This window comes from Pogona vitticeps, chromosome 3 (assembly GCF_051106095.1).
Source record: "Pogona vitticeps strain Pit_001003342236 chromosome 3, PviZW2.1, whole genome shotgun sequence".
NCBI classification, from domain to species: Eukaryota; Metazoa; Chordata; class Lepidosauria; order Squamata; family Agamidae; genus Pogona; species Pogona vitticeps.
The window spans coordinates 83,528,860-83,673,038 of NC_135785.1; the positions used below are offsets into that span (position 1 = coordinate 83,528,860).

The following is a 144,179-nucleotide window of genomic DNA, read 5'->3' on the forward strand; positions in this document are numbered from 1 at the left end:
AGCTGCCTCAATAAAATGTTTGTATTTACGATGACATGGACTGTATCGTCTGTGTTGTAATAGAGCTGACACAACAATATTACGCAAAGCTTACTTTCTTGAACTAAAATTCTCTGAATGCCACAGCCAAGGTGGTTGAGTGTTCTTGTAGCTGCAGGGAGAAAAGAAAGAGTAATGTTTTCCATATCTTGGGACCAGACTATCCTTTTCAGGCATGAACATCCAGTACTTGAGGCAGCATAGAAAAGCCCTCTTATTTTGTTTCAAGTTACATTTTGTGTTATGAGTTGTGCAATACTTAATTTGTATGCTGTACTGGGTCCATGGCTATAGAAATACTGTACATTTGACTTGGATCAACACAGAGGTTCCTTCTGCTAGTGACGGTACGTTTCTCCACAGCTAGTAAATCCTGCCCCACTCAGGAGGAACATGCACATCTAATCGAAAAGGGTCTCCTTTCCTACATGAATGGAAGGATTTCAGCCATACTTTTCCAATTGATATCCCAGCATATTCTAGCTTTTATTGACTTGCCATCACTCTAACAATGTGTATCAATGTTGCACATTCAGTTTTTTTTTTCTACAAGAAAAACGACTTGTGTGGCATATGCTGAACACTTTATTTTGATCAGGAAAGATTAGAGAGCATTTCAGATTATTGTGCTAGGAAATATCAATAGCAGTGCTATGTTTTGAATTGCAGGAGCTTATCATGAGAATATTAGGAGTAAACTACATGGAGGGTCAGTAAGTTCAGGAAGGAATACATATAGAGCTTTAAGAGAAACAAACAGACAAAAAAAGGCCAGATAAAATGCAACCTGTAGCATTTATTTACCAATACCAAAATCCCTGCAAAGAAGTATCAACAGCAATAATAAATCAGGAACACCACCAAAGGAAAGAAGTACCTAGCCATTTTCTGATTACTTTCTTCGATTTCTGACTTCCTATATGCTATTCTGTCACAAAGCACTGTTGTCACTTCATTAATCAGAGCAAGGAGGGTCCATCAGTCATCCTACTGCTCCCATATACTGCCCGGAAAGTTGTTGTTTATATTGGTCAGTCTAAATGCAACGGTATACAGTGGTGCCTCGCAAGGACAAAAATGCCTCGCAGGACAAAAAACTCACAAAACAAATGGTTTCGGCAATGGGGGGGGTGTTTGATGACTCGCAAGACAAATGTTCCTATAGTCGTGCTTCGCAAGGCAAATATTTTCCGTTTTTTGTTCCTGCCTCATGTTTGCTGATTTTTAAATGTTTTCCTATGATGTTTAAAAAGTAAAAGTTTTTTGATTGAACATTTTTAAGTCATCCACACAATATGTATGGCTTTAAAGAGCACTTAATAAACCCTTTGTAAACCAAATCTGACTTTGTTCTGGCTTTTTTTGCCCATAGGAACACATTAATTAGATTTCAATGCATTCCTATGGGAAAATGCGTTTTGCAAGGTGAATGTTTTGCAAGACAACATTAACCGCGGAACGAATTAAATTCGTCTTGCAAGGCACCACTGTAAATAACACCACTAACTGTTGCTACTTAAGGAGTCACTACTTGTATTCCATGTTGAGCGGCAAGTCATATGATTGGTTTAAGAACATGGTTGGTTGAGGAATACAAACAGTAACTCCTTAACAAGCAGCAATACACTGCAGTTATTTACAGCATTGCAATTATGCTGCCATATGTAAGCAACAGGATTCTGGTCTGACTACTCTTGCATGGCAGTTGGTGGATGTGTAGGTTTCGGAATTGTGGTCCTGCATTTCTCCTCTGTTACTTTATTGATAACTAGACTAACCATATATTGCACCTCTAGTGCAGAAATTCATTGGTAAATCTAATAGTTAGAAATAACAGAAGTTATAACAGAAATTAATATTTCATTCAGTGGAGCATCTAGTGTAGTGTAGTGGATACACTTGTAGATTAGGACTCAGGAGACTTGGGTTCAGTTTCCCAGCCCTGCTATGAAAACTTACTGGATGGTGGACCTGGTAAAAACCACTCCTTAAATTCCTCATTTACTTGGAAAACCCCATTAGAGTTGCTATAAGTCAGTTCTGACTTGACAGCCCATAACAACAAATACATACAATGAGTCTGGCTGAGTCTAACAACTGGCTTTTGCCTTTAATAATTTAAGAAATTTTAATACAGGAGACAAAGATGAAAGGTATAGTAGCAAGTATAGTAACAGCCTCCAGAGTGAGAGGGAAGATATAAGATTTGGGTCCATAGCTGCCACCTCATTATCTGTGCAAATACACAATTCTTTGTTGCGTATTACAGTACCTATATTAATGGTATGTTGTTGTTGCTGACAGCTCTTCGTGCCATTGCTAAAGCTCCCCCTCTTGGATTGTAAATTGTAAAGTGGGTTGCAAAATGTGCTGTTGTGCCCATATACATCCTGTTTATGATGATATCTATTCACTTCCCTTAATAAGATGCGTGGCAAATGAATCATTTAAATCATCCCACTGCACCATGAAGCAGGCTTTGCAATATGGCTCACTGCTTCTCAATCTGGGTTTGAGAACATTGAGCCAAATGGTAGCTTTTATTGATGGTGGAAGCTGCCGCATCCAGAGGGAAAGGCATCCGCTCCCAGTAATGAGCCTATATTTGGAGCAAACAATATGTTACTTGCTATAAAGCAAATCTATCATAAACGGAAGTTATTTTAAAACTGCAGAAAAATGACCCCATGGATAATTTTAAAAGCATAGCAATTCCTTGAGACTCCAAGGAAGGCAGAGCCTTGAGACCTGCCAGCCCTGGTTATGCTATGCACATTATATTGAAAAGGACACAGTTGTCACTATGAGCAGACCTGTGGCCTTCCAGTGTAATTGAAACCATAGGTTTTTTTTTGGGGGGGGGGGATATAACATTTCATGTTCTTCTACTTATATATACCACTGCAACACAATGCATAATGCTCACATGGCAGTGCTGCCTACTGGGAATAGATGTTAACATGAATTGTTGTGATATATGGCATTATGATTTTTCTTGGCAATGGGAGAAATAATCAAAACTTTAAAAAATTAGTCTGTTGGTCTACTTCTTTCAGCATCTCCAAGGCAGTGTGGCCGACCAGGAAGTTCTAAGAGTGGCAATTCAAAAAAGTATTTTTTCTTAGTACTAAAAATAATAAAGTTAAGTTGCAAGCACTTTGTTGCAGATGTTCTATATTTGAAATCGTTTCATGCTGCAATTCATAATGCATTTTTCACATGTTACTGAAATATCCTTGTAAAAACAGGTATTTCTTACTTTAGGATGGTAGAAAATAACACATTCCCTCTGCTTTCACAATGTGCATTTCAGAAATACACATCTAGGCAAAGGTCTTGCTTGAATTGCCTCTTCTACTAACACATGATTATCTCCAGAAATATCTCTGCTGAACATGGAATCTAATTACAGTTTTTTGGTTGTTTTTACTCCAAAGATATATAATTAAATGTTAAATCTACGTGTGAGATGGCATGTGCAAGAAATCCATTTAAGTCAAAACTCTAATTCAGCTTGAGTTGGGAAATTTATTCAGATGTAACTTCGTTATAAAGCCTACCTTTATCTTCAAAACCTTAAGAACTTGTCTTTATGAGATGGGAGGCCAACAATTTGCGAGAATGACATTTGCCCAGGCTGTGACTACATGATAAAATACTGTGGGAATTGCTGCAGTTATAATTTGAATCGATTCAATTTTTTTTCTGATTGCAAAATCCAAAGGCCAGTTTGAATCACTCTGGCCCTTTTAGCTCTCAATATTTTTCCCCCTCTGCCATTCGGAGCTTCTACTTTCTTCAGTTCAGAACAATTTGGAAAAACTTTTCCCCATGTGATCTGTTCATTTGTTATTGTAAAGATGGGGGGGGGAGGGGTGTTTGCAATGTTCTGTTGATGCCTCATTAATTGGGTCATGATGTTCAGGATCACAGGAACACCTTTTCCTGTGTTCTTTCCTGCTGCTTGTCCTAAAAAATTAATTTTTTTTAATTAATTAATGTAGGAGATTAGTGCTAGATCACCTTATCACCTTATCACTAGTATTAATACACTCTGGGTAAAGAATTGTTTTTTAAAAAAACTACAAACAAAATAGAAACAACCTAGACTAAGTAAAAGACATTCCTGTGATATGTGGTATTTTTGTACATGTTTAAAAAATTGGAATGCTGCCACCTTTCCCGGAACATTGTATAACTGTTTCAAAATCAAATGGTTTGACAGTGAACTATAAAAGGATTGGCAGAGGTGGGACCAGAGGCAGGAAGGAAAGAAGAGGGGGCTGTAGGCTGAAATGAGAATCACATTGCATCAAGTATGAACACTGAATTTCCAAATCAATCTCCAGTCCCTGTGTGATCACTGATTGCAAATTCAGCCAAGTTGCAAATCAAATCGCACTGTATTGCTAGTGTAGTTGTGGCCTCAGTCAAATAAGAATTATAGGAATTCTACTTGTTGCTTTTATTATAGCCTCTTCCTTATTTTTCACCCAGAGTACAACTAATCTGCCAAACAGAAAAAAATAATGCTGGCTATAAAAAGTAGCTGGAAAGAAAGAAAAGGAAGGAAGGAAGGAAGGAAGGAAGGAAGGAAGGAAGGAAGGAAGGAAGGAAGGAAGGAAGAGAAAATGCCATTGATTTAGTCTTTGTCAGTGTTGCTAAGTCTCAGAGTGCTGTCTGAAGCCTTGAAGAATTCCTATGCCTTCCCAGTTCTCCAGCAGGGAGACAAATCTCCAGGCTAGCCATGCTAGACTATGAAAAAGCTTGATTTTTGATGTGTGATATAACTTGAAAGCCTAAGCACACATTTTCACCCATTTGCAGCTGATGCTAGGGCTCCAGCAATGAGTAGGAGGGAACTGGAGAAAGAGATGGTGCATACCCATCTTGCCAACAAATTTTTGTGGTTTAACCACAAAACTCCCTTTCTTCCTTTTAACACAACTGCAGTTACTCCAAGAATATGTTGCTGGCCAAAGTGTGGTCAGAAGCTATACAAGAACCAAAAGTTGGGGAGAATGACAACTAAAAAGAAATTGAAAGCTTTGTCTTGCTTCTCCTCCACAAGCAGGTGAAAAAGAAGCTTCCCATTTCTCAAGATCATTCAAGATTTATTTTATTTGCTGTTGCCTCTGGAGCCTTTTTGTCTGTTTTTCGTGTGTGTGTTTAGTCGTTTAGTCGTGTCCGACTCTTCGTGACCCCATGGACCAGAGCACGCCAGGCCCTCCTGTCTTCTACTGCCTCCCGGAGTTGAGTCAGGTTCATGTTGGTTGCTTCACAGACATTGTCCAGCCATCTCATCCTCGGTCGTCCCCTTCTCCTCTTGCCATCACACTTTCCCAACATCAGGGTCTTTTCCAGGGAGTCTTTTCTTCTCATTAGATGGCCAAAGTACTGGAGCCTCAGCTTCAGGATCTGTCCCTCCAGTGAGCACTCAGGGTTGATTTCCTTTAGAACTGATAGGTTTGTTCTCCTTGCAGTCCAGGGGATTCTCAAGAGCCTCCTCCAGCACCACAATTCAAAGGCATCAATTCTTCGGCGGTCTGCTTTCTTTATGGTCCAGCTCTCACTTCCATACATCACGACAGGAAAAACCATAGCTTTGACTATTCGGACTTTTGTTGGCAAGGTGATGTCTCTGGTTTTCAAGATGCTGTCAAGATTTGTCATCGCTCTCCTCCCAAGAAGAAGGCGTCTTTTAATTTCAGGGCTGCTGTCTCCATCTGCAGTGATCATGGAGCCCAGGAAGATAAAATTTGACACTGCCTCCATATCTTCCCCTTCTATTTCCCAGGAGGTGATGGGACCAGTGGCCATGATCTTAGTTTTTTTGATGTTGAGTTTCAGACCGTTTTTTGCACTCTCCTCTTTCACTCTCATTACAAGGTTCTTTAATTCCTCCTCACTTTCTGCCATCAGAGTGGTATCATCTGCATATCGGAGGTTGTTGATATTTCTTCCGGCAATCTTAATTCCGGCTTCGGTTTCTTCCAGTCCAGCCTTCCGCATGATGTATTCTGCATATAAGTTAAATAAGCTGGGGGACAATATACAGCCTTGCCGTACTCCTTTCCCAATTTTGAACCACTCAGTTGTTCCATGACCAGTTCTAACTGTTGCTTCCTGTCCCACATATAGGTTTCTCAGGAGATGGATAAGGTGGTCAGGCACTCCCATTTCTTTAAGAACTTGCCATAGTTTGCTGTGGTCCACACAGTCAAAGGCTTTCGCATAGTCAATGAAGCAGAAGTAGATATTTTTCTGGAACTCTCTGGCTTTCTCCATAATCCAGCGCAAGTTAGCAATTTGGTCTCGAGTTCCTCTGCCTCTTCGGAATCCAGCTTGTACTTCTGGGAGTTCTCGGTCCACATACTGCTGAAGCCTACCTTGCAGGATTTTGAGCATAACCTTGCTAGCGTGTGAAATGAGTGCAATTGTACGGTAGTTGGAGCATTCTTTGGCACTGCCTTTCTTTGGGATTGGGATGTAGACTGATCTTTTCCAATCCTCTGGCCACTGTTGAGTTTTCCAAACTTGCTGGCATATTGAATGTAGCACCTTAACAGCATCATCTTTCAAGATTTTAAATAGTTCAACTGGAATGCCATCACCTCCACTGGCCTTGTTGTTAGCCAGGCTTTCTAAGGCCCACTTGACTTCGCTCTCCAGGATGTCTGGCTCAAGGTCAGCAACTACATTGTCTGGGTTGTCCGGGATATCCAAATCTTTCTGATATAATTCCTCTGTGTATTCTTGCCACCTCTTCTTGACGTCTTCTGCTTCTGTTAGGTCCCTCCCATTTTTGTCTTTTATCATGTTCATCTTTGCGCAAAATGTTCCTCTAATATGTCCAATTTTCCTGAACAGATCTCTGGTCTTTCCTTTTCTGTTATCTTCCTCTATTTCTTTGCATTGTTCATTTAAGAAGGCCCTCTTGTCTCTCCTTGCTATTCTTTGGAAGTCTGCATTCAAGTTTCTGTAACTTTCCCTATCTCCCTTGCATTTTGCTTCCCTTCTCCTCTCTGCTATTTCTAAGGCCTCGTTGGACAGCCACTTTGCTTTCTTGCATTTCCTTTTCTTTGGGATGGTTTTCGTTGCTGCCTCCTGGACAATGTTACGAGTCTCTATCCAAAGTTCTTCAGGCACTCTGTCCACCAAATCTAGTTCCTTAAATCTGTTCTTTACTTCCACTGTGTATTCATAAGGGATTTGGTTTAGATTATACCTGAGTGGCCCAGTGGTTTTTCCTAATCTCTTCAGTCTAAGCTTGAATTTTGCTATGAGAAGCTGATGATCAGAACCGCAGTCAGCTCCAGGTCTTGTTTTTGCTGACTGTATAGAGCTTCTCCATCTTTGGCTGCAGAGAATATAATCAATCTGATTTCGATATTGCCCATCTGGTGATTTCCATGTATAGAGTCGCCTCTTGTGTTGTTGGAAAAGAGTGTTTGTGATGACCAGCTTATTCTCTTGACAAAACTCTATTAGCCTTTGTCCTGCTTCGTTCTGAACTCCAAGGCCAAACTTCCCTGTTGTTCCTTTTATCTCTTGGCTCCCTACTTTAGCATTCCAGTCCCCTAGAATGAGAAGAACATCTTTCTTTGGTGTCAGTTCTAGAAGGTGTTGTAAATCTTCATAGAATTGTTCAATTTCAGTCTCCTCAGCAACGCTGGTTGGTGCATAAACTTGGATTATTGTGATGTTGAATGGTCTGCCTTGGATTCGTATTGACATCATTCTATCATTTTTGAGATTGTATCCCATTACAGCTTTTCCCACTCTTTTGTTGACTATGAGGGCTACTCCATTCCTTCTACGGGATTCTTGTCCACAATAGTAGATATGATAATCATCTGAGCTGAATTCGCCCATTCCTGTCCATTTTAGTTCACTGATACCCAGCATGTCGATGTTTATTCTTGCCATCTCCTGTTTGACCACCTCCAGCTTCCCAGTGTTCAGAGATCTTACATTCCAGGTTCCTATGCAGTATTTTTCTTTGCAGCATTGGATTTTCCTTTCACTTCCAGGCACGTCCACAGCTGAGCGTCCTTTCGGCTTTGGCCCAACCACTTCATTAGCTCTGGAGCTACTTGTACTTGTCCTCCGCTCTTCCTCAGTAGCATGTTGGACGCCTTCCGACCTGAGGGGCCCATCTTCCAGCGTCATATCTTTTAGCCTTTTGTTTCTGATCATGGGGCGTTCTTGGCAAAGATACTGGAGTGGCTTGCCATTTCCTACTCCAGGTGGATTGCGTTTAGTCGGAACTCTCCACTATGTCCTGTCTGTCTTGGGTGTCCCTGCACGGCATAGCCCATAGTTTCTCTGAGTTACTCAAGCTCCTTCGCCACGACAAGGCAGCAATCCATGAAGAAGGTCTGTTTTTCAGTTGGGTGTATATCCTGGTGCTCTGTCACTAGATGAGTGGGATAAAAATGCAATCAATCAATCAATCAATCAATCAACCAACCAACCAACCAACCAACCAACCAACCAACCAACCAACCAACCAACCAACCAACCAACCAACCAACCAACCAACCAACCAACCAACCAACCAACCAACCAACCAACCAACCAACCAACCAATCAATCAATCAATCAATCAATCAATTCAGCAGCCTAGGCAAACCAAAGAGAGGAGGAAACAGGAGGGGTATTTTGTTATCATTTCCTTTCCCTTTGAAGGCTGGCTTTAAAGAGAAGCACAACAAAACAAACAAAAAAATTCCACCTCCTGTGCCCTCCTCTATGCTTTGCCAAAGCTGCTTAACGATCTTGAGAAATAGGAAGCTTCCTTTCCCTTCCCCTCTGCAGGTGGGATCTTGATAATGTGAAATAGGATCCCTGAGATGGGGTGTGGTTGATCCTTGCCTATGGATGCAAGTATTGCCCCAATGACATACTGCACCTCAAAGCAGCCCTGTTTAGCAAGATCTAGACTGGGTTCCCAGTATGGTGTAGTAGATCAAGTGATGGACTAGGACTCTGAAGAACAGAGTTTGAATCCCCCACTCAAGCATGGAAACTCACTGGGGGAATGGAACTGGTAAAACCACTCTTTAAAAATCTCACTTATTCTGAGAGCCCTATAAGTTGCTATAAGCTGGTTCTGACTTAATGGCACAGAACACACAGAGACCAATTCAGGCCAGGATAATTTGGCTGTTTAGTTGCCCCCTCAGTTTCCCTTACATGTAACAGAGTGCAGATAGAGTTTCCCTACCGATAACACATCCCCTCCTTTCTCCTCCATTCCTTACCCTTCTTCCTCCACCTCTCCCTCTCCCTCCCTCTTTGTTCTCCACCCTTGTCTGTTTCCTTCCTTTAATGTTGCCTGATTTGGTAGTGGGAGTCTCCGCTTTATGAAGAAGAGGGCATCAGTTTTTTTCCTAACATGGAGAAACGTCTGCAGAGTTTGAAGGAGAGCTTACAGCCACAGCTCTTTTTATTTTTGGTAAAACGGCACATTGCGTTTGTAAATGATAGAAAAGAATCTGAAATGGAACGTAGGGGATGGATTGATCTGCAATCCAAGGAACATCACGTCATTGTACTCAACTTATCCACATCAGTGGTCAACTGACCGCCCCCCCTTAAGCAGGAACAAGTGAAACGTGTGGATAGGCTCGACTGTGACACAGAAACAATTACAGATTTCCAGCCAGGATGTAATTGCAGTAAAAGCAGAACTTTTAAAGGAACAAGCCAAGACGGGTAGCCAATATGCAGCTACAAGAGCTGCTTTTGTTTCTTCAGTTACTAGGGAACAGTCAGTCAGATGCAAATTGACCTCTCAAGAGAAAACCTATAAAAAAACCTTGGCAAAGTATTAAAGCTAAACACAACACATGCTTCATATCTGGTGAGGGTTCACACCGGAAGAGGGATTGCTTAAACGCACAGGCCAATAAAAATCCAAGCAGTACACCTATACACTAGTTTACCTACAGAAATTGTACAAAAGGAACTGAACAGACCTCTAGTGTCTGTTTGGGCTCATCTGAACACATGCCAGGAAAGAAATACCTTTTATACATCTCTAGAACAAAACAGAAGCAAGTATGTTCTACTTACTGATGCCAGAGAAAGTGGAACGTGCTGGCAAAAGGATTTTGATCTGTGAACTCTCAAAAGATACCATGCCTAATGATGGGTTGTTGTCTGTACAAGAAATGACGAAGAGGCTTGTGTTAGTATGTTTAACTATAGACAGAGGATGCTGAGTTGAGTCTGAAGGAGGTCAAGGTGTGGCAGACACACAGAAATACTGTATTGCCTGCAAAAGTAAGGGTGTGTATGCGCTGCAGAAACAGCCAGTGGAGTAAATTAATTTTACAGCATAGAAGATCTGGCCACAAAGTGATTTCGGCAATAAAAGACCTTCAGAAGGGAGTTATCCAATGTCAGAAAAGTTATGCCGTGCAAAGCAGGTGACCACTGTGCATGCTACATTAACGCCAAGAGCATTAGACCCATGTTTCCGAAAGAAGAGAGAACATAAGACAAGATGCCATTTAGAGTTGATACACAGTGACGTTGTAAAAGAGAAACATCAAACAATCAACAAATGTTAAGGGTCTGTTGCATCCGCAATTAACACATTCCAAAGAATGATATAAGGACTTTGATATACAGACATCTCTTGGACAACACAGCAATAGCTCTTTGAACAAGGAATAGTGCATCAAACCTTATAACACAATGGAATGGTGCTGCATAAAGGAAGAATTATGTACTCATATAAACAGTAAGATATATGCTGGAAGATGCACAGCTGCCTGCAAGATATTGAGAAGGAGTGGCATTTACAGCCACCTATCTTCAAAATAGAAAGAGAAGGGGGCAACAGAAATGGTTGGACAGTGTCAGTGAAGCTACCAACATGAATTTGGCCCAACTCTGGGAGGCAGTGGAAGACAGGAGGGCCTGGCGTGCTCTGGTCCATGGGGTCACGAAGAGTCGGACACGACTTAACAACTAAACAACAATCTTCAAAACTGTCTACAACTTAAAGTAACAGACATCAGATGAACTGTGGCACACTCAGTGTGGCTCACATGAGGATATTTTGCTGAAAAGTGTACAGCCTTTATCTGAGGACATAAGATGTCCAAACTAGATAACACAACTGAAGAAAGAATACTAGGAGGATACTCTACAAAGACGTGGAGAAGCAGTGTTGGAGATTACTGTGTGCAACTAAGCTTTTACTGTCTTTGTATGGAGATGACCTCCTTAGGTTTCCTAGATGGTGTTTTACCTGCTGTGCTGACCTTCCTTGAACCTTGATGGATATTCTCAGGTTATTGAGGTCCCTTTTCTTCTCACATCCCCTTCTTAAGCCTTTCTAAGAAGATATTTTCCCTTTTTTCCCTCTCAAGAGGTAAGGGGGCAGGCCATAGGACCCTGCACCTTCACTTTAGTTCACCAAAGCTAGGAGTCTTATCTTTCCTATCACACTGAATTTCTCTAGCCTTTTTATTTTCCTAGAATAAGAAGTGTGAGTATGATTTCTTTACAAAACAAGAAGTGTGTGTTTCCACCAGCCATTTGCCAAGGGCAAATTAACTTAGGATACAATCAGATGGTGAGAAAGGATAATCTCTGTTGGTCCTGGAAATAATTGCTTTCCTGGGAGTGATCTCCTTTATTGTGAGATTCCATTATTGTGGCAATGGGGGAATCATTTTAACCCAATCATTTAAAAACAAAAAAAGCCCTGCCAGTGGACAAAAAAAGGTATAGCTGGGGCATGGATCAGGGTGGGATTTGTTCAATATCTCTTGTGCGTTGTACATTCACCATGAAGTAGCTTGCACCTGGCCATGCCACAGCAATCCAAAATGCACATTGCTTCCCTGTCTGATCACACCCATAGCTCCTTGCTTCCGCTGGTTGCGCCACTGACAAGGTTTGCTTTCTTGGCAGCCTGACTGCATGAGCCATGGACATAATACCTGGCTCAGGTTTTGAATGACTGGCCTTAACTTCATGTTTTATGCCATCCTTATCTGACAAGGAGTCTTGCATGTAATTTTTTAGTGACCGAATAACAGTATTCCCTAACCTTAAACTCTGCTCCTATGAGTGGATCGCATGCCCAGTTTCTGTACTAGGTATTGGAAACAATACGAAAGGCTGCCTGGTAGAAATTCTGCTGCCACGAGAAGAGGCTTTTCCATGAGAATGAGCCTCGGTGAAGACTTGGTCTTCTCCAGCCCATTAGGTATGATTATCCACTTGGCTGCAATGTATTTCTTAAAATATTCTCATGTGACCCCCCCCCCACAAGGTATGGTCTCCTGTTTTTTGATGTTAAGACTGAGATTTCATTTCACATTTTTCTCCTCCAGCCCTACAAAAGCATTGTGTGCTTTTGAAATGGGGAGAGACTGCAAAGGGGAAGAGACCGTGAGGGGAGGTGTTTGTCACTTCTGGCTCATGTGGAATGTAAACTCCATTTTGTTTTGTTGACATCTGGCTTCATGAGCTGTTGGCAGTGCACAATGTCTAAATTTTATATTTGCTTTTATAAGGAAGAGAACTGAAACTTCGCTTCTGTGAAGGAATCATGCAACCACTTTTGTCATTATAGTAGGTAAGACACTTACACATGTAAAAAAGAAATGTACTGTAGTGCTTTTCTCGAGCATTCAATAATAAAGAAGGGTACAACCCAGCAGCTAAAAAAAAACTTTTCCAGTCATTACTTAAAAGCGACCGTCAAACAGATGGGAACTACAAGCAAAATGTTCATCTAATCCCAATAGCAATTTCTAATTTTGCTGTTGTAGGTTAGCGAAAAGGGCTGAGAAAGAGCTTTTGATATATCTAGAGTTTTCATCAGAAACCGACTGCAAGGAGAGAAAACCATTCAGTGTGTCTCTCCCTTGGCGGTCCCTGCCTGAATCCCCCACACTGGAAGTCTGTTGGAGGCTTCAATACTTGGAAGCAAGATTTAACCTCTGAAAAGTTTTTGTTATTCTTTATAGCCCAGTCATTTCTGCTAAGCCCCTTCCTTTGCCTCACTCTTATCTCTGGTGCTCTCTGGAATTATTTACTTTGGCAGGGTCTCCTCACGGCATGAAACTAGTTCACTGGGCATGGATATTTTTTCAAAAAAGAAATGTCATGAACAGAGAGGCCTTCAGCTCTTACGCTTTGCCATTTTCTGTGAGCTACTACAAATAATATTTTGGGGACAGAGAACAGGAAAACACAAGCAGTCCTAAGTTGCCAAATACCTTCTGCATTTAGCTCTGAGACATATACTTAAGCATGCCCACATCATAAAATAAAAATAAGAAACAGCCCCTGTTCTTCTTATCATTTTACAAGCTCCATGTGCAAAAATAAGTCAGGTTCATACTGAGGGCAGCATTCTAAGGTTGCAAAGTTGGCAGGCTGCTAGTGAAGGGACACAGGACTTATCTCCTTCCACAATAAGAAGAGAATATTTAGAGTGAAGATAAATTTTGAGTCCAGGGATATATAAAGTTTATTACAGTACTTATTTTCAGATCAAGTAGTTCTAAAAGTTTTTATTTTCTCCCCTTTCATTGGAAATGGGTAGGAATGCAAATTAAGACTTCTAGTGTATAAATGTTACTTTTTTTGTGCTACTACTTGTAGGATCATCCCCACAGTCAGTATGGCAGCACAGGCTTCTGGGAATTGAAGCCCCCCCCCCGAAATAATTTCCAAACTCTATCTTGAGGTCATAATTTCTTGATTGGCTTTGGCAACTTGGCAAATGACTGACCTGGCCAAGGCTAGTACATATTTACGGCCTAGTAGGATTCTTATTCTGAGCAAACAACTCATTTTCCTCAGCATCTGCTTTGGAAGGCAATTCATTCAACCAATTCATGGTGGAAAAAGAGCAGCCGTATATTTTTGGCAATGAATTATTTGCTCATAAGGGGGTAAGCAATCCATTGCCTCCCACAAGTTGTGGATAACAACTGCAACTCACATGGTCCCTAGCCATTGGTACTGCTGACTAGGGTTGACAGGAAGTGTTGTTTAAAAAAATAAACAAACGAGTCTGCAGGGCTGTGGGTTGCCAACTCCATCTGTCCCATGGGCCCTGCCTCTTCCAGACACCAGCTTTTAAATAAGGAAAAGCATTATTATGTAATACTTACAGGAAGACAACAGAGCACTTTTAAAGGGATTAGGCACTGCAGGTCTCTTGCCTGAGGGGTAAATGGGAGCCTGGAGACAGCCTGCAGAAGAAGCAGGTGGCTGAAAACCATAGTGTCTGGTGGTGTAAATGGGGCATGCATGTCACCATGAAATTTAGGAAACGCCTGACATATGCTAGAGTTTGTTAGCAAACAGAAACAGAGGAAAAGGGAGAGTGAGATATGGTTGAGGGGTGAGAGAGACACTCTTTAGAGCAGTGGTTCTGAAACTTGACTCCCCAGATGTTCTTGGACTACAATTCCCAGAAATCAGGGCCAGCACACCTAGTAGTGAAGACTTCTGGGAGTTTTAGTTCAAGAACATTTGGGGACTCAAGATTCGGAACCACTGCTCTAGAGCAAAACAGTAAGTATAATGGGTTAATATTTTGGTTAAGCAAGTGAAGATGCAACTGCACTGCAATTTACCCCACAATGTGTTGGCAGGCACTGTTAAATGTGATGTATTTCCCACTGACTACACAATGCAGCCATGGGACATGGTGACGCTGTGGATTAAATCACAGAAGCCTCTGTGCTGCAAGGTCAAAGACCAGCAGTTGTAAGATTAAATCCACGCGATGGAGTGAGCTCCCGTCGCTTGTCCGAGCTCCTGTCAACCTAGCAGTTCGAAAGCATGTAAAAATGCAAGTAGATAAATAGGTACCACTATGGTGGGAAGGTAACAGTGTTCCGTGTCTAATTGTGCTGGCCAAGTGACCATGGAAATTGTCTACAGACAAACGCTGGCTCTACAATTTGGAGACGGGGATGAGCACTAGAGTCAGACATGACTGGACTAAATGTCAACGGGAACCTTTACCTTTACCTTTACATGATGTATAGCTAACTGTAAATAAGCCAATATTTTTTCATGGACATTTGCTGCTTTTTCTTGAGCTAGCAGGGGCTAGTGAGTTTTGTGGGGTTTTTTTTGGTAGTGATTCCACTTGCATCACTTTTTGTGTCCCAGAGTGCATCTTACTGTCACTGAAAAGAAGGACAGCTGTCTCTAACCCAGAGCTTGAAAATAATCACTTTTTGGACTACCACTAGCCGAGCTGGTTAAGGGGTATCTGGCTGCAGTCCGAGAAAATTATGTTTCCAACCTGTGCCATTATGCCATGAATAAAGGGATATCTTTGTAAGAAGAGTGCAAAAAACTTTTTCCAAACTGTTTCTTGAGGCATGGGAGGAAATAATTAAACCTTATTTAGAAGGAAGCAATTATAGACATTAAGAGATTAAGATAAGTCTCAGCATCACTTTCCCCCAGGAGCTAGACCTGGTCTGCATTTGCCAAAAACACCTGCCTAGCTTTCCAAACTAACATATTGTCATGTTTGAGGATTATTTTGTAAAATTAAGATGATTCCCCACCATCTCCCAGCAATATCCAGTTTCCAAGCGTTTGATGATAATCTTTATGGGGCCCTCATAACAGGTAAGGGAACCTGATTGTAAGTGGCTGAAGTTTGTGGTTTTTTAAACTAAATTTATATATACAGTATATATCCCTGTAGCTCCTCTGATGGGCCATTTCTTTTTCCCTGTTGGGTTTAACATTATATCTGGGAGTCTCCTCTGTTTTCTGAGAAATTCACAAAATAGAATATGTTATGTATGCTGTCAAGTCACTTCCAACTTACAACAACCATAATGCAGTTTTCTATATGTATCTGTGAGATATTTAAGGAGTGGTTTTACTATTGCCACACACACCCGCCTCATCCCTATGACTTTCCATGGCTGAGGCAGAATGTGAAGCCAGGTGTTTTGAGTCTTAATCTGACTCTCTATCCACTATGCCAGAGTGGCTGTCACAATTAGAAACATGTTTGTTGCATGCCTGCATATAGAAGTCAGTTTTTTTCCAGTTCTCATCATAGGATTTCCATTTAAAAAATAATTCACAAGTTTTTTTTAGTCACACAAACGGGTCCTTGAAATGGGGGGGAATGGCCTTAGAAATCTATACCACAGGGGTCTTTTGATTGAGGCAGGAGGAGCCATGAAAATTTGGGGGTGAGGTGGCCTGTCCTGGTCTACCAGCCACTCTCATAACATGATATGCACGACCTATTTTTCCCCCTCTATTATGATGTAGAGAAACACATCATGAGGATATTACATTTCTGTTGATATGCACTTTTAGGGGAGAACATAATGCTACAGAGTTAAGGTATCACCACCGAAGAATCATTATGACTAAGACAGAAATAATGACTTAATGGTTCAAACCCTAGAGTTAAGTCACAACTAAAATAGGCTCATTGAATCAATGGAACTTATGGAGGAGTTGACTCACCAAATCCCCACTGATTCAATGGGCCTACTGTAGTTGTGACATACTACTGGATTTCAGCCAATGTGTCAATGCCAGTTTTGTACTTCACCCAAATTCCCTTCATACAGAGAAAGTCATTGCTTGTGTAGCACAACAACAATATTTTGAAGTTCAGAGCTGCATAGTGGAAAATGGTAAGGAGCAAGTCTGCGTTTCAACAGCACATATTTTGAGTTCATTGTCCGACTGGGACATCAGCCAATATACATGGAAATCTGCACGTGAGCAACATCACCCAAGAGGCCCAGCCGGGAAACAAATAATTACTGTATTTTGCAGCATGTAGATCATTACATTTCTTGGAACCATTGGCTTCTGCACACAGAAGTAGAAAATAGAATGCTGTCATGAAAAGAACCATTACTAGTATTCTTGCCTTGGCTAATTATGTGTGAAGTATTTGTTATAAGAGCATGACTAGCATTCTGCTGAATTTTAAGGCAGCCAGATTCTGACTCCTGTGGCAGATAAATAATGCTTTGTTCTTTTTTGTAGTTTGGGCCAAAGAGCTACCAAAATCACTCTATCTATCTTCTGTTTGCCATTTATCAATTATGGGTTGGGCCTAGAATCTGTTTTCTCTTCCACTTGCACAAAGTGCTTCTATTGGTATCTCTCTTCACCACCTGCAACAATTTGTTTGTGTGTGGTTTTTTTTTTTTTTTAAGAGGTTTTGGCTGGGAGGGACCTTTCTGGACTGGAGTGGGTATCAGTCAACTTATTAACAGCCAGTTGTTCCCTCTCTAGCTCAGAATCTTTTTCTTGCCTTTTTTTAGTCAGGGTTCTATCAGTGTTAGCAACAGAGCCCATCAAGTGAACAGTTAGAGTTAAGTGTTGTCAGTGATGTAACCAGTCAGCCGGTCATTAAGCTAGTTAACCAGGTAAGCTCAGTGGTGTAACAAGTTAACATTTTTTACACAATGCAATATCTTTTTTCTTACTATGAAGAACTGTAAGTAAACAGAAACATTTTATTCTTTCTCATTACCAGAGTTTCTGAGTGAAGGACTGAAACAGTAGTTGCCAGTTGAGGTAAACTAACACATAAAGGGGTGGCCTACTGAGGGAAACTTGAGGACAATCTCTTCTGTAGGTTCCTGATATGGGCACGACTCGCTTTGTGTTGTGTCATCACAAATCGTCGGCAGCACTGCAAAAATCATTTGAGTGAGCAGCTGCTGGAGGAGGCGGAGAAGGAAAGTCTATGCTCCTGCAGCATGTGTGGTACCATGCCAACCATTTGCGACAATGTGGAATGAAGTAAGTCATACCTATCTCTATTCCTGACTGAACCATTTTATCTGCTGCATAATTTTTTATGGTTTCCAGGAATCTCTCTTCTCCACCACAGTTTACTCCGTTCAGTAGGTGCCTCCCTCACATTGCAATAAGTCACTTTTTCCTGTAACAAAAGCACAGTAGAGTTACATTTTTCACACTTGGTGAAAAACAGCCCTGGCAATTGCTTTGTGCTTGGGTAAAAAATGGTTAACTGGTGAAAAAAAGGAGTCAGCTTCTGGGATTTTCGCCTGCATGGTGTCACTTTATGAATGGTAGTGAGTACAAATAAACTGTCTTGACTGTTGCCATTGGTGTTGTCAACATTCAGGCCGCCCTTTGCTATGTAAAGCTTGGCATCTTTTTTTTCCTGTTGGCAATGCAGGCACAATGTTGTGCAGCAATATCAGGGCATTTCCTGGCTTTTTGAATCATGGGTATAGAAACACAACATCCCACATTTATCAACCAGAGGTTTTTATCATTATTTTTTGAAGAATTGAATTGTTTAAAAATAACACACACACACACACACACACACACACACACACACACACACACACACACACACACACACACACACACACACACACACACACACACACACACACACACACACACACGAGTAGCAAGAATGAACTGAAAATGTTCATTCTTTGGTTTATCAGCGCTGACCAAGGCAAAAACCTGAAAATAATATTCTCAGTTAACCTGGGTTTATACATCATAAAGTCCCTTAAAGGTCAGTTAAAATTTAACATCTTGCCTTTACTACAAGATTATAATCTTGGAGGCAATGCCCAGAGTAAAGAAGGAGTTATCTGTACAGCAAGTCTGATTTGAGAGTGATTAGTAGGTAACCTTTGAAAAAATGCCAATATAAATTCTCTTGCTAGATAAATGCTTGTTTAGATCATGATGAAATATTTTTGGGCCCATTTCACAGTGGTCTTGCTCAATATCCACAGGGGGAAAAAAAACAAAAAACGGGAACAACAAATTGAACCAAAATAGCCTCAAGTTAATATGTTTAGCCTGAGTAAAAAAGAAGGTCCCCAAGAGCTAAATATTAAATAAGCCGTTGCAGAACTTGGACTCCCCTGCTTGCTATTCATTCCTGAGAATGTCACAATCAGCACAGCCATGGCCATGTTGCCAGATGGATTCTGGGAACGTTCGTTCCAAAAAAAAAAAAAAAAAAAAAAAAAAAAAATCCCTCCAAGCTCTGTGATTGTGTCATATCTCTTGTGTTTATTGTGTGAAGCTATCCCAAAATGGAACTGCAGCAGTTTCCTTATCCTCACATACAGTATTTGATCGATGCATGAGGAGAGAACAGAGCTGCACCAATTAGTCCTTATCACACACCAGTTATCAATTCATCCTTTTTTTCTGAGGGTCTGTATGCACCCCATCACTCTTTACCAGCGAATGCCTTCAAATGTCATGTGAATATGTCAAAAAATTGCCTTTTAAAATTACCTGCCCTATTTGTGGAGTGAGAAATTGGTAGATCAAGTTCAGCAATTTTTTTCAGAGGGTATCATCCTATCCTATCCTAATACAGTACTTACAATCCAACAAAATTGAAGCATAGTTCCAGAGCACACACAGAGTACAAACTATCAAGATAGCAAATGAGTTTAACTTTCTCCTCAGAGAAACTAAGCCAAGCTCACAAAATCCTCCATGCCATTTTATACCCATCATCCACCTTTGCAGACTTTTCAAGGTTATTCCACCAATCAGATTCTCAGTTACCCTGAAGCTTCCAGAAGGGAGTAACTTTTCTCAAAGTAACTTTGCTCTTTTCTCCCTCCATGCTGTTATGTTGAAAACAATGGTACCAGGAGAAAAGTATTTTATAACGTTGGATGCATTCTTTCCCACACAGATAACACCCAGCTGAAAATCCTCTCCGAATTAACGGACAGTCTTCCTTCCTTCCCTTCCCTGCCACTTTTCTCAGGCACAAGCTAGCAGGCCTAGATTTTGCAGGGCAACTGAAACTTATAAAACCCTCTTTTTCCAATTTCTTGACATAACTCACTTGCTCAGACTCATGGAAATAATACCTAGGCTATCGATGTATAAACACATGGTATCAGTTGAGCCCTCCTTCCATGCACACTATGTATATAAACCTTAACCCCAAATATTTGGCTCCATGTGTGTGTGGAAGTGGATTGTAATCTGAAATACATCTATTTGAAATACTTTTGTGTTTTTTTTGTTTATTTTTTGTTCCTCATGCTAAGTAACTGTGGTTCTGTCAAAATACAACATGAGGTTTAGATTCAAATTACAGAGTTTCACAACATGCTCCCCCTCCCCAACATCTTTCTCTCTCTTTTTTTCTTTTCTTTTTGTTAGCATTTCCAGTCCGAGCATTCTTTTTTTCGGAAGCATGGGTAGAGACAGACTGCCCGACTCTTTCCCTTTTGGTTTCCTCCTGCCCCAGGCCCAAGCTGCCTCTGCCTCTGTGGGGAGGTGGACAGCAGACTTTCCCATTTGAGTTAAATTTCTAAGATGAAAAACACTCTGACAAGAAAGAGTGGGCAGTCTATCCTTCTTCTTCTCCTCAGACCCCCAACTTCATTAACCTTATAATCTTAGAACTGTGGAGCTGCTTTAGGTTCTAAAGCATGCCAAGGAATGAATGGTATGACTCCATAATGTGAGAGATTTGAGCTTACCAGTAATCGTTACAAGCATTTAATAAATTGAGCCCTATGTATAGATAGATACAGGAAAGTCAGTTGTTACAGTCTCTACTGTTTTACCTGCACAGACGATACAGTATGATTGTCTCGGTCTCAACTCGTATCTGTGTGGAAAAGTACCCAATCTCTGTGCCCTATCACTCAGATACCTCACATATTGCATCTTGAATGATCTGGAATAAAAATGCTAATGCTGTATAATAAATAATATCAAAGATACAAAAATGGATTGCCTATTGCCCGGGGACAGCCCTACTTTGAGTCAGAGTGAGGCAATGGTCTTCGGCGGCAGATTTTGGGTATCGTAAAAGATGTTTGGTATCTTATGCTAGGGATTCAGTTTCTTTTTAATTATCTTTCTTTTCAAGAAGTGCAGCCATTATAGTGGTCAGACCCAACCCGCAGATGTGGTGGTGGTGGTGGTAGACAGTGACGTGTTGGAAGGCTCAGCGACGTGTGCCACGCCTGGTCTGCCCTGCGTCCTCTGCAGCAGCCTGCCGCTCTAGGAAGAGTGGAGAATGGCGCACTATCACCATAGGGTGGAATCGCCAGTCTGAGTGGGTTTTGCTTATGAGATTTGGAAGGGGGAGGATCATCTATTTTGCCTCAGGCAGCAATCTGTCTTAGGCCAGCCCTGGTAAAGGCCAAGAAGCTGCTAGGACAGACAAAATACAACTGTTTTGCTGGGAGAGCAAAGTGTTTTGATTCTTGGCCACACGAATGTGCCAGAATGATGTACTTAGATTATGTTGTGTGTCTGTCTGTGCCTGTGTCTATGGCTGTGCTTCTGTGTGTCTAAGTATCCCAGAGCCAGTATGGTGTCATGGTGGTTACATTGTTGGACTAGGACCTGGGTGATATGAGTTCAAATCCTCACTTCTCATTAAAAAATCATTTCTCAACCTGACCTACTCACATGGTTGTTGTGAGGATGAAGAAAGCAGGAGAGCAGAGAATGCCGCCTTCAGCTCATAGGAGGGAAGGTAAGATATAAATGGAATTAGAATGTAAATGTTTCACATAAAGTCAGTTTGCGGAAGTAAATGGCACACTAATCATTTGGAACATTCTTTCATAATAATGGAGCCAGAAACAGTAAATATATATTTTGGGGACCTGCTTTATAACTCCTGAGCAGAAAAGGAAAGAGTGAAGTTTACCATTGCACTTTTTGTTTGGCATTGCTTACAGAATGTTATTTAAATGCCAAAATGACATCCTTCCAGCTCATTCCTGTCAAACTGCTAACAAAACCATGACAACCTTCCCCACGATTTGTTATATAAATTGGAGGCAATATCTTCCTCCCCTCAATTCCCCCCCCCCACATTTCCATAAGGAGTCTGATAACAACTCTCTTTCTATGTATTTCTCCTCTTCTGGCTTTTGGACCATTTTACTCGATCCGGAATAAAAACTGGTACTAAAATGGATGATTGCAAGCAATGCATCTTTCCTGCAGAATTAGCAAAAGGCTGGCACAAGCGTTGGGCATATGGAATTAACACGACCAGGTATAAAGGGACATCAGAGTCATATCTCTTTAATATGTGTGGGCATCAGCGGGCAGCATATTGCTGATGAAACCTGCCTCTCCCAGAATTCCCTCTTCCATGCCACACTCACAAGTGGGACCCCCTCCCCCTGCCTTCTTTTGCTAACTCTACCTGGAGGCCCAAGGCCTGAAAGTATGTTTTACCTTAGCCAAAAGAAAACCAGCTTTCAGTGTTTCTTTGTAACAAAGTCCAAGGTGCATCTTATCAGTTTGAAATACCTTTAGGCCAATTTAGCTGGACAGGGGACAGACTGGATTTGTCTTCAGTGTGGAAGGGATTGTCACTCTCGAATTGGCCTCCTCAGCCACACTAGACGCTGTTCCAAGTCCTCCATACAGAGCACGTTACCATAGTCTTTCGAGACTGAAGGATGCCTAACTAACTAACCTTTAGGCCAGCAGGAATCATCCATTGAAAAGGGTAACCTCTGAGCGTTCCTGTTATTTTTGTGTGTGTGTGTGTGTGTGTGTGTGTGTGTGTGTGTGTGTGTGTGTGTGTGTGTGTGTGTGTGTGTGTGTGTGTGTGTGTGTGTGTTTGTAGACACATGTGAAATGGAGTATGAAAACAATAGGTTGTGTTCTGTAGACACAAGAGGCATTTAAAGTTCCTTTATTCAGGAAGGTAAAATGTTCCATTGACTAGATATATTTATTGTAAATTCTTCATTTGTAAATTCTAATTCTGAGGTACCTGATAACAGGTGACGATTCAGGGGTGAGCAATAGCCCTTTCTCTGCCCTGTCCCCTGGAAATGTTATTGGGGGGAGGGATTATGTTGGCTGCAAGTTGGGTGTGTCCGTGTTCTGGGATCCATAGTACAAAGCGGTAACCTTTCTAAACTCGGGGGCTGCAGTTTGGAGCTCTCAGACTTTCTAATTGTCAGGGAGACCATCTGCCAACCCATCAGGTTTCCCTGAGTTTATGTGCAATCCTTATGATAGCTATGGAAGAAATGGATTTTCCCAGGAACAGTATATTGTCGTAAGCTAACCTTTTTGTGATACAAGGTATTTCAGAGTGATTTGGTCTTGGATGATTAATAACCACTTGCTAAAGAGAACTGCTGAGGGATGTGGTGGCGCTGCGGGCTAAACCGCAGAAGCCTGTGCTGCAGGGTCAGAAGACCAGCAGTCGTAAGATCGAATCCACGCGACGGAGTGAGCGCCCATCGTTTGTCCCAGCTCCTGCCAACCTAGTGGTTCGAAAGCATGCAAATGCAAGTAGATCAATAGGGACCACCTCGGTGGGAAGGTAACAGCATTCCGTGTCTAAGTCACACTGGCCATGTGACCACGGAAGATTATCTTCGGACAAAACGCTGGCTCTATGGCTTGGAAATGGGGATGAGCACCGCCCCCTAGAGTCGAACACGACTGGACAAAAATTGTCAAGGGGAACCTTTACCTTTAAAGAGAACTGCTGGGTAAACATTAAAGAAGCTTCTCAGGCATATGAGCTGACACTGTGTGAGGTCCTGTGTGAAATTACCATTTTCATTCCAGTTCAGGCTAACTGCGGAAAAAGCCACACCTTGACTGGGCTGAAATGGCCCTAGATGTGGAAGTTCTGCTGCTTAAATCCCTCTTAGGAATGCCCTGTGTCAAATGTAGAGGCACAATCCTGAGCATAGTCCACCTTGTTTCCTGAAGAAAGGTTTTACCAACAGGGGGGAATATAGTTAAGACAAAACCTGGATTTCCGTGAACTAAAGGCCTGCTGTTACGTACAAGTGCTGAAGCTGCCTTTTTCCGAATAAAACTACCCCATAAAGCCAAAGTGAACATCAAAATAACATAACACTGAGTTGAGAGCAAGCGAGAAACAGGGGACCTTCCAAATAACTGTTATTGCCACCCATGTATATACTACTGCCTTTTTCAAAGGAAAGAAGTGGGACAGTAGGCATTTATTTTTCCTTGAAGCAACTTTTTTTTGAAGCATAATGCATAACTGTTTAAACTCCAAGCCACAACCCTAGAATTATCTTAATTAGCTTTTGCTCATCATTATTTTGTTACCAAGCCTGTGCACATGTAAAATAATACCTCTGCTCCCAAGCAAAAAGATAATGTTGCTTCAAAAAGAAAAAGAAAAGATCAAATCAAATTGTTTTTACATTGGCCCTAAAGTAGCTGCCGATTTCATCCCGAGACAAGTCAGCACAGAGAAGTTTGATTATGGGAGCTTAAGAAGTCAGGCCTTTGATTCATAACAGAGCAGAGATGGGAAGTTCTGGCCCACTAGTGCTCCCCATTCAGCCTATGTTTGTGTTCTTGCTGTTGATCAGTGCTTCCTAATCAGCTGAGCAGGGGTGGGAAGATCACTGGTATGGGAATTCTAAAAATCCTCTCTGCTCCTTCTTCTCCGCTGATTTGGAAACAAGATAGATTAGGGGAATGAGTGGCTAAGATGAAGCTGCTCCAGCAGTTCTTGAAGGATCTTCTCTGTGTGCTGAGAAATGGTAGCCCACACTGAAGGGGATTAGGAGAAGGTAAAATACTGTTCCCCCCTCCAAAAGGTGGGTTTTCCGAAGCTGCTGTGTTTACACAATCAATATGCAAATAAGATCCTGTTGTTTCTTTCCAGGGACTGACACTGAACAAAAGCAAGCTTATTTGCAACTTGTGAAGCCGCAAAAGAATGTTAAAAGTTAACCACAGGTCCTTCACTGTTGATGTCAGCTCTGCTTCTAACTGTGAAGCTGTCATATTGTGCATTTTGGCCCTCAGCGCCCCAAGAGGAGATTTCATGAGCTGAGAGTATTACACCCACTTTTGCTTCTGTCACCACACTATGGGTTTTCATTTCTTACCACACTGCCGTACTACACGACCTTATTCCACTTATTTGCTTTCTGTGTTGCGCACAAGGTGAAGACTTTTTCTTGGGAACTCTGGAATTGTAACTCTGGTCCCCAGGGTCTCTGCCATCCAAGAAAAGTGACACCTTTTAAATTTGGCTTTTAAATTTATGGTTATTATAACTTAACGTTTATCACAAGTTTTTAGTGTGGCTTTTAATGTTTTGCTATTTGTGTATTTGATTTCTTTCATTTGGACTTGTCGGCACACCCCCTTTGTTGATTTTAGAAAGCTGTATATCTCTCTCTACATTTCTTTTCCCGAAATACATTAATAACATCTATTTCTATGCCAAGGTAAGAATTGCTGATTGCTGTATTTGATAAATGGTTTCTTTTCGACTCACATTTCACATGTTCAAAGCGCTTTATTTCCCTTGAGGATATATTCTGGGGGCTCCCATAACGACTTTTTAACTTTTTTACCAAGGCTGTTGAATTATCCTGACATTCCAGCTCTTCCCTCCAAGGCCAGAGGGGCTATTCTCATTTTACCACCAGAGTATCATGGCGTACATACAGCGTATATATTGATTCTGAATGGCACACAATCTTTCAGAGAAATCCAATCCCTTAGGGTTCTCCCAGGTTACTCCCAATTATCTTTATTTTAAAAACCTTCACCTGGGAGGGGGGGGGAACCTACTACCAATTATCTTTTTTTTAAAAAAAACTCCACTTACCACCAAGGGGGCTCTAATTATGTTCCTGGCAACCTTCAAACCTCTTGTTCTTGCTGCTCTTCTCAGAGCAAAATGGGCCTTTTAGTCAAGGTTCCTGGGGCAGGATGGAGGGTAGCAAAATGCAGAACATGGCAACAGCACCAGCCTGCTCTTAAAAGAGAGAGAGAGAAGCATCAGGCTTGGGAGAATCCCATCTTTTGCAGAAGTATAACAGATCTTAAGGGGAAAATATCTCAAAGGGCAAGAGCCCAGAAACAGCCTAATGAGGACTGACTCTGCTCAGAGGGCTTGGAATGCTAGCTAACTTGAGGGACAGTGGATGGGAATGGAGTGGAAAAGGAGAATGGCTGGGCAGTGAAACCGTGAACACACTGCAGGATTCTACACTGTAAGCAATGTTCCATCATGATTCCATGGTCCCCTTTCTATTGGCAATTTAATTCTGCATCTGTTTTCTGAAAGGAAGATCCCACAAAGCACTGGTCAGTGAACCACGTTCAAATAGTGTCTGCTGGAGTCGCTCCTGCTTTCTCCACTTGTTGCTGGGCTGTGGAACAGGCATGAACAACAGCACCTACATCTTACATGCAACAGCGTCGTTGGCTACCCAGAGCAACCACTTCCACAAAGCATGACACCACTGCCATGTACGGAGCAGGTTTGTGCCAGTGCGCACAATACAGGTTACAGCACAACAGAATGCAAAATCATTCCCCACCTTACTACCCAGTTCTTCAGGTACGGTCACTCAAAACATGGGGTATTTAGGAAATATGAACAGTATACATCGGATGGTTAAGGGGAGCCTCTTATAACTAGGTGTGAAAACAGTCCCATAGAAGTTAAACAGGTGTTTGGAATGCAGGATGAAGTGGAAAAATGAAATAAAATAAAATAAAAATCGTGTGGTTTTCTACCCTCCCAGTGCGAGGGACTTCTGGGTACCACTTAAAAGAAGAACATAGAGCAGTTGCCTTATGATAACCAAGACAATGAATTCCAGAGGATCTGTGGGAGGTTTGTACTGTGTGAAGTACATGCATACATGATTATATATATATTTTTTTAAAAGATCAGCTTTAAAGCAATTTGCAATTTTAATGCAATGGAATCAGGGGGCTGATTATATAGACACACACACACGTCTCATGGGAGGCTCCGACAGTGATTCTAAAACTTTTCCATTACATTGATTTCATCTTGCAGCAGTGTGTTAGACTCAAACCAGTATGTACTAATATAGAAATTTAAAAGCTGAGTTTCCCCAAATTTCATTCAGTTTCCCTCCAAAAGGTCCTCCAAATCTGGCCCTTACAACCATTGCCATTTGTGAGACTGGTCTAGCTGTTTGCACTGGTCCATACTGTATGTCCAACTGAAAGAGTGGCCAGGTTATAACAGTTTTCTCCCTCTTGAACAATCAGGTTGTTGCATAATAGGATATAGTTTCCTCTCCTCTAATCCAATCATTTGTCTCAGTGTAAGTACCTAGAATATCTTAACAACGTTGGCCTTACAATTTGGCCAGAGGTGGAGAAAGTGTGCCTCTCCAGATTTTGTTGGACTGCAACACATCCCATCAGCTCTAGCCATACGTAAACAATGCTGAGGATTGTTTATCAGTCCAATCACCTATGGAGGGCAACAGATTTCCTGCTCCTGCCTTAAGCCAAATAAAGTCTTCACCAAATGGAGCAGATTTTAAATATCATGAAAAAAGAGAAAATTATTGACAATCAATTCTGTGTTATTGACTGAATTTCTATTGGAATAACTGCCTACGGAAGGGTTAAGATGTCACCATCAGGGTAAAATTTCAGTAATTAAAAACTTTCTACTTCTGTCCTGTGGCTTTTCTGACTCATGTGTAATACCTTTCATTGTATAGAAGCTGTAGGAGCCACAGAGCAGAAGAAGGAAGTCTTTAATTACAGCAAGTCACTGGTGCTAAATGACATGGAGGCTATTTTAGATAACTAAAAGCTTCCTCCTTCTGACTTGTAATTCTTGTGGTTTCCACATGATGAAAAGGATTACATAGGAGTTTGAACAGCCGCAAGACAGAAGGAAGAAGTTTTTAATTACCAAAAATCACCCCTGTTGGTGATTTTATCATCCTTCTCCAGAGATAAGTTACAGAACAGAGCTTGAATCATTCTATTTTTATTACCAGGGCCATGGGAAGAGACACTTATTGGTCTTGGTATACATTACAGCTTTATTGGGAAGTACCCCACTTGCTCCTCCACCTCATGCAAAAAAAATGCTTTAGGATGGCACCGAATCGTAAAGATTAACACACTGGCTATGACATAAGATTTGGCATAGGTCCTGATACACCAGAGCCCAGTTCAACAGAAGTAGGCAGTGGTCTCTGAAAACATATATCACAATCAATTGTTTGTCCCACAAGTGTCACAGGACTCTTCTGCTGCTTTTGCTCCTGCATACTAACCCAGCTACTTCTCTGAAAACTGGCAAAATGGGGCAGTCAAGGAAGAGGAACTCACCTACTCAAGAAGTCACTGTTATTTAAAATAATTTATGATATGCATTTTGTGGCATTAGGTAAAGGTAAAGGTTCCCCTTAACATTTAGTCCAGTCGTGTCCGACTCTAGGGGGCTGTGCTCATCCTCATTTCCAGGTCGTAGAGCCAGTGTTTGTCTGTAGACAGTTTCCGTGGTCATGTGGTCAGCGTGACTAGACAGAATGCTGAATGCTGTTACCTTCCCACCGAGGTGGTACCTATTTATCTACTCACATTTTTACATGCTTTTGAACTGCTAGGTTGGCAGGAGCTGGGACAAGTGATGGGAGCTCACTACATCGCGTGGATTCGATCTTACGACTGCTGGTCTTCCAACCTTGCAGCACAGAGGCTTCTGCAGTTTAATTCGCAGCATCCCCGCGTTCCTCTTTGTGGCATTACATTCCTTCAAATATATATCAGATCAACGTGGCAAGATTAGTGAACTGCAAATTGCTCCCAGCAACAGTATTCTCCCAGTGCCTTAAACCCTTAAATTGAATTTGAGTTGAGAATCTGATCTAAAACCTAATTTCTTTTTATATTCAGTTTCATGCTGGCAGTAGAATAAAGATGCTTTGTAATGAGAAAGGAGCCATTTGGCAGCAAGAGAAAGAAGTGAAGGTTGGGATATTATTGCTGTAGTTACTTCCAACTTTTTGCATTAGTCTGGAAATTACTTGGGTTAATAAGATTTCTCTGTCACCCTTCAGCAGAGCTACCAGTACAGTTTATGAGAAACAGTACTTAATAAACCAGAACCCACCATTTCTAGGTCTAAACGTTGAGAGAGCCTCTCTAAGACCCGTATAGACCTGGCAACCGAAAGGCAAGTCACGGCTACTGGTGGTGCACAAAGAGAGGGCACACAGGGTTGAAACTCTAGGATTGTTCTGCTCCCTGTGGGGTGGCTGTACATCTTTTATTTCTGAGGTCTCTATTTGAAAGACTGTCCAGTCCATGCCTGGTTGAGGCAAAGATCTGTGAGGAGGGAGATCAGACACCTTCAGTTTACCCTTCCAGACTTAGCATGCACCTGAGCAGCAGACTTAGCATGCACACAAATCACCCGGTCACTTTCTTCTCTGTTTGGGTGAGAGATATGTCCTGCCATTCTGTTTAAATTACCATCACTGTTTCTAATTTTGCAACTATACATGTAAATTGGCATATGTAATATTAGGCAAATCAGTGTCTCCTTGCCCTCTCCTTTAAGAATGTGTGAGTGGTCACCTGACAAGGCTTTCGTGTCCCTACCGAGCTTATCTAAAGTCCACCGTGCTATATTCCACACCACCATGTACCGCTGCTCTTTGGGACTGTGTACCCAGAGGTACACACATGTAATCAGCAGAACTGCCTACATATTTGGCATCTCCTTGGAATGAAGCTTTAGGAAATGCCATGATGATCATCTATACTTCCAAACTTGCCACTGCATCTCTGACCAGAGATGATCATATTCTACTCACCAACTTCTGATCAGCTGTATCTGAACAACAGTCTCTAGGCCCAATGTATTTAGCTTAGGAAATTTGAATGTGGAGATTTCATCATTGTTAGTTTATATTTTAAAAGAGTTGGTGCAAAGTCGACAGTACATAACAAGTGCATTTTGACCCTTCTACAATAAGAAAACATTACTGAGTTTTAGGTTTTCTTAATGTTTACATCATGCGAAAGGCTGGCCTGGATGAATCCCAAGCCGGAATTAAGATTGCTGGAAGAAATATCAACAACCTCAGATATGCAGAGGCAGTGACAGATTTTACTTTCTTGGGCTCCATGATCACTGCAGATGGTGACAGCAACCCCGAAATTAAAAGACACCTGCTTCTTGGGAGGAAAGCGATGACAAACCTCGACAGCATCTTAAAAAGCAGAGACATCACCTTACCAACAAAGGTCTGCATAGTCAAAGCTATGGTTTTTCCCGTAGCGATGTATGGAAGTGAGAGCTGGACCATAAAGAAGGCTGACCGCCAAAGAATTGATGCTTTTGAATTGTGGTGCTGGAGGAGACTCTTGAGCGTTCCCTGGACTGCAAGCAGATCAAACCTATCTGTTTTGAAGGAAATCAACCCTGAGTGCTCACTGGAAGGACAGATCCTGAAGCTGAGGCTCCAATACTTTGGCCATCTCATGAGAAGAGAAGATGACGACAGAGGACGAGATGGTTGGACAGTTTTGTTGAAGCTACCATCATGACTTTGACCAAACTCTGGGAGGCAGTGGAAAACAGGAGGGCCTGACGTGCTCTGGTCCATGGGGTCACGAAGAGTCAGACACGACTTGTCAACTAAACAACAACAACAACAATGTTTAGTTTCTGAAACTTAAGAGGAATTTCCAGATTTGGAATGAATCTCTAGTCCTGGTAACTGCTGGAAGTAAAAAGACATTGATGTCAGCGGTGCTGGATGGAAAAGTTAACTTTGAGCTTTAAGTAATGAAATTTTAAAAATCCATAAATCCCATTTTTACTGACTCTCACTGTCCTTCATAGCTGTCCAACAAGTGGGAAGGGCAAATATTAATAGAACTATTTATCCAGAACCAGCCAGCCAGTCAGCAATTGAGTCTTGGTTCAGTTCGTGGGACAGGACAGAATAATAATTCATAAGCACAGATCAAAAAGGCTCCTTAGGGAAATGATATTACTCAGCATTTGGCAGTCTCACGAATTTTTCATTTTTGAAAAATTGATGGGCACTTATTGTACAATTACTGTAGAGATCTGGGTGGGCTGATGGGCATAAACCTACAGACATTTCAGAATCGTGTAAAGAGTCACTAATAGCTTGGAAGAATGTCAAGATATGAGGTTCCGAGAATATTCATATATAGCTAGATGGCTTTGGTATGGGTCAAACTGACCCAGGCTGCAGCGTGACACTGACACTGGAGAGAATGAAATTCCATCAGCTGCAAGATCATAATTGCAAAACAGAGAAGATTAAGCAAATGGAATCGCTAGGAGAGAAGAGAGTAACCTGACATGTTTTCTCCATGGGTTGTAGGGACTTATCGTCCACATTTGGAGTTTTTTTTTTTCTGACTAGAATAATTTTTATTAAAAAAACAAACAGCAACTGCAGAGTTTTAAAAAATGTGAGCAAGTTTATTTGTGATTCTGGTATGTAATTAGGCACAGCCAGCAATTTCTATCTATCTATCCACCCTTTTTTTTTTCTTTTCCTAAACATGCTGTCAAGTTGTTTCTGACCTCTGGTGACTCCTTCTAGTGTTTTTCAGGTTCAGAGTATTCAGAAATTGTTTATCGTTCCCTTCTTCTGAGGTGTGCCCTGGGACTCTGCAGCTTGCCCAGAGCTACGAAGGCTGGTTCTTCTCCTGGAAGTCAAGGGAATCAAACTACTGACTTCTGGCTCCAGAGCCAGGTATCCTACTCACTGAGTTACCAGGACAAATTAGGAAGTGGAAAAATCATTAAAAAGAATGACACGATCTACTGAAATCTGTTAGCAAATAAAAGATAAGTAGAATTTCCTTGTATTAAATTGTAAGCAGTGTAAAGATATCTGTACTGAAATTCATACAAGAACAAATCTTGCCGTTGTTAATGTAAATCACCTAATCATCACCCCTTCATTCAATTTGCACATTACAGTAGTTTCCCCTCGTCCTACTCTTCTTTAGACATACCTTTCCTATCAATTGCCTCCACTCTAAGGACAGCTTTAAGTAACTGAATTTGGAACTGGTATAAAACCACTCCTTGACTATCTCACATACCTTGGAAGCACTATTAGGATTGCTATAAGTTGGTCCGACTTGTTGGCATGGAACATATACACACGAAGAATGCATGGGTGGTATGCTATTGAGATTAGCTTAGACCGTATTCTATTTCAGATATTTTAAAGATGCCTCACAATCGTCCAGATGCACCAAGGCCATGTACCATGGGTGTGATTGACAAAGCAAGCCCTTCAAAAATCAAATGCACAGTACAAACTGTAGATCAAAATCCTGAAATAGGTTGAAGGCAATTGGAGAAACAGAGCAGAGACTGGCCTATATATGTAAATGGTCATCGCCACTCCGAGAGGAAAACTGCCAGGGTCTGATGTGGCTATACAGTATACTCTAGTCAATTATTAAAACAATTCATGAATTTAATATGAAACTGGGAGCAGCTTTTCCAAGCCCCTCCCCCCCCATGCCAGGGAACAGGGATTTCCAAGAAGTAGCTGTGTTCGTCTGTCTCAGCCATTTGGCAAAATTAAAGAGGGAAAAGCAAGCAAGCAGACAAAACATGGTGGCACTTTTAAAGACTAACAAGTTGATTTCAATGTGAGCTGTCATGGATCAAAATCCCAAGAGGGACTGGATTTTGGTGCACAAAAGATCACACTGAAACAATCTCTTAATATTTAAAGTGCTACAATATTTCATTTTTTTCTAGGATTGGAACAAGGGTGAAGAGACAAGGCCTTTGCCCCAGGCCACGTAGTTTAACAAGTGCACCCCTTTCCCCTACAGCTGGCCTGGTGATATAATCTATTGAAGAATACAACATGGTAGACTGGATCTCCAGGTCAGATTTTTCAGCAGACACAGAAGACATAATCTGCAGATCAGGCCTCCCTGAGACAGCCAGCGGCTTGCTAGACCAGGCCTGTGACACAGTGTGTGACTACACAATGAGGGAAGTGCAAATGAACTTGCATTCTCTTGCACCTGAGGGATTTGGTTCTCTTCAATCCAAGTGGCCACACAGGTCAAGGCTGCTGAAGGCTGCAAGAACTAGGTCTCATGCCAAGCTATTCACTGAAAATGTGGCTTCTGAGGAGGGATTTAAATAAAGAGGAATCCATAAGGGTTGAAATTTTGCTTTGGGAGACCAAATTTCAAAACAAGGAAGTCGCACCCTGTGAGCTTTTGATAATAAGTAGATATCTCCTGGATCCCACAGAAATTGGTACTGATGAATAAACTTGCTTAAAACTGAAAATTTAAAAACTTCTTAAGTTCTCTTTAAAACTATACATGGTAGAATTTCCAAGAAAAGCGAAGAAACAATGGAACCCACACAGGGGGATTCCGAGGAGGATTTGGAAGAAAGGGAGAATTTTGAACATTTTCCCCCGGCAGATACTGTACTGTGATAGGAACATGGGTATATATGCTTACTTTATTGGTATGAAAAAAAACATTGGCATTGACTAAAAAGACAAATTGGTGGAGTTGTTGGTATATGTCAGTCTCAGTTCCAGGGATATAATTGGGAACTTGTACAGGCAACAGAAAGCTGTAGTAAGACTTGAAAAGCTTATGACAGAGAACATAGAGGTACAAAGAGGATTGCCAGGATTTATGTTCTCAACTGCTTTTCAATTTATACTCCAAGAACATCTTTATAGAACCTGTTGATTCAGATGCATTGTTATGAAAAGGTGATAAACTACATATAACACAAAGGCAATACAGTATTACTAGCTCATTCTGTAGATCAGGGAGATAGTATTGCTGGGTTTGCAAGGTCAACGCCTGGGGAGTAGCAAAAACTACAGCATAATCCACCACCTCCTCAGGTTTCTCTGTTTGCTTTGAGTTTTCCTGTCATCCTTACAGTAGCTGGGAGAGAAATGGATTTCCCCAGGAACAGTATATTATTGCAAACCATCTCTATCGTAATGCAAAATATTTGAGGACTGTTTGTTCTTATATGGGCAATTAAGAGCCAATAGCTTTATGAAAGGGCTGCTCCTGATGTGTTGATATAGAGGTGTCATGATGAGCACCCGCATTTCCAAATTCAGGCAGTGAGTAGAGGAGTGACAAAAGAATTATTGGAATGTTGCTGAGAAGCCCAGGGCTCAGTTGCATGCTTTTGAAAATCACTTAGAAGCTCATGGAGATACTGGCAGAACCTTAGGGGGGGATGAACTAGAATTTAAGCCCAGTCGGTCGTTCTGTGCATTGTCTCCAGAACTTGTACAATGGATCCAACTTCAGCAAAAGATTGAGAGGAGACCAGAAATAGAACTGGAATTGCAGGAATTCCTAACTCAGGCAGTGGAGAAAAGAAAGTCCAAATATGATTCAATGGTCTCAGAACACCAAGCTGTGAAACGGCTGTAAGATAGTCCTTACACAATAATTGGTCACAAAGGAGTGATTGGAAAAGTGTTTTTGTATTTGTTTTTAACTTTTCCAAAGGCCTGGTGTAGTCAGAGAATGCATAAATATTGTTTCTTTTCCTGCAGCTGTTTATCAGCCACACTATTTTATAGGCACTAAATCCTTTCGTCCCCACCCTGCTCTTGCTTTACAATACCCAGGGTAACTCAGTTCAGAGTAACTTAGGCTGCAGTGGCGGTGAACTTCTGTATTTAATTCACATGACATACTAGAGTACTTCCTTAGATTTAGCAGGCCTTCAAATGACTCCCATTTTTCAAAGGCATGGCACAAGCAAACGTAAGAATTATTATCAAATATTACAGGAACAACGTTCTCTGAAAGATGGATGATCTGAGCCAAAACTGCTCATTTATGTTTCCAGAATGTATTTGAAGGATACTGAAAATCTGACACCTGTTCTAGCCTAAAAGTGTTGCAATACATTGCATAGTAACCAGATTAAGTGTTGCTGATGCAGCAGATGTGAAAGAATTGCTTTTGTCCACATGAAGTCAACTAACTTGGCTGCTTGCTGACTCATTGTTTGCTTGCTGAATAAGGCTTCTTCCAATCCCAGTTGGTACAGTCCCAGACTTTACTACTGATATAAACACTGGCTAGTATGAATTATACAACAATTCCTGTTGTTGTTTGATTTATAGTAATAAAATACTGAAATTCAAATATAAGCTCTGGCATCATACACTTTAACCATGTTATCTCATTTTATTCTGTTGCTTTTGTCCCATTGTAGTTTCCTTTCCTGACTCTACAATACAGCATCTCAATACAACAAGGTGTGGATCAGTCTTTGCCCATTTGTGGATCTCCTTTTTCTAGTTTGGAAGTTTGTTTTCTATTATCTAAACTGACACGCCCATTTTCTGTCACCAGGTATAGAGTTTTTAGCTTGCCACTCTTGCTAGGAGAGTAAATAAGCAGTATCAAAATCAGCATATTTTGGTGTTAAGGCACTGAAAGATAGCCGTAACTCTCAAGAAGAAATATTATATGAAAACAGTCCCAGAGATTGGGACTTCATTGGTCTACTAAGGTGCCCAGGAGTGAATAATCCTTCAAAAGTGATTTGTGGCTTGTGAGCTAATTCCTTTCAAATAACTTCCCCTTACATGATAAAGTAACTGTGCATCTAAAATTCTGTTTTTGGAGGAGAATACTATCACTCTGTCCAGAATCTGTTACTTGTATACACTGGAGATAAGCCAAACAGTGCCAATTTTGATGGCAAATAGCCACTACTTACACAATTGGTGCTTGTATTCCTTGTCATACTATGTGACAGGCATTTGATATGCTTCCATGAATTACTCTTTATAGAGAGCTGCAATCCAAAAGGAAAAAAAATGGACAGCCACCCTCACTCATCAAGCGTTGTCTGGTGTCAGCCTTTCTTGAAAGAGAGGAGTACTGATGAATGACATCCTGCAGCATCCTTTTTTCAAACATTCATCTGACTACCACCAAGAAATTAATAACTTGAAGGTGGCACATGTGGCTTACCTGCGTTTGCCTCTAGAAGGTGGTAATCAGAGGACTACAGAGTTCCAAGTTCTATCTAGTTAACATGGACAGTTGCTCTGTCTATGGCTATGAGTAGATGGACACTTGTCTTGCTGTTGGTACTACAGTTCTTTATGTTAATTTTGATGTTTTCCCTCTTTGATTACATGGCATAAACCTAATTGTGAGTAGACCAGTCTTTTTTCCCCATGGTTATCCAGTACATTTTGGTTGGCTAGGATACTTTTTTTGGTAGTGTTTCTTTCCTACTCTGGCCATGCTGCACTGGCTGCCCATCCGTTTCCGCATTGACTTCAAAATGTTAATGCTCACATATAAGGCCCTAAACAGTTTAGGACCTCGATACTTGGCGGAACGCCTGCTCCCACCCAGGTCTACCCGGATCACCCACGCGAGTCAGGAGGTGAGGCTGAGGAGCCTGACGCTGAGAGAGGCCCGGAAGGAGAAGACACGAAACCGGGCCTTCTCGGTGGTGGCTCCTCGCCTCTGGAATAACCTTCCTCCGGCAATCCGTGCGGCCCCTACGCTGGGCATTTTTAAGAGCCAACTAAAAACATGGTTGTAGGTTCAGGCCTTCCCTCCTGTCAATACTTAATTTTTTTCCCTTTCATTTATTATTTGTTTTATTACTGCATGTGTCATAGTCTGTCTGTAAAATCTCTATGGTTTATTGTATATATTTTTTATTGGAAGCCGCTCAGAGTGGTCGACCAGACCAGATGAGCGGGATATAATAAATAAATAAATAAATAAATAAATAAATAAATAAATAAATAAATAAATAAATAAATAAATAAATAAATAAATAAATAAATAAATTTCCTCTTGCATTTTTTTGGTCTTGCTTTCTAGCTTGTATGACTGCCTATTATTGGTCATTTCGGTTAGTCAGGGAGTGGTCCTCATCTCGTTGAGGATGATGTCTTCAATGAGGCAGGCAGTGATGCTTCAGAATTTCTACCTTCAGAATTATAAGTTTACGGTTAACACCTCTTTCAAAAAAAGTGATGCAGCAGAATGGCTGTACCCTGTTAATTCAGAGCAGAGGACACCACTTGGGGCTTACCTTACTTTGCTGAGCAGCACTGGGGAGGAGGGTTCAGCTGTTTTCACCAACAGAATTTGAGGAGTACCTTTCCAGCCCGCTTTGCTTTTATCATTCTTCCGAAGTTTCTCTGGTTGCTGTCAATACACAACCAATGTTTCCTTCATGGCAGCCCTTTTTCAAAATGTGAGGGACAGCTGCCTGAAGCTTGGAGACATGAGGTGTGTGTTGGAGACAGAAATGGGAGGAGTGAGGTTAGGGGGTGTCCCACTCTTTGGTGTGCCTTCTGCCTTGTTAGTACCTCTAATGCATTTTATTGCCCCTGAGTATTTGACCTAGCATCTGAGGCTGAGAGCTGCTTTCTTGTCACTCTGGTGTTTCTTTTGGAACAACCCTTAAGTTACAGTATGTTTATTGCTGGTGTATGTGCATGCACATATTGCATTTCTAAAATCCTACTTGGCTGAAACACGTAAACATACATCTACAGTATACAGTATGTTGCAGAGTTTTGAATTTCTAGTAAAATTCTTGTTTTGCTACACAGAAGGTTAAAGCACAGAGATCCACAGAGGGGAATAACTGCAAGTTCCCCAGAGTCCAGTCCTTTCACATTAACTGGCACTTACAAGTCGGTCTCAAAAACTCAGTTTGAGGCATTTTATAAGAGAAAGAATAAAAATATTCCTTTACTTACAGTTATTTGAAATTTCAGGATTGTGTATACTGCTTTCTTTACTACATTTGTGCTATAATGTAACCAACCAAACAGATTAACAGCAACAAACAACTGCCACCAACCCACTATAGAGAGGGATGGAACACTTAGCAGAGAGGCAGGGTTCTTTGAATTCAAAGCTTAGAAGGAACTGTTGGTTAGTGCTGGACAGATATAGAATCAACCCAGCCCAAAAAAGTCTCTCTCAGTCACTCAAACTACAGACAGCATGCCAGGTTGTAAATAAAACTCCAACAGTATGCAGGTATATCTGAGGAAGCTGAAAATATCGGGTGGTAGCTGCAACAATCAATTCAGGTGCAGGCCACTTTTTAAACTGAAGAAACAAAGAGGGTTCCTGGGGGTAGAGGGTGTAGTTTGTTGGAAGTGACTGGGTGCAACTTAGCTTACACTCCATAAGATGCATGTGAAAAAGTAGAAATTATGTCTTCAGGTTTCCTGGACTGTCCTTTACTTGCTCTGACCTGCACTGACCTTCCTTCAAATTTAGGTTGTTATTAGAAATGAGCACAAATTAAGATGGCCTGCTCTAATGAAATTAATCAGCAGCACCACAGGCACTGCACATTCCCTCTCCCTGCCCCTTGCCTGGCTGCCCACTCACAAGTCTCTGAGCACCAGGTCCCCCTTCTCTGGCAGCTGTCCAGTCCAGGAAAGAGTTCCGGCTTTCCTCCCCGCATCCTCCAGCAGCCACCCACTCAGATGAGGAGGCTGGATAGAGATTCTGCCTGTGCAGCAGATGAATGGGCGGCTGGCAGAGGAGGTGGGAAGGGGAAGCCTGAGCTTCTTCCTGGACTGGACAATTGCCAGAGAAGGAGGACCCTGACTGTGCACAGAGGCTTGTGAGTGGGGCACTTAATTAGCTGGGGAGGGAATGCACAACAGCTGTGGTACCACACCAATGAATTTTGTTGGAGCAAGCTGACTTAATTCATGCCCATTATCTAGTTGCTATGCTTAGGTTGCTGAAATCACTCCCCCCCCCACATTTCTCTCTTGTCCCTCTAAGGAGGAGACATTTTGCCTTTGTTCTCTAGAGATGAAAGGGGAAGAATCCATAGCTCCTGACATCTCCAACTTAGTTAGCTAGATCTAGAACTTCATAAAGAAAGCAGACCGCCGAAGAATTGATGCCTTTGAACTGTGGTGCTGGAGGAGGCTCTTGAGAGTCCCCTGGACTGCAAGTAAAAGAAACCTATCCATTCTAAAGGAAATCAACCCTGAGTGCTCACTGGAAGGACAGATCCTGAAGCTGAGGCTCCAGTACTTTGGCCATCTCATGAGAAGAGAAGACTCCTTGGAAAAGACCTTGATGTTAGGAAAGTGTGACGGCAAGAGGAGAAGGGGACGAGAGAGGATGAGATGGCTGGACAGTGTCTTCAAAGCAACCAACATGAAATTGACACAACTCCGGGAGGCAGTGGAAGATAGGAGGGCCTGGCGTGCTCTGGTCCATGGGGTCACGAAGAGTCGGACACGACTAAACGACTAGACGAAGACGACGAGAACTTATATCAGCTTTCATATCCCAAGCCTATTTCTTGAAGAGCTACAAGTTTTCTTGTTTTCTTAGAAAGAAATGTGGACACAATTCCCTTATAAAGGGGTAAGTGTGGTCAGGTAATCATTCCAACTCTCAAATGTGGGAAACTTCTGCCTAAAGGTTGTAGCTTGCATTCTGTTCCAGTGACATGCACACACTCCTGGCAGGAGCAGCAGCTGCCAGTGGGTGGGGTAACTCCTCATTCTGCCCTTTCGCTTAGAGTAGAGCATTAGATCAAAGAGTTTCCTCAGCCAATCCTGGTTACGATTAGGTAACGAGTATCCTATCTGAATTCTCACAACCTACTGTGTAAGCATGCTAAGTTAATAAAAAGTGTGCTCAGGGTGTTTCCTTGAGGCTCCGCTGGTTTGGACATCTTGTCGACTCCTTGGTACCTTCTCTACGGCTAATTGCTTTTCTTTGTTCTGTGATCACCCACATCTGGCGCCCAAACAGGGACCATTAAACAGAGACCATTAAACAAAGACATCAAACAGGGACCTGACAGGGACCTTTGAAAGGGACATCAACATCACCTGGGGCAAAACAACTCACCTCGCCTGGCATGTGGATCTCGGTGAGTATTTAGTTTTAAACACAATGGGAAACTCCCTTTCACCGCTTCAGAAACAACATAAATGAGACTTGATTTACTTGCTTCATAGAGAGGGTCACCATATCTGATGCAGTAGAGGATTTACTGAGGGAAATAAGTACTTTTTGTTCATGGTACCCATAAGAGGGAAGCTTTCAGTTTGGGATAAAATTGGAAATAAACTGCAGAAAGACTCTATGGCTCCAGTTAAAGTCCTCCACACATGGCATCTTTGCCGGGATATGATTTCAAAGATAGCGAACCCTTTGTTAGCTCAGTCTTTAGCTAATTTTCCAACAGCCCCTCAGATTTTGCCACCATCTAGGCCACCTGATCTCCATGAAAATAGGAACAATCTCCCTTCCTATGCAGCTCCTGCTGCTTTTCCGACAGCCCCTTCCTCCCTTTCTCCTTCCCTTTCTCCTTCGCCTCTCCTCCTTGCTCAGCAGTGCAGCAAATGTTATCTGATGTTATGGTCAAGGAAACACTACTGATTGATTGATTGATTGATTGATTGATTGATTGATTGATTGCATTTATATGCCGCCCATCTAGACATAGTCTACTCTGGGCGGCTCACAACATATACGATAAAAACAATTTAAAATTCAATGTAAAATATAAATCGTAGGTTTACAATTTTAACAATTAATTTAAAGTAAGCAGTTCCAAGATGGCATGAATCAAAAGAAAAGAAATAAGAGTCACTTAATTGACTGAAGGGAAGGCCTGTTTGAATAGCCAGGTTTTCAACTGGCTTTTGAAAATGCCCAGCGAGGGTGCCAGCCGAGGATCTTGCTGCCGCCCTCCCCCTTATGTCTGTTTGTCCTGTGTTTCATAACAACCAGGGACATCGGGTTCATGAAAGCCTTCCTCTTGCCATGTTTAAAGAGTTGGAAAAAAGTGTAGCTGAAAACAATTTCCATAGTAGTTTCACTCTCGGGTTGGTTGATGGCTTATGAGAAAATGGAAATCTCATTCCAGCTGATTGGAAAATCTTGGTTAAAGCTATGCTCTCTCCTGGGCAATTTCTACTTTTTTTGGCAGGAATGGAAAGATGCTGCTGCCATTGTGGCCATGGATAATTTACAAAACAATATTGCTGTGTCTGCAGATATGCTAACTGGAGAAGGACTTTTTCTCACCATCGCACAGCACATTACCATCCCTAGCAGGGGACTGGCACAAGTGGCTGACATTGTTAGGGAAGCCTGGATAAAAATCCCAGACAAAGGTACCCCTTTTAGGGTCTTTTGCCAATTTGCGTCAGGGTCCTACAGAGGACTATATGTCTTTCATTAACAAATTGCAAGGAGTGATTGAATGGCAGGTGGAAAATGTTGAGGCTGCTAATATTTTAATGAAACAGCTGGTGTTTGAAAATGCTAACATGGATTGTAAAAAAGCCCTTCAGGCTATTTACATTAAGCTAGAGACTGACATTACTGCCATGCTAAAATTATATCAAAACATTGGCACAGAAATGCACAAAACACAGCTTCTTGCCACAGCCATGGCTACCTCCCTGAATCCCACTTGAAATTGCAAATGTTTTTTCTGTGGCAAGGAAGGGCACTTCAGTCGAGAATGTAGATCAACCTCCCCAAAATAATAAACATCCTTCTAAAAATGCCCACAGTGTTAAAAAGGTTATCACTGGGCCAATCAATGCTGGCCTGTTCCAACCCTGGGAAACTCCAGGTCGGGTGATCCTCAAGCCTCGGGTCAAGTGAGGGGAACTCAGTGAATACTACCCCAGTTCAAGAAATTCAACATGCTGTTAAAAGTGCCGGTCATGATTTAATCACAGCTGAAGAGGTCGACTATCAATTCCCTCTTGCTGTCTACAAAGTCAAAACAGCATATCATGGACCAATACCCAAAGACACTGTAGGTCTCATTCTCCCCCACACTAGCATCTCTGCATGGGGTTTATTTGTTGTACCAGGCATCACTGGTGGGGATTTTGAAGGACCTCTAATTATTTGAACCTGGTCTAATATACTGCAGGTCCTTTCTGCTGATGAATCTATTGCTCAATTGTTGTTGCTTCCATTAACACAGATGGGTCCTTCTACCAACCTTCCTAGTGGAGGTTTTGGTTCAACTACCAACTGTTGCAAGCTACATCTTCTCCATTCTTACCAGAACGAAAAACTCCATCTCAATTTACATTAGCGCAGAACCAACAGTTCCTCGGGCACTTAAATTGGGCTCATCCATTTTTGTGCCTTCCTACTCATGAATTGAAACCTTTGTTTAGTGCACTCCGGGGACATCAGTCTCCTGCTGACTCCATGCCCATCACCAAGGCCATACATCAAATTAATTCAGCCTTGCGACGTACCATGGTTGACCGCATTCTTTTTTTCAGTCACTTGAAGCTGGTTATCTTGAACACTCCCCAACTGCCTACTGGGTTGTTGTGTAGCCCGAAATCTGACAAGGCCATTGCTGTAACAGAATGGCTTTATTTCTCTAACACTCACGCCCAAAATGTTTACTGTACTCTCAATGTGATTACAGACCTTGTAATCAAAGGACGCCATCGGGCCAAACAACTCACAGGATGGGATATTCTGGTTGTTGATTACCTATTTCCAAAGCTGACCATGATCATTTAATATCTATGTCACTAACATGTCAAATTGCTTTTTCAGATTACTTTGGTGATATACGTTTTAATCCTCCTAAAGACCCTCACTTAACATTAATTCAGCAAGTACCTTTTCGCTTTTCCTCTCTTTTCTCTGCTACTCCTCTCCCTGATGCTCTGTTTTTACCGATGGTGCACCTACCAGAGGTGTGGTTACCTTTCAGAAACCTCCCGGAACCTGGAAAACGCTTTTTACTTCTATTCAAATCTCTAGTCAGCGTGCAGAGCTGGCATCTGTCGTCCTTACCTTTCAACTGTTTCAAGATCAAGCTTTAAATCTCATTGTGGACACTCAATATGTATTTAACTTTCTTACTCATCTGTCACATGCCTATCTTTCTCCTGTTCTTGACTTTTCCTTACTTTCCGTTTCTGATTTTAAAAAACTTCCTTGCTGCCAGATCACAACACTTTTTTGCAGCTCACATCTGAGATCATACTGGATTGCAAGATGCTATCTTGGAGGGAAATCATCGTGCACATTCTGCTCTTTGTTCCTTGTGTCCCCTTTTCCAGTCCTATTGACAGCCATTCCTTTTTCACCAGAGTGCTAAATAACTCCATAAGCAATTTTCTATTCCACTTTCTCAAGCTCGAGACATCATCTCTTCCTGCTCCTCCTGTTCCATGTCTCCTATTTCCTTTCCTTTTGATGCTGTTAACCCACGAGGAACAGATGCCAATCAGCTTTGGCAAATGGATGTCACTCATGTTCCTACCCTTGCTCCTCTTTCTTATATTCATCTAACTATTGATACTTACTCAGGATACATCTGGGCTATCCCTCTTCATGGTGAGACCTCTCGCCATGTCATACAGCATTATTTACATACATTTGCAGTTATGGGCCGGCCTCCTGCCTTAAAAACAGACAATGGCCCTCCCTATACCTCTTACACCTTTACCTCTTTTTTTAATGAATGGGATTTTCGATTTTCCCATGGTATTCCTTATAACTGCACAGGACAGGCCATTGTAGAAAGAGCACATCACTCTTTTAAATTTCTCCTTGCAAAACAAACAAAAAACAGAGGGATCAAGCCCCAAGATGTTCCAGATGTAGTATCAATAGCATTGTTCACATTAAATCATTTAATTGTACAGTGGTGCCTCACATTATGACGTTAATTTGTTCCAGCGAAATCGCTGTACATCGAAAACGTTGTAATGCAAAAAGAAAAAACCTATTGAAATGCATTAAAACCCGTTTAATGCATTCCAAAGGGCTGTAAACTCACCGTCCAGCGAAGATCCTGGACGGCCATTTTCACTGCCTGTTCAGCGAGGAATCCATCCCAGAAAACAGCGGGGGCCATTTTGTTTACCCGGCAGCCATTTTGAAATCGCCAATCAGCTGTTGGAAAATCGTCATTTTGCGAAGAATTGGTTCCCGAAGCAGGGAACCGATCATCGCAAAGCGAAATTCCCCCACAGGAAACATAGTTTTGCGATCGCAAAAGCGATCACAAAAAGTTCATTGTAATGCGGTTTCATCGTTAAACAGGGCAATCGTAAGGTGAGGCACCACTGTATCTGCAGGTCAGCACATGTTGTTGCCAGGAGACAAACACTTTCACAAAGAAATCCCATGGAATGGCCACTGGTGACTTGTAAGCAACCTCCTGACCCTCAGTGGGAGGGTCCATCCCCTCTACTAACATGGAATCATGGCTGTGCTGCTGTGCTTACTCCCACAGGTCCTTTGTGGAGTGAGGCTCAGTGTGTGAGGCCATATCGTGGGAAGAATGAGTTGGCATCGTAACCTGCAGGACCCCACTCCAGAATTCAATCCAGAGATGGCTCTGAAGTTTAACCAGATGACTGCGCGCCACCAGAGGCGCCTGGCCTGACCTGAAGGCACACAGCCCAAAGTTACTTGGGGGATGATAAAGACACTGAGTGTTGATGCAAAAAGAACTGTAAATTAGCAGCCATTATCTCGCAGCTGAATGCTAACTCAGTGACGCTGTTGTGTTGAGTTCTCATTCTTGGAATTATGCTCTTCGTACTCCTTATAATTTGCTGTAGTTTTATTCAACGTATACCAACCTTCTTTTCCATAATAACTACCTGTTTCAAAGGGCATTGCCTTGAGGTTCTGCTAGCTTGGACATCTGCTTGTCGACTCCTGGGTACTTTCTTTAAGGCTAATTGCTTTCCTTTGTTCTGTGATCACCCACACTCAAAGGGCTGCATTCATAAGTTAATGTTGCTGCAGTACCACTGTATGTGTAGAACAGGGATAATGGTAGAAGATAGTGTGAGAAGCTGTAGTGTATCCAGAAAGGCATCTCTACTACAGTAGTGAGATACACATTTTCTGGCAGACATGCTCACCTGGCACATTCACCCCAAACTCAACCACTAATGCTGCTAATTCAGGTGTTTGCTCAGGAATGACTACCCCAGACATTTCCTAAAGGATTTGGGGTAGCTTCTTTAACTGAGACACCCCACCAGTACTACTTTGTTCCAGTTGGTGCTTATATTTTGATTTGCTATTGAGTTCCACTCAGTAAAACTCTAGCTTCGTCTTCTGCATAACTTGAAGACCTGTGAGTGCTATGCTCTGTATTAGTTGATTACTGAATTACGCAATATTGAAATTATACTTAAATAATGAGGAGAGATTTATTTGGGAACAAACCAAAGGAGTTTATTAAGAATGGACAGGTAAATGGGAACAGAAAATAGTAATTTTACTAGGTATTCAAATTGAGGGAAAAAAGATAGTATTTTTAAACTTCATCTATACATTCATTATATTCACACACAATTCCTCCCAGCCCACTCTCCTACATCCAAACTTAAGACTTGCTGTACGGAGATTCTACATAGCTGACTCCTTATCCTTGCTTGCTGTAAAACTGACTAATTCCCACTCCAGATAATATGTCTGCACAGTTCATACACACCAACCATCAGCATTGAGTCCTGCACCAAATGTTCCATCACCTATCCATCAACCACTCTAGCACTAGCCTGTGTTCATACCAATTGTACATCCACAACTACATACCACAAAAACCTATTATTATTACTTTCAAATATATATACATACAGCTTGGCAGAATGGGTAGAATCGCCATACATACTGGGGGGAAGAAATGTATCTGATTTGTGTTGGAGTTTTTGCAACCTTTCATGCTGCCTTTAGAAAGTTTGGCTGGGAGAGATCTTTCTGGTCTGGGGTGACTGATGATCTATCCAGCACTGACCAATCATTCCTTCCTTGCCTCTGAATTCAAAGAGAGCCCTGCCTCTCTACTCAGTAGGTCTTTCCCTCTCTCGAGTCTGTTGAAAGCAGTCATGCTACTGAAAGCAGTCATGCTCATTAGTTTGTTGTTTGATCTATTCACAACTGTAAGTAAAGAAAATGATTTTGCTCTTTATACTAATAATGTCTCAGAATGAGTTATTGAGACTGTAAGTGCCAGTTAATGAGAAAAAGGGTTGCCTATTCTAGAGAACCTGAAGCTATTTTGTTATGTGAATCCCTGTACTTCTGCTGTGCAGCTAGAGGAATTTAATCAGAAATTCAAAACTCTGTAACAATTTGACCTTCTGCTGTCTGGACACTTCCAAAGCTCATGTTGGAGATAATTAAACATTTCCTGCAAGAACAACAGTGATTTCAGCTGATACAATAACCTAGAGTGTGATATAGAAAACTTTACATCAGCCTGGGGCAACCTCACGTTAAGTCACATTTAAAGAAATTTGGGAGACAGTTGTTACCACATCTGGTAGCAAAGAGATAAATAAAAGCTGAAACATTTGATACAGTTTGAATATAGTCAATTTGTGTAGAAAAACTCAGTGAATTTATTGTAAACCTTATGAAAAAGACTTACAGTATTAAGATTCTAATTAAAAGATGCATAATTTAAAACTATCAAAATTAAACCTCTCATTATGCAGAGAGTTGGCTTGTTGCCCATCAAATAAACAGTTCCCACTGTATTATTGAACAATAAAGTTCTTTTAAATTACAGTTACAAAAGTACAATACCGTGTTTACCCGAAAATAAGACAGGGTCTTACAATAATTTTTGCTCCAAAAACACATTAGGACTTATTTTCAGGGGATGTTTTATTTTACAGTCATGTCATCTTTTGGTTGCTGCATAATGGTGGAGGGTGGGGTTTCACTTAACTAGGGCTTATTTTTGGGGTAGGGTTTATATTATGAGCATCGTAAAAAACTATACTAGGGCTTATTTTCAGGTTAGGTCTTATTTTCAGGGAAACAGGGTAATAACAGCCAAACAGTCTAGTTTACTTCTAGTTTGATATTATAAACATGCAAACAGTTAAATACTCAAAAGTTGGTCCATGAATTCAAATACGTTTCAAAATAGCAGCTTTTACATTCCTATACAATCAGATCTGTTCATCTGTAAAAGCTAAATATATAACATCTGAAACCCTATACTTTGTAAAAATAAATCTTCAGCTGTAAATTGAACTATCAAAATCATATAGGCCCACAGGCAGTTATTTACAGGCTTATAAATGAACAATTAATTTTTGCGGATGACAAGAGAAAAACTACTTAATCTACTTTAAAATTGGTATCTGCTTCAACTTGAAAACACAGCCACATGCCTCAGGGCAGAGTGTTGCCATAGCACACACTCACTGAAATATTTCACTGGTCTTGACTAATTAAGAAATATATTATTTAGACATTGTACTTCCCAGTAGAATATACATGAGCAAAATCAATTATCATCAATAGTAGAGTACTTAGTATCTCTTGCCTAAAGTCTGGGATACCTGAGGAGACACAGGTTGGTTCTGAACAGTCTCTCCTTGCAAGAAGATTGAGACAGTTTGCTTCAGTTTACAGATTCAAACCTGATAACCCTGGAAGCTTTTCATTATGAATATTGTACAAAACTTCTGTAAGAAAGAGTAAGTATATTTCTATATACAGAAAAAAATCAATGCACTTTTTCTTTTTTTAAAAAAGATCAAGTCCATACAGTTCTAGGCAATACTGTCATAGTATTAACAGACAAAAAAATGAAAAGCTTTAAAGGCACGATCAGAAAAAAAGCAAGTGCTACATTTGCTACACATCGCTAATCCATTTATTCCAAACCAAAACCTTCTGCATTTGAAATTCCAATGGTCAACTTCTCCTTTAGCTCCTTTTTGGTCTTGTAAGGAGGCAGGCAGAGCTGATTGAAGCAAGTGTGAGCAATTGGTAACCTAAACATTTTGTAAAAGAATGAACAGTTTTTAAAATAAGAAATTATTTTATTTAACTAAATGACACCATTGTTGCAATCCAGTGTTCCATGGGTGCAAACAAATACAGTACCATATTTTTCCGTGTATAAAATGACATTTTTTTCTAAAATAATTAGAGGAAAAATTGAGGGTTGCTTTGTACATGGAGGGCAGCAGCAGGTGGCGGAGACCGAGACAAAGAATCAGCCGGGCTTGGCTGCCTCTCACTGCTGCCCATTGACTGCTGCGGCCGCTGCCCAATTGTCCCCTCCAGGGATCATCTCCTTGTGATCGGGCGGTGGCGGCAGTATTTAATGGGCAGCAGCAAGAGGCAGCCTCGGTCTCCGCCTCCTGCTGCTGCCGCCTCCACCACTGATTGCAGGCTCAGTTATCGTGCAGCCCTTTGATCCCTGCTTTTCCCTTAGCAAAAGGAAGGAAAAAGCAGGGGTCAAAGGGAGTTACTAAACCCCAGGTTTAGGAAATTTTCTAATTTGGGGTTAGACAAGGGGGGGGTCATCTTATACATTGGGTCGTCTTATAAACGGAAGAATATGGTATGTGTCAGGAATAAAATGCATCCAATTCATTTCAAAAAAAATATGTATTTATGCATTCTCAATTATCATCTTCGAACTGCAGAGCTGGAAGGGACGTTATACATCATCAAGTCCAGCCCCGTCAAGGAGACACAGTAGGGTGTCAAACTCCTAATCTCTGGCTCAGCAGCCAGATACCTAAAACATTGAGCCATCCAGGAGTTCAATTGTATGTGTTCATTGCAATGAAGAGAATGCTGGCTATTATTGAGAGATTTCTTACTGCTAAAAAATACCTCCCCTCAGCATAACTCAGAAGGGCTGCCAAAGAGAGTGGGCAGCCCTAGCAGCTCACATTTGCTGTCAACTGTCAGTGCTGCTAAGTCTGGAAAGGAGGGCAGAAATATGGACTTTGATTCAGCAAGTGAAGACATTTCAGTCAGTCTCTCCAGGCCATGACGAGTTCTTGACTAAGCTGATCTATACCACTGTGGCCTGGTCAATTTAAGGCGGAGTGGCTGATTCCCAGGAAACGACAGGTTACCTACCTGTAACTGTAGTTGTTCGAGTGGACCTCTGTGATTCACGCTATGGGTAATCCGCGCATGCGCAGAGCCTCGTCAGAATATTCCAGAGCTTCTGGTGTAGCAAAAAGATACATTAGAACAGATTCCTCCCCCCTGGTATATGTACCTTGGCGCCAAGGCTCTCCCACCAGTTAGGTCAACTGCCGCATAAATAAAAAAGGCATGACAGTGGGGAGGCTGGGTTGGGACATTTGAATCACAGAGGTCCACTCAAAGAACTACAATTACAGGTAGGTAACGTCATTCTTCTTCATGGCCTCTGTGAATTGCACTATGGGTGACTAACAAGCTACCTTACCTGGAGGAGGGTGTCATACCAAGGTAGATGATAAAACAGCACGTCGAAAAGCAGCGTCAGACTTCTGCCAAATATCGAATCTGTAATGATTGATAAATGTGGATGGCTGTGACCACGTGGCAAAGGCGCAGATGTCCAGTAGGGGGACGCCCCGAGGAAATGCTGTAGATGTCGCTAATGCCCTGGTAGAATGAGGGCGGATACTCTGTGGCGCTGGAACTCAAGCGATAAGCAAGCTGGATGGTAGACACAACCCACTTAGATATTCTCTACGAGGTGACTTGAAGACCCTTGATAAATGTCAGACGACAGCTGGTGGAGAACTGGGAACCATGGCTGTTGCAGCCACCACGGAGCTATCAGGATAGCATTGGGCCTGTCCTCCTGAAGCCGGATTACAACTTTTTGGAGGAGTGGGAACAGTGGAAACAGGTAAATGAGTGACTTGGGCCAACGGCTGATGAATTCTTCGCAGGAATTCTTGCCTGCTCCTGTGCAGGAGCAGTAACACTTGTATTTCCAGTTTACCCAGGAGGCAAAGAGGTTGATGGTGGGTGTGCCACATCATTTGGAGAGAGAGAGAAAAACAGATTTATCTAGCTCCCATTTGTGGGTTTGAGATTTTTTGCGATTGAGCAAATCTGCCAAATTGTTGTCTTGACCAGGTATATGTCTTGCCGTGAGACAAATGTGATGAGAGAGGTACCATTCCCACAGGTCAACAGTGACGTATTTTTTAAAAAAACTTTGAGGCGTGCCCCCTTGTTTCAGAATATAATACATTGTGGTGGTGTTGTGTGTAGCTATTTGAACCATTTTGCCCATGAGATGGTTTTTGAAAACTTTGCAGGCTTTTATTACTGCTAAGAGTTCTAGCTCGTTGATATGGAGCAGCTTCTCTCTTTGTGACCACGGGGCATGGATTTGCAGGGATCTGCAACAGGCACCCCAGCTGGTAAGGCTGGCATCTGTAGTAACTTGGATTTGTGGGTGAGGTTGTTGAAAGGGCTGTCCCATTATCAGGTTCTGAGCGGAGTGCCACCATGCAAGCTGGGAGGCGAGTTCTGGAGTGACTCGCAGCAACATATGGGGTGAGTCTGTCAACAGGTTGAACAAGACTAGGAACCATGTCTGGAGTGATCTCATTTTGAGGCGGACACGCTGAACCACAGCAGTCATGGACGTCATAGTGCCTAAAACATGTTGGAGTGTTAATGCAGATACGAGTGTGTGAGGAGTGAAGGCATGTAGTAAGGAGATTAGATTGAGGCATTTGTCTGTTGGAAGAAATGCCTGAGCATGTCTGGAGTCTATAATTGCTCCTATATAATGAATCAGCCTTGTGGGCTTTAACTTGGATTTTTGCAAATTTAGTGCAAGGCCAAGATCCCGGAGAAGAGACAAAGTGAAGTGAATGTCTTGTTGTGCTTTGTGATGGGAGCGTGCTATGACCAGCCAGTCATCGATGTACGGGAAGATGTGAATTTTTTGAAGTCTGAGGTATTGTGCCACAGGGGCCATGCATTTGGTGAATACTCAGGAAGCTGTTGTAAGTCCGAATAGAGGTCTTTTGAATTGGTAGGCCTGAGTTCCGAGTTGGAAGTGTAAGTAGGGCCTGTGGGAAGGATGAATTGAGACAAGAAATTAGGTGTCTCTTAGGTCTGACTGTGAACCAGTATTTCTGTAGAGTAAGGGGAGGACGGACTCAAGGGTAACCACGTGAAAATTGGTGGTAGTGATGTATTGATTTAGTTCCCTGAGGTTGAGGATGGGGCAAAGGCTTCCATCTTTTTTGGGGACAGTGAAATAGCGAGAGAGAAAAAACCCTATGACTGTGTGTTGTAGTGCTACTGGTTCTATGGCATCTTTGAGTAGTAATGACTGTATTTCTTCTTGTGGAGTTTGCAACGGAGGTGTGACAGTGTGTGACGGTGGAGGAAGCGGGTGGAATTCGATGCAGTACCCGTTCCTTATGATGGGGAGCATCCAGGCATCTGTAGTGATGTCTTTCCACACAGGTAAGTGCTTCAAAAGGGCAGGAGGAGAGGTGAGAGGTGGTATTGGGATCTTGGCCGGTTGGATGTGAAACATGATGCTTAGGCTTAAGGTCATTGCGCCTAGTTGTGGTTTGTTGGTGAGGTTTGGCTCGATAAGGTTGTTGTTTATAGTAAGGCACATAAGATGTTTGTCTTTGAGGCTCTTGTTGAAATTTTTGAGGGCGGTGCTATTGACTGAACTGAGGGCATTGTTGGTATGTTGGGTAGACTCCCGAACGCCTGGCAGCTATCCTATTTTTCTGAACATTCTCAAGAATGTCATCAGTCTCGGCATTGAAGAGACCAAGTCCATCGAATGGGAGGCCTTCAATGCGTGTACGCACATCCTCAGCTAGACCCATGGTTCCAAGCCAAGAAAAACATCAAAGCACTACAGAGGTAACTATTGGTTTAGATGCGGCATCAACTGTGTGCGTAACAGACAGCATCTGTTGTTTCACCACTGAAAGACCCTCTTGGTGAAAAATTTGTGCTAAGACCCTTTTATCTTCAGAGAGAGCATCAATTAAGATAGACATATTGTCCAGAGAAAACATTGGTAGGCGCCCATAGCCTGATAGTTGGCAACTCTCACGGTGAAGGAGGCAGAAGAATATAGCCATCTGCCCATGGGGTCAATGTGCCTGCTGTCTTTAATAGTTGGTATTAGTATTTGTCGGTGTTGAGAGCTAGATTGTGAAGCTTCGAAGAATATGGAATTGGGAGCTGGTTGTTTCTGTAAAAAGACTACACCTGGGTCATGTATTTGATAAAGGTTGTCTATGCGTTTTGACACCGAATGAGATGCTGGTTCAGTAGTGGGTCTATGGCAGGGGTCTCAAACATGCGGCCTGCCGGATGATAGTTTGTGGTCCCCACCTTGCCTGCCCCCCCGAAGTGCCCATGCGTCCTCTGCTGTCAAGAGTCAAAAAAAGCCTCACCTTGCTCGCTGGTTCTCTCCCAAGACAGCGCCTCTTGCACCCTCCATCCGGAATTGCAGCCTGCCACCCGGCAGACAAGCCGGCTGGCTGGCAGGCAGCAGTTCCAGATGGAGGGTGCAAGAGGCGCTGTCTTAAGGGAGAGCTGGCCAGCGAGATGCGCTGCTGGAACTTTTCCCTGAGCATCTGCCATGCAATGCCTGAGAGCGAAGCTCGCTCCCGGCCCGTCCTCAAAGAGCACCTCCAAGTCGCTGCCAACCGCCGCTGCCACCGCCTCTTCCAGGGAAGCGGCTCTCTGGCTCTCTCTGTCTCCACCCCCAGCACCAGCCTGGCCAGTGGCCGCCTCAGTGCCCCGCGGTGCTTCCTCCTCTTCTTCATCCTGCTTCAGCTGCCTCGGCTCTGGAGGCTGCCTGGGCTCGCCTTGCAAAGTTTGCTCCCCTGTTGTGGTGGGGGTAGTTGCCGCTGCTGAGTGGGGGGGGCCTTCAGAGGAAGGTTGCTGGACCTCTGTGTGTGTGCGTGTGCACGCGCATGCACCTTTGGGAGCCCCATTCTGTTTAATTTTGCAGGTACCGATGGGGGCTTTTCTCCTTTGGCAAGGTGATTCTGTGAGGCTTTTAAAAAAAAATATGTTGTGCCCTCCCCCCTGGCTAGGCGGTCGCTGGCGCTCCCTCCTTTCTCCGCTTCTTCATGGTGCTGCTGCTGCTGGTAGTGAAGAAGGAGCCGGAGGGGGTCGTGGCCGGTGATGAGGGCTTGTGCGCCCCTCCCCCTCCTCCTCCTTGGAGCTCCATTCGGGCTAAGGAAACTCCTGGGCTGCTTCCTCCGGCTCTTTCTCCACTTGGCAGAAAATCTTATGCAGCCCAGCCTCACCCAGACTCTGCCTCCAGCGGCCCCCCAGGTAAACAGAATTTGAGACCCCTGGTCTATGGATTTGTAGGTTGAGGGATTGGCCCATATGAATCATTAGTTGAGTATAGGTTTGAAAATCCTCTGCTGGTGACGGAGGGTCTGTGTTTCCAGGTCAGAATCCGGTGATGTTAAAAGTACTGCTGGTGTCGTAACTTGCCCATGGTGCAAACGTGCCCAGAGCCAAGGAGTATTGATCAATTTGCTTGGGTCTCTTAGGTGTCGGCAGATAAGAGGTGCCAGGTAGTCCTGGGCGATCATGGTAATAAGATTGCTTCAACACAGAAGGCTCCCTAGCAGAGACAACCTGCAGGGGCAGCGACGCCGGACCAGGAAGAGCGACTGGCCAATAGTGTTTAGTGGGCTTCTCCAGTGAACACCAATCGGGGCAAACGGCATCCCAATGATGGTATTGAGCGTGATCTCTTTTCGCGTGAGAAGGCAAGCGAAGGCTCATATAGGCTTGGTGCCTTTGTTGATGTGCTGGAGGCTGAGATGGTAGGCCTATTGGGGCAGAGTAAGGCAGAGTTTCATGGCGTTTCAGCGCCATGGATGTCTGGCATAGCAATTTGTGAAGACTCACTCAGGGAACCCAAGGATTGTTGAGGGCTATCAGGAGAAGCCGTGAATCGATCAACATGCTGTTCCCGTTTGGGAGACTGCGATGATGAGGTTGATGAGGTGGAAGCGCCTCCCCATCTGAAAGAGAAATGACGCAAATGAGGTCCCTGGACTCCGGTGGTTGTGTAGTCAGATAAACGGTTTTGGAAGGCTTTATTTCAAAGACTTAGCCTTCTTCGGAGGTGACAGTTCCGGTGCCGAGCAAGCATCTATGGACAGTTTTCTCTTAGAGACTGTTTTTGATGTTGAGGGTTTCGACATCGAATGTTTGGCCTTGTGTACTCGCGTGACTGTCAATGTCTAGGGCAGAGTAGGTTCTCGATGACTGGAATGAGATGGAGTAGCTGACGGGCACTGTTTTGTCACTTCAGAAACAGCTTTATCCATGGCTTTAGAGACTGCTTGCAGAGCTGAAGCTTGAGTCTAGAGAGGTGACTGCGGAGAACTCCGCATTTAAAGTTTTTGCAGTGAGGGCACGAGGAAGTTTGATGTGCCTCACTGAGGTAAAAAACGCATTAAGTGTGGCCATGAGAGAGCGCAATCTTTTTTTCTTTTTAGCAGCTACGCAGGTTTTAAACAGGCCTGAAAAACCCATGAACCGAGAATCGGTTTTGAAAAGAAAACAATGGAGAAGATGGGGGGAGACACTTTGGCCCTAAGGCCGGAGCGTATCTTGTTTTGTAAATAATAAGGATAATAATAACAAATAAAGTTCAATAACTTTACTTTCTTTCGTTTTCAGATTTCTCACAGAAGCAACGATCGAGGCTCTCAACGTGGCGATTGAAAGAAACTGAAGGGAGAGCCTTGGTGCCAAAGTACATATACCGGGGGGAGGAGTCTATTCTAATGTATTTTTTGCTACCGCAGAAGCTCTAGAACAGGGGTCAGGGAACTTTTTTACCTTCCCTCCCCCCCAAAAAAAAATTATATACACTGACATTACCCCCTTGATTTGAAAGGAAGGAAATCATACATTATTTGAATTCAAAATATTTTTGAATCTACACAGGCTGTGTACTGAACTAGCAGGATATATAATCAATATCAATGGCTGCCAGGCTATGTACCAAACTAGCAGGATGCACCAAATTTAATAAAGATGTGCACTACTTTTGCTGGAACACATTGCACTACAGCCATTGGGTAGTATAGGGAGTAGTAAGGTGTCAAACGTGCCCAGCAAGTTGCATTAAATTTTTGCTAGCTCGCAGAGGATTTAATCATCATAAATGGCTGCCAGAGTGGTGCTAACAATGACATGCTTGCTAGAAACAGTCAATGCGGGGTGGTGGTGGTTCCTACCACTTTAATCATTCTGTGTGTGGTGTGCAAAAATGAACAAACCAGGCTAAAGGTCATGTAACCCAGTGGTCCCCAACCTTGGGCCTCCAGATGTTCTTGGACTACAACTCCCAGAAGCCTTCACCACCATCTCTGCTGGCCAGGATTTCTGGGAGTTGAAGTCCAAGAACATCTGGAGGCCCAAGGTTGAGGACCACTGATGTAACCCACCCTGATGCCACAGCTCAATATCAAAGGACCAGTGCGCTATTTTTTAAATCATCATCAATGGAAAACTCAGCAGTGGCCAGAGGATTGGAAAAGATCAGTCTACATCCCAATCCCAAAGAAGGGAAGTGCCAAAGAATGCTCCAACTACCATACAATTGCACTAATTTCACATGCTAGCAAGGTTATGCTCAAAATCCTACAAGGTAGGCTTCAGCAATATGTGGACCGAGAACTCCCAGAAGTACAAGCTGGATTTCAAAGGGGCAGAGGAACTAGAGACCAAATTACTAAAATGTGCTGGATTATGGAGAAAGCCAGAGAGTTCCAGAAAAACATCTGCTTCACTGACTGCGCAAATGACTTTGACCGTGTGGACCACAGCAAACTATGGCAAGTTCTTAAAGAAATGGGAGTGCCTGACCACCTTATCTATCTCCTGAGAAATCTATATGTGGGACAGGAAGCAACAGTTAGAACTGGATATGGAGCAACTGATTTGTTCAAAATTGGGAAAGGAGGACGACAGTGTTGTATATTGTCTCCCTGCTTATTTAACATATATGCAGAATACATCATGCGAAAATCTCCCTGCTTATTTAACTTATATGCAGAATACATCATGCAAAAGGCCGGACTGGATGAATCCCAAAACGGAATTAAGATTACCGGGAGAAATATCAACAACCTCAGATATGCAGACGATACCACTTTTATGGCAGAAAGTGGGGAGGAATTAAAGAACTTCCTAATGAGGGTGAAAGAGGAGAGTGCAAAAAATGGTCTGAAGCTCAACATCAGAAAAACTAATGGCCACTGGTCCCATCACCTCCTGGTAAACAAAAGGGGAAGACATGGAGGCAGTGACAGATGTTACTTTCTTGGGCTCCATGATCACTGCAGACGGTGACAGCAGCCACGAAATTAAAAGACACCTGCTTCTTGGGAGAAAAGTGATGACAAACCTATTATGACTTGTCAGAAAGATAAGTAAAGTTAATTAAGTGTGGACTGTCACTACAAGCTAAAATAACCAAACAAAGGGTACTGTATTACAGTGGCATCATAAGAAGACAAGCTCACTGGAAAGGGCAGCAATGCAAGAAAAAGTGTAATGCAGTTGGAAAAGAGGAAGACTGCACATGAGATGGATTGACTCAATAAACCCATAGTCTTTTGTTTGGTGCTGCAGTCAAAGTATGACCAGGAGCGGAAAGACTGGGATTCAGATTTTGGGAATAAATTATGATACTCTTGTCTGCTTTGGGGATGAGAAATAGAGAAACGTGATTGCTACACACTTCAGACTTCTGCTGTCCTCAGCAGAAACTGCAGAGCTAAATGCAGTGGAGATTAAATTTTAAAAGGTTCCTTTTTTCATGGTTTTATGAGAGTCAAGTCTCTCACACACACACACACTCATGCACACAAACCCTTCTTCCCTCAATTTTCAACAATTAGTTGCTTCAGTTCAGTATGTCCATTTCCTCTCATTACATTTAAACAAGCTTGGTGAAGCCACCCTTTCCCCCCTTTAATTCAAGCCTTCCGTCCTGTTTGCCTGTTCCTTTTTTCATAGTTTTGAGTCAGTCTCTCTCTCTCTCTCTCGTACACACAAACACCGATCCTCCCTCCGTCCATTTTCTACATACATTTAAACAAGCTGCTCTGGAATATTCTGATGAGGCTCAGCGCATGCGCGGATTACCCATAGTGTCAATCACCGAAGCCACAAAGAACCACTGCTTTCTTCTGTGAGAATAAAGTTGTCCTCAGTACCCTATCATCGTGGAAGATGACCGTCATCCAAACAACACTCCTTTCTTACACAAAACCTGTCTTATATTAGGAAGTAAATGCACCCCCTTCATTGTAAGATAGTGAATTCCGTAAAGATTAATTCAGAGAAAAGTAATTTAAAGTAATCTGTATTCCATTAGGAAAAGGGGTGCAAAATGTGCAAAATCACTTAACATTGCCCCAGATTCATGGGATTTTAAACAAAGGACAGGAATGTCACATTTCAGCTAATCCACAGTTAACTTTTTACATAAGGAAGTTTTAAAACAGGGTGTGAAGCAGCAGTTGGCCTGCGGGTTGGCCAGCACTGAGAACCTTTCCACTGCTACTAACAGTGTTGGGTTCTGGGCAACCTCACCTATTTGCCATGCAGGAAATAAGCTGGATCTGCCCCTTGGCAAAAACAACATTGCCAGCCGGCCAATGTCAAGGTGGCCAGGAAGCCTTTCTGGCACTGGTCAGGCAGCAACACTGTTCTTGGCTGAGGGGGCAGCTCCAGAGGTTCCATTTTTGCCAGAAGTTGAGTCCCGTTCTCAGTGCTGTCAGTAGCTGGGAAGCCTTTCAGCACTGACTGGCTGGTGATTGAAGCCCTGTTTGCAGTTTAAAAATAGCACCAATTGGCTCTTTTTAAAATGTCACCCGGGCTTGCATCTTGTGCAGTGATCAAAGTTACTGCGAATTCCCTTAGAATCTTCTCATATTTGTAGTTGCAGCCCAAGCTGTACTTCTGATTTTCTTTTCCCCAACCACACATATTTTTGCAATAGGAGGGTAAAAGTGGGGCAGTTTCCATTATGAAAATTTCATTTTTCTGGATCTCCCACCAATCATTGCTTTCCATAGCTAGTATAAAACCACTGATGCCTAACAACATGAAAGTATATTAATTCACTGCTTTAGAAGGGTTCTTACCTATCTCACTGCACAAATAACCACTGTTCTGTATAAAATATGATCTCTTTGTTCCACAAATTTTGATATTCCTTATTTTGAGGATAATTGCTTTTTTTACCATCATTTGGAGGATTTGTTTTTTTTGTTTTAGAGTTCCAAATAGAAGAAATATATCTAAGATTCACAATAAGTATTGAGGAACAGTGACATATTGGCCTAAATACAATAGCAAGTTTTAATTAGAGTAGACCTGTTGCAAAATTCCAGAATAACAAGTCAATACTTATGTAAATTCCATTATTCAAAGGGTTTACTCTACAGTGGGGTCTCGACTTACGAACGACCCGACTTGTGAACAATTCGAGTTACGAACCTGCCCTATAGGGAAAGTAAGGACTCGACATGCGAACTTCCCTCGAGTTATGAACAGGGAAAAAAGTCCCCCCTCCCTCCCCTTAGAGGCTTCTGGAGGGGGGAAAAGGGTCAGAAACTTAAAAATAAATACTGTACTGTTAAATAAAGTCACTTACCAGGCCTTGGTAGCCCCCAAACCACAGGAAAAAGAGCAGGAAAGAGCTAAAAGCTGACACCCAGAAAGAGCCTGGCAGCCATTTTGTGGTTTTCCGCCCTCCTCTCCCCGCCTAACAGCTGATCGGCTGGCTCTGAGCAGGCTTCTGGAGGCTTGCTCAGCACCTAAAAAGCCTGCCTGAGTGCCTTTGTGCTGAAAAAATCAGCACAACATGCTTTAAAACATTATTTAAAATTGGCTTCGTTTAAAAAAAAAAAGAGTTCTAAAGTGCTGCCTTTAGTGTTCCCTGCCTTCCCTGAACCTAAGGGGAAAAAAGAAAGAAAATATCCCCCTCTAGTGGCAGAAGGCAGAATAGCAGCTTCCCATTAGTTTCTATGGACAGAAAAGAGCAGATACGGATTAAATGGTTTTCAATGCATTCCTATGGGAAATGCAGATTCGACTTAAGAACTTTTCGACTTGAGAACCACCTTCCAATACGGATTAAGTTCTTAAGTCGAGACCCCACTGTACCTGGATTTTGGCCAGTACCACAGAATAGTAAGCTTTCAGCACTGTAGAGCTGAAAGGTTCCCCAAAGATCATCCAATCCCTCTGTGAAGCAATCTCATACATTTTGAAGACAGAATAATATGAATGGAAAGGAAAGTAAGTTACCAGTTTGTGGATGCTTCACTCTTCGAAATCTTGAAATTCAAGTCAGCCATTCCCCCTACAGGTACTCTGTCACTTCCTGTAGCAAAATGCAAGAGCTTCTTTTGAAGTTCAAGAGGAAACTCAAGTACTACTTCCCAGAAATACCTATAGTATACATAAACCCAATGTTAGTTCCCACATATAGTCAGTACTTGCTGTATTTATGTATAAGTATGCAGTAAGGATTGAAGGAAAAAAGAATAGGTTTACCGGATAGTAAGATCATTTTTTTGGTAGCCGTCGTACTGTGTGTGCTTCTGGAGAGCATGCATGTCCAGTTCAGGACTTCCACAAACTAGAATTTCAACCTCTTCAGGACGAAGCAGCTGTCAGATGATTTAATTTGAAAACTAGATCACATTAACTAGTCAATCAGGAAGCATTGTCTTTATATTTCAATTTACAGTGGTGCCTCGCACGAGTACCTCACACAACGATAAATTCACACAACGATGGCTTTTTCTGAAAAATTTGCCGCCTCACACAATGATGTTTCCTATGGGGAATTTTCGCACAACGATTTGGGGACCATGCTTCACAGAACGATTGCATTTTGGGTCCCCTGTTTCACTTAACAATGTTTTCAAAAAAGAGCGGGAAAGGTGGCTGTTTGGCAATGCTAATTTGTTCTTCTAACTGCCTGTACCCAGGATGCATTGCGCCTGTGCAGGGAAGGGATAAAAAACCTTCCTCATGCATCCTGGGTTTACTTTCCCACATGCAGTTCAAAGGTTGGCTTTGCCTCTTTGCTCTGTCTTGTGGGTGCTTTCTGTGCTGGAGAACTTTCAAAGGTAAGCTTGCATTTCTTCTCCTGGGTGGGTGGTGGGTTTTACAGTGTAGCTGTACTGTACTGTATTGCAAAACTCTGATGATTTTTGCAAGGGGGAATTTGGGTCTGTCTGGCTTTGGTTATGGGTTTTTTTTTTCACTGGGGAAATTGCAGGGGTTTTTTTGGCTGGGGGTTTCTGTGGATTTGTGTGGGATTTGAATGCCCAAGTTCAAACCTGATTTTAATTTTTTTTCCTGCATGCTGCTTCTTGGTTGGGGGGGTTTTTATGCTTTGTGTGTGTGGAATTCTGCAAGGAAATGATTGCTGTTCTCTTGTGGGCATGCCTGCCTCTGGGATTTGGATGCCCAAGTTCAAACCTGATTTTAATTTTTTTTCCCTGCATGCTGCTTCTTGGTTGGGGGGGGGGGTTATGCTTTGTGTGTGTGGAATTCTGCAAGGAATTGGTTGCTGTTCTCTTGTGGCCATGCCTGCCTCTGGGATTTGGATGCCCAAGTTCGAATCTGATTTTAAAAATTTTTTAACTGCTGCCATGCTGCTTCTTGGTTGGGGGGGGTCTATGCATCTCAATGGGACAGACAAAAATTTACCAAAAATTAATGAAGACTCAGAAACTGTTTTAAATGCTTGGACTCGTTAGTGCAGCTTGTGAAACCTTTGCAAACTTAACCTGGCTTTGTTCTGAGTCTTCGTTAATTTTTGGTGAATTTTTTTCTCCCCCATTGAGATGCCTTGAAGCCTACTCAATGCATTTGAATGGTGGATACATTGTTTCACACAACGATGTTTCCTATGGAGATTTTCGCTTAAGGACGGCAATCCGTTCCAATTGGAACGGATTGTCCGGTTTTCAATGCATCTCTATGGGAAATGGTGTTTCACAGAACGATGTTTTCACAGAACTTTTTTTTTTTTGAACCAATTAACATCGTTGTGCGAGGCACCACTGTAGTTCCTCTTAAATACAAATCCATTCTGTGAATCATCCTGTATTGATATATAATACCATTAAGGTGCTAAGAAAAAGAAATCACATTGTTCCTGGCCTGCACAAAGCATGTTAAAAAGAGCATGTGCATCAAAAGTTTACTACTTTCTTGTGCTTTTTAAATAGGAACTAAGAGCTGAAATTTAGCTAGGACTTCCTACCTCTGAACCATGTTCAATTTGCTGCACATCAGTGTCTACAGAGTATTTTTTAGAAGTGCCACTGTTGTTGTTATGCACTATTGAATTGCTTCTGATTTACAGTGAAAGTACAATTTATCAATCTCCAGAAGGTTGTACTGCTAACATCCCTGCTCAAATCTCACAAACCTAAAGTCCTTCCTTTACTGAGACAATCCATCTCATCTTCAGCCTTACTCTTTTTCTGATACCTTCAGCTTTTCCCAGCAGTATTGTCTTTTCCTGTGAGAACTGTTTTCTCATGATATGGATAAAATACAATAGCCTCAGTTTAGTCATTTTTTTTAATTCTAGAGAGAATTCAGGCTTGATTTTATCTAACATCTACTTATCTTTCTGTCAGTCCATGGCATCCATAAAGATCTACTCCAATTCTATACTCTGAATGAGTTGATTTTCTATCAGGTTTCCTTAGTGCCCAGTTTCACATCTGTACATAGTATCTACACATATTATAGTATAGATGATCTTGGCCTTTTTCTGCAGTGACGCATCCTTAAAGCTGAGGATCTTTTCTAGTCCTTTCTGCATATCTTACATTATTGTTGTTTCCTCCATGAATTATCATTCCTTATTCCCCTTGAATATACTGCAGCTTTCTAGATAAAGAAATAAATTACACCCTTGTCTGACACTTCTGCCAACTGGAATTCTTTCAGTTTCTTTACAGCCTGTCCTGACATCAGCTTCTTGTCCACAGTACAGGTTGCACATCAGGATAATCAAGTACTGAGACATCAACTTCTTTGAAAATGATCCATAACTTCCCATGATCCACAGAGTCAAAAGCTTTATTGTAGTCTGTAAAGCACAGACTAGTCTTTTTCTGAAATTTTTGGTATGCTCCAGTGCTCTTTGCAATGTGATCTCTGGTGCCTCTTCCTTTCTGGATTCCAGTATGAACATCAAACATTTCTCGCTCCATCTATGGCAAAAGTCTTTGTTGCAACACTTTGATCATCACTTTGCTCACGTGAGAAATTAATGCAACAGTTCTATAGCTATTGTACTCTTTCATTGTATCCTCCCTCGGGGACTGGAAGATTTCCAGTCTGCAGGCCATTGTGTTCTCGATATTTGTTGCCATATTCTGCTTACGATTTTGATAGATTCCGCCTCTACAGCTTGAAACATTTCCATCGGTATTCTACCCACTTTGGGTGATTTCTTTCAGCAGCTTTTACTTCACCTTCTAGAACATTAGGTTATTTATTACAAGATTCTTTTTCAAAGGAATCTGTTATCTTTGTATGTCTTCTGCACAGTTCTTCAATATATTGTTTCCATCTTCACTTTATTTTATCCTGATTAGATAATATGCTTCTCCTTAGTGTAAATGCTACTACACATCTGTTAAAACAAAATGTATTGTATGAAAGCCACACTGCTGTTTCCCTTGAGAGTCACTCTCCCCACTGCAGCTCTGTTCCCCCTTGAACACATCCACAACTGGTTCTGAAGATATGGCAAACCTTTTGGAGCCAGTTTTTCAGGTAGAGCAGAAGCGCGGAGAGGAATATATATGCAGCAACCATCAGTGGAATATTGGATTTAGTCCATTATTCTTGGGACTGCCAGATCCACGTCTAAACATGGTGTCAATATTTTTAAAGCTCAGAGGATCCCAGAGAAGATGTAGCTGCTACACTTTCCACCTATTCCTCATGTGGTTCTTTTACTCCATCTTCTTTCTAAGCACTAAGATTGCAATGTAGTTTTGAGCTGTGGAGGAAAAGTCTACTGTAATGGAGAAACAACAAACTTAGCAGTCAAATCTCTTAAGTGCTTATACAGACTTCCGTGTACCGCAACTATTGATCACACATTCATATAATTATTTGTACCTTTTGTAGGCAAAAGGTTATTCTAAGATATTTAAGATATTCACTACGTTATCACACACATGCATAGGTACAATCTTTAATACATAAAATGATTTATTAAACTTTCCTTCAGAGACTTTTATTCTTACCATCAATGCATAAGATGCACAGACACTGTGAAATCCATAATAAAATGCTGCAAATTGTTTGTAGATTGATTTGTTGAGAAGGAAATCTACATAAAGCTGCACATACTCTGAAAAAAATAATAGTTCTGATTTCATAATTGCTATTTATTGCACCATATCTTAGTTAGCTAAATAAGAATATTTAGAGCTACTACATTATTACCAAGTGCAGTCTTATAAACGAGTTCAAAAATAAGAATCTCATTTTAAAGCATACCTCAGTACTTATCAACTGAATGTGGACATAAATTACCTTTTCTATTCTGATTGGTAACTGAAATTTTATCACCACCGGACTTTAGGCTGTACGTTTTTATGACTCCAAATTCCTCTTGAAAAACCTGACAAAAAAGACAACATTAATGTTTTCCAGCAACCTGTATGTCTGATTAGGATTGGAGAAAAATGTGGTTTATTACTTTGCCACAATGTTAATTGGCCATCATTGCACCAGTCAGTATTACTCAGCCTACCTGGTCTCAAAGATTCCTGTGGGGATGCAATGAAGGTTTATTTTACATCATTTTGAGCTTCTTGAGAAGAGATTATATATAAATGTAATGTGAACAAATACTCATAAATGCTGTTCTAACAAAACATCCTTTTGTCAGAATATCTGATCATTAATAATATCATATTCAGACTAGTTCTAGCAAAAGCTAGATATTCTTCACATGTAAACAAAATATGAGGATGTCTTAATGCTGAAGGTATGGCAAAACCTCTGCAGCCTTAAGCCAAAGCTAGACCTAGACCTGGTGAATAAAACTACCCTGTCTTTAAAAGGATTTGCTGAAATCCTATTGTTGTTTGTTTAAGGTTTCTGTAACTTGCTGCAACTAACTTTACCTAATCAATGAGGTGGTAGAGTGCATTTAACTGGAGCAACTGGGCTTACAACAAGGCACATGATTGACCCATGCCACAAAATCTCATCAATTAGCTGCAATTAGCTTCAGCAGACTATGCAAAACTTAATAAACACTAGTAAGATTCTGGCCATTGTTTATTAACTAACCTTAGCTTAAACCATGGTCTATATAAATTATGGCTACCAAACTTGTGAGATCTCATATTTGGTTGTCCTTTTCAAAACAGACCTCTCTGCCAAGCAGTGCTAGAGCAGTACTTTGCTCTGCTTTCAACCTTTTTCAGTGCTAATAAGCTATCATCAGTTAATGATCTAAGTATACTCTTTTGCCCATTGCACATCTGTCTTGCTGTCTGAGATGTAAAACATAACTATGCTCAGATAGTGATGTTTTATATCCCTTTTCAACCTTACGTACAGATGTACATAATCTTGGTGGTGAGCTGCGGAAATTATGTCGCAATTTTTATTTAGATGTGGCATCTTATTTTGCAGAACATCCACTGGAGAAACTGGGCTATGCTGTTTACAGAGAAAATTGTGGATGCACTGCACTTACTGGCACTAACCCTAAGGCAAACATTTAATGTTTTAAAATTGATTTCCAGGATGTAATTCAGGAATACACAATTAACTGAATAAACGTGTATATACTCAATATTGTATTAATCTGAATTACCAGTGAATCTGGAGGCATGCATTTCCCCACCTTTCCACAATGAAGGTGAGTAGAAAATGGGTTCACAGTAGCAGAAGAAAAATCATGGCAGGTTCTGTTATCGTTCAATCTGTATGCACTGAATATGTTTGGAGTAGGTTTTACTAGGCTCGTGGGGATTACTGGGATCAAATAACTTTCCCAACCTTTGTATTATGTGGTCTATCTAAGTGAAGATAACAAGAGAAAATCATATAGCTATCAATAGATAGCAGGATGCCAATCATGACACTTCGTCTTTTACTGGAGACATTGCTGCCTTCTTTGTCTGGAGAGACTTTATGCATTTATTGAAAAATCTCATTTACCTTCAAGTTCTCTGATGTCAATTCTAGTTCTATTCCAACTTGAAGACTGCTCTTGAACTTGACAAACACTACACAATGCAGCTGACAGTACAATGAGCGGGCCATGTTCTCTGGCATTGTGCCAGCTGTTCCGACTTTGTTATTGAGAAGGATAAATGCTGCATCTTTGTCCACAACTTGCTCTTTTAAAACCTTTGCTCTTGGTCACGTTTTCAGGTATACGCTCTTTAAATCATTAAAAACAAAATCAACATAACACTTCTATTCCTGTTTTATACACTCTGATGGCAACAAAACTATTTTATACACACTGACTGCTAAATAGATCAGTGGTTTAGGTCTCTGGCTGTGGAGCCAGAGGTTGGGAGTTCAGTTCCCCACTGTGTCTCCCTGACAGGGGCTGGACTCGATGATAAATTAAACCAGTGGTTCTTAACCTTGGTTACTCAGGCGTTTTTGAACTGCAACTCCCAGAAACCCCAGCCAGCACAGCTGGTGGTGAAGGCTTCTGGGAGTTGCAGTCCAAAAACACCTGAGTAAACCAAGGTTAAGAACCACTGAATTAAACTACTCCCTCAGGTCATGGTTATAACCAGCAATGAACCCATATCTCAACTAGCTAGCTAGTAAGTAGCCAGTGACCAGAATTTTATTGCAATCATATAACGTAAACTGGAAACTGTGCATAACTGATATATGCATTCATTCTGTTTGTTGCATTGTTGGGCAAACTCAGGTCAAGTACTCAGTTGTGCACTTTGTTGTGCATGTTGGTGCATGGCTGTACCCCTGGGCACACGACAGAAACCCAGAACATTGTGAAAACTGCTTTCACAATGATTTTCCTTACACATGCTATATTTTGCAATAGAATTTTGACCAATGAATACTAGATAAACTAAACATTCTAAGAGTTTTTGTGATATTTTTATATCCAAGTTTTATTTTATTTACAGTTCTTAATTTTCAGAATAATTTCTCTTAAACTACTGTAAATGCATTCTAATTTTGCTCTTTTGAGGAACAGGACATGGAAAGTTGTTCTAAACTAGTTTGTTCTGTTTTACAGTAATTTTGTACACCTATTATACCTGGAAGGTTGAGTAAAAGTCTTCTTCAACATTCCCTTCATAGGACAGAAGTTCACTTAGTCCATGCGCCAGTTCCTAGAAGAAGAATTTGCAACATTTATAGCACAAAGAGTCACTTTCCATTTATATCGCTCTCAAAGAAAAATGGGCAAGAGATCAGTGGAGAAGGTGTGAGCATTCCATGTTACAGATATTAAACCATACCCATACTGCATCAGATCAGATGTGTACATGTGTACTAATTGTTGCTTCCCCTTTTGAAACACATGCTAAAAGCATCTCAACCTTTTCTACTAGCTGTATTGATGTATTTTAAAAAGGAAAAGCAACAGTTTGCATTTACAATAGATGATTTATGTGTGTATTCTGCACTAGTGTTTCTCCATTGCAATACAAAATATAACATAAAAGCTGCCCTATGATTATTTCCACCTATTTTCTGTGTTTCATTTGGGCCAAAAGAAGGTATCACTTTGCAAAATGATCAGCAGCTGAGCTCAACTGATTCAAAAATTAAAATAAAACATGTATATTTTTAAAAATTACCAGTGTTGCGACAACCGGTATTTTGTCAGTTTTCTTGTTGGAACTTTCATCCAAGTATAGAGTTTACTTTACTTTCATGACAGCAATGAAAAAGGAACTAAAGATGTCTTGACTCCTAGCTAACTGTTTATATGCTGCTTTAGATCTATCTTACATGAAAAATAAGAAGCCTATATGTATATCACTTTTTGGTAATACTGGCAAAGTATTTATCCTCACAGATGTTCATCTTTTCACTATGAATGTAAATAGGAAGTTAAAATGTGTGTATTCAGGGATGGAATCCAATTCTGGAAAAGTGCAAAAGAAAAAGCTACCAATTCCAGCTAAATCTTATTACACGGTACAGTACATGCAAATTCCAGTAACATATTAATGTCCTTTTTGAGCTCTGCAGTGGGAGAGCCATTTGTGGAATTCTGAGTGGACAAATTACAGATGGGGAAAGTCTAAGCACTAAATCAACCACTTGAATACAGTGGTGCCTCGCTTAACGATTGCCCTCCGCTTCACAACGTCATTTTTGCAATTGCAAAACAATGGTCTAAATAGGGTTTCTTCGCTTTGCGATGATCGGTTCCCTGCTTCGGGAATTGATTCTTCACAAAATGATGTTTTTTTTACCGCTTATCGGTGGTTTCAAAATGGCCACTGGGTAATTAAAATGGCTCCCCGCTGTGTTTAGGGACGGATTCCTCGCTATATAGGCACCGAAAATGGCCACTGTATGGAGGATCTTCGCTGGACGGTGAGTTTTTAGCCCATTGGAATGCATTGATCAGTTTTCAATGTGTTTCAATGGACTTTTTATTTTTGCTCTACGATGTTTTCGCTTAACAGCAATTTTCCTGGAACGGATTATCGCTGTTAAGCGAGGCACCACTGTATTCAAAACCACCTGTAGCTGCGTTTTTGTAGGCAATGCCATTGTGATTCTAATACACGTTTGTATGTAATATATAGTAGCTGTTAGTTTCTGCTAATGTCTTACTAGATTATGCTGCTAATGCCAGGATTCGGGAACTACACATAACTCATCTCAAATCCTAAATATTTATAAATAGTTAAATGTTAGTCTTTGGCTGAAATCTTGTTTTATAACATAGCTGTGTAAAGCTGATGATGCCATCAGAGATGGTGATTTTTCTGTAAATAAAAAATTTCTGATTCCTCCTGAAGTTCTCATGGTTTCTCTTTCAAAATGGGGATCCATTGGGGTCTCAGGGATCGGAGAAGTCTTTAATTTTTGGAAATGGCAGCTGCTGGTAAAATCATCCCATGAGAAATTAAAGACTCCCTCCCCCACATGGTTTCCAGTGGCTTCCACCACAACAATAGGGATCCCATACGAGCCTTTGGAATTTCAGGGGGAATCAAACTTATGTGCCATAACTTATGGCAACAGATTTCAACCCTTGTGTCACTGCCTTGGTGCTCTAGTGTTTCGGTGTGCCCAGGACTGAAGTGAGACTATGTTCATACTGCAGGTATCCTGCTGTGATTTTCTGGTAGTATGATCTGCAATTTGAAGGACATAATGAACATGTTCTGGAGAGGCAGAAAAATGTGTTGACATATAGTGGGCATATAGTAGACATTATCTAAAGGGGTGGGGTAAAAATCTAATAAATAAATAAATAAATAAATAAATTATAATATAATATAATATAATATAATATAATATAATATAATATAATATAATATAATATAATATAATATAATATAATATAATATAAATCTGGTAGTATGGATGATGAACATCTCAGGGCCAGCAGAGCACTCTCAAACAGATGAGCAGATGAGACAAAGACACTGCAATAGTTTTGAACATGTATATCGTATCTCTGTGAAGATGTACAAATTCCCCCTTCCAATGTTGCACAGCAAATAAAATGCATCTTTTTAGGGCCCTACTGTAACATCTTCATCAGCCTTTTATGTGGGACGCTATTAAATGATGTCATGTACTTATGAAAAAGTTATCATAAATCAAACTTCATACACAGGACTAGCTACAATACTTGTCAAAAGAGACAAGTATTCATAATTCAACTGCAGATTGTTAAATATCGAGCAATCATTAAGTACACGTAGGTGTAAATTAAACATACATGACAATTGTAGAGAAGTTAAAGTGGATTATTAAACTGAAATAACTGTCTAAGTGAATAGCACCCTAAAATGTCCTTAACTCACTTGCAATTATAAATTCAGAAGTTTTAGGATTAATGTTGTTATTTAATTGTTAATTTGTGTCTGACTCTTTGTGACCCCATGGACCAGAGCACGCCAGGCCCTCCTGTCTTCCACTGCCTCCCCGAGTTTGGTCAAAATTAAGATTAATACTTATCTCTTTTTTTCAGTGGCTCCTTTTTTCACTTGCTCACTATAGCTTCATGCTTGTGGTGATGCAAGGGTTTAACAATGTACTGTACCACAAATGGAAGCTATCATTTGGCCCAAAGCTGCAAATCACGGTTAGCATTAGATGGCTTCTTTGGTTCATAATAAGCACAAAGCTAACAAAAATGATCGAGTATTGAATTTTACCATTAAAGTATGAAATTTACTTCTATCTGATCATTGTGCAACTATGCCTGTATAAAGCTGATTTGTCATCAGTAAGGGCAATATTTTTGTAATTACTGTACTCAGTTTCTATTTCTGTCCCAAGGCTCCCTTTCATCATTGGAATGTTGTGGAACAGGAGAAGGAAACCTTTACTGAGAATCACAATTGCTGGTAGCAACAATTTCCAGTAATTAAAGACTTTCTCTTTCTATCCTGCAGCTCCCACAGCTTTCCCACAATGACTTGTATTACATGGCAGCCATGGGATCCGGAGCACAGAAGAAGAAATATATATATTTTTGGGGGAGGAGGAATCTCTGCTGATTACATCATCAGCCTTACATTGGCCCATATTATAAAACATATGTTGGTTTTCCACTGACAAATAGAAAGTTACAATGCTTACAGAATACAAATTGCATATATCTGAAAATGCTGGAGATTATAAAAATGTGATTGAAGACAAAGCTGTAAGAAATTTTTAAAACTAGCAAGAGAAGAATTAGTTCTTGAAAGTGTTTTTTATTTTGTTTTTAAAAAGATAATGATTTATACCTACCGGCATAACCTGACGTAGATCATCAATATTTACACTGCAAATTCCTACAGGTGCACTCTGGTCACATGGTACAATAGGAGGACTAAGCAGCTTTTTGTAGCAGCACAGTGGAAATCGAATGTCCAGTGTGATACTGTTATAGACAGCAAGTCCCATAAGCTAAGGGCTGGATGTTAAGTTTAAAATCATAGTACAGTATTATAACAGAGTAATATACTACAGTTTTAATAACCCAGGAACATAAAAGTTTAAAGATGACTTCCAAATAATATTAAACAATATCTAACAGTTACAAACTACTGAAATTTATGTTTAAAATATTGATGAATAAATACTTATTTTGCACTCTCCAGTACAGTGTTTTATGGTGTATAAGCAGCAGAAGCTGGCTGGATAGTTCAGTCAGTTAGATAGCTAGCCATGGAGTCAGAATTTGGGAGTCTGATGCCCCACTGTGCCTCCAGGGAGAAGAGCCAGCCTGTGTGGCCTTGGGCAAGTTGCACAGTCCCAGGAAGCCCCCAGAAGAATGGAATGGCAAAACACTTTTGAGTACCGTTTACCCTGAAAACGCCATATGATGATTAAGCCATAAAAAGCATTTCTATGAGCAAAAGATTTCTCTACCATTTAGAATTTTATATGAAAACATCCAAAACATAGACACAAACATAAACACATATGCATTAAAAAGCTTCATTGAATAGCCAGAGGCGATTCAGGATGACCAGAGATATACTGTATATGAGTGTTTACAAGTACAGTATCTGTTGTTCCTTGTACTATGGGCTAGAGGAGGCCGACTGAATCAATGGAAATTACAGATATCGATCAGTTCAATGCCTCTACTCTAGTTGGAACTAACAACTGGCTTTAGCCTGAAATATCAACAAGGCCCAGAAAGGTAACCTTTTCATGGGCATCTTAGGATTTTACCTTAAAGGACAATCAGAAAGTGACACAAGCTGCCTTATGCTCCAAATTAATCTCTATGTAATGACTGTACCACATTTATATTTAATTGTGAAAAACATTTTCATATTTAAGAGTATAATGCAAAGAAATGGCTTCCATTTTAAAAACAGATTAGTAATTATGTACCATCAGGAGGCAAGCAGGGAACCAAACTTCCAACCTCTGGCTCTATATGTATGTCTATCTCACTATCTCACTGAGTTTATTTTTCCAGCAGTTTTTAATGCCATGAAGTTAAATGCAACCTATACCCTGTAAAAAAAAACACGATGGGCACACTCCTAAAAAAAAAAAAAAAAAAAAATCAATGGCTGTCACAATTAGAGTAGGCCCACTGAATCAACGGGGATTTGGTGAGTCGGTTCCATTGATTCAATAAGCCTGCTCTAGCTGTGACTAGTGTTTTCTGGACCAGCCATCAAATGTCAGACCTATGGGTTATATAAAAGTAACATCCTTTAGAAGGTTAAATGCTTCTTGAAGTGTCTGCATTACAATTCAGGCAGGCCAACATAGTTTACAGCACCTAAAATGACATGTGTGTCCTTGCACTTGGGATGACATGCTTCCTTCATATGTATGAGAAATTGTTCATGAAGGGTAAAAGGATTTAAACAGTGGGTGCCCTCCACTACAGTCTTCACATTACAACCCAGTCACAGATACTTGAGTCAAAGATACTGAGAATGGCTCAAATCCTTTTGTCTAGTTACACTGGTGTAATCCAAACATTAACTTCTGGAGACTGCCCCAAGTTAAAAATCACCATAGACATTACCTGTTGCATAATGTCTATGGTGATATTTTAATTTGGGGCAATTTACCTCCATAGGTTACACCATTTACAGTACACAGCTGCACAAAGGGATACTGGTCAGTTTAGTTACGTGTTATAATCCCAATGTCATGCGTATAGGCAAGTCTTAGGAAAGTGTTATGCAGAGTTAGGTCAGAGCTGTGCTGAATCCACAACCCTTTTATCAAGTGTGCAAGAGCAAATTTGAGAATGAAGTCTATTCACAATAATGAGAGTTCTGACACTGACATCAGTGCAATACAAACTACCCCATTTTTGTACTGACATGCTTGCCTTCATACATGTTTACACAATCAGTAAAATATATGCTGATTTCATTCCAATCATAGATTTCTCTACGCTCCCCCAAGTACTATGAAAGGAAAAATAATTTTAAAATACATAAAACATTTAAATATTTTGGACATGGTTTATTTACTATGTATGCAGCACCTTCTAGTGGGCAGAAAAGGATACAGCTCCAACCAATCGGAATTCAGAGTAATTATCACAGCTCAAGCTGCTAAACCAATGACAATGAGAGTCCTTATGATACGTAAACATGCCTGTAGAATAGAATAAATGTTTTTGTAATAAAGTTCTATGTCTCAAACTCAGTGTGATCCAGCCAAAATCAGAAATGCCCTATCCTTGTTGGTTTCAAATCAGCCCAAAATCTGCTTTTCAGATTTATATGAATAATGACTGTTATTGAACATATATCCACACCATCGAAGTATTACAAAGAAAAAGCAAATTCCTTTAAATGATTTCCTTTGGCTTAGATGTTGTATTAGTTTTATTTCAGATGCTGCCAATTCTACCCCCCCCCCTTTAATCTCATTATTTCTTATTATTAAAGTAGAGTGAAAATACCATAAGTATGCAATAAGGCCAAGCTGAGAAGAAAAGACCATAGATCTAACAAATAATGAAGACATCAACAATGTTCTAATTTAATTTTTATTTATTTCAGGTCTTTGTATGCCACTTTTTGATTGACTGGTCCACAAAAGGGTTTACAAAAGACTTAAAGGGACTTACAAAAGAATTTAATTTTACAAAAAATTAAAGCAAGCATATCCATTACAAAATCCATTTTAAAAGTATAATCATGATCATACACTAGTGCAAATAAAAGCAAAACAATTTTCTTAAAATGCTTTGAAAACACAACACAATTTCATTACTCAACTGATTGAATATACTCTCTGCAATTCAATATTTTGCTCATTTTTTTGGCTACTAATGGGAGGAAAGGAAAGGAAATCTACTTGGAAAGCCAGATCTATAACCTCAACATGTCCATTAAATCCATGGATCTGCATACCATACCTACCATAGTTCAGACAGTGAAAAACCATGAAGCAATACCTCTGCGGATGACGTTAATGAGGTAAATTGACAGAGAAGAAGGAAATCCACAAGACCCCAGACTATTTAGGACTAAGAAATATTTGATATAAAGGATGTATCTGAATGGGTTCATTTTGGTTTAAGGACCTGTAAATGAGCCTATTTTTGCATTTATTAATTCTCATCTCCTTTTGGTAAACATTGTAAGAGCTTCAACTGAACTACTCACCATAGTCTGGATGAAAAATCTGTCGAATTAGAAGAAGAAACCACTCTTTTGTTAGGCCACCCATGTCAAGACCAGCTTCTCCTACAAATGTTACTTTCAGTTTTTTTTTCAAATCTGCTCTCTTCCTTGTCAGCTATTTAAGTCAATAGATAGAAGGGGGGGAAAGCCCTTAAATTAGGAATAATAGTTTTCTTTTAACATTGTTTTTGGACAAGAGAACATTTTCATTTTACAGTCTTGCACAAGTCTGTATCCAAAGCATTACATCATCTTTCAACAATCTTTAGAGAAAATGTTTTGTATACCTCGTCCAATGAATCACTAACTAGGTGCATTCTTCTCACTTTCACATTTAGGAACAACATATTCATATCGGGTCTCTGCCTCCGAGAGACTTTGTCCACAAGGCTTTGCTGTGTAGAATCAGGAAGGGAAAGAAAATAACCAGGATTAACTATTGTATTATATCATGCTTTTTGTACTGAATTAAAGAACTAATTATTATGACAAATATCTCAATTAATGGTAGAAAGACTGTTGTGTAACTTGAGGGGGAAAATTGATTCCATGCTGAAGATACTGATGCTCTCATAGGATCACTTTTGTTCTGGTGAAGGTGTTGGGGCTGCATGTGGGGGGACATGCAGAGTCTAACTTTTGAAAATTTCCACCAGTGGGATGATTTTGCAATTTTTCAGAAACCCCCCCCCCCGTCTTGTAGCCCCCAGCAGCTTCCCCACAGCAAAAAGGATCCCATGGAAGCTTCGAAAGCTTGTGGGGGTACAGGTGGAATCAGAAAGATTTTATCTAAAAAAAATTATTGCAGCAGTTGATGATATCATCAGCCTTACATGGCACAACTCCATGAACAGGGTTTTAGTCAATGTCTAATACTGTAGCTTAAACAGACTTATTATCTTTGTTACTTAATTTATTATCATTGTTGATGCCGAATCTGAAGCTGCACGAGTAGTTCACAGAAAACTGAAAAATGTATGCAAGACAGAAAGGACAAAGCAGATACAAGAAGTAAAATAACAGACCTTTCGCTTTTGTCAAAGAGTCTTTTGTATACCAATTTAAACACACAAGTGTAAATGTAGGTGTTTTAATAAAACACTCCACTCTGAGGATAGCATTAGGAGCAGCATAATGACAGAAATATCAGTACCAAGAAGGCAAAGCTTGGTCTCTTTGCCTCTACATGGCATACACATCTCAAGGGAACCTATTTGACATGCTTCCCTTTAAAAGGAAAGAAAAAACCCAAAGAAACAAAAAAAATCTCCCATCTTGTCCCCCTCTAGCTTCCCCTTCTTTTTTAAAAAAATCATAACACATCAGGGTTGTCCTAACTAGGCTTGAAAAAACAACAACCCTTTGCTTCCTCCTCCCCTCCATGGGTCAGCAGAGAGAAAAAAAATTAATTTCCCTGTATCATTAAGTAGCTAAATTGTCTGCTGAAGCTACTTAATGATATTGGGAAACTGAAAGTATATAGGAAATGGAAATAGCAAGCCATCTGCTTTAATTCAATCCCAGCAATTGCATACACTGGAACTGAACTAAATGGGCTAACTCTAGTTGCCTCTGACAGGGAGCCAAAACGATTTAGGTAGGAACACTTGAGGGAAGGACTGTTTCATGCTGGCACTCACCGTGTTTACCAGAAAAATGAGTGAACCATCTCATCCTCACAGGTGACCGAACAGCAGGACAAATTTCTGCACCCTAACATTCAATCATTTTTAATGGTAAGTTGCTACTGGAATTCTCGGGGGAGCATGCTTGCCCACTGGCTTGGTGCATGTTAGAAAACCAGTGGGGAGCTGTTAATTTCCCTCTAGATGGCATAAAAAGATACAGCACTTGCCATCTGCATGTGTAACAAAGCCACAAGATTTCAGCTTATGTATCATTAAAATTTCAACACTTTCAGCATTCCTGTTAGCTCTCATATGAACCATGTCAATATACTGCAGATTTGTAGCTGATGAAATTATTCTATACTCCAAATTTCTATGATGCTTTAAAGGACTACAACAATAATGATCCATATCTCTCTCTTGGAAAATTCTCAACTCTCCACAGAATCCAAAAAAACCCAAATGCGACACTGTGGGAAGTAACTCTTAATCATTCTAACTTTATTTTTTTATACATTTTATATTTGTTTGGTCAACAACTATTCAGTTCAAAACTGGTATCACACAATATTATTGATATATTGTTCAATATTGTTGACTCTGATAGGCTTGTTCTGGTAACTATTTCTGATAACTAAGATTTATTTTGTATGGTTCCCTATTTTGTGATACATTAGTTATTTTTATGTTATATGACAGTAATCTAAGGTTGTAAATTGAAGAACAATAAATGCTATTGATGATTGAATGACACAGACTAAGACAATCCTTGCCATTGCTATTTCCAAATACGTAGAACCATCTTTCAACTTCTAATTTCTCTCTTGTTTCCTATTAAACAGTCACATTGGTTTTAATCACTGTATATTATTATGCCTACCCGTGCAATATTTATCATTTGTTGTTCCGAATCCCTCTGAATAATAATTTTTTTCGCTGCTATAGAAATAATGAATGGATACTGACAGAAAGAAAACCTGAATAATAAAACAGAAAGAAACATATTACTTGAAAATCTATTTAATTATGAATTAGATTAAGACATATAACAAGCTTCCAACAGTAGTTACTGAAAGACATATATTTATTTCATTACATCAGTGAATACAGGTTGCCAGTTCTTTGCTTGCTAAACTAGGTGTAGCTGATGTGTAGTACCAGTATGTATTTTTCGGTAAGAAAAAGCAAATGCAATTTCAAAAATCTCAGTGCAGAGTGGAATCTTTCTTTTATAATATGCTGAAACTCAAATGTGATTTTACACCTTATTTTTAAGTCATCCCACAGGCAGTATCCTTCCATAGGTCCAGATTGCTCCCATGCTCATGAGAAAGACTAACAGTCTACCCTCACATTCTTGGGGACAGAAATTCATACAGCTGAAAATATTGGGGTTGACATAACTGTATAACTGAAGCATTGATTGCACATAACTCACTATAAAGCTTAACTCTTCCTTAAGCAATCAGTAAGCAATGTTTTTGCATATAATTAGTTATGAACCATTTGGGGAGCAGCAATTCATTACAAAAGGAAGCAAAAGTAGCTGATACTTTAACAAGTGAATACAACACCACTTATCATGTGTAAAATGAAAGCAGTACGCACGATTTAGAAAAATAATATGCTAAATTACATTAACTAATTAACAGAAATGCCACACGCCGATCACATTAATTTGCTCATTGATCAGTTAGTAGGAGTACCTGTCTCTGGAGCTGAGGGTTGGTGGCAAGCATGGAAATTTTGGATTATAAAGTTCACAGTTCCCCTTTTTGGGACTTCCACCTGACAAACACTTAAATGTGGCTCACCTGGAAAAACTTTGTGGCCTAGTAACTTATGTTGTATAACACTGATGATATCTCATAGGATCCCTTCCCATCTGGGGAAACCATCAAGATAATTTCACTGGCAGTGGCAATTTTTGAAAATTAATGACTTTTCCCCATCCCTGATATCTTCTCCAGAATGAAAAAGATCTCATGGAAGGCTCAAGACCTTCAAGAGAGAGAGTAGAAAGTCCATACCTTTAAATTTGCCATGACTGATGATGTCATTAATCTTATGTAGCACAAATTATGGAACAGGATTTCAGCTATTGCACAATAAATGTTTTTGAAGACTTTTTGTTGCTCAAGGGCAATTTAAGCAATTCCTATTTTCTTTCAGTGTCTGCACTGATTTTAATGATTTTATGGAGGATAGATTATAGTAAATGCAGATTAGGAATAAAATTGAGTGAGATTTTGTGAACAGGCATACATCCTACTGAAAGAAAATGTATAAGCATCATGATATGCAAAAACATGTAACAAGATGAACAAGTATACCTCAATATCAATTTTTTAAAAATTAAAATAATTATCTGCACCACTCTGATAAACTATCATTTTGTTTCTTCTGTGCCATCCAGTTACATGTGATTCGTGACAACCTTAATAGAGTTTTAATTACAGTGGTGCCTCAATTTACGAACTTAATTTACGAACCGTCCCAGAAGATGTTCGCAAGTCGAATCAGCATTTCCCATTGAAATGCATTGAAACCCGATTAATCCATTCTGCCTGTTTTTTGTTTGTATGTAGAGGCGCCGGTTGTAAATCGAAGCATTAGTTCCCATAGGAACTAATGCAAAACTGGTTAATCTGTCTATCACTAGGGGGAGAATTTTTTTTAAACCTAAGATGACTTAGGATAAAAAAGGGCAGGAAAGGAGGGAAAAAGGGAACAATGGGGAAAAGAGGAAAGAAAGAAGGTCAGCACTGGGGCACACAGACCCCTCAGACAAAGGTTTGTGCTTTTAAGCACAAAAAGACAGAAGACAGACAGAGAGAGAAGACAATGGGGGAGAGTCTGGAGTCTAAAACACATTTTAAACCCACACATGCTAAACCCACACATTTTAAACCTAAACATTTTACACCAACACATTTTAAACCAAACCAAGCACCTTTGAAACAAAACACATTTTAAAACCAAACACCTTTTAAACCCATCTACCAACACCTTTTAAAGAGAGAGGTCACACCACAGTACACAAACCCTAGGAGCCACAGAATCCAGCAACCATTATTCCAGCAAACAGACCCCCTCAGCACAGGGGGGCAGCATAGCAAGAGAGAGAGAGAAGACAATGGGGGGGGAACTTGAGTCTAAACCCCATTTCAGAGCAAAACAGCCAGTACAGACCCATGCAGAAAGGGTCTGCAAGACCCATCAGAGCACGGAAACATAACTCCCTCCACCTAGCCCAAACCCAAGCTGCAAAAACTCTTTACAGAAAACAAATGGAGCAGATCAGAAATGCAAAAACCAAGGGAAGCATGCAGGAACCATTGCAAATGCACAGAAAACAAATGGCGCAGATCAGAAATGCACAGAGAACAAAGCAAAAAACAAGGGAAGCATTCAAGAGACATTGAAAATGGGGGGAAAACCCAGACCCTCCCCCAAGACCCATCGGAATTGGGGGGAACCAAAAAACAAACAAACCGCCCAAGACTCATCACAGCACAGAAACATAACCCCTCTCAGCAAAAACCATGCTGCAAAAATACCCAGAACACTTTTTTAAAAGTTTAAAGCAGCACCTTACCTTAGCAGGCAGCTTCCTCGGATCGCACACTCTCTAACTGCTGGGGTGAAAGAGCTACAAAGAAGCAGCCTCATCGCCACCTACAGCTAGCTATTTGAATTTCCTGCCCTTTCCCCCTGCCTTTTTGTGTTCATAAGTGGAAGCTCCGGTCACAAGTAGAAGCAAAATTTTGCAACCGGATCTGTTCGTAAGTTGAAACGTTCGTATGTAGGGGCAATCGTAAGTCGAGGCACCACCGTATATATAAGAAGAGATTTTACCAGTGCCACCCAGTGAGTTTCCACAGCCAAGTAGGGATTTGAACTCAGGTTTCCTGAGTCTTAGTCTGTCACTGTATGCACTGCATCACACTGATTATTACTACCTGCTATCTATTCCACGAAAGCTTTTCCTCTGAAGGTGTTTTTTTTAAAATCTGTAATTCAAATGATGCAAAAATCCTGTAATTCAAAATGACGCCATGGGCATAGTTCTACATTATGGCAAATTAGATGTAGAATATTGTTTCAAATATAGAATATTGAAATATAGCCTAAATATACTACATGCAACAGTCAGTAATCTACCCCCGGCCTAGGCTATTTAGTAGATCCTCGCCCCACAGTATTAAAATTCTGACATTTTCCTCCTTACTTGTTAGAATTTCCATAACTTTGCCAATTCTGATATTCTTCCATGAGATCAATATGATCCAGTGTAGAATTATAGAAATCCATATATGGAACAATAGGAGGAATAGCTAAACTATTTGAAGCATCTGCAAAGGAATATTTAAACCAAAAGTTTTCAAAATTAGTTCTTGACAATCAACTTTGTTTAAAGATTTAAAATTAAGATGTCAAAAGAGAGAGAGCGAGAGAGAGAAAGAGAGATAGAGTAATATTTCATGATGCACAATCTACTACATTTTTAAAAAGAGAGAAAACAGTTATTACATCCAGACCCTTTTCGTTTTATAACCAACTCAAGGCCCTCACATTTGCAGTGGAACATTTTTTACAAATTACTGTTGTGGAATCACTGCATCCTACTCTCCCATCATAATTAGTATTCCTCCTAGGTCACATTTTATGGTCCTGCTTGGATGGTATAAAAATCAGATACTGTACCACTGTGAAGAAAGACAAATATTAAGGTGTTTTTTTCTTCAAGGAATACTTTTAGATCAGAATGTATTCCTTCTATAGGCAGATTGTGAACAGGGCTAGCAGTAAAGTACCCCAGGCTCCCACTCCATGAGCCTTCCACGAATAAAAATCGTTTCATCAGCAAACTCTAGACTCTAGAACAAGTCAATGAAACCGGGTGTCTTTTTACTTGTTCCTGAACTGTCAGGCCGATATTCTACTGAGATTCCACAGAATGAAAAGTTCTGCTGGTGCAATAATACAGAATGGCACTATTTTCTTTGACTGCTGCTGTTGCACAAGTGATTAGCTCCATAAAGAAAACTGCACTCTGCTTGCACAATGGCACTGCTCATGTAAGCAATACATTCAGCATTACTATCCTTATAGGACTTACTGTTTAGCATAGTTTCAATAAAATAATAGCCTCATTTCTGTGTTCATTTTTTCAACATGTCTAGTGGAACTAGAGGACTACACAAATCATCTTGGTAGCCTCAAGCACTTCTGCATTATTTAATTGAATGCTGTGACAGGCAACAAGACTTGTACAGCAGTGTTAGGTACTTTCAGATGGTAAAGCAAGTACCTGTATTGGTTTTAGGTTCTCATTTAACAAAAAACTAAACCTCTATTACAATGAATACAGTAAGTGATAAATCTATACTGTACTGGCATGTGCTTTTACTACAGATAGGTATAACAGGCTAAAGCAGTGGTTCCCCACCTGGTGCCCCCAGATGTTCTTGGACTAAAACTCCTAGAAATCCTAGTCAGTACAACTAGTGGTGAAGGCTTCTGGGAGTCTGAGAACATCTAGTGACCCAAGGTTAGGAACCACTGGGCTAAACATTGACAGAAATATTCCCAAGTCTGCGCTTGCCCCACTATTACCTGACTTGCTATTGTGTCATTATAAAGTCAGAAATATTTTGTGCAACTAGAAATTGTCAGCAAAAGGAAGTTGACAAAAAGTTCAGTTTTTGTGAGGGCAGAAAAGTCTGTTAGAGTGGGATATTCCACTGAACTTCAAAAAACTGGTGAAAGCAGATACTTCACTGAGCTCATGAATGGAAGAGTTGTTGCCAGTGGATCCAAAATCTAGAAGGCAGCTAATTTTGCAAGGGAGGCCAGCAAAGTGGGAGAGGGAAGGCACTTAAAAATATAAATTTGACCTAGTAGCAGGCAAGTAATGGGTTGAAGATATATAATAAAAAGTAAACCACAGAAGCCTCTGTGCTGCAAGGTCAGAAGACCAGCAGTCGTAAGATCGAATCCACGCAACAGAGTGAGCTCCCGTCACTTGTCCCAGTCCTGCCAACCTAGCAGTTTGAAAGCATGTAAAAATGTGAGAAGATAAATAGGTACCACCTCCTATAGGGAAAGGTAACGGCATTCCGTCTCTAGTCACGCTGGCCACGTGACCATGGAAACTGTCTACGGACAAAACGCTGGCTCTACGGCCTGGAAATGGGCACAGCCCCCTAGAGTCGGACACAACTGGACTAAATGTCAAGGGCAACCTTTACCTTTATCTAACCCTATTAAGGAAAAAAACATCAAAGTAGAAGAAGAAACAAAAACTAATTGTGCCTGGGAAAACCTACTAAATAAAGACAAGACTTTGGTTGCTGATGGAATCCACCAGGTGCACTTCTCAATAAGAGGCAGTTCCTCGGGTTTGGCAGGAAAGAGGCGTAAAGAAATAAACTGCAGCATTCTGTCTATCATTTGCTTGAATCTCTTCTGTGACATCCTAGAAGAAATATACTCATATTATATTGATGATAGCATGTCAGCTACTGAAAATTTATAGAAATCATGCTACTGTATAAAACTATTTTGATTGACCAAATTCCATAAAAATAATAGTACCATCTTCATGAGGAATTGTATCTCGTGTTACATGGCTGGTAGCACTCTAAACATTTTCTATGGACTAAATTTGACTGCTATAAGCATGGTATTGACATTGTTATAAAAGAGCTAGTTGACACCAATTACCGTATTTTTTGCACCATAAGACACACTTTTCCCCCTCCAAAAGGGGGGTAGAAAGTCTGTGCGTCTTATGGTGCGAAGTTGGTGACTTCGCCCCCACTGACCCCGTGGGGGGGAGCGTCGCAAGGGTCCGAGGGAGCCTTCCAGGACCCTTGCGATGCTCCCCCACCCCCCCACGGGGCCAGCGCAGGTGAAATCGCCAGCTTCCTGGTGGGGGGAACGTTGCAAGGGTCCTGGAAGCTCACTCAGACCCTTGCGACGCTCCTCCCACCGGCAAAATCGCCAGTTTCTGGGAGTGTTTTGAGGCTTCCCAAGCCTCAAAACACTCCCAGAAACTGGCGATTTTAACCCCCCCCGGCCCCGTGGGGGGTGGGGGTAGCGTGGCAAGGGTCCAAGGGAGCCTCCCAGGACCCTTGCCAGGCTGCCCCCACCTCCCCACGGGGCCAGCCCTGGCGAAATCGCCAGGTTCTGGGAGTGTTTGGAGGCTTGGGGAGCCTCCAAACACTCCCAGAAGCTGGCGATTTTACCCCCCTGGCCCCGTGGGGGGGTGGGGGTAGCGTGGCAAGGGTCCAAGGGAGCCTCCCAGGACCCTTGCCAGGCTGCCCCCACCTCCCCACGGGGCGAGCCCTGGCGAAATCACCAGGTTCTGGAAGTGTTTGGAGGCTTGGGGAGCCTCCAAACACTCCCAGAAACTGGCAATTTTACCCCCCCTGGCCCTGTGGGGGGTGGGGGTAGCGTGGAAAGGGTCCAAGGGAGCCTCCCAGGACCCTTGCCAGGCTGCCCCCACCTCCCCACGGGGCCAGCCCTGGCGAAATCACCAGGTTCTGGAAGTGTTTGGAGGCTTGGGGAGCCTCCAAACACTCCCAGAAACTGGCGATTTTACCCCCCTGGCCCCGTGGGGGGGTGGGGGTAGCGTGGCAAGGGTCCAAGGGAGCCTCCCAGGACCCTTGCCAGGCTGCCCCCACCTCCCCACGGGGCCAGCCCTGGCGAAATCGCCAGGTTCTGGGAGTGTTTGGAGGCTCGGGGAGCCTCCAAACACTCCCAGAACCTGGCGATTTTACCCCCCTGGCCCCGTGGGGGTGTGTGGGTAGCGTGGCAAGGGTCCAAGGGAGCCTCCCAGGACCCTTGCCAGGCTGCCCCCACCCCCCCCACGGGGCCAGCCCTGGCGAAATCGCCAGCTCCCATGACCTTTTGAGAGGCTGAAAAGCTTCTCAAAAGGTCCTGGAAGGTCGCTATTTCGTCCATGCTGGCCCCGTGGGGGGGGAGTAGCATGACAAGGGTCTGGAAGGCCCCCTCAAACTCTTGCCACGCTACTCCCCCACGGGGCCAGCGCAGGCGAAATCGCCAGCTCCCAGGACCTTTTGAGAGGCTGGAAAGCTTCTCAAAAGGTCCTGGAAGGTCGCTATTTTGCCCATGCTGGCCCCGTGGGGGGGTAGCGTGGCAAGGGTCTGGAAGGCCCCCTCGGACCCTTGCCACGCTACCCCCCCATGGGTCCAGGGGGGGCAAAATCGCCACCTTCTGGGGCTCTTTTGAAGCTTCCCAAGCCTTAAAAGGGCCCAGAAGGTGGCGATTTTGCCCCCTCTGACCCTCGGGGGGGGCAGGGTGAGTCTCTAAAGGGTCCTGGAACACACTCTAGGACCCTTTGGAGGCTCACCCTGCCCCCCCACCAGGCCAGAGGGGGCGAAATTGCCACCTTCTGGGGCTCTTCTGAAGCTTTCCAAACCTCAAAAGAGCCCCAGAAGGTGGTGATTTTGCCCCCTCTGGCCTTCAGGGGGGGCTGGGTGAGCCTCCAAATGGTCCTAGGTTGTGTTCCATAAGACAGACCTCTCCATAAGGCTCACCAATTTTTAGGAGAAGAAAACAGATTTTTTTCCTGTTTTCTTTTCCTAAAAATTTGGTGCGTCTTATGGAGAGGTGCGTCTTATGGAGTGAAAAATACGGTAATTTATGTCATTTTTTGAAAAGTGCTTATCCAGCAGAGTAAAAATCATTCTTTGCCAAGGAAAACATAGCTGCATGTTCTAATTTAGCCACAGACTCCCTCTGTAGCTCTTGGGAACATTAAGAATCCTTAGGGTCCCCTCAGCTAGGTTAAAAAAAATCACCCATGGAATACCATGATGTGTAAGGAACACACATACATTTTTGTTTTGTAGTGTTCAGAGTTTGATCCTGTGTCACATATTCCTCATACTTGAATCCCTCTCCCCCACAGTCTGGATAAATTTTGATATAGCCCAGAGGGGCAGGAATAAAAAAATATCAAAATGCTACATACATTAAAATTTTTAGAACTACAAATCCAAATAACTGAAGCAAAAAAAAAAATCAAAATTATACTTGATCCTTCAGCACTCAAGTTCAAGCCTTCAATTTTCTTCTCCCAGTCATCATCGGCCAGATACTGTGACTGTAATTACTGACCTTGTTTTCTGGCCTTGTTTTCCGATAGGTACATATTAGTACGTTGAATTCATATTCATTTTAAAAAAAGTAATGCAGCTGATTAAGGATGCACAGAGGCCAGACAGGAGTGTGAAAGAAAGATTGTGCTCAACCCTTTGAGCTTGATCCTTTCCCAAGCTGAACTCTCGTGTGCGGGGGTGGTGCTGGAGGCTACAATATACTTTTAACTTCATATTTTCCCCCTCATCTGTAAAAAATGTAGCTTGGACAGAGTAATTTTCAGCTGGAAAAGGCTAAGAGGACTGCTTGCAACTCACCTTTCTGCTCAAATGCTGCCTGCCTTTTTTCATTAAAAGTGCAGAGGTAAGAATCACAGGCTTGTTCATGAAGTATAATTTGAACTGAACTAAGTTGGTTTTCAAATTCTATTGTCTACAATGTGACTTCTTCTTTAAATAACATATCTGGTCATTTACAATCCCACCCCCCAATCCATTTTAAGGAAAGGGAAAAAATCCTAAAGAACAGAAAATAATTTACTTTTTAAGCCAGTGAACCAGGAAGTGATGGTCGCCTTCTGTTAAAGCAGCGATCTGTCTTAGCAAGTGAGCATAAATGACATATGTTGATGTGTTACTAAACAGAGGATTCTGAAAAAAAAAATTAAACACTTTATAAGTATAAAAATAAAGCATAACTTCAAGTTACAATGAAAACACTAGTAGAAAAATAATCATAGCAAGATTATTTGGTTGCAACAAATTCTTCTGAATGCAAGAACACAATATATCTTTTCTTTGTCCTACAACTGAAAACAGATTCCTCTCTGTGCACTGAAGAAACATTGAGAGTTTCACATTAAATCAATGGTGACCAGATATGAGTGTGGCCTCTACTGTGCAGTACAAGGGGTTACACCAGTACTAAACTCACCAGCAGGACGAAGATTCAGATTGTGAACACATGGTCAATAATCCTCTATCTAGCACTTCACTGAAATCCTTACAGCTGTGTTTCAGGACAATCACCATTAAAATCAAATCAAAGTATTGTAACTGTAGTCTGGGAGTGAGTACTATAGGCTGAAAAGACTACACATTCTGGAAATGGATATAATTGCCTTATACATGGAGGAAGCCACCTTGGAGGGAAAAACATATTTAAGGGATCTGGTGAGTAACCATTAGTTTCTGTGATATATCTCAGAAGATTACATTTTAGTCAAAATCTACAATAGATCTTCTAAAAGGAGGTGGTCAGTCTAATCCTCTCAAGAGAAGCAGCTTTGTAACATATCCTTACTTGTACATAATTTTCACCCAGCAAGGTCCACATTCCACAAGTCAACTGCCATGCCTACAAATGAATACCTTTCTGAGCAAAGGTGCCATTGGACAAAATCCTGTTGTATATCTACATCAGCATAATTCCAAGTCACAGAACTGGTTGCAATTCAATTCCTTTATTAGAAATCAACAGATCAGACAAGTTGTTTCAAAATTCACACCTAGGTGAAAATCATACTCAGCAAGCAGTTCCACAGATGCAGTTGCGCAACTCTAGTTACGCAATCAGGTATGCAATGCAGACTATCTGGTCATAACTCCCTATGAACTTCTGCAGGCATTAACTTACGCTATGCCAAGTACAGTAGGATTTCAACCAATACGTTTTTTCAAACTGGAGAACTGATCTGGATTATCTACAGTATCTCGGATATGATGTACTTTGCTCCTTCTGTGCTGTTGTTTCTACAAATCACTGAAAAGATGCAAAGAACAGTACAGTAGGCACAATCAAGGCCCCGTCAAAACAAAACAAAATGCAACATAGGGGTTCCGACTGGTGCAGTAAATGCCCATGTAATAAATAACAGCTTCTCCTACCTGCAAAAGCACAAAATATGCTCTAAGATCATCTTTTGTTCGTGGGCTGAAAGCAGATTAATAAGAACAGAAGTTGAGTTTGGAAAATAATTTCCTAAAAGTAATTCATTCCCACCACTCATTACAGTATTTGAAAAGTCATCCATTATTATTATTTTTTAAACTGTTGATTGTTAGTTCTTATTTCCTTCCGTCACTTTTTATACATTTTATTTAAAAACCTCTTAGGGCTGATAAAAGAATGGCATAAAATGTGAAAACTGCCTCTATGGCCTTTACAAGTAACATTTGAAAGTACCGTATTTTTCTATGTATAAAACACACTTTTTCCTAAAATAATAAGAGGTAACATTGAGGGTCGTTTTATACACATAAGTAAGGGGGGGAGGGATCAAAGCGCTTTGATCCCTGTTTTCTCCCTACACTTTTTGCACTTTTATTGCAAAAAGCTTCTTTCCCGGAAAGCAGCTTTTTGCAAAGAAGTGTAGGGGGAAAGCACTTTCCTCGCAATAAAGTGGAGAGGGAAAGCAGGAATCAAAGTGCTTTGATCCCTGCCTTCCCCTTCCATTTTCTCACAATGTAAGAAAATTTGGGTTAGAAAAGTGGGGGGGGGGTCTTATACATGGAAAAATACAGTAAGCAGAACACACTTCTCAATGAAATAATTATGACCCTATTTCTGAAATACAACTTTATTAGACCCCTGTTATATAGAAAAACAACTAATTACAGGTGACTACATTGTTACTTCCCAATTCTGCTGAAAGGTACAATCTAAAGAAGCATATGAATATCACATCACATATGAATATTCTGCACTACAATTTGAACTTTTCTTTTTCATCAGGCTGACTGTGTGTTTGGCCATGTGCAAAAACTATGTAAAAATCTTAGTTATTACCAAAATGTTTACTGTTCAACCAAAGTTAAGGGAAGAAATATTCCACCTGGCGACATAACAACATAGCTGAAGGTGTCCGTGCTGGTTAGGGGATTCTGGGAACTGTAGTCTTTTAAAAAAGCATTTCCCCCTGAAAATTTGGTACCGTATTTGCCGCCGTACAAGGCGACTGGGCGTATTAGACAACCCCCCAACATCCACTCAAAATATAGAGTGGACGGCTCTGCTGCAGTGCCAGCGGCAGCTGCCCGGGGCTCTGCTCGGGCCCGCCCTAGAAGTTCATGGCCGGCGAGGACGAGGGCGAGAAGGGTGAGAGGCAGAGGACGGGAAGGAGAAGCAGCTCTCCAGTGGCGCGCGGGCGAGCTGGCTCAGCTGCCTGGGCAGAAGGAAAGGGAAGCGGGCGGCGGTGGCGGAAGGAGGGGAAGGAGAAGCAGCTCTTTGGTGACGCACAGGCGAGCTGGCTCAGCTGCAAGGGCAGAAGGAAAGGGAAGCGGGCGGTGGCGGCGGAAGGATGGGAAGGAGAAGCAGCTCTCCGGTGGCGCACAGGCAAATGGGCTCAGCTGCCAGGGCAGAAGGAAAGGGAAGTGGGTGGCGGTGGCGGAAGGACGGGAAGGAGAAGCAGCTCTCCAGTGGCACGCAGGTGAGCTGGCTCAGCGGCGCGGGGCGGTGGGCTCTGGCCACTCAGGCATGGCCGACTCTGCTTCCCTCCCTCCCTCAGTCCGGACCAACTGTCTGCCTGCTTGCCCGCCTGCCTTCCTGGCCCAAATGAAGTGCACCCGGCGTACAAGATGACCCCCCCCCCACTTGGAGGCATGTTTTTGGGGCCAAAAAAGTCATCTTGTACGCCAGCAAATACGGTATATGGATAATGAAAAGCCTTCTAACCAACACAGCAAAGACCGCCTTTAATTATATCTTAAACAACACAGAAATAGTAGTAATATACCCACTGCCTCAGAAATAAGTCCAAAGCAAGTTGTGTGGTTCCCTGGCTTATGATCTGTATTCGGAAGAAAGGTATTCACAAATTAAATATGTAATTTAGGACTTGCAAAATTCATTTATGAACTTGGGGCCAAAGGGCCAGAAACTTCAAGGAATAGCAGTAGGTCACAGTTCTGTACAGACCTGACGTTTTACATTTACATAGAAAGCCTTTTGACAAAAACATTTAGGAATGACAATTTCAGTATGTAACACCGGACAAATGCTAAAGGACAATAGGGAGATTTCAGAGATACTGAATCAATTCTTTTGATTAAACTTATTTGTTCCAACTGGAGTAGACTCACTGAAATAACAGAACTTACATTAGTGTTAGCAAGTCCTATTCAGTCAATGGGCTTACTCAAACTGGAATTAATAAATAGATTTTGCCCTTTATCTCTCTCATCACGACTATGGAAAATATAGGGGATATGCCAATTCCTTTACTGACTTTTTACAAGGAGGGTGTCTGAAGAACCTAGTGAAATACTGATAAACAGATGTAGTTCAAGACCTTACAGTGGTGCCCCGCTAGACAATGACATCGCAAAACGACAAATCTGCATGACAATGACTTTTTGCGATCGCTATAGCGCTTCGCAAAACAGCCTTTCCTATGGCCAATTTTTGCTAGACGATGTTTCCGTCTGTGCTTTGCAAGACTTTTTTTCCAGGACCAATGCTTCGCAAGACGACGATTTTAACAGCTAGGTCTGTGATTCGCAAAACAGGTGTTTTCAGGACCGATGTGTCGCAAGACAACGATTTTATCAGCTGATCGGTGCTTCGCAAAACGATGATGATTTTTCCCCATTGGAACGCATTAAACGGATTTCAATGCATTCCAATGGGGAAACGCTTTTCGCAAGACGATGTTTTCACAAGACAGCGATTTCAATGGAATGGATTAGCATAGTCTCGCGGGGCACCACTGTATTTTTCAGAGTGCAGTAGAGTAGTTCAAAAGCTTATTCACAAACAGCATAAGACAAAGCAGAGAACAGGAAGAGACAGTTCTAGCAATAGGAGGAAGTTATCAGTAGGGTCTTCAAGGATTTGTTTTGGTACTGATGCTATTTAACATTTGTGCTCACATTAGCACTGTGCAATGTTGTGGCCAAGTTTGCAGATAATACCAGATTATTTGACAAAAAGCTAAAATATGTCACATTGCCTAGTTGAATAGGCAACAAGCCAGAAAAGAGATTTGGCATAAATAACAAATGCACTTTGGAGTTCATTGTCCTATTTCGCTTCTGCTATTGACGGGGTGTGAACTGAGAGTAACTAACCAAGAGAGATATCCTGGAGAAACACAAGAGTGTGGCAGCTGTGAAATTAAATGCTAGGGATTCGTTGGGAAACAGTCAGGATAGAAATTTCCTTCTAGAAGTCTATGGTGTACCTGAATTTGGAATACTTTGTACAGTTTTGATCATACCATCTCAAAAGAGATTTCAGACCTGAAAGAGGTGCAGAAAAAGACAATCAAAATGGTCAAGGGACTGAAACATCTTTAAGAGCAGAAGTATTTCAATTTTGTAAAATTTAGGCAAAACCAACAAGTGGAAACCACAATAAGATCTTGCGATTGATCCTCAGCCCTGAGCATTTTTCTCTTCTGCATCATTTCCGAAGTACAGTATACTTAATGATCAGAGTATACAGCAGTCTGCCATATGGCAAGAGGTTTAGTTTATTAATGATGCAGATAAAAAGTTATCATACATGCTTAATGCAGGTTCTAAATTACACTTATCACAGCAACTCCTGTTCCTGGGTAGTTCAATATGAATTTGGTAAACACATTTATCAGATCATAACAGCCTTACATTTTCTGGCTTTCTCCTGTTTTTGTGTGTGGAGAAAACAGTTTTCCTTCTTCCTCTTTTTTTTAATCTCCCAGATGAAAGCAACTAAGATTCTGGCCTGCTATCCAGTCTGATATTCAACAGTTCTTCCTCATTATTGTATTGACTCGCCATCTCGAGATGTTAAGCCCTTTATAGGGCTGAGTCAGTGGTTGAAGTCCTATTGCTTAATTACGCATCTGGAAGTCAAGTGACAAGCATTCAACCACTTCTAACTGGTAATTATTGGGTCCTTGTGGGAATTCTTTAGCATGCACAAAGCCCACAGGCGTGCACACTCCCAAGAATCCCAGGAGTGACTTGCTAATTGTCAGCTAGAAGTGTTGTTGTTTGCCTTCTCTGTGTGTAATTAAGTAACAGGATTTCAGCCAGTTTGTAACTGTTCAAGGTAAGGCATATAAGATTACCATGAAATATCCTGTAACACTGTAATACAGGAAAACATAGGACTATACTTTAAGATAATGGTCAAGTATTAAATTTCTAGTTTGTCATTATTGTAACCTTAGTATGTTTTAGGTATTTCAAAAAGGGAGGTGGTGAAATGATGAAATATGGCAATACTGAAGTTAGAAGCTGTGTGTTGAAATTTGGCAGAGCGCTAATAATAGCACTAAAACAGGAGTAGCAGCAGCAGCAGTCAGTAATACTACTACTACCACTAGTATCAGTACTACTACTAATAGTAATAGCAATAACACCAGTAAAGATGTTAACACAAAATACTAGACACTGCTACTGTAAATAGGTCCACACTTTTCTTATATTGCAAACCAGTGAACTCAATATACTATAGTATGAGACCTACTGCTGCACCAAGATGTTGTGGCATTTTGGCTCCATTCTTCCCCTGTATTGATGTAAATATCTTTGCCAAATGAGGATAAGGCTTTCTGGAGGTAAAAAAGTGAGCTCTGCTTGTTGACAAAAATTAATATTTTCTAAAGTTTGTGCTACAAATAACTCACTTTTCAAACTTTCATCCTACAGAATCTTTAAAGGACTTCTATAGGGTAAACATATATAAATATTAGTAATAATTACCCTTTCCATTCCTGTAATAAGACGTTAATTATTCCTTTTAAGACACACTTCTGGATATCCTGAGGCTAGAACAGATGAAGAGAGGAGAAGGAAAAATTCCACAATGAACATTCAACCAAAGAACTAATTCCCACACTTACCATTATCAACATGTAGCTGAGTCATGACTAAAGGCTGTGCTCTCATCGAAATGACTGAGGACAGTTTAAATTCTTGCAATTACACACACACACACACACACACACACACACACACACACACACTTATTTATAGTGCAAATACAAAAAATGTAGCTGTGTAATAAATTGATAAGAGAGTTAGATAGTATGTTTATTGGGTCATTAAAAAGTTACAAATAAGGTGAGCATTTGAGTCCTCCAGAACCTTTTCTCAGACAAGGATGGTAGGTGGCTGCTGCAAATGAGGCTGCTGCATTGCAGCCAACCAGCCTTCCTGGTTTTTAAACAAACAAACAAATAAACAGACAGACAGACAGACAAAGGAAGGAAGGAAGGAAGCAAGCAAGGAAGTAAGTAAGTATATATTTGTTCCTTTTCTGTTCTTTTGTGCTAACAATGGAAGGAAATAATTGGTCATTTAAAATAATCTCCCTTTTTTATACTGCAGATTAATAATAAAAATGTATAAGATGGCTGTAACAGTCAACCTTGTCAGTGTTACTTAGGTATTTAATGAATTGTGGCTCCCAGCCCTATTGAACCCCACAGAATGGCAGGCAGCTATTATTTATACTAGCTTGTTCCAATTACTGTACAACAGTCTTTCACTGAGAGAGATCTATTTTATTATGCTATAATGTATCACATGGCTCATTAAGACCACATTTAATTTATTTTAAAAAACGATATAACTATAATCATAGTATCTATAAGGCCTCTTCATTAAAACATTAATATCTTGCCTTTCTGTCAAAGACCTCCAAGCAACTTACAATATAACATATTAAAACAACTGACAGTATCCAATTGCTTATGAGCCATGTGTAGAATGGTCTGTTCAGTGAATAGTTCCCCCTCACCTCCGCCGTTTGTACAACCTTTTGTGTAAGTGGAAATCCTACCATTTTCAACAGAGTGTTGCATAACTGCAAGCCATAGATTACTAGGATAAATGCTCCAGCTGCAGAGCCCTTATGCTCTGCATATGCCAACAGGATTCCGCTGAATTAATCTACAAGTTGCCAAAAGAGCACATACAACAGCTTGAAAAACATCAAAATGTAAAAAATAGAGCGACATACAGAAGTGAACCATCCTAAGCCTTATCTGTGCTTGCCAACTCTCTGCCAATATATACAGTATCTACTTGAAAGTACCAATATTTTGGAAACACCACTGTTATAAGTAGCTGTGTGGGCAAAGCATCTGGAATTAGCTGATACTACCATAGCAATTTTGTCTCTCTCTCTCTCTCCTGTCCTGTCGAGTTGGAACCGACTTATAGGGACCCTAATACTGTAGGGCTTTCAAAGTAAGTGAGATATTTAAAGAGTATTTTTTTCAGTTCTACTCCCCAGTGAGTTTCCATGGCCAAATGGGGATTCAAACCCTGTTCTCCAGTCCTAGGCTGACACTTTACCCACTACACCACACTGGGAATCCACAGCAACTATACAAGGTATGATATCATAGCATAGCCTATCTTTATAACCAGCAGAATGACTCACAAGACTGAATCCTATGGAGCTGATTTTCTTTAGCTGTTTCCCAGTCCCCTATGGTTCTGTATTTAAGAATGAAATCTCAAAGAATTATAAATACCAAATGTATGTAATTTATTTACATCAAAAACCACGCTGTATCTTTTGAGGGCTGCAGAATATATAGAAGCCACTGGGGTTGTGGTCAAGAGTGTTTAAGGACACCAGAAAATAAAATAAAATAAAATATAATTCTGAGGTCCTCCAGGAGTTGATCAGAATGTTAGGGCTAATCAACAGCGATTAGCCTAGTGACTTAACTACTTACTTCACACAGATATGTATACTTTTCCTCAAAATCCCTTTTTGCAAATATTCATTTAGGAAACCAAGAAGGGATATGATTTGGAGTGGAGAAAATGTTGGGTACGGAAAAGAATGAAATACGGTACAGATTTGCATGAAGGTTTTGTCTCTAACTAGCACTTACCAATTGTATTCAATTATTATTATCATTAAAAATATTGGAACTGTTCATAAAACAAAATAAATATATTAGAAAATTAAGATTATGACCATCCTTGTCTTGTTTGCACCTTGACAGCTTGCAAGCAGTGAGTAAAAAGATTTTGGCACACACTCAAACAAAGATTGAGATTAATTGGTGGGAATCATCTGTTGATGCCAGACTGAAGTAAAATAAAATAAAATAAGAAATATCAGTACTTTAAAACAGCAATGTACCAGATTAGCCCAACAGACAAACTCTTGTGTTGATGTAAGCTAAATGCATGCCAACAAAATGTATGAAGGATGGCTCAGTTTTCTAATGAAACAGGGAAATAACACCATGCAAAAAAAGGTATTTCTTTTGCTTTTGAATATCTGGGAAGAAATTAATTACATGTAATATTGAGAGAAAGTGGAGCTTAGTTACTTGGCCATTAAGCACAAGGTCACTTTTTTTCTTGCATTAGTTTATCTTTCTCTACTACACATGCAGACTTTAGAGAGTATAAACAATTAACCCTTTAAACCTTCAAACCTTCAAACAATTAACCCTTCAAATTAAGTCTTTCTCTCTCTCTCTCTTTTTGGCTATTCCATCTTGGTAATCCTTTCTTTAAATTAATTGTTTTAAATTGAAATTTGTAATTTTATGATTTTATATATTTTTATACTGTTTTGTTTTATTTTGTAAGCCGCCCCGAGTAGACATGGTCTAGAGGGGCGGGGTAAAAATCAAATAAATAAATAAATAAATAAATAAATAAATAAATAAATAAACCACCTGACACATTCTTTTACAGAGGCTAGGAATAAAATGCTAATAGTAATTATAGTAAGCAAGATTTTTTTCTCATATACTTAGGTAATTTTTTTTATCACAACCCACAAAGACCTTTCTACAGCCCCCTACTATAAAGAAATAGAGAACAGAATAAGGAAGACTGCCAGAAAGAGGAAACGGTTGGAGCTGTTAGCAATTCAAGATGCAAATTAATTCATGATCACCTGAAAGGAAGGAAGTGCTTGTTGGCTTAACATGCTAGGTAGTTTGCATGACCCTCCTTTTCCTGAACAATTAACTGACATTCTTTCTTTGGCAGGTGAAGATGACCCCTCCTCTATCTTCAGCTGCTTTACTCACCGAGTGAAATGACTGTAAGTCTTTAAATGTCTCACATGTTCTTAAATGTCAACTGTTCAAACATATATTCTTAAAATTCCAGTGCTAATATAATATACTTTCACAAATGTTTAAGCTATATATTAACATGAACTGAAGTAGACATGCTTCTTTCCTCAGCAAGTCTTCAGTTAGTCATGACAATACTGACCCATTGATCTTGATGTGTCTAGTGTACTGTGATCCCAACTCATTGTCCATATGTATTCGCGAAGGCTTTCACGGCTGGGATCTAATAGTTGTGGGTTTTTTGGACTCTTTGGCCATGTCCTCTGAAGATGCCGGCCACAGAGACTGGCAAAACATTAGGAAGAACAACCTTCAGAACACGGCCAAAGAGCCCGAAAAACCCACAACAACCAATCATTGTCCATAATCTGCAATTACTGAATAGAAGATATTTGGACTACCAATTGATAATATTACACTGTTGTAGCTGTATAATATAGATAGCAACTTTTAAAATAAAATATGTGTACAAAAACACACTATCATTTTACTTACAGCACTTGGTAAGGTGTCATATACTACATTCACAAATTCAAAATCCACTCCACAGTCTTCAATGGAATTGAAAGAAGCATCTGTGTATTTCTGCAAATTGAGGTAATACATTAAAGAAAATGATGTAACATTGTTGCACATCCCAGTACAAAAACTAATGAATTTTAAAAATAAAAAACATGTGTTTGAGATACACATGCCTCATTAAAAGTGTGCTCTTTTCTTTATATCTTTTTTTTACTTTCTGTTTGCTCCTATTATACAAAGCACATATTTGCTTTATTGCTAGTTAATGTTTCACCCAAAGTTAGAAACAAACAGAATGTTATATACACATTCTGAGAGAGTGGTTTTACCTTAAATGTAGTATTGACATCTTGAAAAGAATTAAATGTTCTTGAGTAAAATTCATACACTGCCTTCCAGTCTCCTGACAGCTTAGCTTTTTCCATATCTTCCCTAAACAGAAAGCAAAAAAAACATGACCATTATATGGCTACTAGAAAAGCTTGTCCAAACAGATTTGAATATGTTTAGAAACTTAGAAACAGAAAATACTAAGTGGCATCCCACACTTAAAACTTTTCCATTAACACAGCAAAATGCTTGTGTACATGAGACAGTTTACTCAGGAACTTGAAGGTTTAACATGTCAATTGTTCCAATCATTCTTTTTTGGTAAGCTGATCTGTTTTTAAAATTTTTTTACTTTTAAGTATATTATTTTCATCCTTTTACAAATTACTGTAGTTTGTGCCACACGTACAATTGTATTTTATGCAGAGGTTTCTGTATGTGGCAGAGAAGGAATGGTGGTGATGCAGAAAAAGAGCTTGTTACTTTGACATTGTGCAAACATATATTTGCTGAGTATGTGCCCTGCAGAGCACCACAGCATGGTTGGTGTGCTAAAGTAATGGGGTACCATTCTCTCAAAGTCATTCCTGACCAGCAGATCAAAGTTCTCCCACAACCACTAGATTTTGGAGATGTATTCAACCATATAGAATTGGACACTGTCCTCATTCCCATCTTTTTCTAATTACTCCGCCTCCTGAATCCTGACTGCTCAAAAACCACGGGGCTGGCATCTCTACTAGCCTGTCTTATGATGTCTATGGCTGGCATATGCAGACTGTCTCCTGGAATGCAGACTGTCTCCTGGAAACAGCAGCATGGATTGCTGTGATAGGGGCAGACACTTATTTGCCTGACTAGCTACTACTAGCTATTTCCTTTTAAGGTAACTATTTGCTCCCCCCCCCATGAGTGACTTGAAACAGAACGAAGGTGGCAAGATTAAAGCCACCTAGCTAATTAGGTGGCTGCTTTACTTTGGAGTTGTGCTGGTTCACTAGCAAGAAATGGTCCTGAAGACACTTTGTCAGAAACCAGAGCTCTAACAATTTTGAGCTCAGCTACTCCAGTTCTCTGGCTAACACCAAATATTTGAGCCAGAGAGACAGAGAACAAAAGAGAGAGAGAATGAAATAGAAAGATGCTGGAGATACCCTAAGGGAAGGGAGTGAGATATATACTGATATGAAGATTCCCCTAACTGGTTTCTCTGGCTTGCTTACTTTTTCATCATCATCATCATCATCATCATCATCTCTGAACTGCAGAGCTGGAAGGGACTCTATGGATCATCGAGTCAGCCCTTGTCAAGGAGGCACAGTGGAGAATTGGAACTCCCAACCTCTGGTTCTGCACCTAGATGCCTAAACCACTGAGCTTTGTTTGTTTTAGACAGCTGAGCACATGTTTCTCAGATCCCATTGTCTGACTCTGCTTTTTGCTGGATGCAGTAGCAGTTCTTGAAGTCTTAGTGGCAGAAGAATCCAGAATGCTGAGAAAAAAGCCACCGCAGCAACAACAATCTAGCAGTTTTTTCCCTGTCTTAGAGATAGTATTGTTAACCCTGAAAATCGGGTCGATTCTCCGGCAGAGGCAGCAGACTAAGACACGAGACAACCAGCTGTATAGGATGCCAATTATTTATTAAATTACACAGCTAGGGCCCAATCTCTTAAAAGCAGAGAAGAGCCCCGAAGCACGGGTGCATAGATGTTTTATAGGGATACACACAAAGGGCCATAAACAGTTAGATTCTGATTGGTGTCCTGAACCCGAAACTTTGGATCTCTATGCCCATTGGCCCTAAATGTTCTGTGGGTCTGACTTATTGGCTATACCTGAATGTGCATATGATACGCATGCCCCCTTGGCCTTAAGGTTATAAATTACTCAGATGGCGACTATGTGTCTGACTTGACAGTACCCAGATATTCGTTATCTCTGTCGTTTTGTTTATTGTTGCATTGTATATGGCCTTCAAGTAACAACTTTTCCCTTGGTGTCAAAATGGAAGTGCCTTAGCTTCCTCCCTACGCATACCAAGGGTGCCAATTATCTCCTTAATTGCCCTCTGAGCAGGCCTGTTGTTTTGGGAAGTGAAAGTATTGTGTTCTGTTCCTTGGGGCGATATCTCTCAGCTAGCAGATGGAAGGCCATTGAGGCACTATGTGTTTTGATATGCAAGGGTGTGTTTGTAACGCACTATGTGTTTTGATATGCAAGGATGTGTCTGTAAAGCACTATGTGTTTTGATATGCAAGGATGTATCTGTAAAGTTAGCACCCTGGTGTGATTGTGGCAAGAGTCAGGAGAAGAGATCCAAGTCAGGGTCAGTCTACGGTAAAAGCAGTTTCTAATACAGATCCATTCGGATACAGATACATTCAGATACATATGTATGGATAAAAGATACATAAAGTTACACAAGTATGCGTGTGCAAGACGTTACAATAATTAAGTTGTATTGAAACTAAATACAATTGCTGCGTTGTGGAAGAAGCAATGGGAATAAAAGCGGTGTATGAAGTGAGATACAATAATAATAAAATGCTTATTTGTTAACCCCAGAATGGCCAGCCTTCACTATGATTGTTCCCCCCTCCAATATTAACAAGCTTCCCCTCCCTTTTTATTTTTCATCCAGTAGAAGAACTCAAGTGGGTTAATTGGGAGAAGCCTCTTGAAAAGAACCTCGTATTTTCCAACCTGAGATTTTGTTTGAGTGCATAGCTTGAAATACTTATCCATGCACATGGACTCCCATATATTTTTTCTTTCCGTTCCCCATCTCCAATTTTCAAACTATCTAGCCTGATGAATAGTTCTACAGAGCTATGGCTGGGTATATTGTGTTAATCCTAATAGTAGATCCTAAGAAAAGTATTGCCTAATTAGCAGATTTTGGGGTCTTGTTTTACTTGTATGGACACAGCCTCACCCCCTTTTTGGTATGGTCTTTATGATCCTACTTGGCATTTCTTTCCAGGATGACAAGGAACCATTGGTGAGCACTCTTTCAGTACAGCCCATCTGCGAGCTAGAAATCCACTTAACAGTACAGTGGTGCCCCGCATAGCAACGATAATCTGTTCCGAAAAAATCATCGCTATCCGGATTCGTCGTTATGCGGGGAAAAAAACCCCATAGGAATGCATTAAAACACGTTTAATGCGTTCCTATGGGCAAAAACCTCACCGCTATGCGGAAATCCTCCATCCGGCTGCCATTTTCGCTGCCTGGTGAGGAAAGGGCGCGAAAACACTGCGGGCGGCCATTTTGTTTACCCGGCGGCCATTTTGGAACCGCCGATCATCTATTTTTAAAACATCGTTATGCGATAATCAGTAAGCGAAATGCTTACCGATCATGGCAAAGTGATTTTTAGCCATCTAAAACATCGCAATGCGATCCCTTCTGCAATCGCAAAAACCTAATCGCTATGCGGATTCGTTGTTATACGGGGCCCTCGTTATGCGGGGCACCACTGTAGTTTTGGCCATAAGAATATGGACAGGAACTTTGTCAAAAGCCTTGCTGTTAAATACTATTGCCCCAATATTCTGGTATGACAAGCTTTGGAGAAACCTATGCATTGTCTTAGAAATCATGGAGTTCTCACAGATCGACTGTTTGATTATCTGTTCTTGAACTTTTCCTGGTATCGTATATTAAGCGGACAGGTCAGGAGTTTCCCAGATCTTCTTTTTAACTCTGTTTGAAGATGGGGATGACATTTGCTTGCCTCCAGTCTTCAGAGGCCTCACCTGTTCTCCAGGAGTTATCAAAGATGGAAGTTCTGAGACTATAACTGCAAGTTCCTGTAACATCCCTGAATGTAGTCCATCTGGCCTAGGAGACTTGAAGTCATTTAAAGCAGTGGTCCCCAAACTTTTTGACACCAGGGATTGGTTTAGTTGAAGACCATTCTCCTAAGGATTGGGGGGGGGTACTTGTTATGCAGTAGGTTGTTGGAGGATAGCTTTGAAATGAGCTCATTACATGTATTGTGGTGGGATAGATGAGCAACAAGCAGAAGGTGAGCTGCAATGGAAGCTCCACCTCCTGTTACATCAGCAGCGGCTCAGAACCTAATAGGAGCACAGGCTCCTATTAGATTCTAATGCCACAGGCACAGCTGATCTAGCAGCAGGAGCTCATAGCAACTTCTGCAACAACTGTACTATTAATCTCAAGTAAGTAGGAATTGAGTATGTAACTATACAAAAAAGATAATATACTGACAACTCTAAGCTAGTGATACAAACTCACATATAAAAATGTTGCTTACCGGAAGTCATTCACAGTTTTTGTTTGGATGGGAAGAGGAGTTTCTGGAGGGACAGAAACCTTCATTTCTGCAGGAAGTACATCCACAGATGTGCGCTGCTTTTGTCTAACATCATGGCCAAGAGATGGAAGCTCTTTTGCTGATTCAGAATTAAATGTTTTAAACTCGTAAACTGTAACTACAAAAATAATCCTACAGTCCTCAATCAAATCAGCAGTCAGTCTAAGAAATGCAACTACCTAAACATGCATACCTAAACACAAATATTACTGGAATAAATTGAGGCATTTTCAGTTAATCATAGAACTCAAATATACTGTGAAGGATAAATAAACAACAACAACAAAACAACAACCACAATACTTAAATCTAGAGCAAAGATTGGAAATTAATGGAATTAGTGTAGTGGTCATTGTGACTTTAATAAGCTAAAAAGAAATTCGATAAATTACATTTATATTTGTAAGGGGACTTTTAAAATATGTATGTTATTTTTTAGTTGGTATTTATATTTATTTCACGTCATATTCTAAAAGCCTTATTAGAATGACAGTGAAAATACTATTTATGATTTGACTCCTCCCTCTGCCCTGTTTTGAACTCTGGAGAGAAGGAAACCGTTACTGTATATGAATATAGCAAAGTCCTATTTCTCATCCATCTCCAAAAATTATTCTCTTGGTTGTTGTTTTTCTTCTTTCTTACGGTCTGTTTGCTCCTGTTTGAGCTTGTTATGCACATCTGCCTGATGTTACTGGAGATTCAAATCAAGCCCTTCCACATCCCTTCTTATTTCTGGATGATTTCCCCTCATTTGGGAACTGGGGCTCACAGATTTACATGAATAATCAGTGATGAGCCTTGAGTTTGCATGCTCCCCATATGTCCATTTTATATCCAATCCCGGCTTTAAATGAACCGAACTCCCCCTGAGGTGCAAACTTTGGAAACTGCAGCTCATTTGTAATTTCAAAAGAAGCCAGATCTGAAACTACAAATTAATCCTTACTTGCTCTTACTAACTCTTGTTTAAGGGAAATTTGGATGAGGTGTATTGTTTAATATCATAAGTAAAAGATTCTGTTTTCTTCACAACCTTGACAGGAAGGAAGGGTAGAAGAGAGCCTAAGATCAGAAGTAGCTCTTGACCAGAGGTGGAGATGCCCCACCCTGAAATTTGGGGAAGAGGCATATCCTCTGCTAAGCCAGAAGACACATCATTCGTGTAAGCTAAGCCAGTATTTCTTGTCAAGGTGCAAGTTCTAGCCTACATGGTTATAATAAAAATGTAAATTTTCTTTTGGTATCGTGGTAAGCTATGTCTGCTTGGCTTAATTACCACCTAAAGTGAAGAGAGAAGCAAACAGGCTGGATGCTCATATCATATTTATTAAGTTGGATTTCCTGGCTTGCTGTTATGTCCTAACACAGCCGTTAACAAAGAGCCTGATCAGACGGGCATCTGTCCAGCTGCCTGGTGTGCTGTGGAGAAAGGTTGGTTCACTCTTTTTTCCACTGATCAGATGACATAATCACTAAATTGAACCAATCCATCCCCAGAGCACCTCACCTGCACTTTTCTGAGCTTTTTTTTTTTTTTTGGTGCATCTTCACAGCATCTCAAGTGACCCTATTTAGACCACACCAGTCTGCTCCGAAACAGCCAGTGTAGATGAGGCCTTAGAGATTGCAATGAAGCTGCTTTTGTTTGCATGGGAAGAGGAAGGATAGCTAATTCTAACTCAATGCTGCAGCATTACAACTAATTATATTCCAGTATTACTTGTTTATTAAGTGGGAACTGAGTTTCAGGTTCCATGTTCCAGTGTTGTCTCACTAAGCCCTTATTTTCATACACCAAACTACAGTTTAGCACTGCAACTGGACCAGTCACAAAGTTAAAGCAAACACATTTCTGTAAGACCAAATTATAGCCACATGCACACAGTATCATTCAAATCTCTGTGTTATAAAAATAAGCACAAGAACACATATACAGTATACTGTACATCTCCATTATAACTTCCCATTGTAATGTTACTGTTCTCATTTTGACTCCCAAAATTGGAAATGGAAAGGTGTGTCTTCTACTACTCCAGTTTAAACTGGAATTTGTGATAAGTATAAACATTCCATTAATATCAGTAGGATAATACAGTTAAAGAAGGTATGGAATTAATAAATTACATTAATTACATTAATAAATTACATTAATAAACAGAGTGTGGAAATACCATCAGATCTGACTACACAATTATTTACCATATATGCTCTGGATCTTCTCTAATAATGTATAAATATTCCTGTTTCTTCTCATTTGGACATTTTTAATGAAGTCAGTGCATGTCTCTAACAAATAAGATGTTTTGAAACAGATACTTAACACCAGTGCCAACAACAACAACAACAGTGATAGTGGTATCTTACAGCTGCAGAGTTGGAAGGGACCCTGTGAATCATCAAGTCCAGCCCCTGTGAAGGAGGGAATTGGGAATTCAGCACTGTGGAGAGCTAAATTCCCAACCTCTGGCTCCACAGCCATATACCTAAACCACTGAGCTATCCATATGAACTATTATTTGCTCTCCTTCCTTCCTTCCATGACACTTAACAATTGAGGTAAAAAGCAGTACTGTACTAAAAGAAGTTTACAACAAAGTTTTATTAACTGTACCAGGGTAGCTCGGGTACTGCCAATATTCTACCAGTATGTATTGTTTTTATCCTGAAATAAAGTCACTATAAAAATAACTAAAATCTTGCTTCAGTTCCAACCTGCAGTCCTGGTAACTGTTTTTGGAATGTTGCTTGGTTACACATTATGTAAAAATCACTTAACCAGAGTGCGAGAGGCAAGAGTGTAAATGAAAAATGGGATAAATAGAATGATTCTGGAGAGAGGAGAAGGTTTTAATTATAAGAAATGGGTGTGGAACTGCAGTTTTTCTTCAGTGGCCAACACAATCACTGAAAAGATGCTATTCTTCAAACATAACATTTGGATTCGGGGGGCTACCATGGTGATACTGCAGAAACTGTTACATAGCACAATATAGCTGGAAAATGTAAAACAGTATGGATGAAAAGAGACAAAATATGCTGATCCTGAAAATACATTTGATTCCATACACATCCAGCTATATTGACCAACCAGCTCTCCACTACTGGATAGTGACAAAATTATTGAGTTCACACACTAAGAGTGCTGAGCTCAATATGATGACAAAACTATATTGGTGTGAACTTTAGTTCAAATGTCTCCTGTTGTAATTATTCATATCTATAGGATCAAGGTGTTTTCCTGTCTGCAAGGAATACCAAGTTCAGTACTTCATTGAATGTTCCTTTTGGGCACAGATTGTGATCGGTGATCACTGAACACAATAGTGAGTTTCAAGAAAGAAGCACAGCATTTTCCAAAAGAGACAGCTTGTACTTGGATGTTGGGAGAATGGCAAAGTTGAAACCAAAATGCAGCTATGAATTAACTTGTATCTTGTAGTACAGCTCCTATATGTAGAGTACTCACCAACTTCACACACACCCCTTTTTAAAGAGAGAATAAAAACTAGGGAAAATTTGTAATGTACTATACAAATATTTTTAAAAACTAAAATATTTTTATTATCGAGTTCTAAAGCCTTGCTTGCTCTTTCTTGTCTGCTTCTTTATTCATTTAATTCTTCTTTGCTGTAATGGTAGACTTAACTCCTACTCTTCTCAAACACTTACAATAAAGAGGCCTTCATAGACACTCAAACTATACAGTATCATGTTCTGCAACTGCAGTTCTCTCTAGTGGTCAGAGAAGAGTAATCTTCTATTTGAGAAAGCAGAACAATCTTCCAATGGAAGAGCATGATTTTTGCCATTGATTACTACAATGGCAACATGTGCAAACTGGACCATCGAAGTCAAAGCTCATAACTATTAATTCAGCCATTGTAATTTGCATTTGTTAAAATGCTAGTTTGTGCTGTGTAATTTATTATGATTATGAAGCAGATTACACAGCAACAGTTCTGCTAGTAGGCACCCAAAGCATGTCATAACACAAACAAGAAAAACAGCTACTAACAATAATATACCAAGTACCTCTTTAAAATGACCTTTGTTCTTACCATTTTTAATATCTTCAATAACAAACTGTGTAGATGGATTTTCATTACCAGTATCTTCTTTCCTCTGGCTGATAGTTGAAATGAAATTGCTGAAAGGAGATATATAATTTTTGGATCCTCCCTCCAATCCCTGCAAATTAGGGTGGGTGGAAATACAAAACAAATATGGACACTTAGGACCGCAGAGATTCCAATTCAAGGAACATCACTTTTGCTGAAAAACAGTCAATTCATTTAGATATAAGAAACTACTGTATCAATAAAACTGAGAGCTTTCACTAGAATTCAGCAGGCTACAGATATATCTGTATATTAGAAAGTTCTCAGACAGCCAGAAGGATGGGGTGAGAGGACCCTTCTTTCAAGAAAAAATGTAGGCTAGATCTGCCAAAAAACTTGTGACAGTCTTGAGAACCATCCCTAGATCTGAAGAACTCCCCATATGGAAGGCTACAATCAAATGTTGGTACACCATCAGAAGTAATCTATTCATCATAAGTGACACAAGATAAAGAAGTATCCACAATCCACACTCTAAGCTTGGACACTCTCGATAATTTTTTTGGACCCCTGTTATATTTTGTCCAGGACTGTAGAAATCACCCTGCCTTTGCTCATGTACGAGGTTATTTGCATGCACCAATGGGAGCTGTGGGGAGGCGGAGCCAGAGAGTCAGGAGTTAAGGGAGGCAGTTGAGAGTATGGAACTTAGAAAGAGTTAAATGTGAAATAAGTTAGTACGAATCTACTGAATATTTTAAAGTTTTTTAGGAACCTTTTTATGTGAACTGCATCCAACCTGTTTTGTTAAAATGTACAGAGTATGGACCTCAATCTTTCTAAGTACTGTATTTTTCTGTTTATAAGATGACTCCCCCTTTTCTAACCCCCAAATTAGCAAATTTGAAAATTTGCACAATTACACCCCTTTGGTCCTGAAGCCTTTTCATGGCTGCTTCAGGATCAAAGGGGTACGATCCTGCCGCCCTTTCACGGCTGCTTTACCTACCACAGTAACGCAGCCATGAAAAGGCGGCACGCTCACACCCCTTTGATCCTGAAGCCCTCCCACGGCTGCTTTACCCTGTGGCTTCACACTGCCATGTATAAAACGACCCTCAATTTTTTGTCTAATTATTTAAGTAAAATATTGTTGACAGAGATCAACTGGTGGCAGCATAAAAGGGAATGTGGTGTGGGCCTTAGGTTAGTGAAATAATCTGGAGACACGCAAGTGGCATGTCACAAGGATATATACTCTCTTTCTACAGTATGCTGTAGCTATAAACATTCTACTCTATATCAAAGCTATGTTTTCATATCAATTTTTCAGGTGTTTGTTTTCCAAGTTACACATTCTTTGAGTAATGAATAAAAAGTGAAACAGCAGATGAAAATAGAATGCAGTTCTGTAAAAATCATTTTGATAGCCTCTGTTTGAACATATTTTGGCATAAAAACCAGAGGAAAATAGTTATTTTCAGTACGAAAATGTGTGTGTGATCAGTATAATGATTACTATAATGATGATATATGATTAAATGGGATGTAATACAGATAATCCAGGTAACTCTTCAGAGGTGGAGGAAAGAAACAGTTCCTTGGAAGAAAAATCCTTGCGTGAGATATGCAACAATATTACAAGCCACTAAAAATAGCTTAGGAAATAAAACTGATCTACTTTCTTTTCAGATATTATAGTATAACGCCCACTGATTTGATTTCATTAAAATTAAGTGCCACTTAAATCTTGCAGACTAAATTCTCATAACCACATAAGGATTGCTTTAGTATAAAAATTTAGCTGCCTTGAAAATTCAAAAGATATTAGTTCTCAAAAATGGTAGCGATTCCCAAATGAGTGTCCTGTACTCTTAATTCAGAGTTTATGGACTAAACAAGATGGTAAGCCCAAGTTTGGGATAGGCAGCTTTAGAATAACAATACATTTTAAATAATTTAAAAGCTATTTAAATTTTTCTACAAATAGCATGGCTGAACTGGAATGGACAGGTGGGAGAGGCAGAGTGGATAAAAATCAATGATTTTTTAAAAATCAAATTTATTTAAATCACAATTAAAGTTTAAAAAACAGAATTTTAAAATTTAAATCATCAAAAACTCTTATTTTTAAAAAAATTAAATCATGATTTAAATCAAATCCACCTGGAGTGGGGGAAAAGGAGAACTATGGAGGACTTTACAGATACATATTTATTAACTGTGTGCTGTCAAGGCAATCTGAACCTACAGTGACCCTTTCCAGAGTTTTCTAGGTATAGAGTTTTCAGAAGTGGTTTTACCATTCCTTTCTTCTGTGTATACCCTAGGACTCTGTAGCTTGCCTCCTAAGAGGCACAGTGGGGAATTGAACTTCCAACCTCGGATTCTGCAGCCACATATCTAACTCATTTACAGTACTTACCCTATTTCCTTGAAAATAAGACCTAACTTGAAAATAAACCCCAGTATGATTTTTCAGGATGCTCGTAATATAAGCCCTACCCCAAAAATAAGCCTCAATTAAGAGAAATCCCACCCTCCACCATTATGCAGCATCCAGAGGAAGATGACTTAACTGTATTTGAATAAACATAGATTGTTGTACATGAAAAAAAAAGCACAATCCCCTGAAAATAAGCCCTAATGTATTTTGGGAGCAAAAATTAATATCAGACCCTGTCTTATTTTCAGGGAAACATGGTATCGACCCAGTCTTATAGACATGGATGCTGCCTTTCAAAACCAATGTTCAGATGTCTCTGAAAGTGTTAAAAATAAGTTGGGTAATGTTGCCTTTAAAATAAACTGTAGGGGTGTGTGGCAATCTACCCTTTGTTGCCCCTATTTATTTGGGCCCCATAAAGGAACACACCCTTTCACGCTGCCACCAGGTATTCTCCTAATACCAATTTATGTCCCACACAGGTGCTGCCAACACTAAGGGTTATACAACTTAGGAAGCAGAGGTTTAATTAAGTATTCTTTTATTATCAAACAAATAAAAAGGTAAATCACATATGAACTGTTTCAGGTGTTAATACATATTGGATCATGTAATCAATCACTTTTATTGTGAATTTCGTTGTATGGGTATACTGTGTATATACTTACAATGACAATAAATCATTATGATGATGATGATGATGATGATGATGATGATGATGATGATGATGATGATTCCAAACTGCTGTATGCTTTCAATCAATATCTCTATTGTAGTGTTTATATTTTCATTCCTGCTTGTTCAATATGGTTTAAACTTCTCAATTTCCTCTCCTAACATTCTCAGCTCAATTCACTAACCCTCTCCTTCGTTCTCCTAAACCCTAACTCTCATTCCATATCTTCAACAGTCCCTAACTCTCTCTAACTCTCACTGCCTAACTGTCTCTCCAACTCCCTAACTATCTTTCTGGCTCCGCCCCTCCTGCTCTATCCTTGGCTCCTCCCCTTTGAGTTCCTGTGATGGACAGGCAGAAATGACATCACTTTTTGACATTTCGCTACAGGGTGATAGACTGTTAGGTAGCCAGCCTACCATCTTGACCACTGTCATTGTTCTTTGCCTACTCAGATCACCCTTCTCCTCGGGGCAACAGTTTGCTTCTTTGCTCCCCTTCATCTGCAATGGAGGGATGCCTGTGTGGGTATCTTCATGTTGGTGGTTAACACACATGCACACTTAGAAGTAATTTCTTCTGTACAGAACTCTAGGTTTTATCCTGAATGATTTTTTGGCAAAAGTATGTTTTTCTTTTTCCTTACTGTGAGTATCCTAAGTGATTATTCCCAATTCATGGCCATAACTTTACCTTACTAGTGCGCTTCACTCTGTTAAGATAATTACCACAAATTCCTATGGAAAGTAGGCTTTAGATATTGCCCCAATCACATAGGACCAGCTCACCTATATGAGCAGCTTTTAGACAGCAATGAAAATATCAAGTGATCCAAACTCATAGACAGGGTCTGGTTACATGCAGCTTTTTCACGGAATTTACAGTTGCTTTTTCTAGTCCAGTGAGAATTTTATGCACTGGGCCATGTTCACACAGCTGATCACTTGCACCTGTGTAGACACTGCTTACTGACTAACAACCTACATACACTTGGAACAACATACAGCTGCAACAAAAGAGTTGGAAAAAATATAGCCCACATGCTGTTTCGCCACAACCCACAAGGCTTTAAGGTGGGCTTTAAGTGGGCCCCTACAGGTGACCTGACCCCTCATCACCATATTCCCTCTCCTGATGTCATATAGAGTGCTATTTTCTCACAGGTGAGAGCAAGAATTTTTTTTAAATTAGAATTATGGGGGTGGGGTAGAGAGAAATCTCATCACTCACTTCTTTAGAAATCCATATAAAGAAAACTGGCCAGAATCTTTTGGAGATTTATGACAGCATGTGTGTCATGGGACAAATTATGATGGCGAATTGCCACTAACTAACAAATTGCCACTTGCATGCCTAGTTGTGTGCCAGTCACAGAACCTGGCTCATGACTAGGAAATCAAACAGTAATTTTTAAATTAGCAACAATCTACCACTGTGATTCACTCCATTACACTTACATTGGCATAAATCCACAAGAGGATTGTGGCCGCTCTTTCCATGCTGGAAAGAGCAGCCTCTTAAGAGCTGGAGAGAATGCTGAGATGTGCATGTATACAAGCACATGTGCATACAACTGAAATCAGTGGAAGCTTATCTTCTTTCCATGCATTGATGTAGGAAACTTTATGACTGTGTTGTTTTCCACAATGGCAGTGGTGTGGGTGGATCTCACCTACAGAAGCTAGCTTAACACACTCTCACAGGTACCACTGCCTTGCAACCTAAAGAAAAGCTCTTTGCAGTAAATCAAGTCCAGTCCAATAGCTTCCCTTTCCTTTTTTGATTTAAAATGTTTTATAATCACTGACGTTTGTTACTAAAATATCATTGTGTTCCTGTCTCTCCATCTGTTCTTCTCTGTAGACACAATGAAGTAACTATGCTTTGCGGTAGCACATTTATAATTTTAACACATATTTTTAACTTCCTCTTTTGTCAGCTCCATTCAAGCCATTCAGATAACGAATTTTAATATGTGAGAATAGTTTATTTTCCTTCTACTAAAATAAACAGACTGGCTTTCCCTACATTACAGATACTTGTCTGACTGCTTAGAAAATAAGATAACCAGTTTCAAATGCAGAGACTTCCAACTTTTAATGAAATATTTTTTTAAAAAAAATACACACTTCAGATGAAAGCACAGTGCTAGTTTCTGTCTTGTTTCAAACTACAGTGGTGCCTCGCATAACAATGTTAATTGGTTCCGAAAAAAAACCGTTATGTGAAAACATCGTTATGTGAAGCACCGTTTCCCATAGGAATGCATTGAAAACTGGTTAATCTGTTCCAATTGGAATGGATTATCCGGTTTTCTCCCTCCCCCCGCGGCTTGGATCTGACCCACGGCGGCTACCTCAGCCATGGCTGGACTCCCTAGAGTCCGGCCATGGCTGGGGTAGCCGCCGCAGCTCGGATCCAAGCCGCGGGGGGAGGGTGGTGGGATTGGAATGCCTTTCAGGCATCCCGGGCTTGGATCCCACCCGCCGCCGGTTACCCAATCCCACCACCCTGCCAGCCTCCCCCCAAGGCTTGGATCCAAGCCGTGGGGGAGGCTGGGTGCGGACACCCCCCACCCTGCAGCCGCCGCTTGAAGCCTCCCCGTGTCGCTTTCCCCAGCCGTTCTCGGACTTCCAGGCGTCTGAGAACGGCCTGGGTAGGCGGCGTGGGGAGGCTACCGGCATCGGAGACAGGGTGGAGGGGGATCGGGAAGCTTGAAGCCTACCCGCGCCGCTTACCCAGGCCGTTCTCGGACTTCTGGAAGTCCGAGAACGGCCTGGGTAAGCGGCACGGGTAGGCTTCAAGCTTCCCGATCCTCCCACCCTGTCCCTACCACTTAAAGCCTCCCCACGCCGCCTACCCAGGCCGTTCTCGGACACCTAGGTGTCCGAGAACGGCCTGGGTAGGCGGCGCGGGGAGGCTACCAGCATCGGAGACAGGGTGGGGGGGATCAGGAAGCTTGAAGCCTACCCGCGCCGCTTACCCAGGCCGTTCTTGGACTTCCGGAAGTCCGAGAACGGCCTGGGTAAGCGGCGCGGGTAGGCTTCAAGCTTCCCGATCCACCCCCCACCCTGTCCCCGCTGCTTAAAGCTTCCTTGCGCTGCCTAGCCCGGCCGTTCTCGGACTTCCAGGCGTCCGAAAACGGACGGGGTAGGCGGTGCGGGGAGGCTGCCGGCGGCGGGTACAGGGTGGGGGGGTGTCCGGAAGGCTTCCAGGCAAAGGCCTGGAAGCCTTCGACACCCCCGTACCCTTCCCCCACCTCCGCTGAGAGCCTTCCACGCTCTCAAAGGGCTTTCTCCAATATCGGAGGGGGCTCTTTGAGAGCTCGGAAGGGAATTGTCGGCAGGGGACGGTGGCTTCGGAGTACTTCCGAGGCCGCAGCCCACTGCCGACATTTTTCCCCAGCTGAGTAGCGGGGCTTCAAAGCTCCCGCCGCTCAGCTGGGGGAAAATGGTGCCTATGGGGAAAAATCGCAAAGCGATTTTTCCCCATAGGCAAGATCGTAGTGCGATCGCAAAAGCGATGGCAAAAAAGCCATCGCTATGCGATTTTTTCGTTAAACGGGGCGCTCGTTATGCGAGGCACCACTGTACTATGAATCTTACAATAGTGGATGTGGAGTTAAGAGTTTCTGGATTTTAAAAAAATGTGGAATGAAATCACAGGCTCCCTGGATTAAATGGAAACCACTGTGCTGTGGAACCAACCATCGGTTTCTTATACTCTTTAGCCTCAGAATTTAAGAATGACCACATATTTAAAATGTCACATTTCTCATGAAACTTGCGAATATATTATAGCTTTAACATACATCTTGTCATGCATATACTTTTGATGTACTTGGCTTTCATACTAACTTCTTGTAAGGGCAACACTGAATTTATGGAAGACTGGTTTCTAACCACAATCTGATTTAAGGAAAGGGCTTTGCTAAACAAATCATGAAGAGCCATCATTCCTGCAAACGAGTATCAATGTCTTCTCTTGTCTTTATTTGAATGTTACAGGCTAAAGATTTCAAAATTAAATTTTTTACTTATTTATTTATTTATTTGATTTCTATACCGCTCATCCGGCAGCCAAGGCCACTGTGGGCAGTTTACAACAACTAAACAGTAAAACCAAAAGAATCACAATACATAACAACATCAATAAATTATAAAAGTGCAAAACAAAATAGCATAAAATACAACTGGAGACATAATAAAATACAATAAAATAAATAACGTGAAATAACAAAAATTATTTGTTTGGAAGAAAAAGATATTCAGGATTAGTTGAATGTGTTGTTGTATTGCTCCTTTTACACTGGTTTCCATGATACTTTTATTCATCCAATTTTGCAAAGCATCCCACAGTACTATACAGATATCTGCTGGCAGACCAATGTCCATCAGTAACGATTAAAGTGGCCAGCTTCTGTGCAACAGTACTAGTCTGCAGGCGAGAAATGGTGCCTTAACCCTCTAGATCAGGGGTCAGGGAACTTTTTTATCTTTTACCCCGCAAAAAAATTATATACGCCGACATTACCCCCTTGATTTGAAAGGAAGGAAATCATACATTATTTGAATTAAAAATATTATTGAATCTACACAGGCTGTGTACCAAACTAGCAGGATGCACCAAATTTGATAAAGATGTGCACTATTTTTGCTGGAACACATTGCACTCCAGCCATGATGTGGTATAGGGAGTAGTAAGGTGTCCAATGTGCCTAGTAAGTTGCATTAAATTTTTGCTAGCTTGCAGAGGATCATTAGTGGCTGCCAGAGTGGTGCTAGCAATGACATGCTTGCTAGAGACAGCCAACGCAGAATTGGGTGTGTGTGTTTCCCTACCACTTTAATCATTCCATGTGTGGTGTGCAAAAAGGAACAAACCAGGCTAAAGGTCATGTCACCCACCCTGGTGCCACAGCCCAATATCAAAGGACCAGTGTGCTTTTTTAATCATCATCAATGGAAAACTCAGCAGTGGTCAGAGGATTGGAAAAGATTAGTCTACATCCCAGTCCCAAAGAAGGGCAGTGCCAAAGAATGTTCTAACTACCATACAATTACACTCATTTCACACACTAGCAAGGTTATGCTCAAAATCCTACAAGGCAGGCTTCAGCAGTACATGGACCGAGAACTCCCACAAGTACAAGCTGGATTCTGAAGGGGCAGAGGAACTAGAGACCAAATTGCTAACATGCGCTGGATTATGGAGAAAGCCAGAGAGTTCCAGAAAAACATCTACTTCTGCTTCATTGACTATGCAAAAGCATGGCAGAAAGTGAGGAGGAATTAAAGAACCTCTTAATGAGGGTGAAAGAGGAGAGTGCAAAAAATGGTCTGAAGCTCAACATCAAAAAAAGGAAGATCATGGCCACTGGTCCCATCACCTCCTGGCAAATAGAAGGGGAAGAGATGGAGGCAGTGACATATTTTACTTTCTTGGGCTCCATCATCATTGCAGATGGAGACAGCAGCCACAAAATTCAAAGATGCCTGCCTCTTGGGAGGAAAGCAATGATAAACCTAGACAGCACCTTAAAAAGCCACCCTCCCCCCCCGCCTTAATTCAGTTTTTCTTTTACTGTTCTGAGTACTCTCTCTCTCTCTCTCTCACACACACACACACACTCACACTCACACACACACACACACACACACACACCATCCATTTTGTACATTTAAATAAGCTTGATGAAGTCCTCAGTCTCTCACACCTTTCTTTCTTCCCTCCTTCCCTTGCTTGCTCCTTTCCCTGCTGCTTCTTTGCAGTCACTTCTGGAGGAAGCAGTCATTCAGAAGCCCCGGATTGGCTGATTGCCAGGGGCTAATCCCCAGCTGCAACCAATTAGGCTTATCTCTCCGATCTCTAAGAGAATGGAGCATTTAGAAGTGCCCTGCTGCAAGGAAGAAAGTAACAGAGCGAGGTGGTTTACAATTAAAGCTTGGGCTGCCAGCTCATTACCCCCAGGATTTTCACTTTTACCCCATTTGGGGTAATTTACCCCTGTTCCCCGACCCATGCTCTAGATATATGCATGTATGTATGTACGCATGCATATGTATGTATATACAGTATTGGAGGTGAGGTTATGCTTCTAACAACTATCTATGGAATCTGTCTCCCTAAGAGTCTGTCCCACATAATGTATATTACAGTTGTATTGATACTGTTTATTCTTATGCAGTTGTTCTGTGTTATTCATATCTGATCTGTTGATCGTATAAATAAAATCAATCATGAATAACTGATCAGTTTCACTCTTTGCTGCTTTTTTCCTTCCAGGCGACAAACTGAAGTTTTCTTTAGTAGAAGAAAAACCTAAAGTCAAGCAATAGGAACTCCCTATTGTTATCTAGCAGAGGGCCCTAGCATATGAAAAACGGAAAATTTCTTTTATGTGAAATTACTGACCCACTAAAATCTTAGGGAAATGGTCTTCTTCAGTGTCATCACTTTGAACACTTACATCATATAAATGCACACTTCCACTCAATTGTTCCAAAGATCTCCATGCTTTTCCCAGTCTAGGGTATCTACTGCAGGGACACCGAACCGCATATCCCCAGCGATAAATTTTGCCAATGTAAGACCAGATTTTGTTCCATTAGTTAGTGTATCTGTTGTGATTATATGTGCTGCACAGACTGAAGCTGCTTGAACGTCACTGCTTGTGAAACAGTCAGCAAACGCCTCTGCTTCATGTCCTGTTCTAATTTTAAGAAACTTCATTTTAGTCCATTAAAATACATTTTTACACGCTGAGCACTCCTCTCACTGTACTACCCAAGTGTGGGAACATGTTCATGCAGCCTTTTAAATACAAACAAGTGGCACACAACAGCAAGGCAACCCCTCTTTCTGCAGTAATGTTCCCAGCATTTCGCTATATATATTTCCTTCTTTTTTCTGCATCCTAAATTTAGGTTCTGAATGCTGTAAATTCATAGACCAAGTGAATAATGTTTTATTTTTCTCTCTAGCTTGAGGTACCTGTTGCTGGATGGATATGGAGCATGCGGGTTGGGAGTTTAATTCTCTACTGTGCCTCGGGTGGATGAGCCAGTCTAAGGAAAGCTGAGTAGCCTCAGAGACCCATAAGAAGGAGGGGCTGTAACCCACTTCTGAGTATACCTAGAAAACCCTGAGAAAGGTTGCTGTAAGTTAGAACTATCATTAATTAATGAAGGGGCACATAATTCATTTTCCAGGTGTAATATAGTATAATGAGGTTAATGTACAATAATATCTGGAACACATGCTATTTAATTGGGGTTGCCAGATACATGGGTACCAAAAGGAGGACATACAAAGACAAAAAAGAGGACAAGGGAGGACATACTGAATGTTTCATTTGAATAGTTCTGGATTAAACCCTCAACCAATACAATTTTACTACAATAGCTGACAATAAATGTCTCCTAGTGAACCGACCAAGAAACAGTCATGTTAAAAAATAAAAATAAATTCAATGGAGGCTTTTTTTCCCAAAATACCAAAAAAAAAACACCCCACATTATTTAAACAGCCAATTGTACCTGAACCCACCCTGGCTCAGCTGCGGGATCCCTCAGCTGCTCGCTCTCTGCATAGGCTCATAGGCAACCTTGCTAATCTGGATTCCAAAACAAGGCTCCGGCGCAGGCAGGGGGAAAGCGGTGCCAGGCAAAACTGAATGAGGCAGCCTCCCCTCTCCTGAGAGTCATAAGTTCAAGGCTGGGGAATGTGGGAGTTGGAGTCCCTGAAAGGGACTTTGAACACATGCAGTCCGGGCACCCGCTTTCCCATCAACGTGCTCGGGCGCTGCTTGCTCCTGCCTGGCTTGACAGGTGGTGCTCCGCTTGCGCTGCCTTTCTGGGCTCTACGTGACGTGGGCTGGGCAGGCATGGCAAGGGCTGCGCTCCAGCACCAGCAGCAGGTAATGGGGGGGGGTGGGCAGACGGGTGGGGGCAGGGAAATATGGGGGAGGGGGCTTCTTCCACCTCTCCCCCTCCCACCCAAAATTATAACATAAAAGACACAAAAGCTTGACATTAAAGGTTTTTATCTTTACCTGCCTGTTGGAGGACATTAGGCTAAAAAGGAGAACGGGTCCTCCTTTTGCCTGACGTCTGACAACCCTACATTTAATTCATTTAATTGGGTTAGAGCAGTGGTTCCCAACCTCAGGTCACCCAGGTGTTCTTGGACTGCAACTCCCAGAAACCCTGGCCTGTACAGCTAGTGGTGAAGGCTTCTGGGAGTTGCAGTCCAAGAACACCTGAGTGACCTGAGGTTGGGAACCACTGGCTTAAGAACAATGGCGTAGGCTAGAAAGTGATAAGGGATGTTCCACAGTTATACATTCTTTTATTTAATTGGAATCTATGGATAACCAGAAAGCTGAGTAGGAATTAGCTTGTCATTATCTGTTAACTTTGAAAAACAATCATTCTGCAAAAATATTCAGTCACCTGAGTTATTAAACTGAGAGAAAGGCTGTGGCTGGAAAGTTACTATTAAATGATGAAGAAAGCTATACACTATGTATTAACACATTCTAAATACAAATAAATAATTTAAACATTGATGACTTGTTGAAATAAGTACTAGTTCAAAATAAAAATCACCTCAGGAATCTCAAAGTGGGAATGAATGCTCCCCTTGATTATTGGATTGCTGGATAGCTCAGTGGTCAGATATCTGACTGCAGAGCCAGAAGTTGGGAGTTTGATTCCCCACTCTGCCTCCTTGACAGGATCTCTTCCCCATAGGGTCTCTTCCTGCTCTGCAGTTCTAAAGATGATGATTTCCTACTCCCCTGGTTTTTATTCACAGTACATTTACACTGACTGTGTTCTGCAAAATCCTTCCTTCTCTAACAATGGTTTTATGACCTTTCCCAAGCCATTAAATGCACCATTAATGCCTAGAACATAAGTGACAGGTCTTGTGAGAAATGCTGATCTCCAAACAAAGCATTCTGGATTCCCATTCATTCTCCAGCTGATCCTACAGCAGGCAGAGGGTGCTATTCTCTCAGCAAAACCATCACTGAACTATGGTCTGGAAGCAAGAAAAATGTACTTTAAAATTGAAGCCTCAGCTCAAAGCAGAGGTTCTGCTGAGAAAACTCTAGGCAGTCTGCCTCACTGATGTATTAAAAATGGACTGTTCCCTTATTGCTTCCTCTCCAAATGAATTATATAAGAAGGCTAGTATATAATTCATTTGAAGAGGAAGGGTTGGCAACATGTTACAGTACTTCTCTTTCCCTCCAATTTGCTTTTACCCCATTTACTCAGAAATATACCGTGTTTCCCCAAAAATAAGACAGGGTCTTTTTGCTCCAAAAAACACATTAGGGCTTATTTTCAGGGAATGTTTTATTTTACAGTCATGTCATCTCCTGATTGCTGCTCAATGCTGCACAATGGTGGAGGGCAGGGTTTCACTTAATTGGGGCTTATTTTTGGGGTAGGGCTTATATTACTAGCATTCTGAAAAATCATACTAGGGCTTATTTTCAGGTTAGGTCTTGTTTTCAGGGAAACAGGGTATGCTTATTTACTGAGAACTAAATCACATATCCTGAAACCGTCTTTATGCTGTCTTGAAACTTCAGCTATGAGAAATAATCTGTCAGAACTAATCAGCATTTTAAACACTCCTTAAAGGAGCAAAACAGTACATTAGATTTTCCAAAAAGTTTCAGTATGCTTGTTTGGCATTCCAAAAACAGCACAACTAGCTATCTGGGTTTCTACTGCACAAGTATAAACATTTTTTCAGGGCAATAATTCACCCAGAATTATCAGATGATAATCTTGATATTTCTGCTGATTTGAAACAACTGGGAGGTATGAAAAATAATTGTCTGTTGCACAAAGGAAGGGCTATTTAGATACATACACACTGATGCTCTTTCAGCATACTCTTCTGTACATCCCATTCCATCTGTGGACATCTTTTTTCAAACATTGGACAATGGACAGACTATAGCACCTTGAGTCCCGTAACAATTATGCTGTCCCCAATGACAAATTTAAATTGTAATCACTCAGGATTTAGCTGAATGAAGTGGCGAAGCTTTTCTTGACTCCATTTCATTTTGTGGCATGGGGAAAGATATGTCTCAGTGCTTTACAATCTTCAAACAAAACCAAACAACATCTACCTTCAAAATCAGGATGTCAAGAAGAAAGACTCTGAAGACATCACCTGCTGTTTTGTGTTGTTGTTTTTTTAATGTTAAGAACATCTCCTCCAGCAGGAAAGCACACAATCAGACAGCTCAGTAACACAAACGCTCAGCAGTATTTCCAAGAGACAATGCCTCCCTGTTTTGCATAGCCCTTTGCTCTCTTCTGTTAAAAAAGAAAGCTGAGAAGGAAACTGATTTATTTATGAGGGATCAATGCAGACTATGATGAACTGATTTCTGAATTAATCACATAATATAATTACATGTCGTTACAGCAACATTTGCTTTGGAATAACAATGCTGAACACAGTTGGATATGTTTCTGAATAAATAAACACAGGATCAAGTTATGCCACATATGTTTATCTTTGGAAGTGGGAAATACTGTGTGGTTAGGAACGGAAATGAGTCAGTGTCTAAAACTACCTGGTTACATCACTTGGAAACCCACTTTTTCCAAAAATCTCAATAAAATTCTTCCTGACATTTATTTCTAAAGCTTAAGAACTGAACTGAGTGTTAGATTATATATTTTATACACAGGTATGAGTGCTTTCATATAACAGTTGCTATTATTTTGTTTTTCTAACAGCAATATAACTTAAAACAAAAAGTTGTTTTTTTTTAAGTAAAAACTTATATCCTATTAGGATTCAAGTCTAAAGAAGAAAACAGTTTGGAAGACCAGGCATAAGTAACCAGTACCATCTGCTAGTTTTTGTTGTTTCGGGAACATGGCTTTGTATGTGTGTATGGCCTTCCTTAGTTCCAATAAATACTGTATATATGTTATCTCTAGGCGATACATCATGGGAGCTATTATTTCAGTGGAAGCCACTTCATGTACAGTATATATAACACGCAAAACAACAAGAAAAAGCACACACATGAATATTACTGTAAGGTGCAGATGGACCAGGCTCCATCCATCAGCCAGGGAAGGAAAGTTAAAGAAGCAGACCATTCTAGACTTGTCCATCCATTGCCCATGAGCCCAAAGGTCCCTCTTGAGTCTAAAGGTCACTCTCAGGCAGTATCCCTTTGCTTTCTAGAAAGAACATCATGGCAACAGGGAAACCATTGGCTAAGCCCTGCTCTCCTACAGTACTTATGTTCTTCTCCCCTCCCTCTTTTTTTATCCTTTTGAGTCCTATCTTGATGGAATACTATCTTGCACTGGACGTAGAGCATTTAGGAAATGTTAAGTACTTTAGTAAGTCACCACTGTAATTTTATAGTGCAGTTGTTGCGGGGGGGGGGAGGGAGACTCAGAGTCGTAGCTTCTTTTTAACAGATTTTTTTTAAAAAGGGCAAACCGTCCATCCCGTGTCCTCATATGGACTTAACAAAGCATCCACGAAGCTTTCAGTTCAAGCAGCAGGCGCTGGTACATACCCTAGAAGCTGTGCTCGGGTCCGTCAGCTGGGGAGGCAATTTTTCGGTCTCTTCCTCCACTTCCTTTCCTCCTCCTTTTGCCTTCAGAGTCTCTCCCTCCTCCGCCTCCTCTTTCCCCTCTTCCTCCTCCTTTTTCTGCCGCACCTCCTCCTCCTCCTCCTCTTCTTCCTCCTTCTCCTCCTCTGCATCCGCCGCCGCCGCCGCCTCCGCCGCCCCCTTTTCCCGCTCTGATCCCACCGCCTCCGCGGAAGGGAGACCCAGCCTCTCCTCCTCGCTCATTCCGCCCTCAGGCAAGAAGAGGCGCTCGCCGCCGCCGCCGGCCGCGGGCAGGAGGCGATCCGAGGTGGCCGCCGAGGGCTGCGGGCTTGGCGAGGAGGACATCCTGGGCCCTTTCTGACGGCGCCCGCCGGCTGCCTGTCACCCGGCGCTGGGGCTGCCTGCCATCCCTCTGCCCCTTCTCCACGCTTCCTTTCTCCCCGCCCCTAAAGGAGGCGCGCCCCCCTCCTCCTCCTCCTTCGGCAATTACCTCAAGCCACCTCAGAGGCGCTCGCAGCCCACAGCCACAACTCTCCCCGAAACTCCGCCGTAATCATTCGCGCGTTTCCCAACCCGCAGCGGCGGAAAAGCCGCTCCCTTCAGCCGCCTGCCTGCAAACTACCCCGCTTCAGAGGGTGACCCTCAGCACCACCTTCACCACACACGGGGCTCCTTTCCTAGCCTCCCTCCTTCGCGACCTTTCCTGAACCCCCACCGCCAAGCCCTGGGAGGGAGATGCCAGGCAGGCGCTTCGCTTCACCCACGCACCCTCCGCCTCCTCCTCCCAGACTCGGGAAGGGCAGCCACGACCTCGCCCGGCCGCCGCCTCCGAAATCCGCCGAGGCGGAGGCGGCCGTGCCCTTCGCTGGCGCGCCCTCCTTCTTCTTCGCCTTCGCCGCCGCCGCTCGTCCAGCGGAGCCGGCCACCCCCGCGCCAGAAGGGAGACGAGACGTGGCGGTCGCCGCCCCCGCGCCTTCGGCTCCCACCAGCTGTCGAGGGAGGAAGCCCAGACCGAGACTTGTCAGACGGCGGCGGCGGCGGCGGAGACTCCTCTCGCCCTTTCCTTTCCTACCCGCCCCTCAGGCAACCGGTCTGGCTTTCCTGTCCCGCCAGAGTCATTGCGCCACTGACAGCCCCGGGGCTCCCGAAGCGGCACACTTGTGAGGAAGGCAGTGGCGGGGTTTGCGAGGGCGGGGGGAAAGCTTTATTGAGAGGGCCAGCCAGTACGAAAACTCCGTAGCGTCAAGAAAGAAAGAAAGCGGGGGGGGGGGGGGAACCGCTGCAGCAGCAGCAGCACCACCACCACCTCCTCCTCCGCCGCCTCATTAAAGAGTGGGAAGAGGAGACGGGCCCGCCCGCTCTCTACGTAGTTGCAGTGATTCAGAGAGATTCTCTAGGAAGGGAGCGGGCGTGGTTCTACGTCATGTACGGAACGTGCTCCCGGCAGAGTCCCTCTCGCCTGGGCTTTGCTGGGAGGGGAGCTCGCGCAGTATCTTTCTGCCTTCCTGTCGATTCTGAACGACTGTCCAGGCCCTGCCGGCCCTGCTGTTAAGCAAAGCGAGGCAGCAGCCTCGAGCAGAAAATAGATGCGTGGGGCGGGGGGGGGGGAGGCTGGAAGACCAGCAGCCCCCCTGAACATGCCTGCTGGGGTGTCCCTGCATATCGTCGATTTCCAGGGCTGAATTTTCAGCAACGAAGAGGAAGGGAAGGGGAAAATCTCGCTGAGAGGCAGATGGGTGCGGGCCTCCCTTCCGCCTCTGCTGATAAAACTTATGCTGCTGCATCTCAACCCCGGGGTATTTATTTTTCGACATTTTAGAAGTGTTGTTATCGGGCAAGATTCATGACTACTGTATGTCGCAGATCAACGAACAGTAGAGAAAGAGAGCTTTTCTCTTTAGCATGATTCTCCTTTGTCTCTTTTATAAGTGCTTATTCATATGCTCACGGTCTCCCATCACAACATCTGAGGTTATGGAAAGGCACTATACATACTTGATCCCAATATGTTCCATCAATGAATTCATGTTTAGGCCAGCTGGTTATTCATCATGGGTTACTGTCAGAGAAGCATTGCATGGTAAACTTACTTAAATTGTGCAGCGTTCTTGATATGAAAAAAGAAAGAAATACTGTCAGAGACATAGTGCACATAGTGTATTGATTGTTTTACTGTTCACCTTTTTATTGTTACTATATACTAAAGTAAAAAACCCCAACAAAAATGTAAATACTGTACTGTAGAATATAATAGGTAACGGTAGTGTTCCTTTTCTTGGCATCAAGAAGCAGTCACACACTGGCTAGTGGACCCTTGTAGCTACTACACTACAAAAACACCAGTATTTGAGTGAAAATGCATTAGTCAGAATGCTAGTAAGTAGTTATTTATGATGGCATCATTTCAGGGATATAAGTTGCGGCTGCAAATTGCCAGTAGTTAAGGAGTCACTGCTTGTATTTTTTGTCATATACGAAGTGATGTGATCAGTACATTATGATGAAAATCAGCAATTCCTTAACTAGTTGCAATTCATTGCTGCGATTTATGCCATTGGACTTTCACCAGAATAAACAGTAGGACTCTGGCCATTGTTTTTACATGTGCATATAGGGTGATTAGCCATCTTCCTATAGATCAATGTGATGTGCTTTGCACGTATACTTAGGACTGCAACTCTAACAATGCAGTTCAAAATATTTATTTATCACTTATTATTATTAGTTCTTATAGCACACTTGGTGAACAGTAATTCCCATTGACCTCAGAGGAACTTCTGAGTAAACATGCAGAGGATTAGCCAGTAATAGAAATCCTTTCCATTTAACTTGGAGGTATGTACTACTATATTCAGTGAAACCTACATTCAGGCATATGTCTATAGGCCTGCAGGTAACGCTAAGGAATACATTCTTGAAGGCTTTCACAGCCGGGATCTGATGGTTATTGTGGGTTTTTCGGGTTCTTTGACCGTGTTCTGAAGGTTGTTCTTCCTGACGTTTCACCAGTCTCTGTGACCGGCATCTTTAGAGGACTGGAGTAGGAACTCTATCCATGCTCTGTTGCTGTTTGTTGGATAGCTGGGTAGAGTTCTCCAACCACCACCCATGACAGAAAAGAGGCATAATCAAAACACTGGTAGACTGTGAAGCTCAATTCGGAACTGTGAAGCTCAATTTCTCAGCCCTGAAATCAACCATCTGAATTGGGCCTGACAGGCGAATGGCTATTCCAAGAATGAAATCAAAAGAGCCTTCAAACCAAGAAAACAACAAACTGAAGAGGAAAAACAGCCACCCACAAATAAAGTATTTCTGCCAGACATCAAAGGGGTCACGGACTGCATAGGGAAACTTCTGAGAAAACACAACCTACAAACAGTGTTCAGACCCACCACAAAAATACAACACATGTTACAGTCAGCAAAGGACAAAAGGGACCTCCTCACCACTGCAGGACTATACCAGATACCTTGCAGTTGTGGACAGGTATATACTGGAACCACAAAACACAGCATTCACACCAGAATCAAAACATGAGAAACACCGCAGACCAAAACAACTGGAAAAATCAGCATCAGCTGAACATGCCCTAAAACAAGCTGGAGATGAAATTCTATTTCATAATACTGAAGTACTGGACAACATCAGCAACCACTATGTTAGACTGCACAGGGAAGCCATTGAAATCCATAAACATCAACAGAATTTCAAAAAAAAGGAAGAAGGCCTAAAACTAAATGTGGTCTGGCTCCAGATATTGAAAAATACAGTGGTGCCCCGCATAGCGAGGTTAATCTGTTCCGGATTAACCCTCGCTATGGGAAACATCGCTCAACGAAACGAAAAAACCCATTGAAACGCATTAAACTTGGTTTAATCCGTTCCAATGGGCCCCGAAACTCACCGTTGAGCGATGCTTCCCTATGGCCGGCAGCCATTTTTGCGTCCTCCCCTCGCTTAGCAAGGGCACGAAAACGCTGCGCGTGGCCATTTCGGGGCTTCCGGCAGCCATTTTGGAGCCGCCGAACAGCTGATCCGCAGGTCGCAAAGCGAAGCGTTTCGCTTACCGACCTTTGCTATGCGATTTTCGGCCATAGAGGCCATCACTTTGCGATCGCATCAGCGATCGCAAAAATGTCCTCGCTATGCGGATTCGTCGTTCTACGGTGCGCTCACTAAGCGAGGCACCACTGTACAGCCTGTAAAAGGTCAATGAACTCTACCCAGCCACAAGGGCCAGGGATCATTGCACAAAAAAGACCAGCTAATGACACCCATCAATCACAGTAACAGATAATCCCCTTCTCCTTATCACAACAAAAAACATGCTGATCACCCTATCTCCTGAAAAAAGACAAAGCTGTTCCCACAACTATAAATACTCAGCTATCCAACAAACAGCAACAGAACATGGACAGAGTTCCTACTCCAGTCCTCTGAAGATGCTGGCCACAGAGACTGGCGAAACGTCAGGAAGAACAACCTTCGGAACACGGCCAAAGAACCCGAAAAACCCACAACAACTAAGGAATATACTTCGAAGCCAAGACAATTAATGAAGTTTTTTCATTTTCTTTTAAATGGACTGTGAGGTCCAGTGATTATAGCATTCCACAGTGAAGTGAGTTAAATGTTTATAACAGCCTTGCAGGTGACCAATACTTTTTCTTATAAAGATACCACTTCAGCCTTGCCAGGATATGAGTAAGGAATAATATAGTTCAGTTGTTGTATACATTATGTGTCAAATGAAACATGGTGTTCTCAGTTTAAATGGATTTTCCCCTAGTACTCGTTTAAAATGTTTAGATAAGCTGAGTGTTGGCATTCAATCTGTCACCCAGGTTGTGTTTCAGGAATAGAACATCTGTGTTTTCTGGCCTTCTCTGCACTGCCAAGCAGTTTCTTCCCCAAGAACCACCTGTTATTATTGCAACAGCACTAAGTCTTCAAAGACATCTCAAATGTAGATCAGGATGCTTTGTTTCACTTTCTGACAGATATTAATCAATCAGTCAAGCATTTGGAGGGCAAGGAGAGGAGATAACTATGATACTGTAAATATGAAGATTGTTTTTCCACAGTTGGCACTTAAAACCGGAATAGCTTTTTTTGTGAATAAGCTTTTTATTGTGCAATCCCCTTGTCTCATTCATGGAATTTTAGGAAGAGCTCAGACAATAAACTTTCATTTCTAACCTTTGGGTTTGTTTATTTTTTCCCATCTCTCCTGCGGAAGGGAGGGAGGGAGGAAGGAAGGAAGGAAGGAAGGAAGGAAGGAAGGAAGGAAGGAAGGAAGGAAGGAAGGAAGGAAGGAAGGAAGGAAGGAAGGAAAAGCAGACTAGTTGTCTCCGGATGGAAACTGTGCATTCTTCTTGTCAGATACTGTATAATTACATTTAGGAGGTTCTTTTCAGAAGGAGAGGTCCAGTTAGAAGGCACTGACTGAAGTCCTGTTGCACAGTTATGCAAATGGCATAATCTTTGGAAATGTGAGTTAAGAAGTCTCTGTAGACTTTATCTCTTGCATACCCAGTTGTGAGAACTTGGCTCCCAAGAGATAAGGCCTACAGATTTTCTTGACTCATATCAATTCACCTCTAAAAGTTATACTGTTTGTAGAACTACACAAGATTTCAGCCACTCTGGAACTATTCCATCTGTCCCCCACCCCTGCTTTCATGGATATTATCTATTGAGAAAAAAGATGGGACTGGCAGCAGCAAAATAAAGGAAGATTATATATGAAGGACAACAGCATCTGAAATCTGAGAGATAAAGTGGAGTAAACAAAGCAGAGTGATGCCTTGTCTGGAACCCTGGGAAACAATCAGGAATAATAAAAATGTTAGTGGGGAGAGATGAGGTGGAGGAAGGAAAGAGAAAGTAGAGAATTGAAAACATGTATTTCTTTCTATCTCCATCTGCCACTTCTCTCCCATGTACAGTGGTGCCTCGCATAACGTTTTTAATTGGTTCCAAAAAAAAAAACCTTATGCGAAAAAAACTTTATGCGAAACACCATTTCCCATAGGAATGCATTGGAAACTGGTTAATCCGTTCCAATAGGCACGGATTGGCGTCCTTAAGCGAAAAAACCCATAGGAAACATTGTTAAACGATACAATGTTTCCTCCATTGGAATGTATTGAAGCCGACTCAATACATTTCCATGGCTTTGCGAAGTCAATTTTTGCAAATTTAAGTGTGTCATAAAAGGGTCAAAAATGGTTTTAAATGCTTGGATTAGCTTCTGCACCCTCTAAAACGGATGCAAAAGTTAATTTGGCTTTGATCTGACTTTTCGTTAATTTATGGTGAATTTTTTCCCCCCAACTTTTGACAGCTGTCAAAATCTGACAGCTCCATTGTTTCCTATGGGGGAGAAAAAAATTCACATAAAATTAACGAAAAGTCAGATCAACGCCAAATTAAGTATGCACACATTTTAGAAGGTGCACTAACGATTCCAAGCATTTAAAACCGTTTTTCAACATGTTAAGACACTTTTGTAATTGAAAAAATGAACATCGTTAAGTGAAGCAGGGGACCTAAAACCAAAAACGTTAAGCGAAGCATGGTCCCAAAATCGCTATGTGAAAATTGCCCATAGGGAAAAACGTTATACGAAGCACAATCTGACTCTGAAAAAATAAACGTTAAGCGAAAAAAACGTTAAACGAAGCAAACGTTATGCGAGGCACCACTGTATTTATATACAGTACCTCCAGTACATTACCTATAATATGTTTCCCACTCACTAGACAATGGAAATCAAAATCTAGACAATGGAAATCAAAATCTGAATTTCAGATGAATGAATGGTATAATGAAATATGGAATATAGTTCTAAATGATAAATTAACTTGTAATATAAAGGTTAAGAATGGAGAGTTGAAAAAGAATAGTTTTTATGAAATACGGGGCAGATTCTTGGAATGTGTATTAACAAGAGGAAAGGGCAAAGCTCCAAATCAAGAATCAGTGCAGTTCTGGAGAAGAGAACAATAAAAGAAGAGGAAGAATATAGATGGAAGAAGAAGATTATAGCAAGAGGTCCCGTCTACAGTGGTGGGGAACACAGTTATATTGTACAGTGGTGCCTCGCATAGCGATCGCTCCGTTTAGTGACGAAATTGCTTTGCGATGCATTTTTTGCGATCGCAAAAGCAATCGCTTTGCGATGTTCCCTATGGGGGAATTTCACTTTGCGATGATCGATCATCGCAAAGCGACCATTTTCGGCCAGCTGATTGGTGGTTTCAAAATGGCCGCCAGGGAAAAAACATGACCGCCTGCTGTGTTTAGGGATGGATTTCTTGCTTAAGCGGCACCAGAAATGGCCGTGCTATGGAGGATCTTCGCTGAACTGTGAGTTTTAAGCCCATAGGAATGCATTAATCGCATTTTAATGTGTTTCTATGGGCTTTTTTATTTCGCATTGCGACGTTTTCGTTCTGCAGCAATTTTTGCGGAACGAATTAACATCGCAATGTGAGGCACCACTGTATTTTGATTTGTGTATTTCATGTTTATGTGTATGTTTTAGATAAATAAAAATAAAAATAGAATTGAAAAAAGTTTCCCATAGTTTTTTCTGTTATCTTACCTCCCCATTTTTCCTTTCCTCTTACCCCTTGTTTTCAGTCCATCTACCTGTTGTTCTTATAAGCCTCATTTACAATCTCCCTTCTGTTTTTTCTGCTCCAGGACCAGCTGGTGTTCCCACAAAATAATGTACTCTCTTTCCCCTTACTAAAGTGATCATGGAGCCCAAGAAAGTGAAATCTGTCACTGCCTCCGTATCTTCTCCTTCTATTTGCCAGGAGGTGATGGGATCAGTGGCCACGATCTTCCTTTTTTTGATGTTGAGCTTCAGACCATTTTTTGCACTCTGCTCTTTCACCCTCATTACAAGGCTCCTTAATTCCTCCTCACTTTCTGCCATCAGTGTGGTATCATCTGCATATCAGAGGTTGTTGATATTTCTTCCGGCAATCTTAATTCCATTTTGGGATTCCTCCAATCTGGCCTTTCGCATGATGTATTCTGCATATAAGTTAAATAAGCTGGGGAACAATATACAGCCTTGTTGTACTCCTTTCCCGATTTTGAACCAATCATTTGTTCCATATCCAGGTCTAACTGTTGCCACCTGTCCCACATGTAGATTTCTTAGGAGATAGATAAGGTGTTCAGGCACTCCCATTTCTTTAAGGACTTGCCATATTTTGCTGTTGTCCACACAGTCAAAGGTTTTTGCATAGTCGATGAAGCAGAAGTAGATGTTTTTCTGGAACTCTCTGGCTTTCTCCATAATCCAGTGCATGATAGCAATTTGGTCTCCAGTTCCTCTGTCCCTTCGAAATCCTGCTTGTACTTCTGGGAGTTCTCGGTCCACATACTGCTGAAGCCTATCTTGTAGGATTTTGAGCATAACCTTGCTAGCGTGTGAAATGAGTGCAATTGTACGGTAGTTGGAGCATTCTTTGGCACTTCCCTTCTTTGGGATTGAGATGTAGACAGATCTTTTCCAATCCTCTGGCGTCATCGTTTAAGATTTTAAATAGTTCCGCTGGAATGCCATCACCTCCACTGGCCTTGTTGTTAGACAAGCTTTCTAAGGCCCACTTAACTTCACTCTCCAGGATGTCTGGCTCAAGGTCAGCAACCACACTATCTGGGTTGTCCGGGACATCCAGATCTTTCTGGTATAATTCCTCTGTGTATTCTTGCCACCTCTTCTTGATGTCTTCTGCTTCTGTGAGGTCCCTACCATTTTTGTCCTTTATCATGTTGATCTTTGCACAAAATGTTCCTTTAATATATCCGATTTTCTTGAAGAGATCTCTGTTTTTCCTTTTCTATTATTTTCCTCTATTATTTTGCATTGTTCATTTTTTAGAGATAATTGTTTTTAGAGATAATTGAATTATAACTTTTATCATCCTAGCTCCCAAAGCCAATAGTCAGAGATGATGGGCGTTATAATCTAAGAACCTCTGGAGGTTTGCAGGCACCCAAGCGACAATGAAAATGTGTAGGTTGGCATCAGGACCCTCTCAGCAGGCCTTGCTTGATCAACAAAGATCATGATTTGCATTAGTTTCCCTCAGCTACCAAAAATCTCTGTGTCCCCCACCCCCATATTCTGTAGAACTCTGAGGAAAACTACTATCTCCTGAGGCAGTTTAGAGTGGAAGACAATAATAAGCACAACTCTTTATGATTTTGACCCCTGTCTGTAGAGGCAGTGTGGGGAAATCCCCAGGGAACCCTGCTTGGAAGCCAGCCAAGCAGCAGTTGCATGAAAACCAGGGAGAGATCTCTGATAAATGAAGACAGACTACAGTCTTTAGTTATGATGCATGTCACCGGTGAAGAAGATGTCTGCCTGTAAAATGTCTCCAAAATGTCTACCAAAATGTCTCTAAAATGTCTCTAAAATGTCTACCTTCTTCTCCGGAGGCATGTCTTTTTTATTAAGTACTATCATTTGCATAAAGAGAAGATTTAGCCAAAGAGGGTCGAGAAACTTATCTTTTCTACACATTCCACACATGCGCAGAGAGAGAATCATAGAACAATGCATCTTTATACTACAATAACTTGATTATGCTAAACACCAGTGATGTATCCCTTAGTAGCCACAAGATGGAACTTTAGACTAAAACTTCCCACAAGGCAGAATCCCTCCCTCCCTCCCTCCCTACCTACCTACCTACCTAGATATTTTGCACTTTAAAAATAAGCATATGTGATGTGTGGTCTGAGCAGAGGAGGTGCTCACTCTGAAATATTGGGGTAAGGTTCTCATCCATTTGGTCCATGAGTTGCCACTGGAAATAGATATGCATATGGCTTTTCCTCCCTAACAGCACTCTGGGTGGTTTACAACAGATAAATAACAGAATAACAAAATAATATATATACAAAATAAGAATAATACAATTGGGACATAAATCAAATATCGAACTGCAGTAAAACAAGTATAATATAATAAATTACAGTTAAAAGCATAAAATATAAAAGACAAGAAGCATGGCAGTGTGCTGGATGATACTGTATTTTAGCAAACACTGTTGTATCATACACGCGTTTGTTCAGGGAAGACCTGCTTAAATAGCCAGGTTTTTAACAGCTTCCTAAATGTGCCCAATGAAGGAGCCAGGCAGACTTCGGGAGGAAGAGAGTTCCATAGTTGTGGAGTTACCACTGAGAAGGCCCGATTTCTAGTAGTTGTTTGTTGTGACTGATGGTGTCATCAGCTTTACATAGCGGAGAATTTCAGCCCAATGACTATAAATTGTTATCCAGGACATTACATATTAAAAAAGAAAAAAGAAAAGAAAAGAAGAAAAAGAAAAGAAAGAAAGTTGCTCTCTTGTATGGGGCCAACCCTCATTAATATCAGGCCTGCAAGCTTTTGACGTTGACATGATTTGTCAGTAACCTGCATAGTGAACCCCATAAATGCTGCCATGTTACAATCCATTATCTGAATGCCTCAACGTGAAATTTTGGGGTGAGGCATCCATCCATGTTTCTCAGATCATGAGTCATTACAGCGTCTTTCCTATCCTCTTGATACCAATAAAGGAGTCTTTATGAATAGAATAATGTGAGGTTTATAAGATGAAAATTAAAGAAAAAAGTAAAAAAAACAAAAGCATTGTGGCACCTTAAACACTAACTGCTATACTTTGATGTGAACATTTGTGGACAAGTCTGCTTCCTCGGTGTTTAGGTTTGTACTATTGGTGAGATATGAGCTACCACATTAAACCTTCAAGGGCAGTGTCTCCTAGCTAAATATTTTAAATATATAATTAAGGATGCATGACTTCAGTGTCATCTGAATGGTGGTGAGTAGAAATGATACCTTTGGTGTGAGACATGATGTTGTTGTTTTGATTCCCATCTAAGGGAGCTTGAACGTGGCCCTAAATATATCCCATGATGGGTGTAAAACAATAAGGAATGCTAACCCATACCATGTGGGAAGAGAGGGCGTCAGTTGCAACAGGACCTGAGTGAGAACTGAAATCCTAGATTTGAAAATCTAAAGACCAGCAAAACATGCCACCACTTGGTTCAAATTCCCTGCCTCCCCTCCCTTCAGGAAAATGGATCTATATTTAAAAATGATTCACAGATACAGTGTGTGACACGATTACCATATAAAGATCGGTTTTTACTACAATTTATAATGTACATTTTTACTATTTATGAGTTACATCCCCATTATATTGCTGAGAGTGACCTTTCTATAATATTGCTCTCTTTTGCAGATGTGTTTAAAGGAGCAGCACTGACTGAAAAATTAAATATCACTAGTAAAAGCAAGGTTAATCTCCATAGCTGGACATTTTGTTAACTTGTGAAAGTGAAAGTTTTTGTTTCTCTAAGCTTCCAGTCCTAATGTCCCAGGGAGGTATTGGTGGTGGTGGTAGTCATAGGATATAACAGACTTCGTTCTGCAGATGCAAAGAAGAAGATTTGACTTCAGAGGCTCCCATAGTGGTAGAAACCTCTGCACCATTGTGCTTGTTATCACTGATGCTCCACTAAGACCCCAATGGAAGTGTTTTGGACATAAGAAGAAAGGAAGGTGCTTTCCATGTAGAGCACTGTCCTCCCTGTCCTGGGACAGAGCATCAGCAGCTCTCCAGGGCTTCAGGCGGGCGTCTTTCCTAGCTTTTGCTGGAGATGATGGGGGTTAACTTTGGACTTTCTGCATGCAAAGTATGTGGTGTACCACTAAGCTATGATGTCTCTCACATCTAGGGGAGAATGGGGGATGGTACAGTATTTGCATCCACTTTATATTCACACAGCCCTCTATTCCCCTGGCTACACCCCATGGTAGGAATAACAGTGAAGGCTGGTCCATTAGGATGAGTGCAGGAGATGGTCCCTCCACCTACTATTTAGAAAGAGTGATAGCGGTTATACTTCTTTCTCCAGCAAAAAATAGAGGGTGATAGTATGGGGACCTATTGGACCAGTATGAAATGCCATATTCAGTTCAGTTAGATGGTAAATGCTAAGGACTGCAGGGTCATCACAAAGAAGGAAGAAATAAACTGATTAACCCCTCCCACAGCCGACTTTTGATTTCCCTTCCACTGCCTACCTTGACCAACCAGTCCTTTTAAGACATTCCAGTCCTTATGAAAGAAATTTGGCTATTCATGCCCCGAAGCCCAGAAGATACACAATTTAGCAAATTATTGTGAAGTACTGTGTTGAGATCACCGGATTGGCTTACAAACCATACAGTGGTGAAAGCTTTCGTGAACTTTTTCATTTAAGAACAACACAATCTACTGTCCAGGTTTAAAAAAAATCATTTATTTTTGAAAAAGAACAGGAAAAAGGAGAGATAGTAAAATTACGTACAGTCCCTAAATGAAATTGATGCATTCAATCTAACTAAGCTCATCATCATCATCATCATCATCATCATCATCATCATCATCATCATCATCATCATCATCATCATCATCATGTACTGTCATGTCAATTCTGACTTATGGTAACCCTTTTCAGGATTTTCCAGGTAGAGAGTACTCGGAAGTGGTTTACCCTTCTCTTCTTCTATGGGGGCACCTTGGCACCGTGCAGGTTGCCCAAAGCCGCACAGGCGGGCTGTCCTCCTAGGAGGCACAGTGGGGAATTGACCTTCCAACCAGACACCTAAACCACTGAGCTATCCAGTCTGCATCTAACAAAGCCAAATAAGCTATTTATACTACGCTGCCAATTGCATGGAAACTTGGAATTCATAAGCTATGCGGAGTTCTTTGCAGATTCAATAGCCTGAAATAATATTTTTTTGCCTTTTGGTTATATATTGCTAGAAAAACTCAGCATATGATGAAATAACATATTTATGGACATCTAAGATCAGTGAGGGTACCCAGTAAGGTGTAGTGGATAGAGTGGCAGACTAGGATTAAGGAGGCCTGTGCTCACATCCCTGCTCAGCCATGGAAACGTGTGTGTGTGTGTGTGTGTGTGTGTGTGTGTGTGTGTGTGTGCGCGTGCGCGTGCGTGCGTGTGTGTGTGTGTGTGTGCGTGCGTGTGTGCGTGTGTGATGGTAATGTAATGATAAAGCCACTCCTTAAACTTTCCTTGAAAGCCTGTTAGGGTTGCTATAAATCTGTTCCAACGTGACAGCACATAATAACAATGAAAATCAGTGAAAGCCAGCCTTCTAGCTATGGGGGACATGCTTTGTTCAATGGTTGGCAAACTCTCAATTTCTGATGTCAGGGGTTTAGTCAGAAAGTGTTTTTTTTTCCCCTTTATTTTAAAAAAAATTCTGGAGTTATTTTTCTGAACAACTCAAAAAAAAAGTCACTAGAGAACTAGCCAGTCTGCACTGGGGAAAGTATTGTAAAGAGGAACATAAATTCTGGCTGCTCATTCAGAGACAAGGCACAATACGAATCCTGAATGTTTTCCCTGGAGAACATTGCTGACCTAAACCTATATATAGGCTGCCTGTGCCAGCCTATATGTTTTTGTTTTTTACTTGGGGTGGTGGTGGTGAGGTTCCAGCTTCCACTGGCCATGCTGACTCAAGGATTATGAGAGCCAGCAGTCCAAAAAAGTAAAGGTTCCCATTTCTGGTTTGTACAACAGTCAGGATACTGCTAATGGGATTAATCCATTGCTGTTGGGGAGAATGTACAGTATTTCCGGTTCTGACTGCTGCAGAATCTTCTTCCCACCAAAATATTGTACCCTAGTACAGGAGCCTGAAATCCCAGGAGGGCCCATTCCACAGTCTGAGAACTCCTGGCTTATTCTGTATTGACATGTACTGTTGCCTTTTTCTTGGGAACATCTACTTTGATAAGTACTTTCTCCAGAACCACCTAATTTCATAGTTAGCTGACCTATAATACCAAGACAAAATGTAACTTCACTTCTCATGGATATATCAAAACTAAAAATATTGGGGCAATCTGCCTCTAAAGCAACACAAGAATGGATCATGGTACGTACAATTTTGTGGCCTGCTATTTCAAAATGTTGCCATGGATATATAATATAATGCACTTCAATGTAATAGTCAGTTTTCCTGGTGTGGAGAGTTCCTCCCTCCCTTCCCTTCATGCTATGGAGAGCTATTGACCCAGTGGATAAGTGTAATGATACAGTACAACAAAAGAAGTACGTACAGTATAGGTTTCCTTTTCTTTCTCATCTTTTCTGTGCATTAATTTTGGTCGATACCACTAGATGGAGTCTCAAGTAGGGAAGAAGGACTGCATGTACTTTGGAAGACATAGGCCTTCAAATAGCTACCCTCCTTCTATTACTTGGAAAGAATGGAATGGGGAGCATTATACACATAAGCATCATTAACACCTTAAAAGCACTGCTGAATATGCATCATCAAATGGTCACATTGCCCCAAGGAGTTCTATCCTGTAATAAAGGAAATGTTGCGAAAACTGTAGGCGGAAAGGATGTTTTAAGAACAGACTTTAAGCAACAAAATGCTCACAGAATGGAACAGAGCCATCCAGGACTTAAATAGGAAATGATCAAGCATCCATCATCCCTCACTGTTGACCGTGGTGTCAGGGACTGCTTAGAGCTGATGGGAATTGAACAGCATCTGAAGGGTCATCGTTAGACTACTTTGATGTAGGTGGTCTCTCCGAAGTCACCAGACTGAAGTGCAGTGTAACTAGCTGGTGCACTCCAGTACATCCAACAATCTAAGGATGGGACCCTAAGACTATGATTTGCCATCTAAATATAGATTTAGAAAAGAAAATACCCAGTTATTTATTCCTCCACTTTAAGGGTTTGGAAGTAACTAGTTAAAAATTATGACATTCCTTTTGTGGCATAAAGCATAACATCCTACTTCAAATGACATTTTAATGCATTTTTAGAGGCATTTTGATAAGAATTTTTAAAGTTTCCCCACCTTTTTCTTGTCATTCCTGCAAGGTTTCTTTCTTTCTTTTTTTCCCTCCTTTGTATTTTCAAAGTGCAGTATCAGAATTGGTCAGCAGATTTCCTTCTGGTGCTGTGAACAAGGCAGCGTATTAATGATGCATAACACAGTGGAATATGTTTGGAACAAGACGAAGACAATGATAGGGGGCATATAGTTGCCTCAAAATGATAAGTAACATAAAGAGTTCTTTTGGGGAAATAATGTTCCAGTGCTTTATTCTGGTCAGTAACTACCCATGGCCAGAACTCTGTTTTTAATAACAAAATTGGCAACAAATGGTTATTTGATGTATTAATATTGATTTTTTAAAATTTCCAATGTGGGGAAGATGTGCTTCAGAAGAGGCCTTTCTCTCGCTCCCACCATCCTCACATTTGGTGGGGAAAAGGAAAAAGGCCTTCTCTGTTGCTGCATTCAGACTTTGGAATTCCCTCCCACAGGTGACCAGTCTGGCCCCATCTTTTTCATCCTTCTGCAAGCAGGCAAATACCTTTCTCTTCAGGCAAGCTTTCCCTTAGTGACTAGTTGCCTCAGTGGAGTTTTTTAATGAATTGTTGTGCCTTACTGTTTTGAATGTGTTTTTGGTGTTGCCTTTATTTCCTGTCTTTTAGTGTGTTGTTTGTTTGATCCTTTTTAGTATTTGTTGTATAGTTACTGTTTTTAACTTTAAATGTTATTTTTTTATGATGTAAACCAACTTGGCACCTTTTTAAGGAGGAAGGCAGAGTAAGAATATTATAAGCAAAGAAATAATCTGCCCCATTTGCCAGAATAATTTGACTGATTTGGGTACTGTACATCTTGACTGAAATGTAGAGGGGACTCCATTTGCTGCTGTGCTTCAGGCAGCAAAATATTTTGGCTTTGACATTTATTATAGGTTTTGTAATGAACATGACTGGTTAGAGGTTCTGGTTAGAAGCTGGAGACAGGTGCAGACTTGTGGATAGTTGTACTTGATTAAGGATATCAGTGGAAAAGGAAAATGGAGGAAGAGGAGACCAATTTGAAACTGGAGCAACTGGAAAGCCAGTCTGAGAGAAACTGTGAGAGGAGACGTTGGGAGCTAGCATGTGTTAAAAATGAAACGCATCAACATGCAGAATAAGTAATCAGTAGAGGTTAATGAGCTGGTAGGTAATTCTAGGTATCTGGTCCCGTCTTGACAGCCTAAGTAAGCATGTATGATGCAGGTTTCTCTACTTCCTCGCTCTTCTTAGAAGACAGTTATTTGTTGTTTTTCTTCATTAGAAAGAGTCCGCCACAGTGTTTCCTGTGTAAGGGCTACCAGCATACTACTGCACAGCATCAGCATCATCTTAGAACTGCATCATCTTAGAAGGGACCCTATGGATCACTGAATCCTGCCCTTGTCAAGGAGGCACAGCAGGGAATTAAACTCCCAAACTCTAGCTCCATAGTCAGATGTGCACGGAAGTCAGCTCTAGAGTCTAGACATTTTTGTAACAAAGTTTAGGGTTTTTCTTCTAGCACAGTGGTGCCTCGCTTAACGGGCACTCCATTTAGCGATGAAATCATTTAGCGATGACTTTTTGGAGCATTTTTGTGCTTCGTTTAGCGATAGTTGGGACCATGCTTCGCATAGCAATTGAATTTTGGGTCCCCTGTTTCGCTTAATGATGGTTTAAACAGCCTCATGTTTGCTGTTTTTAAAATGTTGTTCTGTTATTTATAAAGTTAACGTTTACTGTTTAAATTGTTTGAAATCATAAAGTGTACTTAATAACCCTTTGTTAACCAAATTTGACTTTGTTCTGACTCTTTTTAAATTTGTTGTTGTATTTTTTCCCCCAGTGAGATGCATTGAATAGGTTTCAATGCATTTCAATTGGGGAACCGCATTTCGCTTAGTGATGCTTCCTATGGCGATTTTCGCTTAAGGACGGCAGTTCGTTCTTATTGGAACGGATTATCCAGTTTTCAATGCATTTCAATGGGAAACCGCGTTTCGCTTAACGATGAAATTGTTTAGCAGCTATTTTTTCGGAACGAATTAACATTGCTAAGCGAGGCACCACTGTATTATCTTTGAATGAATTTCCAGGAACAATAATTTTTTTCTATTTTTTACCCAAATTCAAGTCCCTATATTAGTTATTTCTGGTGACCTCAGTAGCCTATTATGGTCTGCTGGCAAACTTACCAAATATTCTCACAGAGGGCAGGGATCTGTTCTGTGAAGCAGTGGTGAAGCTTTAAGCAGATAGCAGAGCCCAACACCAGAAGGTTTCAGGCAGAGGTCCTGACGAGACAAAACTTTGGAATAAACCTTTCTTATCTCTGACAGTAGCAGTGAGGAAAGTTAGGGAAATGTTTCATTGATGTCTCAGCTATCTCCTTGGTAATGGCCTAGAAGATGAAGAAGTATTCATGTAATACAGGAATGTTTCTCATACAGGCAGAATGAAACAAAAGGAAATATGTAGAAAGCATTGTGTTGACCATCTTCCTTTAACACAAACATGTTTTAGCGAAATTCTTCAGAAACTGAAAAGGCCTATTCTGTTTTATAAATCTGTATTCAGCTCTTCTCCCTGGGCAAATTTTCCATTGATGTTGTTTTTCTCTGGGTGCCCATAGCATTTCTAACCTGTTGCAATGCTGATTTCAGAATGCATTCATCTGCCTGATGAAGCTGTGTTGTGTTCGTAATAAGAGAAACTGGTTTGAAGAGACTAAAGGAAGGTAGTATCATTCAGATAGCCAACAGCAGATTAAAGCTCCTGCTACAATTGTTTGCATAAACTTGGCATTTGCCCAAACTTTTGAATGGACAAAGAATCCATGAACTCTGATGTCTCAGCAAAAATCCAACTATAAAGTGTTAGCAAATGAAAGGGCCATTTATTCTATCACCAGCAAGGCTTAGGAAGCTCATTTCCTTAAACCAGAAAGGTTCTTACTAACAATAAAGAACTTCAATTTGCAGTGAAAATAATGTTAAATAGTTCCAACTTCCCTTAGTAGTGAGAAGTCCAGGGGAATGCTTATGAGGTTTCTTTGAGAAACACACACACACACACACACACACACACACACACACACACACACACACACACACACACACACACACACACACACACACACACACACACACACACGCGCGCGAGAGCAATGCAGACACATAGTGTCTTTGTAATATTTTCTTATTTATTTTCAAGTAAACAAGCAGAGCAGTTTGGGAGGAAACAGATCCCTCATGACAGGTGGAGCAACCACTTATTCTGAATTACATCTCTTCAAAGAACAAGTGCACCCCAACAAGATACCCTCAGGAACAAATCTAGTTCCGAAGACACAGCAATACTTCACGCACCTTCATCCCAGCAGTTTCATTGCCTTTTCAGGAAGAAACCTCTCCCTCCAGCTTTAATTCTTGTTGAGAAAACATAATCTGAAATCCCCTGACTTTCAGCAGGCAGTAGTTTATCAAAGTATATCAGTTACCCATCAGCTACAACAATCCATCACTGGGTGAAATCTGAACAAGTTTTATCAGGGTTTGCATAAATTGCCTTTTCTGGACTCTAGCTCCCAGAATGCTTGAGCCAGACATGTTCCAAGCTTCGGATTCTCTGTCCCCACAAAAGCTCTGTTTATTTATTTATTTAATTTATACCCCACCTATCTGGCCCACCGGACCACTCTAGGTGGCTTCCAAATATAAAATCAAATAATAAAACATAGACAAATACATAATAATCAAACAAGAACAGCAGTAAAAATAAAAAGGAAAAGTAAGGAAAAATCAAGAGTTGGCTGGAGGGAAGGCCTGAATAAACAGCCATGTTTTTAATTGGGTATTAAAGGTGCCCAGTGTTGGGGCCGCGCGAATCGCCGGAGGGAGATTGTTCCAGAGGCGAGGAGCCACCGCCGAGAAGGCCTGGTTTCGTGTCTTCTCCTTCCGGGCCTCTCTCGGCGTCAGGCTCCTCAGCCTCACCTCCTGACTTGTGCGGGTGATCCGGGTAGACCTTGGTGGGAGGAGGCGTTCCGCCAAATATCGAGGTCCTAAACCGTTTAGGGCCTTATAAGTAAGCATTAAAACTTTGAAGCTGACACGGAAACAGATGGGTAGCCAATGCATTGCGGCCAGCGTTGGAGAGATGTGTTGATATTTTCTCACTCCTGTAAGGAGCCTGGCCGCCGCATTCTGCACCACCTGAAGTTTCCGTGTCAGCCTCAAAGGCAGCCCCATGTAGAGCGCGTTACAGTGATCTAATCTTGAGATTACGAGCGCATGCACCAAGGTAGTGAGTGTTACCTAATGATCTTATTCAGGCTTTGCCTTTTTAATTTCATTCACCAGCCTGATTACCAAATGGTAGTGTTGTTTTTTTCTTAACCAAGTGAAAAGTTGGCCTTCCAACTTAATTGCCAGCACAATTACAAAATCCAAGGCCTGAAAGGCAAACTGCAAATTCATTTGTATTTAGCATTTATGGCAGACAGCATAAGCCCCTACTTGTTATAACGGAACTTTTTCTTAGCTGATAAGCAATAACATATTAAGAGAGTACCACTCATACTGATCCTGCAATCTGTGTAGACTAGCAGCAATCATTCAGGTTCAATATTCTCTCTGTAAGAAAGCCAATAGTGGATAGAGAGATAGACTAGAACTCAAGAGACCTCGGTTCAGATTAAATTTTTTTAAAATTAAAAAAGCAATTAAAACATACAGTGATTTCAAAATCAATGCATGAGAAAGAAATTGTGCAAAGTATTTTAAAATGAATGTCTCATTCAATACCTTTAGAACAGCTTTCCAGGACGACAGTAGGATTTTCAGGACTACTCTGGGAGCGTAAAGTCCTGGCGATAGGAGAGTGCTTCTGGAACACACCACAGTGAGCTCCCCGATTGCTTCTTCCTGGCTTTGGCATCAATCGTTCTCCTTAGTTTTCATCGAAGCGTTGAGAGTCAAACTACATGGGTATACGGTCCCTTCCAACTCTGCAGTTCTAAGATTATGATAATATTATTATCCGAATAGAAATCAGAAGCTGATAGCACATTAGTTCTCTTGTGATGAGATTCTTCAGAGTGTTGTGCCCCAGCAATCAGGCTTGGAAATTAAAACCATGTTTACCTTGCAGTGATCAATTGCAGAGTAAAGCAAGTTGAAGTTCTTTTGACAGCTCAGCTGGGAGAGCAAGGGAAAAGAGCATGTAGAAAGAAGTTTGACTTTAGGTGTCTCTAGTGCCAGGATCTCGGGTGTTGGCAACTGGCTCAGCCACCTATTGCTGCTATTTGAAGTATCATCTGGTGATATATGTAGCTGGAGACTTAGTTGTATCAGTAGAAGACATGGAGCATGTTCAGCCTATTTTCAAAATGACCACGGGTGGGCTATGTGTGACCTAATACGAATTCCCATAATATAGACTGAAACTGAACTGTTGTTCCTTTTTAAAAATTATGTTTTATTCACAAAATTATACTCTACCTATCTTCCATCACAGAGCTCAGAGTGGCACTGGTAGAACTCCAACATGATATCTCATTCAAACACTGTCCAGACGTAAAACACCTTAGTTTCAGCAGCTGGCCTTCTTATTACTTGCTCCTACACTATGCACTCGTAGTGATGAATTTATGATGATTTTTAGATCTTAAAAAGTTACCTCATCGGACAATAAGTTTTGCATTGGCTAGAAAAAGGGAAGGCAAAACCAAAAAGCAGATAGATGGGAATACTGTACCAGTTTATATCACATATGTATCTGCTTGTGGATACAATAGATATACATATAAACTGGGAAAGATTTAAATAAAAGTTACATGATGGCTGGTTGATTCTGACAGACAGGAATTTCTGGGTATAAAAGTATTTAGTAGTAGTTTATTGGTGTCGCCTTCTGGTTGTGTTCTGGGACCGTGAGTGCTTGCCTACGTTACTTAAGGTTAGGTAGAAGTCCAGTATACCATTAGTAAGATCCTTGCATCCAAATGGCATAAGGACCTCAAACCACTCTATTTGGCCTGCCTCCTTCCTCTGTCAATTCCTCATACCATTAACAGGTAAGAAGATACCCACTTCACAATATGGGGAAATGAAATACTTCCTCTGTTCTGTAGAGTGGCAGAGTAAGTGGGAAAAAATTACACTGTATTAGGGCAATGCAGATGTATTGTGTCACTTATAAGAAGCAAAAAAAATATGAAAATTTCCTCCTGTAAGTAGGAGGAGACAGGAGGGAACAAGAGGAGCTTCTCCCCTTTTCTTTGTGACTTTTCTTAAAGGTCAAGTCAAGAACCTGCCCCCCACCAGATGCAACACTAAGTAATATTTTATAGTTAATTCTACTAAATATATTAATGTTTATGCTTAGATATTTAGGATGAATTTTAAATCTTAAAAATTTAAATCTGAACAGACACGTACTTTAAATTCTGTTGTATTGTATTGTGTCACACTGTTTTTATTATGTAATTTGCCATGGCTGGGGTGTTAAAGCAATAAATTGATTTTTTTTGTTTAATTTCCCAATATTGTGAAGTCTTAAGCTGCTTAATGATATGACAATTTGAAGAAAAATTGGCTGGCACAAGCCCTGTTTTGTTTTGTTTCTATCAATCACATGGGCTGGAAATGAACCAAAATAGTACAATCCTACGTGCACCAAAAACATAATATCTCCTGACAGGGACCCAGAAAGATACAGGTAGGAATGCTTTGAGCATGGGCTGGTTTGCTCCAGCAATTGAATCAAGTGAAGGCCAGAAAAAGGAGTGAACCAGCCCATCCATGCAGCAGAACAACAGCCAGACAAATGCCTGGCTGATTGCACCCTGACTCATGCTCTGGGTGCTCTCGGCTAGGCCCTCTCCCTGGAGGCACATTTGGTGCCAGAATCCCTAAACTATGCTATTCCAGTTCACCGAAAAATATTTACTATAATTTAAATAGCATCGCCTGTCCCAGCTCCCGCCAACCTAGCGGCTCGAAAGCATGCAAATGCAAGTAGATAAATAGGGACCACCTCAGTGGGAAGGTAAACAGCGTTCCGTGTCTAAATCACACTGGCCATGTGACCATGGAAAGATTGTCTTCAGACAAACGCTGGCTCTATGGCTTGAAGAGCGGGATGAGTGCCGCCCCCTAGAGTCGGACACGACTGGACAAAAATTGTCAAGGGGAACCTTTACCTTTTTATAGTGCCTCCTACTCTACTAGGGAAGATGTGACCAGATGATCTATATGTCCACCGGTGCCACCTGTTGGTGGACAACAACTGCAGAAATCCTCCGCATGGTTCTTTGTCTTTAAACCGAACTTGAACTGGGCAGCCCTTCCAACAGAGGACTTGATAGCCCTTCAAATAAAGAACTGTCCTCTGTAAAGTAGGACACAACTGTTACCCAACTTCTGAAGGAAACGTAAGATGTGTCACTTTGTGAGGAGGCCCCAGAGAACATCTCACATCCTTACAAAATTATACTCTGTTTCCCTGAAAATAAGACCTAACCTGAAAATAAGCTCTAGTATGATTTTTCAGGATGCTCGTAATGTAAGCCCTACCCCCCAAAATAAGCCCCAGTTAAGTGAAGCCCTGCCCTCCACCATTGTGCAGCAAGCAGAAGATGACACGGATGTATTTGAATAAATGTAGATTGTTGTACATGAAAAAAATAAAACATCCCCTGAAAATAAGCATTAATGCATTTTTGGAGCAAAAATTAATATAAGACCCTGTCTTATTTTCAGGGAAATATGGTAATTCCACAATTATTTGGGAAACCATGACAATTAAAGCTGATACACATTTGTAATACACATATAGCTGGCATGTCCTTTCTCCTCTGTTTAACTGCAAGCTTGGGTATGAAAGGCAAAATATTCTAGGAGAGAAGATCTTTTAGAAAGATGTCACTTCAGGCAAAATTGTCAAAGAAGTGAAGCAAGACATCTTTCAAGTCTGAGATATATTCCCCACCCCTCTGATGGTATCACACTGTCACAAAAGCATGTTTCTCTCCCTATAATTTATTCTTCTTTTCTATCTTAAATTGAAGGTTATTCTTCTGACGTGTGCACCAGCTCTTCAAATCACTGCAGCTGGCTGTGGATCTTAGAACCCTTTTGATTACCTGAAACATACACTCTCTCACTCACACACAAACACCTGGGAGGACATTTGCTGGGGATGTTTATAACCTTTTCAAAAACAGTTTCATTGTAAATGCATGTGTGACTCATGTGTAGTTCATATATTGCTACCATAGATGTGGAAAGTTACTTTCTTGGACTATAGTACTATAATAACTATAATACAGTAATACTATAATAACATCAGTGCCACTGATGTTCCTGAACATCAGGTTCCTGAAGTATTATATGAGTTGATTTCCAAGAAAAAGTAGTTTTGTCCCTCTTTGACGGTTACACTATGGTTAAAAAAAGAGAAACACTCAAGACAGCCTGCCCATGTTTCTTATGTTGTTGCTGCCATGTGCCAAGTCACATCTGATCCTAATGGAGTTTTCAAGGTATGTCAGATACTTAAGGAGTGGTTTTACCTTTGCCACCCCACAACAAATTTTCATGGCCAAGCAGCAATTTCAACTGGGGTCTCCTAGTCCTCACTCTATCCACTACACCACACTGATTCTCATGCTTCTTATGGCCCAGCCATGTCGGAGCTCCTTCACTGGAAATGACTCCTGATTTTAGAGAACCGTTCAAAAAGTGGATTGTCCACATCTGCCAGCACTTCATATAGACATGGTGACCCTAACCCAGTGGTTCCTAACCTTGGGTCCCCAGATGGTCTTGGACTGAAACTCCCAGAAGTCTTAACCATTGTATGTACTGGCCAAGATTTCTGGGAGTTGTAGTCCAAGAACATATGGGGTCCCAAGGTTGGGAACCACTGCCCTAATCAGATATCAGCCAGAATGTGCTTACCTGTTTATACTTTCTACTGAGGAACATCTGTGCCATCAATATCTAGTTAGGTTATAATTTGGAGAAGGGGGTAGATGAACCCAAGCTATGTAGTCATTTGAAAGGTTGGGCCCAACTTTTCTCATTATTATTCTGACATCTTAGTACTTAAATTTGAGCCGCATGGCGCAGTGGTTAAACTGCTGTACTGCAGCTAAAACTGTGCTCACGACTCAGGATTCAATCCCAGATAGTGGCTCAAGGTTGACTCAGCGTTCTGTCCTTCCGAGGGGGGGGGCAATGTGTAGCCTGCATAATTAACTTGTAAACTGCCCAGAGAGTGTTTGAAGAGCTATGGGGCGGTATACAAGCAGCATGCTTTGCTTTGCTTTGCTAAATGCTTATGACCAGAATGCTATTACTTATGACTGCTGATGTAAGTCTATTAGTATAATCTCAGTAATGAATTGACACTCATTAAGTCAGCATGTACATTTGATGTTGCACATCAGTCATGTGACTTGACATATAAAAATAAATCTGAATGCCAAGTTCTTAACCTGAGGTATTGCTACATGGATTGTCTCACTTCATAACCGTTCAGTTAGATTCCAGCCTTCCTGTGTTAGTGCAACACAGTGAATCCCAACCTTGGGTAGCCCAAGTGTTCTTGGATTGCATCTCCCAGAAACCATGGCCAGCACAGCTGGTGCTGAAGGCTGCTGGGAATTGCAGTCCAAGAATACCGGGGTTAGCCACGATTGGGAACCACTGGTGTAACAGTAAACAACGTATTACTGTTTTGATACAATTTGCTTGCTGTCTCCAGACTCAGCCATGCAGCCCTGAATCCACAAACTGAAATATAATTGTTATTTATCTAAATTGTTTTTTATCCCATTTGCCAAATGGGTTGCCAGAGTTGCTAGCAATTATCAACAGTAAGGGAGACCCTGCTTTCAAGCTTATAGTATAAAAGATATGACACACAAGGGAAAAAAGGATGAGCAAGGAAGAAAAAAAAATGTCCAAGCACAAGTTTGGAAACATGGGGCTCTTATAACAACCAGTGGTGGCTGCTCCATCTCATTCTCTTTTCCCCTATTAGCATGCTCTGACTCCTTCTCCGATGATGGGGAAGGTCAGGAGGCTGGCTGCATTCCTCTCCTGCTGAACTCAGGGCTTACCACACTCTGCGTGAGTGTGTGTCAGAGGAAAGCAGCAATACAATAATAGGTTGCAGCTAGCTATCATTCCTGGCTCAGCTTCCCATTGGGTGCTGTGCCTCCCACCCATTACCTGTAACGGGCATGAGCCGCCACCAATGGAAGCAGTTTAGCTGGGCTGATAGAATTGCTGTCTGGCTAGGGGAGAGAATAAAATACAGCGAGATGGTCTCTTAGCAGAGGCAGTAGAATAGAGCTCTTTTTCTTTTTTCTCTCCTTCTCTTTTTCTCTCTTCTGCAGTGGAGTCATGTGTTTTGGAATAATGTCATCATGACTTCTTTTTTTTAGTATCTTGCATTCAGCAAGACAACTTCGACATGCCATGTTCCTCAATAGTTGTGGGCATATTTTTCAAAAATGCTCATAATATTGCTGTCATTCCGCTGCTTTTCTTGTCTCAGAAAGTGAACTGATGTGTTTGTAGGTTTTGCCTGTTTGGTTCAGGCGATAGAAAATGAGCCATGGTTTCATATCTGTACCCATCTCCACCTCCCTCCCTGAAAGGGCAAGTGCCGAGGGATTATTATTAGCTCCCGCTGTGCATGTTCAGGAACCATGGTACTTTCCAGCATTAGGCTTCTCAGTCATCTTCAAACCACTTTCTCCCAAAGGGCTGCAATGCACATTTCTCCCATGCCCTTGCAGACTGTTATTTTTAAAAATGCTCATGAAGTCATTTGCATGAACTCTGCCTGACAGCCTCATGATCAGGTTTCACTTCTGTGCAATTTGAAGCATTTAGCGGACAGACACTGGAGAAATACCATTGCTTGCAACAGAAGAACCGACAGAACTTCGGCCATCTCTGGTGGCACTGTAAACATGCAGTCGAGAAAAATCAGAGCAAAGGCTAGCATCGCTTTGACTTTTTACCCCGTTCCTCTGAACAAATAACCTTGTTCTGATGTGCCATCAGTTGCCTCTGACTTATGGCAACTGTATTGATCATGGCCCTGTTCAAGGAGTCCTCCAGTGAGGATGAAATAGGACTTACTGGAGAAAGAACCACCAGGTTCTACCAATTCTAGACCCTTGGATGTTCTAGAGGCTGAGCTTGAAGCTAAAGGTGGCTTCATAGCCAAACTAGAATATGAAGCAGGAATCCTGCTCAGCCCATGGGAGTGGCACAAGTGAACGGCATGAGTGTCTCAAGGCTGGTGGGAAAGGAC

At 41.3% G+C, this 144,179-nt stretch overlaps 1 protein-coding gene and 2 long non-coding RNA genes across 6 annotated transcripts; 2 read left to right on the plus strand and 1 right to left on the minus strand.

Moving 5' to 3' along the window:
- Positions 1-21,144: 21,144 nt before the first annotated feature.
- Positions 21,145-37,907, plus strand: LOC140705920 (uncharacterized). Its single transcript, XR_013543972.1, has 2 exons — positions 21,145-22,555; positions 28,467-37,907. It is a non-coding gene; the product is annotated as an uncharacterized LOC140705920 (long non-coding RNA).
- A 7,196-nt stretch (positions 37,908-45,103) lies between these two features.
- Positions 45,104-118,365, minus strand: HECTD2 (HECT domain E3 ubiquitin protein ligase 2). 4 transcript variants are annotated; one of them, XR_013543973.1, is made up of 22 exons: positions 117,852-118,365; positions 103,152-103,281; positions 99,031-99,208; positions 94,742-94,844; positions 94,386-94,475; positions 90,532-90,596; positions 85,729-85,774; positions 84,383-84,492; positions 81,043-81,191; positions 78,942-79,065; positions 75,591-75,687; positions 73,370-73,477; positions 73,065-73,197; positions 71,957-72,045; positions 69,712-69,870; positions 66,036-66,110; positions 64,945-65,169; positions 63,301-63,388; positions 63,009-63,115; positions 59,272-59,387; positions 59,023-59,166; positions 45,104-47,690 (listed from the first exon to the last, which is right to left on the minus strand). XR_013543973.1 is itself a non-coding variant. In XM_072995300.2 (21 exons), the coding sequence occupies exons 1-21, from the start codon at positions 118,230-118,232 to the stop codon at positions 47,570-47,572; spliced, it is 2,574 nt and encodes an 857-aa protein (XP_072851401.2). In that variant the 5' UTR covers positions 118,233-118,365; the 3' UTR covers positions 45,104-47,569. The 4 variants fall into 4 exon arrangements, 3 of the variants coding, with proteins under 3 accessions (XP_072851401.2, XP_072851400.2, XP_078247458.1); XM_072995300.2 differs by lacking the exon at positions 64,945-65,169 and having other exon boundaries at positions 99,031-99,169; XM_072995299.2 differs by lacking the exon at positions 64,945-65,169.
- LOC140705919 (uncharacterized) lies at positions 59,781-66,137 on the plus strand. The gene is made up of 3 exons (XR_012085537.2): positions 59,781-59,852; positions 64,527-64,642; positions 66,014-66,137. It is a non-coding gene; the product is annotated as an uncharacterized LOC140705919 (long non-coding RNA).
- Positions 118,366-144,179: the final 25,814 nt, after the last annotated feature.

Coding starts and splice junctions, on each gene's coding strand:
- HECTD2 (XM_072995299.2), bottom strand. CDS start 118,232: ATGTCCTCCTCGCCAAGCCCGCAGCCCTCGGCGGCCACCTCGGATCGC. Junction 73,478..75,590: donor AAATGATAAATATTGCACGG/GTAGGCATAATA, acceptor GATTCTACACAG/CAAAGCCTTGTGGACAAAGT. Junction 69,871..71,956: donor AATTCCGATTGGTTGGAGCT/GTATCCTTTTCT, acceptor TCCAGCCCTTAG/CTTATGGGACTTGCTGTCTA.